Here is a 144,179-nt window from a genome sequence, read left to right on the forward strand (position 1 = left end):
GCCATTTTTTAATGTTGCCAAGTACTGTATCTTCACTGAAGAGGTCACCTACTTCCACTACTGTACTATTAGATTACAACAGATGCAGTGTTTGTGCTTAATATCTGTTCGAAGGCAGTAATTTACAGTGATATACAATTTTGACATGTTATGTTGCTCTGGCAGTTCACTGTTGAACATACATTTGTGCTGAGCTGAAACACAAAACACACTACTGCCCATTCTCTGATGTTGAACTGCCGGATGATTTTGATTTTAGAGCAGCATTCTCCTCTGTGCTATGACAGAGTTAAACAATGAAGTAACTGTTTCTGAATGTTACCTACATATGTGATTTATATCCTTTGTAAAAAAAAAAAGTGTCATGAGTTGTGTGTATATACAGTATGTGAGTGTGTCCTAATGTGATCCACAATGACTTTACTATGAATATCTCTGTACTCATGTGTGCGTTTTTTTACTGTGACATCCCTGCTGGTGGATCCATTTCGACTCACGTTTAATGTGACTGGACCTGTCTTTGGGTGTGTGTGTAAGGGAGAGAAAGCACGTTCTTGTCACCTTCTCTCAGGGTTATATCTGCACCCTTGTGCTTCTCAATCAGCACTAATGGATCTTCTGGCTCAGACTCAACTGGGGCTGAAGACACTCAAACGCACACACATAAATGCGTACATGACATAAGACCGGGTGGGGCTAGAGGCTCACGCGTCATGATGAGCTAAGAGGTACAGCGACCCTCTGAACAATTTTTCTCCTGCCTTTGTCCTTTGTTTCTTCTCTTTTGCTTCACCATCTCTATTTCTTATTGCTGCAGCTCCTCCCATCAGTTTTATAAATGCGGTAAAACATAAAAATGATGATCAGATTTAGTATTATATTTTGTAAGATTCAAAAATATCTCAAATATCTTATTGCTTTTGAATTAAAAATATCATAGGAGCTTGTGGCTGTAGATATGAAACTTTATAAGATACAAGCATTATTCTATGTGAAATGCCCCGTCTGTCCCCAGTCTTTGTGTCACCCACCCCCTCATCATTATCTTGACCAGGGTCCCTGTGTGCACTTATGTGTATGTGAATGGTTCACATAGGCCTCCGTCTTCATTCAGAGGGTGAAACAGGTCCTCTGGGGATAATGTGTGCTTTTCACAGTGTGTGTATGAGCGTGTATATGGCCGCTACATTATTCTTTCCGCTGACTTTCAATAAGATGGAAAAAAGAAAAGAAAACGGTCCATCCAACACGCCTCCTCCTTCCTGCCTAAATAAAGTAATGGGCTGAAGGGAACATGCTGTATAGCAGGGTAACAAACAACAGAACAAAAAAACATGCTGGACTATGGAAATACTGGCTAAACATTTCCTCTGTTTTGTATTAACCCCCAAATTTTACAAATGGAATTATCTAAAATTCAGCAAGCTTCAAACCAAGACTGCTTAACATTAAAGGCCAATTCATGCTGAGGATCACAGACATGGTTACACACATTTCTTTTTGTTGTCGTTTTTCCCCATCTGAACTCTCTACATGCCGACCCCCGTGCCTTGGACGAGTCTGATTCTCACCAAGCTATTGGAGCTGACAGCTCGACACCACTTGTAATATCCAGTCTCACCGAACCTGAGTAACTAGCAGCTCTAACTCTGCATCAGTGTTGCTGATTCACGGCTCGGACTCATTAAGAATTGGTGGGACTGCTGAATACAGAGCTTGTCTCATTCCTCCAGACAGTGTACCTGCAGTCGATCCAAGTGGAACAGACCTGGTTCTATAATTAGGTTCTCCTGGCTGATTTGATTAGAGAAGCCGCTACATTCATCTTGCAATAGATGCTCCTCAGCTGCTTGAGGGGACTAATGGAGGAGATGGAGAGATATATGGGAAACAATTAGACATGACACTATCGCGTGGTGCGTTTGTGTGTGAATGCAATTTTCTGTGGTCATGCTTTAAAAAAAAAAAAGCTGCATGTTTGTTTCAATAAGTAAAAACAAAAAACTTCTTTACAAAAAATGTAATTTTCATTCATATGACACAAATGTTCTCATGAATTTCCTTCTCAGTTCTGTATCATCTTACTCCCAACCCTGATCCCATGTTTCAATTATCTGGCTTGCAATTAAATTACTGGGGACATTACTTAAGAAGGACATAAATAGTAGCCTGCCTTCATGATGGCAGGGCCTCAGCCATAGATGAGATATGAGCTGTCTTGCCTCACATTATCTGGAGACGGGATGCAGAGATGACAGCCCGTGCCTTGTGTTTAATACGTTTTTTCTTACTCTGGACTCAGAATAACAAACACTAAAACTTACCTGGGCTCAGACACACATTTTGTGAGTTTAATGTTTTTAAGTATGAGCTGTATATTATGTTTCAAAGTTTCATTGAAAAACAGTAGAAAAAAATATCAATATTGGCCAACTTCTGAGAGACTGTTTGGAAGGGAGCTGGAAAGAGCTAGATACTTAACTGAGAGTTAACCTTCAAGTATGTGGGATCCCAGAATCCCCTTAAATCCACGATGCAGTGGTGCCTCTCAAAGCGGTTCCTGTTTCTTTTTGTAAACTATGTGTTAAAATCTTGAATGAGCCAACATGAAAATCGAGCCTAAACTATTATCATTATGCCATGTGTTTAACAGATTTTTAAGGATGTGCAGGACACCTTTTAAGTAAAAAATGAGTGCCTCTTTAAACTAAACATGCAGCAAGGCTTCCTAGTTTCTCACTATTACACCGTTGAGAATATTCTTGTCTTACCACACAGTCTTTAAGTATATCTAAAGGTTTAATGTCTATAAAGTCTGATGTGCTGGAATCGCTCGAAATATTCTTACATTGTATACTTATTCTGAGTTTATTTATTGTCCTGTGTAAAGTGGCAGCTCAAATGGAGATAATCTTCATTACAAGCATTGTATCCAACAAGCAGTGTTATACCTGGATATCCAGTCTTGAGTCTTCTCTCCAAAGTTACGCCCACCCACCCCCGTGTTAGCACACTAGATGTGTATCTGAATGCACTCTGCTCTCAGTAATCTCATCTCCTTTTGACCATGTTGAGGGAAAGAGGGACCTTGATTCCCAGAATTCCTTTTTATAAAGATTGGTCTGGAAAAATAAGGCGAGGAAGAGAAATTAGAAAAGACAGCTGAATCGGATTAAATGCAGTGAAGGGAAAATGGTTCTAATTTATATCTTAAAGCATCCCATCGACCCAGTTTAATCCCAAAATACTTGATTTTGTTCTCTCTTCATTTTGAATTTTCCTTTTGTCAGAATTCTGACAATAAGTGTTTCTGTCCCGATCAGTGGAACAGAGAGGGACTTTAATATATCGACTGTCAAAGCTAAAGTCAGAGAATCTTTTAAACATAAATACAAAATCAACGTGAAAAGTCAATGCAAAAATCTATGATGCCTGCAGATACATCCGGTTATTCTAATTATAAATGACTCTGTTTTGGTTTGCTTCTAAATGTTCCCTATAACAGAGTCCTCTACCCAAACCATCCCCCTACGATCTCCTCCCGTAAAGATCTAAATAGATGGATGGACTTTTGGACAAGCGACAGTTTTGTTTCATAATTTTTAATTATCATGAGTGCTCTCAGAGGCACTTTCTATGAATGGAGATGGGTCTCTTTCTCCACCCTTTCTTCTTTTTATGGGATTGGTCTAAGCTCTCAAGGACGTCAAAAAGGTCGGCGATGATGGGGGGAGGAGGTTCAGGCGATGGGTGGGGCACTTACGTCATTCTTGCTCATCGGGGCTGGACAATTTTGTTGCAATGGGCGCCAGTAAGCTTTCCAGCCTGTTCTTACCCCCACCCTGGTCCATTTTTCCCTGCCTGACCACTAGCAACCCTGCCCATCCCTGCCTGGCTCCTCCCCGGGCCCCAGACCAGAAAGAGTACAGCACTTAAAGTAAATACGCAGAGAGGGGAGCTATTTTAAGATGCCGTCTTTCATCGTGGACAAGGAGGGGGACAAAGATGCAAGCCAAGCGATTGTAATTTCAGTCACGTTTTCCATGTTCTCTTTCTCAGTCTACCGTCCAGCTAGCTGAAGGGCCTGACAGACAAGAAAGAGCTTGGGCCAGCAAATTCATCTTCAGCCTTATTTCTTAAGAAAAAAAGTACATATCTAAACGTGTTGTGGTGAGAATCAAAGCTGGATAAAGCATCTTTATGCTTATAATTGCGCACAGAAAATAATATGTGTAATAAAACATTATTAAGAAGGTCTCCATTGATACTACGGATTAGGAGATCCTCCAAAAGGAATCTAATAAACATTTGAGGGATCACAAAACATCTAACAGTGTGGACAAGAGAGACAAAAAATTATTTTTGTTGCACACTTCTTTTTCTTAAGTACACCAGTAGTTAAATCTATGTCTTCAACCATCTGAACTATGAACATACAACAATTAGACAGTGAAAAATAACTCTTTAGTTTCAACAATAAGAAAAAAAGGCAACAGACACTTTGTTCTAACCCATTAAGACTGAGCGCTTCATAAGGGTGAGTCTGCCTTTTAAGCCTGACATTTACTTTATCTGTCATGGTAGTCAAGACATATAATATATTGTTCTTTTTAAATCAATAAATGTAAGGGCAGTGGCAATTCCTTAAAGTAACGCAACTAGTTTCCTCCCTCAGAGAGCGAGAAATAAAGCTTTTAGTGAACAGTGACAATTCTGTCAAGTTTCTCACAAAACCTTCAGATTCTGGAAACCACCGCATGCAAAAAAATATGCATGAAAAAATCTAAGAAATAAGTGAAATGCTGATTTTATCTCCTTCAAAAAAGTTAAATATATATATTTTCCTGAATCATTTTCACTTTTTATTGTTTCACCTTTTTTTGTGACATCAAAAATAAATAAACATTTAGACATTATTTTTTTCATCTGAATAATTTCAACCAGCACTATTTGCAACCTTTATATTTTGCTTTTATCCTCATATGTATACAAATATACACATCACACAGAAAAGAATCTGCTCACTGCTACTGACAACAAATAAACAAGAGGATGTAAATCCGAACCTGTCGCCGCGTCATTATTGAACAGTAAGATTGCAAAACAGGAAAAAAACAAGTAGAAGTACGCCATTTGATACAATAAGATCTTCTATAGAGGTTACATTCATGTTCAAGTCTTTTCACTGCAGTCAGAACTGCGGAAATGAAATATCTCTTTTTATGAGCATCATTAAGGCAGTTGAATACAAGATCTTTAATAACACTAACTCACACTGTTTCTTATGCTTAAAACTGCATCTACACCTGATATTAAAGAGAATATTATCTAATGCTTCGAGTCGGCTACCATTACTACAGCTTGTATATTTTCTACTTAGCGTGATGTATGGATTGTATCTTTCTGGATTCACAGTCGTTTTAAGTGTATCAGTCATAATCCAAAACAAATTGGAGAAACACGACTGTATGTCTGTTTAATTTAAATTTCAATTCAATTCAAAAACTTTATTTCAGTGCTTCTGTGAATGGCTTACTGTTATGGATTAAAGCTGTGAGTTATAATGTTTTCCATATTTTCCTTTTACTTATCCACAGTATTTCACTGGTATGTACAGTGTCTACTTTACTGCAGTAACCGCTGCACATCTGTCGGATTGTGTAGATGTGTTATTGCTTTCATCGTGTTGGTTCCCTTCTTCTGAATAGTGGTTGTGCTATCAGTCACTTCTTATAAAGTGGCTGTCATTTTCCTTTGATTTTCTTTTCTTTCCGCATAAACAACAGAATTTTTCATAAGAACTAGTCTGGTCGGATTTTACTTCCACACCAGTTTAAGAGAACAGAGTGAGAATGCAGAACAACCAGCTCCTTATAAGTACTATGAGTGCATGTATGTGTGTTGCTTTGCTTCACAGAACTACGGCGTCCTGTCTGGACAATCAGCAAGCTGCTACACTATATATCCTGACAAGTGGCGCTTGTCCAATCAAGCGAGATGTCAAAGTACTTTGTAGTCCCAAAGGGAAGATGTTTGGTTGCTGATGCTTCCGGAAGTTTAGTCACGTTTCCAGTCTTTTTTTTTTTTTTTTTTTAATTAATCCTGGCTTCGTTATTCCTCGTCATGGTGGGAGGAGTCTGGGCTGGACTCCTCCTCTTCCTCCTCCACTGTTTCTGTCGGCAGTGTGTCACGACGTGTGAAGGCGGCCGCCAAGGTCACGCTCAGTCGTGGTTTGACAGGTGCCATCTCTGAGAGCCCAATGTTGTTGCTACGGGTTACAAGCGTGGTCTTATCCATTATCTCTCCACTGTGCCTGGACACTACTGCGTCGAGAAAGTCGTATTTGTGGGAAATCTTACCGCTCTCGAACAGGTACTTTGCCAGGTGAGAGAAAGCAAAGTTAGCCACAAAGGAGGCAACCATGGAGATGGTCTTAAAGGGGAACTTTTGTTTGACAACCTCCTCCATTTCCCCAGTAATGTGATGCTTCTGCAGCTCAATCGTCCAGCCGGGGTAGTAAATGAAGGGAGGGAGCTGCAGGTAGGGTTCCCCTCCACCTATACGCAGCACCATACCGAACAGGTATGCAGCCACTGAGCCATACGTGTTGGTGCCTTTGACAAAAAGCACACTGAGCAGCTGGGGAAAGATGATGACATAAACCAGATCTGAGCTTAGATACCAGAGGCCGTAAACTGTGCCGGTTACCAGAGCCATCAAGGTAGCAAGACCGCCAAATACAAAGATGGTGATTCTCATCACCCACACAATTTCGCGATCAGATGCCTGAGAAGAAAGAGAGGAGTGGGGGAAAAAAAAGATTGTGACTTGTGTAGAGCAGCCATAAAAAAAGTACAAAAAAAGAAAAAATAATCCACAGAAATGTTACCAGAAACAGGTACATGTACTCACAGACTGCCTGAAGGCCATCTGGTAGATGTTCCTCGCAAACATGGAGCTTGCTGAAAGGATGGAGGAGTCTGCAGATGACATGACAGCCGCAGATACAGCACCCAGACCGAAAAAAGAGACGAACGGCGGGCAAAGGTGTTGGAGCACGATGGGGAGAATCATGTCAGCTTGATCCCTCTCTTTTGGGGGAATGGGACCATAACTTGTCTGGTTCCAGTCTGAGCAAGAGAAATAATCACTCAACATAAAAAGTACAAAAGAAAAACATTTACTGTAACTGAAATAATGCAATAAGCATGACCTCCTTCACAATAAGATTTCAGCAAACACACACTCATGCATGTAAAACTCATGCTAAAACTGAGCCAGACATGCACAGTTATCACAAAAATGACATGTTTGCATTGGAACATTATATTTGTCCATTTAGGTTTTTGGTTTTCCCAACTCTTGGCTCAAATTATTAATATTTTACAGATACTGGAATAAAGATGGACAAACGTCAATCCTAACTAATGTCCCTTTTTGCAAAAACAAATTGTGACAGTAACTGAACTTTTAATTCTGAAGTGATAACGCATGTTAAAACAGGAAAGAGCAGAGTTGTGTATTCACTTGTTCACTGTGGAATTTGACGCCAGAAAATCTGGAGATCAGAGCACTAATTTGGTCCCTTGTCTCCTTCTAATGTAATATTTACACAACCAGCATGGTTATTAAACGGATTCCTACTTCATTATGGATGAGGTGAACCAGCTGCTATTTACCAGGCACTCTCAGATCTAAGGGCAACATGGACCCACCGGGAGCCTTCCCCCAAAAACACACTCACAGATCGTGCTCGTTCTAGCTCACGTGTATCTAACCTGTGGAGGCCCCGATGGCCCCAATGAGAACCGAGGGCACAGCCATGACGAGGCATCCGAAAGCAGCCAGGAAGGAGAGGACCTGCGCGTAAGTGGCAGAAGAGGCTGATAGGACTCTCTGAAAATACACTTGCCAGGGTATTCCTCCCAGCATCTGTAGCACAGTTAAAAAAAACAGGGAAAAACATCCTCAAAATGTAAAGTCCAAAATAATCATGTCAAGCCAGCCTTTTTTAGTGACAAACTGACAAATCTTTACAGCATATAAATGACGCCCTCAGACCTTCTCTGGGGCCCCTGGAGCTGACCGCAAAGAAGAATATTACACACGCTGCTAAAAAATAATGGAAAAAATAACATAGAACACAATCTATAGTGATCAAACAACAGCATCTTCAGGCAGAGGCTGCTTCAGTTCCACAATAAGTACCAAAAGTCATCCCTGCCCACAGCAATAGCCCTACACTATGACTCTTTATAATGACTATTCTGTTTATGATAACTAAAAGGATGCACCACTTGTAAAATTCTGGGCCTATTGATAGGAATGTTATAGATATTAGAATGACTAAATAAATTTGCCTCATGAAAAAAATAACCAAACAGTTTCAAAGTATTTCAGCCCTTTATCACACTACCTTCGAATAAGTACAAACTTAATTCATACAAATGTTTTTAAAAAAACTTCAAACTAACCTATTATTAAGCTCTTAAAGAGTTTAATAAGAGCTTAAAGAAAAAACGTTAAAGAAAAAACGTTTCAAAATATTTTTTAGCTTGCTAAATCATTACCAACGTTATTCATTACCAATTCAGGGACTTACAGGCAGGAAACATCAAATAAATATCAACCACCACCATCAGCTGATGTTATTCTTTTTGCTGAAAGATTTGCAGTCAACAGACTGAATAATGGCAATGGAGTGTCAGGCAGATATATCTGTACATCCCTATGGACACCTGCTTGTTCTTGAGAGAAAATCAGTTAGAGAGAATTAGCACATTTTTATGTCAGCTGTCAATAATCAGCTGTCAAATGAGACTTATTCTCAAGTGAATAAGCAGTAGATTATTTACTGTGTAAACTATCAAATGACAAAGATGAATGAATGTCACTGGTCAGCAAAACCAAAGTCCCCCCTCTTTACAGGACTGTGCCTGGAAGCATTCACTATTTTTAATTTCAGGTTAAATTAACCCACCAACTACAAGAAAAGTCAACCTTCAATCTTATCATGATGGTTTAATCTGTACAGCCAAATCTAGACGTTACTCTGGACTTAGAGTGTGGACTGATAAAGTATGTGATGAACTGCTGGCGGTGCTGTACCAGGAGGCAGAAGTTGTCAATCCAGACCCAGGTATCAGTCTTGCTGATGCTACCTCTCCAGGGCGACTGATAGACCTGCTTCACTGCAGTAACAGCGATGTCTGTCACCGCAGGATTGGTCAAAGCAAAGGGGACACTGATCCACTGTAGACAAGAAACAAAAAAAACCCCACATATTTTTACGAAATGTCACTTCCCATTAGGAAAAGGCACTGTCACAGGAGCGCAATATAGAGCACAGGTAGGTAAGAGTGGGATATGGAAAAAGAAATTGTCAAAATGTTCGTCCCACCTAGAAGTGTTCTTTTCTGAGAATGTGGGTCATTGACACACAGTAGAAGGAGAGTATTTTTGATTAACATGTACATATACGTGTAAACACGTGTATAACAAATACAGGCATGTATAATGGCAAAAATACTTTTTGAAAATTATAATTCAGTTGAAGTTATTCTCATAAAGAAAATTACTGATATTCAGAAGTCAATGTACATCCTCAACACAACAGTTTCTTCAGGCAGAGGCTTCTCCAGGTCTACCACAATGAGGAAATCATTCCTGTCTACGACATTAATCTCAATGGCTTTTTAAAATGACAATTTTGTCCCTGAATATTATCAATTTATTGTTTATTCCGTAACAGTATAAGTTCCCTTTGGGGATTGATAAAGTGTTATTTAACTGGATTGAATGCAGTGTAGTTCTGTCCAGTGTGGCCCATACATATATCTTTAGGAAGCACAGTGTACATTTTAAGATAAAAGAATAAAAAAATGGACAGTTTGACGGGCAAAATAATAATAACTGTTTAAAGAAAGCAGCATAAACCTACCAGGCCAATAAAGATACAAAACAGCTGCACCACATCAGTGTAGGCCACAGAGTAGAGTCCTCCAACCAGGGTGTAAAAGATTGCAATGAGTGCAGAGATAACAACTGACATCTTAATGTTGATGTCCACGATGACACTCAGAGTAGCACCTAAGGTCATGAGCAGATGAAAGGACGTTGTGGTCACAATTTGATCCTTTGCCACCCAACTATTTTTTTTTTTTTTTTTACTTTACTGTACAGAGAAAAACAAACTCACCAAGGGCGGATAAGATGGCAGCAGACCAGAAAATCTCACCCATGAGTGCGGGTATGAAGAGAAGGCCACCCATACGTTTTCCATACAGCTGCTGGAATGGGTCTAACATGGTGACGTAACCCCGTGAGCGCATGGGTTTGGCGAAAAATAGACCACCTGGGACATAGAGTGAACACTAAGAATTTAGACAGCCCCTGGACAGAACCCAAGGTGACAAAATAATAACAGGTGATAGAATTTATGTGGGCAGAATTTAAGTGTCCTCCTCGTATAGGGATGAACAGACGACCACTTGTGAAGGTTTGATTTGCAACAAAACAATTACTTAAAGAAGCTCTTTGACTAACAAGTCTGAATATCAACGTGAGGGTTTATGTAAATGTAAATGGTAAAAACACAACTCATTGCTGATCAAATTACTCCAAGTCTTTATCCATTATGCTCATGGTAAAAACAATATAACATCTTGGTGAACGCCTAAAAGACGTAACGCCACTCACCCACAACCAGACTGAGAGCATATCCAAAGGGGGCTTGTGCCCAAGCCAAGCCATAATCCGGAAGATACACATATTCAGCTGTGCCATTGATGTAGCCTCCCCCAACCCAGGTCGCTGGAAAACGCACGCAAACAAACAAATCAGAATGAAGATAAACTTATTCTGATTTTCAAAATCAATTGAACTGATCTATATCAATGATATGCCAAACTGGACAAAAGCGCAAGTTGCCTTCATAACACAGAAATCTGTTGTTGTGATTTAATTATCACAACCGATTTGTTCAGTAAAACAAACTTTACCTGTCATAGTGAATCCACCGACAAATAATCCAATGTCTCTCCCTCCGACCATGATGGTCTCGCTGCGGTCGGTGCCCTCCGCCTCCCCGGAATGTTTGTTCTTCCATGCCGCCCAGATGCCGACAAACAGAATCAGCAGATAGAAGATCGCGATAGCCACAAGCCCCTCTACATGGATGGTCATTGTCACAACGGTCCTCTGCTAGGAACTGGAAGGCATGAAGACCTAGCACGGTGCAGGAAAGAGAAAAAAAAAAACAGCAATTCCACCGCTTAATTGTCTGCATTTGAAAAAATAGACTTTAAGTGACGTTAAGTGCAGTCTGACAACATGGCTTGGTGTGGGAAAAAAAGAACAAAAAAGAAAAACTTTTATGTTTTAAATAGCGTTCAAACTCAACGTAACTTTTATTTTTATTCTCAAAAAAAAAACTAACCCAAAAACATATTTTCTTGATGACTCTCAAGCTGATACCGCGCGCCTTTGGAGGCATACATTCGAGGCAAAGATAAGTCCTGAAAGATGTGCTTCTCAAAAAAAAAAAAAAGAAATACAACTTAAAAAATGGCATTTTCAGTTATAGTAAAATTTACTATAATATTTTCATTAAAGGTCAAATTAGATTAGCTTAGATTCAACTTTATTGTCAAAGAGCAAGTACAGGTACAAGCCTATGAAATGCAGTGTGAAGAGTGAAGAGAGAATTCATACATAAAAATGTATGAATAAGAAACTTGAAAACTTAAAAGAAAATGCTGTTTTGCCCTTATTTTAAGTCTTTAAAAAAAAGCCAAAATGAATTTCCCAAACAAAACAAAAAAGACTAAACAAATTTTCCAAGTAGCTGCGTCGTCTCGTCCGTTCTTTTCTTTGTTATCTGTACTTGTTCTAGTAGAACTAATGAGCGTAAAATTCATTTTTACGCACAGGAGTCGTGATTAAAGAGGGGGAAAAACACACATTATCTCGTCCTCCTAACAATGTTATTTCAGAAACTTCCTGAATAAGTTTTTTAAAAAAAAGACACATGTAAAACTTACCTCGGATATGTCTAGAGTCATGTGCTGGGGCACCCGAGAAAAACCGTACACATAACAGTTAGAGGTCTATGAATATCCTCGTCTCTTTGTGCGCCACCAGGAACAGTGAAAGGAAACGCTGGTGGGGGTCTCTCGGGTGACTTACAGAGGCTTATAAGGGGGCAGATGCCGTCAGAGGACAGAGACACGCGTCAGAGAGACCAAACGTCCCTCTTATTGAGCATCTTGCATAGAGACGCGTCACAATGTGCCGGCTGATCCGAGTGGAGGAGAGATTCCTTTACTTAATAAGGTGTGGATCCTTCTTTTCTTAAACCACTTAATCGTTCCTGCTCCCACTAATATTCTTCCAAACTCAGCATCATGCGGCTTTGATCCAACAATTTACCTTACAATCGCAGTTGGCTTTGCTCCACATAACTTTAGCGGAGAATGGAAACACGTCCATTTACCCTATAGAACAACAATCAGGACATTCTATTGATTTTTAAAACTCATGGTGGCAAATCTTCAAAGCCCTCTCAAAGGGGAAATGGTCAACGTCCCCCCGTTTTCTGTGGGGTAACGGGCTTGAATTTGGGGACTAAAATACTCCCCACCTTTAAACAATTACAACACACTTAGGTGTGTCTGCCTCTTCCCTTCAGAATATGTATCAGTGAGACGTGTCTGCTTAATGGCCACCTCAGCCTGAGGTCCTTTTCAACTGGTCTACACTTGTCAGCTTTCCAATTAAGATGGATCCTGAAGAACATGTGGAGAGGCTTAATGATACAACCTGACTTTTAAAAAATCCCGAGACACACGCACACACACGCGCGCGCGCACACACACACACACACACACACACACACACACACACACACAATGTGCAATATCATGTTTGAGGACTTAGACGTTTCCTTAATTTGGGAAAGGATGCAGAGTTTTATTTTGATCGCTAAACAGGTACAGCGCCCTCTTTTGGAGAGGTAGCAGAAGCGTTTCAGCACCACGGACAGAGGCCAATATGTCAGTCTCCTGTTTACGGGGTTCACTATCTTTATTGTTTGATTTCAAATGTTCTAATCGATTCATCTCTATCATAAATTATATGATATTATTTGTATGATGATTAATTATTTTCTTAGTGCTACTATATCAATATTTTGATATGAGTAATATGACTTAAGCTCATCATTGTGTTATTTGATGCAATACAGTATATTTGACAGGTTTTTATGCTCAGCTTCACCAAGTCCCGAAGATTTCTTGACTATCTTGTTAATTAAAGCTTAATGATGACAAAAATAATTCAATCCTGTCTTTTGGAGCACCCTGTCACTCATATTTAAATCAAATTACTGAACACTGCATTACGCATAAAGAGAAAATCTTACAACACAATTAGTAAAGTTCACTCAGTGGATTAAAACTGAAACGTGGTTTTGTTTGACATCTGACAGGCGACCGTGTGGAATATTGAGGCCAAAACATAAAACATCCGGCAGACAGATGGAAAACTTTCTAACCACGTGTTGGACAGATGGCTGGCACACAGCCTCAGCACTTTTTCCAGGCCAAATACTGAAATCAGACTTTCACATGCTTGTGGCTAGTCCCAATGATCCAATGATACATACATTCCTCGATCATATATGAACACACTGATGCAACAGAACGAACAGAACTGTTGTGCTGTGACAGGACCCTTCATTATGTACATGTTAAATGTTTAACCAGATGATTTGTTCAGAGCCCAGGACTGCAGATTTAATGAGCAGCTGTTGCTGGCTGAGCACAAGATGTCTGGAAGAGAGTTGAGACTTGGATAACACAAGACACATGCAGCAGCCACTGAGCTGTGGTTTCCCCAAAACATGAAACCATTTTTGTTTTCCACATTTTTTCTAAATTAAATTACACAAATAAGATGTTTCAGAAGATACAGTTTGAGGGAAGAGTCTTACACTTCTGTTATGCTAAAAGTGAACTTGTGCTTAAAGGGTCTGTTTGGAATAGATGTTTGAGGGATTTCAAGCATGAGCTCAGATGGACCCTCTTCTTCATTTGAAAATATGGAGGAAGATGGCCGCAGGATACTTATGTTTACCAAGTTTCTCAAAGTAGACCACCAAACTGCCCTGTACTAACAAACATACAATAAATTACACTTCAGTTTGGTGTACCTAATGCTTGTGAGTAAAGTCTAAATTTGTTTGTGTTGACTGGCTTCCAACCGTAGAACTTAAAAAAAATAAAACAAAAAAAGGCGCTGACACTATGAGCAAACTTCAAGTCGGTCTAATATTGTCAAAAAGGGCGTGTTTTATCTTTTAATTCCTGTATGCGACCTACACGATGAGTTACTGTACAGTCTAAAGATGTACTAACAAGCTCTATATGAAAAGCACTTTGAATTGTTTGTACATGAAATGTGCTATACAAATAAATTTGATTTGATTTGATTTTTGATTTGATGAAATCTATCTTTGCAGTTTTCTCGAGTTGGTAAATTGTCATGGTGTGTTATGGGAGGACCCAGGTGCAGACACGGACGAGAGGCAAAAAGTGACGTTAAAGGATTTATTTACAAATATAAACAAAAGGTGCAGCAAAGCTGGAGTAAAGAAAAACTAAACTGAACATGGAACTAAGAAAATAGCAAAACAGACTTAAATAATTGCGGAAGGACTGACGAGGAACAAACGGCGAGAGAGAACATAAAGGCGAGGAATGCAGACAAGGATTTCAGATCGGGGAACGAGACAAGACAAGACCAAGGTGTAAGACGAGGATCCGGCGAGGAGTGAAGAGGGCAGGAGACAGACTGAAGAGGGCGAGAGAGAGAGATGGCACAGGGGGCGAGAGAGAGCACACTAACAAAGAATACACAAGGAGAAATAAAACATAACTGAATACTGATAAACAGAACTAAGGTGAAACAAAGACTGATCTAAATACAGAAAACACTGAAGTACTGAATAAAAATAACACCAATAACTCAGTCCAAAAAACATAACTAAAAACCCAGATCCTAACATAAACATTTTGAAATGACACTTTGAATAATTTCTTCAACTTATTGACAATTTTCAGACCTAAATTCACTAAAAATGACATTTAAAACTATGAACAAAACTGTAGGTAGACTACTGATCACCAAAAAGCACGAGGTTTCAGATTAAATACTCCTTTTCAGCATTTTAAGCAGGGTTTGCATTTAATTAAATGTCCGTTCGACTAGAGAATGAAAACACAAAAGGAATACCATCCCTGTAAGCTTGGGAAGTCAAAAACTTTCCAGCTTTAATGAGTTTCAAAAAGGTCTGAAAGATGTATCGGTTTCCGATTTGTCCACAATCGCTGTTCCTCGAATACTGTCCAAATATCCAGAAACCATGGTCTCCTTAAAGCTGCTGCCTTGATACTTCAGTCTAATTGCGAGGCCATTATGGTATTTCTAAAGAAAAAGAAAACTTTAACTTCGCAGATATGTCAGGGTTTATTTCCCTGACATATCTGCTAAACATTAATGATGCGCAAAGAAATCTTCATCGGGCAAATCCCTCAGAAGTGTCTGACTTCATTATTGAAAGGAGATCAGCTGAAGGGTCGCTGACAGAAAGGTCTTAATGCGAGATCTCATGAGAGGGGAAGCCGTTGCAGGAAGACATCTAATCACACAGCAGGACTTGAAGCAGAGAGAGCAGCTGAAGAGGAGAATTGTTTTACAGAGATGAAAGTACAAGTAGCGGAGGTTTTGTTTGTTTTATTGACCGTGGCAACAAAATGCAGTCACAATTCGCAAAGCTTTCACAGACTTTCTATGACGGGCTGAGACACACTGAAGGAAATTCTTTAACATATGGAAACTAGACAATATTATCCAAATCATTCAAAAATCTTGACCAAGGTTGCCCAAACTTTGGTACAAGCCTTTACGTGAAATATTACGAGTCACGTAGCACAGCCTTGAAAATAAACACAGCCATAAGGATCTCTGTTGGTATATATGGTGTTGGAGTGGTGGGATTCAGTTAAATGTTAGTTACAAGTTGCATTTTTTTTTTAAATATTTAATATTCTACTTTTTTTTTTTTAAGATAACACATTCCTGAAAAAGATGCCATCGATATACAATGAGAAAAAGGGAGCCATTACAGCCATGAGTCACACAATGTGGATGCATGTTACATTTGCCAAAGCGCTTGGTTGCAGTGAGGGAGCCTGACAAACGCCATCAGACAAGACGGGCGGTTTTTACTGCAGGCTTTCACTCAAAGACAAAATAAAAGGATCAAAGACTCGCATTACAAACTTTTTTCAGACCGGGCGGTTTGTTTTTCTTTCAGCAATAAGATAAGGCCAAAAAAAAAAAAAAAAAAAAAGACCACTAGTGGAAAATGAGCTTTTATAGTGAGATCTTTTAATTTTTATTAACAAACTTTACAGGCTAACTTCAACCTCATTTGTGACAAACACTTAACATGTTACAGCTAAGTTAGCTAGCATCTATATATGCTTACACGAAGGTAAGTATATGTGCAACACGGTCTACTCTTTCCTAACCATTTTGGTCTCAGTTTTCATTGTTGATGTGACTAGAGCAATGTTACCCAAACATGAGCAGAGCTTCATGCTACTTTAGCTGCTGTAAAGACAAAGTGGAGGTGCTTTTTAATGTGGTAGTGAGATGGAGCTCTGTGCATGTTTGAAAAAGAAAAGGCAGTGGACTGGAACAAATTGAATTTTGTGCATTAGTAAACCAAAGACCAGAAAATTCCCCTGTAAGTAAAAGCTGACTGACCTTTTACCATGACTTAAACAAAAATAACAATACATCTACAGATGCCCTGAGAGACTTAAGAAAAAAAAAAAGAGAATTTGGCATAAGTTCTTTAGAATGATGTCAGATGCCCTGAAACGCTGTGTATAAATCTGCAGATTAGAGCCTCTACTCCCTGCTGACATGGTGTGATGGATCAGTACAACCAAACTGAGTCAACTGAAGGAAAAAGAAGAATTGCATTTCCATCTCTCCCATTATGTTGGGCCAGTCAGACAGAGAGGAAAGTTTGGGGGCTAAAAAGGGGAAAACTTTTTTCACAACACATTCGGAGTACTCTTCATAACAAACACAAAACCTCCCACGATATCTCGTTTCAGAGCAGCTAGAGTAAATCGTAACCCTCGGCACACAAACACAGTGAAAATAATAAGGATCAGTTTAAAACATACACAACATAATCTTTTGCCTTAATAAAGTTGCCAATTTTAGTGCATTTCTCTTGTCATGTCAGTGGATGCATTTAGCCTTCCTCGCTGGCACCAGAGAATTAATAAAACACATACAAAAACCATCTGAATACCCCATTAAAACCGTTTGGATTCAGCCGTACCACGGACAGGGTCCAGCCGTTCTTTTATGAAACACTTCCACGCACGGCGCCGCTAACTCTGTCCAGTCAATCTTCATGCTCTCACGTTTTCATGGTTTTGATTTGATCTGGAAAAATGGGAGAAATACGGCTAGTCAGCAAAATATAGCACGGCTGTCATTTCTCAAGAAGGAAGGAAACCAAGATACAGAACGTGTGTGTCAACAAAGGAAAAATGCTGCAGCGGTGAGTTTCTGTGGATGGTTTGACTAAATAATAGGGGATGTGATTTCAGACAGACAACTATCATTAAGCTCTGCAAAGGAGAGCTGCCAACCCTTCATAACCGCCTTTCTTCGTACAGAATCAGAATTGTGCAAATAAAACAAAAAACAAATAAACAAACTAACAACAAACAAAGAATTGGAGAGAAAATTATGTTTGCACTTCTGTCGCAAACATCAAAGGTGGGAGGATAGTTAAGTGGTAAGTTTCTGAGAGACAGTTTGTTGCTCCGAGTAACTAACAAACTTTCCACGTTTGTTTAAGTAGAGCAGCAGCAACACCGCGCTCTCATCATCTATTAACAAGCTATTCTGGAATCCTAAAAGGTTTAAATGGTGAGTATTAATAATATATTTTGTCTGCACTTTGTTGTTTTAACTTTTTGGGGGTAAAATTAAGCTTTACAGTGTAATTTAGCGTTAACGTTAATAGATGGTAAGTTATTTACTATCATATAGAAAAAGCTAATTAAATTGGCAAAACTTGGCTTTTTGCGTTAACGTTAAAACCACAAAACATCTAAGGACGGACAAGTAGGATAAAAACTCAATGTTTAAATCTCGTAAGAATCCAATACAGCTTGTTACTGGGTGATGAGAACTCAGCGTAACGTGTCCACCAAACCTGGAAAAGTCTGCTAGCTACTCTGAGTGACCTTAAGGACAATCACCTGTCACTCAAACAAAAATCACACAGCGCAAAGGAACGAGCCGTCAATGTAGCTGCAAAGTCACAGAAAAAGTCTCATCAATGAGAATAAAGCAGGGGGAACTGATAACAAAAGGATATAGAAGCAAAAACTAATTAAAAACCCCACTGAAGCTTACATTTGTTTGATATTTAGGAATGTTTTGTTGATTTTATTGGCACAGATCTGATTCTAATTCTTCAAACTTGAACATTCAGTTTTGGAGATAATTCTCAGGTGGAAGTGTTCTTCCATGAGTTTGACATCAGCGAGAGGCAACATGATTCATTAGAGGAATTTTGCATACAGGAGGGCTTCCAGTTTAGAAACACTGCAAAGTTGGCTCCGGTTACCGCTGCGGTCTCAAAAACACAGGTACGGTCTCAGACTTCTAAGCTACTAAGTAACACAATAAATAACAAAACACTTACAAATCAATCAGTACTCACTGTATAATTTGATCTATGGAAGGATTTGAATGACAGCGTTAAGCATAACAGAAAAGAGAAAAGACAATGATGGTGTGGAACGTTGAAACAAAGCCACGTGTACTTTATCACACAGATTTGGAAAAAGACAAAGACACAGTCCTATTATATTCAGGACCATGTCAATCCTGACATCTGGAGGATTGAGATAGAGCTGAGAGGATGTTAAAAACTGATGAGGATGATAAAAAACTGTTTTATCAACTACATTTACACTGGGAGACTTTATGATAACAGATCAGAGCATTATTTTTAACAAGCAACTATAGAAACACAAAAAGCACATGAAATTCACTGTAGGTTGTGAGACAGATCTGAAAGATTATTTCTGCAAAGCTGAACTGCTTACACATGCAGCAGGTGGCATACAGTGTTAGGCTTGAATATATGTAAGTAATGGAAATATACAACCACTTTTAAATGCAATTAGCAGACAGTATTGACAGGTTAGTCAATGTAAAAGTCAACCAAACTGCACTGTGAGATAAAAACTCAAAACAACACTCTCACTGTGACTTTCATGCATATCAGCTCTCGTACCTTGTAACCAGTCGACTCCTTCCTGTAAACCCTCTCCTTTCAGAGCATCCGTGGCACTGAAAAAAGGCAGCACATCAACAGCGTTCTACCATACAGTGTGCTGGCCACAATATATGGAGACAAAATCAAAATCCCCTCTCAGGCACATTTCAGGCAGCTGGTTTTGCTAAAATAATTCCAGTAAATTTTGAGTAAAATTCTGACAGCAAAATTTGTGAATTTCATGAGATAATTTAATGTCTCTTTAAACAGCTAAACCAGACGTGACACTTAGTTTAGCATTACATGACAAATGTCCATTTAACTACATATTCACCGACACGTCCTAGTTGTTGAGACTGAACAGTTGTTCCGCCAAAAGAAGACGAAGATGGTTAAAGCTGAGCCATGTACAGTGAGAACATATCATTGTGCCTGCATGCTCACACAACACTGCATTATTTCACAGCAGAATCTATAAAAACTTCACAAATGCTTAATTCTATGGTTCTGCCATACAGACATAGTCAGCAAGTTCATACCAGATGTGCCAGGGTTTGTCTTTGATGTTCTCCAAGCAGAGCAGCTGTGAGACCTTGACAGAAGACAGGGCATCCCTTACATCCATCTTGTTTGCAAAGAACAGGATGGGGATCCTCCTGTGTTTGACATCTACAGCGCGACAGAGGGAAGCATGTCAGACTCCCAAATTAGAACTACTATTCTGTTTAAATAATTCAATTAGTCTCTTTTAAGAAACGTAAAACCCCTGCGCACTGTGGAGTCTATTCTTGCGAAAGCCCAAGAAACCCAAACAGGAGGCTGAGAAACATGAGCTTACCGGGATGATTTAGTAATGTGTCCAATTCCTCTTTGGCCACCACCATCCTCAGTTTGTCTGCACTATCGATGACAAATATGATTGCTTGACCTTCCCTGAGAAGAGATTAAAAGCATTAAATGCATAAATGCATGTTACAGTGTAAATATAAATCGGAGAGAAAAGCTTATGGGAAAGAAGAGGTTGTCTTTGTATCACCCACCCCCACCACCACCCCCGTGAACTCACTTATAGTAATGTTCCCAAAGATTTCTGTATCTGCCTTGGCCGGACATGTCAAAGACGGTGAAGGAAAGGCTAAAAGAAAAGAAAGCAAATATTATACAAATTCTTTTCAATTGAAAATGTTTAATCTATCAAACTGGCCACGTGACACATGAATATGCAGCATATATTAAATGGAAAAGAAAATGTTAAAGTTGGCATTACATTACATTGTGATTGGACTTCCAATTCTAATCTAATGTCTAACATTTCACTATGTAATGATAAACAGCTACCTGGATGTCTTGAACTTCTCTATACTGAAGCCAATTGTTGGGACGATATCTTGTACCTGGGCCTGGAGGAGAAATGCAATATTTATCAAAGTAATAGATTGAAAAGGGAGCACACTTTATTAAAGGAGAACTGCGGTATTTTCAACATTAAAGGGGAACTCCGGGGCATTTGAAGCGCATTTCCATTGCTAGAGGTTGTCAAATACTGATAGTAGGACACAGACAGGTGCAAATCTGCGCTCCCTGTGTGGAGATCGCGCTGTTCGCACAGCCTGTCATGCGAGGCTAATACGTGGTGGCTAGGGGCAAGCGCTAAACCTTCCACGTAAAACAACAACTTGCACACTGCAGAAACGTCACACCACTTTATAAACCATCCGACAATAAAGTCACAAGCCTTACCATCAAAACCATATGCATGGTTCTCACATTACTGGCATGGGGACGTTACAAAACAACTTTATAAACAGCATGTAACTCACCGGTTAGTTGTACGCTCGCGCATGTGAAAGCCCAAAAGAGTCGATGGACGATAATCACATATACAAAACAATTATCTTCTCTAGAAAAACTGCGTTCAAGTATTTAAAACATTACAACAATATTACTGGGCATGGGAGTTCCCCTTTAAGCCTCTTTTATGAGTCGTCTGCAATGTTTTAGAAGCCCCCTCACCCCTTTTTTGAATTTTACTGCTGTCTCCAGTATTTGCCTAATTTTGATTCATCTCAACCTGCTTCAGAATGGCAAGTCATATGCATGTCCAAAAAGGTCCGTAAAAGCACCATAAACGTCCGTTTTCAAAATAATCAACTCACCGGAGTGGTTACTGGTGTGCACTGGTAATCCATATCAAATTTCGTTGCGAAAAGTTGCTTCTGTCGTGTTTTATTTGACATTTTGTACTGGATGTTCGTTGATATTACTCTGCCACCGGTAAGAAAATAGTTCGAGCATGAACGAGCTGCCAAATAAAACACGACAGAAGCAACTTTTCGATGATGATTTTGAAAACGGACGTTTATGGTGCTTTTACGGACCTTTTTGGACATGCATATGAAGCAGGTTGAGATGAATCAAAATTAGGCAAATACCGGAGACAGCAGTAAAATTCAAAAAAGTGGTGAGGGGGGTTCTAAAACATTGCAGAGGACTCAGAAAAGAGGCTTAATGTTGAAAATACCGCAGTTCTCCTTTAACATGTATCTATACTATATTTGGAACTTTTCTTGTTACGTCACAACGTAATTACAGGATGGCAAAAGCAGCAATGTGGACATACTGTAAGATGTGCGTGACAAAAATGCATCTAATCAGCTTTAATTATGAAAGATGCATTTGTATAAAGGCCGTGGCTCAGTGGTTAGAGTCGGTCGTCCAATAACTGGAAAGTTGGCAGTTTGATTCCCACTCTCGCCACTCAAAAAAAAAGATTGGTGGAACTGACAGCTAGAGGGCTGTCAGTCCACCTCCTTGTCACGGCGGAGGTGCCCTTGAGCAAGGTACTGTACCCCCATGCTCCCTGGATGCTGTGAACGACTGTCCACTGCTCCAGGTTGGCATTTGTCTCTGAGTGTGTGGCCCTGTGCATGTGCAGCATGTGTGTGTCAACAGGTGCCAACCTGGATGGGTTAAAAGCGGAGGACAAATTTCGTGTGTATGCATGACAATAAATCTGATCTTAACATTGTCATAAGCAGGAAGACTTACATTGGAAGGCTTGAGTTTGTTGATGATGGTGGTTTTTCCACTGTTGTCCAGACCAAGACACAGCACATTCACCTCCTTCTTTAACCCCAACCATCCAACCAACTTGTCAAACAGCCCCATTGGCTAGCCAGCAACCATCCGATGTGTGTCAGATCTTCAAGAAAAAGCATTAAGAATATAACACTTGGGTACAGCTGAGCATTCAAAATCATACCTAGTCACTTTTATTTTTCCTTGATGGAAAAAATCCTGAGGTTGAAAAGATGGAAGGATGAATTCAAAGAGACTTTGGAAAAACGCAAAGAAAAAGCTGCAACAAATATCCCCCCACACTTACTTTAAGCTGTGATGTGACATTTAAGGAAATTAATTAACAATGCTTTAAAAATTGCACCTGCAGAGAATAAGTGTCCATCCTTTATGAAAGGATGCTCGGCAGAGGTGTGACCAGAATGGCATGTGTGGGTGGGCAGTTAGCTCATCTGAGGGGGCAGAAAACAATACCTAAAAAAAAAAAAAAAAAAAAAAAAAAAAAAAAAAAAAATCGGTGGAAAACCACTACTACAACTTCATGCAAACGCACCATTACAACACTTACATTAGCTTTTGTTTAACATGCTCCACATTCTCCATTGAGGGTTTAAATTCAAGTAGATACTTGGGGCAAGACATCCAGCCAACTCCTGTTTTTTATCAGTCTACATTTCAGATCATTATATACAACAAAAACATCCGAAAATGTGAAAATCGCCTTGTTTTTCAGCAGCAAGGGGTTAAGGTTACGGAGGGGGGGAAAACACGTTAACAAAAAAATAAATAAAGCTATAAACTTTGCAGATATATGCTTTTTTAAAATCACCACCTGCATTTATTCTATCAATACAAGACACAAATAGAGATAATAAATCGTGGCCTTTTTTCTGGCCAGTTTTCTTTGGATGGACAGGGCATTTCTCAGGGGGGCAGTGCACAAAACTATTGACAAATGAGTCTTCTGGGTCAAAAATGTCCAACAATAACCTGTTGATGAACAACTTTAGAGATCAGATTTAAACAAATTCACGATTCTACTGTCAAAAGTAAATACATCGTATGTCTATTTAAAATGTTTTAAAGTCTAACTTCCTGAACTGAAATGAAGGAAGAATAAAAGGAAGCCCTATACCGTGAAAATAAGTTTTAATTAGCTTTAATACATCTAAAGATGTCAGTGAATTATTTTATTTTTTCTTGTGTGAGACAATTTAATTTTCTCTTGCATCAATTAACAACTAAGGTTTAGACCACCGAAAGTCAGTGTACTCGACACGATTGAACAAATTCGTATTTATAGTAACTAATGAATCATGACAACAGTAAGAGAAAAAAACATAAGCGCTGTTCGCTAACTTACACAACAATGGCTCACTGCAGCTATCATAAGAAAACACTGTTTGGACGTCTTTCATTCACTTACCGTTAGCTTAAGCTAACGTAGTTACTGAGCTCCTAACAGATTCAAACGTATTTAACACTAGCTAACAGCTATTTAATCTCTTGTTGTTATCATTGCTAGCAAGCCTTAGCTAACATTTAGCTACTCACAATTCCATTGCTCAATCTTGATACAGGCAGTATTAAAGAAAAGTAAGTATTCTGTGGTACTTAGTGCCAGCTTACATGATAATCTTTACCAACAAATTAAACCAAACGTACCCTTGCTGTTAGTTCATGCTAACACGCCAGCTGGCCATGATATTGCTAACGCTAGCATGCAGTATACTATCGCAAATTGTAAGGTAGACCAGTAATTTACCTGAAATGTGCTTTTGGGATTTTGCTTCGATGGTGCTATTAACGTTGTCTTAATCCAGATAATTTATTAATCGGTGTTAAATCAAAGTTTCATTCATTTCTCCGTAACTCTCTCATGCTCCCAAGCGAAATAAAAACTCCTGGTTATTTACACTGCGTTGCTGGGAGACCACCGTGTTTAACTCAAGACTGCCACCTACGTAATATAGCATGTGTTACATTGGATCGCCGAAGAAGGTGGGCGAACGCTATTGAAGGGGCACTTGTGCGTGGTTTTGTAGGTAGGTTTGTTCAGAGTGCTTGGGCTGAAACATTGGATCAGACGTAAGGACAGTCAGCTGCGATTGGTACTTGTGTTGTTAGGCAACGAGCGGCCATCTCTGCTGTGATTGGTTGTTCCGTTGTTAGTCGCTTGTGCTACCATCGAAAACATAGACATAGAACGCAGAACTGTTCTATGTCTATGATCGAAAAGCAGATAGAGGAAATAACGTCAGTTTAATTTGAATACTTTCACTCTTACATTCTACTATAATTTGGCGGGTAATGTTGTACATTTATTTAAGTGTACATTTCTGACTTTTCTGGTGACTAGATGCGTTTCCAAAATTCACGATGTTTGAAATGTTTAAGGAGAAAAAAGAGGCTTTGATAATGTTTTGCTATAGGCCGAATTGTTGTTTAAAAAATAAGTTAATAAATTAATAAATAATTTAATGAATGATATGTTTAAAATATTTTTTATGAATATATAAAAAAGATTGTCACTTTGAGCTCAAATAGATTTAAAAATTCTAAACAAAATTCAAACCAAGCATGCATTTGGCAAACTTACCTGATAATTCCTCACAGCCAGTGGACTTGTCAGTCTCTTAAGAGACCATTAATAGGATGTTATGTGTTTTTGAGGGAGCCCAGGCATCAATGGATAGCTCTGTGGTTGTTTCTGTGTTTTTGTATTGGTGTGCATAACTAATGAAAGGCATGCTATGATGACAAATCAGTGTTTAGACCTGAGGTGGTTAAGGTCTGAGAGAAAACTAAGTATTAAAATAGACTTGTTTATTAAGGAACAAATGCACTGAATAAAACATACAACTTTCACAAGACTTTTTGTACAAGACATACTGCATTATCATGTGGAGAGCACATACATTTCTATAAAACCTTTTGACATTCAGCGGTCTCCAGTTCAGAAAACATGTATTTACCATTCTGTGTCAATCTTTATTTTTTTGCGACTTGTTTCATAAACCAGCTGGAAATGATAAAACCACATTTTGTCCATACATCGCCACAAGATATATCCTCCCCTTATCTCCCCTGGTCATGAGGTAACAGACTTGAGACCATTCAAAGTCAATAGAAACCATTGGATTGTCACTTGGAAAGAGAAGAGGTATTGGTGAACAATTGAATAGACACTAGAGAGAACAAGTCCTAAATTCAAGTGAATGCAAGAACTTGCTGAGATAAAGAGACCGCATTTGGCCAATGTTGAAAGAGGTGGGCTGTTGTGGAGGCTGTCCATGAGATGATCCATAATACGATGATTGCATGTTATCTAGACGGCATGGAGTCTAGTAGTGGACCATTATCCAATGAGCAGCATGTGGTACCAGCAACACCTAACAGTCTGGTGTTTGTGCAATTAGTTGAATGACGATGCCAAGGAACTCCAGCTTGGTGAAGAAACACAGTCTCATTTTGTGCTCCGGTCTCACACTTGAAAGCCACTCTGATGGATGTGGTGAAGCTGCAGGCGAAGAGACTGTATGCTGCTTATGATTCTCCTCTGGTGGCCAATCAAACAGACCCCAATGCGTTTGATGTCACTGGAGAGGAGAAAAGGACACTGAGTTTTGAAGGAGGACGTGAGACAAACCCACAAACCGGCACATAAAGAGGAACGCAACACTGTAATAATAATTGCATTGTAGAATATATAAAATATAGACATAAAGTAGTCATTTGTGGAAATGATTTAATTCTCCATTTTGATTGAGATTAGCACAAGAAACATTAGTCAATCACTTGATCAATAAAACTTTGAAACTCTTTTGTAATAATTTGGACGCTACATCCTCCAGGCTAAAGAGGAGATGGTTTGTCCAACTTTTTATCAGCACACAATTCAAAAGATCATTTGAGGATTTTAGAGGTTTTGGTGCAACATATATTGCAATCCAGGCAAAAAAAAATTCTAGGAAAGACAGCATAATACAATGCAACGTTCTGCACATTTTGCAACAGCATGGGTTTAGATTTAAAAGGTCTGGGTGTTTAACTAACCTGCCTCCAGTCCTGACCTGTCATACTTTGAAACATTTGCTGCATTGTGAAATAAAAAATACAACAAAGGAGATCCCAAAATGTATGAGCAACTGAAACAATAAGGAGGCATGAACGGAAAAATATTTCACTTACAAAACTACAGCAGTTGGTTTTTGTTGTTAAGATGGGTGATGCAACACAAGTGCCCCTGTCCCAACGTTTTAAAAAGATGTTGCTGACAGTTAAAAAAAATATCAGCTTTCGCAATGTTTTTGTTGGTTATGGGGTTGCAGAAATTCAGTAAATTACTGGTACATATTTTCTTATTGATGATAAATTAAACAAGGAGAGCACCAAATGATCAAATCACAAAGAAACAGAAGAGATGTAAAACATCTTTTTTGTGGACAAAACTTACAGTATAGGAATCAATTTTATTCTCTTTTCCTTTGATGCCACTAATTTTCCTCTTAGTGTGCTTTTAGATACCGTGGCAGCACTCTGCATGATTCGGTTCCACTCACTCTATACTCATGGTTGAAATAGAATCCAATGTTGTGTATCCCGCTGCAAGGAAGTTGTTCTTATACTGGCTCATTTTAATGGAATCAAGCCAGTCGCCGATAGAGATGAAAAGAGGGTAGTCCGGCATTTCCTCGGGGGAGTCAGGGAAACTGAGGACAAACAAAATGTTGACTGGAACAGAAAGGCATGATGGCATATTGTTGGGCTCATTTGTAAATATTAGTGGATTTTTTTGATGGTGATAAGTATTTCTAAAACATACCTCAATCTGCTTTTAAAATATTTGGTCTCAGTTTATTGTGTGAGGTGTATGGTTCAAACCAACTTGTACAAAAGCTACATGTCACTTACCTCAGGGCATCATTGACCAAACTCAGCAGACTACTGGGATTGATCATGAGTTTGTCCAGGAAAGAGAGCACATCGTTGAAGTGTGGGCGCTGGCCAGACTCCTTCTGCCAGCAGTGCAACATCAACTGGTGCAGGGTCACAGGACAGCCAATGGGTGCTGGGAGGCGGTATCCTTCTTCAATTGATAAAATGACCTGAGATGAACATCAGCAAAGATAATGTTGAATTTTAAACCATAAAAGTTTAAATCAAGCTTTACAGTTATTCTTCTCAGAACAGACAAGAAAAAAAAAGAAAAAGGAATGGCGTGAAGTGTTCAGTTTTTATGGTGTCTAATGTGATCTGCAGCTTACATCTTGATTGGACATTTCCCAGTAAGGCCTCTCTCCAAATGACATCACTTCCCACATGACAATACCATAGCTCCAGATATCACTAGCTGAGGAAAACTTTCCATAAGCAATAGCCTCTGGTGCCGTCCAGCGGATTGGTATTTTCCCCCCCTGACACAAAGCAGCAACATGGAATAAGCTTGTGATGTTCACACATTGTTTGACCATAAAATTCTGCCAGATCCACACTCACTGTAGCTGTGTAGGTCGCCTCAGAGTCATCCTCAAGGACACGGGACATGTTGAAATCAGACACCTTACATACTAAGTTTTCATCCACTAAGATGTTACGAGCGGCCAGGTCTCTGTGAATGTAACCCATGTCTGAAAGGTAGGTCATCCCGACTGCAATGCCACGCAGCATGCCTACCAGCTGGAGCACTGTGAACTGACCATCGCGTGTCTGAAGAGGACAAAGACGATGGGAATAGACAGTAGTTTTAATGGAAAACAGTGCGCATGTGTAAAGATCCGTTCTCACCCGAAGGAAAGTGTCCAGGGCTCCATTTTCCATGTACTCCACTACAATCATTACCGGTCTACCTGAGGAAACAGTAAAAGACATGATTTGAATGACAGAAAAAAAAGGTATGGTGGCCCTGAGGTGCACAACACAAAAATGAGGGAAAAAAGAAAACATTAAAACCAAGGCCTAAGCAAATTTCACAAATCAAGATTGAAAACACATTCACGAAACAGAAGTAGTCCAACAAAGCAGAAAAAAAGATATTGCAGAAAATAATGAGACCAAAAACACAACATTTCACAAAGCACAACAAAACTTATAATCAGGAAAATAATGTGTCAGAAAAATGAGTATATTCTGATTTTCTTAACTAATTATGAATTAATGACTAACCCAAATACAAAACAAAACACTTCTCTATCTTTTGTTTCTTTCAAATGTTCCTGTCTTCTTCATTTTGTTGTGGTGTTTTGTAAAATGTTTTTGGTTTTGTGTTTTATCGTGATGTCTATTTTTTTTCTTCGGTTTTCTTCTGTGTAGTGAAATATTCTCTTGCCTGCTAAAATGTTTTCTAAGATCCCGTGTGTGCTGATTTAAAAAAAATACATACATATGGTGTGTTTTCTGGTTTTCTGGTTTTATTGTTTTTTTTTTGTCCTATGCTGTTGTGCTTTGCACCCTTAAAGCCACCACAGGCAGAGACGAACGAGCAGAAAAATTGTAGAGAAACACTTGCACATGTAAACAGAGAGAAATGTAAAGCTCTTACTCCTGGTGACTACTCCCTCCAGCCTGATGATGTTGGAGTTGTTGAACTGTCCTATGATTGAGGCCTCACGCAAAAACTCGCGTCTCTGTTGTTCCATGAAGCCACCTTTAAGTGTCTTTATTGCCACGGCGACGTCCTTCCTACCGGGTATACGCAAGCAACCACTACACACTTCTCCAAATTCACCTGTAATAACACATCATACATAGTCAATCTATCTGCATGCTTTAAGTCTACTGGAATGTTTTCAACAATATGTATTCTTTTTTTTTTTTCATCACTGCTGCAGATAAAAATAAAAATAAAAGCTCTAAAAGCAACATAAAGATTCCGATCACATGATCAGGTGAAAATAAAACTCCATCTGAGACACTTTGCAAGTTAAAACAGAGACTTGAATCATAAGAGCGATGTAATTACCTTACAGAGTGCTGCTCTTACTTTGTCATGTTGAAAACAGATAATTACATGCTGCAACCACTAGATGGAGACTTTGTGTTAGACAGCAATTAAACAGGGGCGCCTCCATAAGCACAAGGCTTTAAAGCAGAGACTATCTGTTCAGCTTAATGAACCATCAAACACTGTTGTTTATTGTTGGCAATTCAAGCTTTGATTCTTTTAGCTATAATATCATAAATCTATCTTAAATCAGCTGCTCGGAGTGGCAATAAAAATCTAAAATTAGGTTCTAAATGGAGTTCAGCATTTCGTTGTAAGGCTATTCTAAACATAAAGTGAGATTACTTCTTTATCACAAATGCCAGACAACCATCTCTGGGACAGTTTCAATATCAGTTTAGCTGATAATATTGAATAATAGCATGCACAAAGTAGCCTATAAAGTGAAAAGTGATCGATTAGTGTTAGTAATGCATTTACCGGCACCAATCACCCTGTCGATGCATATATATGAGGGGTCTATCTCTTTAGCAAATTCCTCCACAGCCTGAGTGGGGTCTTCATAGGTGTCTGGATCCACATAAGTCTTTATTCCAGAGAATGGGACTGGAAGACAAGAGACATATAGCTTGATGTTCTGCATTACGTGTTGAAGTATAACGTTAAACTGTGACAACTGGATTGCCATCTCTGCGCAACTCAACTCAAATACAAAATTAATAGATTTTCACATATCTTTTTGGAAGTTTTACAGATGTTTACATATTTTCAGAACGGTATTAGATCAGCAGACATGGTATATTCACACTGTTAACCACATTACATTTAGCTAATGTGCAAAAAGGTATTTCAAATTATGTATTGACCTCATCCAGAAATGTTGATCAAAACTGATTTCTTTGACAGAGAAAGCAGGCACATTCTGTAATAGCATAGTTCAGTGTACTGGAGAATGGGATCAGTAGAATCAGAGTGTTAAAGATTTGTGAGTGTTAAGAGTTAACTTGGTCTTAGAGTGAGCTGCTCTTTCATGTGTTACCAGATAAGGCAATACAAGGACTCCCCTGAAATCATAAAAACTCTCTACTCAGGGTCCATGGAGAGTGTTCTGACTGTCTGTGTGGTTCAGTAACTGTTCAGTGCAGGACCACAGAGCCATGTTTGGTGGAGTGTATCTAAGGACAGTGCTCCCCTCGCTGCTTCACATCTACAACCTGGTGTGGCAGTACCAGAGTCATTAAAATGTTTAATAAAATTATATTTATACTGATGACCAAAACTGAGAGGCAGAGCCTTATTTCCCAGACCATCTCACTCCTTAATATAGACACATGACTGGCTCTTTACATTGGTGATACATTTTTTGTTCCATGTATCTCTCTACATATGAAAATACACATCCATGAAAGTGTGACAGTTCAACACGGATTATTCATCTGTAGTTTTTAGTTTTTGAATAGTATTTCATTTCGGTTCTTTAAAAAAAAAAAAACGTGTTGTACTATATGAACTACTTTATTCCTTTTTCAAACTTTCAGATTTTAAAATGCTGATTTGACTTTACCTCCTTAATTGAACGGTCTAAGGAGCTGGACTAGGCGTACTTTTCCATACAAATTGAATTTAGAACGTAACTGTATGAGACATTGTTGAGTTGTAAATGCATGTTGTGTTAGTTATCCCATATATACTCTGTTTTTGTTATTGATTAAGAGTCTTGAGTTGAAGTGGGCCTTGCTCATTTGTGTTAAGGTCGTAAATTTTACTGTTAGGAATGTGGCCTGGTCCAGGTTGAAACTAGATACCCTTCCTTTGTTTGCTTTTTGTATACACCCATTTTCCTAATGAAATTGAGGAGGCATGTAGAGATGCTCCAGAGCGGGTTTGGAGATTGTAATGAAGGGTCTCTTTAACGCTCTCCTCATGAGTTAAAAATCCTAAACGTCTCTCTCTCTCTTCTTTATGAATTTGTAGGTATTTGAACCTGACAGACATCTTAACCCTTTTCCAAATTTAACTTCTGACTTGTGAGAAAAAAGGTCATATGCTTTGCTCTTAATGCATAAAGTATTCTATATCCCACTTCAGTCCTTTGTGTGTTTCTGTGATTTCAAAAACAAACATTTGCCTCCATAAAGATGTTATTTCAACACTGTAGCTACACAGAATATTCAGCTGTCCTGATGGATATAATAATTTTTTTTTGTTGAGACTGTTTCAGAGAAGCTGGTTATTGACTCAACTGTCTGTGTCCATAACTGCCGGAGCATTTGCTTCTATTATGTTGTAAATTCTCTCTGCTATTTGTCAACAGATGGAAAAATGTGAAGAAAAGAAAAAAAGAAGGAGGTAAAAAAAAAAAAAATGTCCCAAAGCGGCATAAAAACATATTGCAGGCAGTAAGACTTTCAGCATCCTCCTGTTTGGCTGAGGCTGGGGACGATGCAGCAATGAGTACTGTGCATGATGACTGGCAAAAATGATAACTAGAACCAGCCCGTGGTATTCCTCCAGCAGATGAGCTGGGGACTAAGTGTACTTTATTGCTGTGTCAGTTCACACTGTAGGAGGTTGAAAATTTTGTCTGAGATGGATTCCAGTAAGGTGTCTACATTCCACCTTAGTCTCCGGGGTGTTTAAGCTCATCTATTGAAAAAGAAGCCTTTTCCACCGGTTCGTTGAGTCTGCTGGCACCCCCTGTCTAATTGATGTTTACCCAGCTCACAACAGCAAAGAACAAACAAGAAAAGACTAGAATAACAACTATTTCAACAACAACAACTATACTGTGTTCATATTATCCAGGTACAGTTTGTGCCAATTAAATTCTTTTGCTTTAATTTTGTTCATGATATTTCCACTTTTGTGTGTTGGAACACTCATCGTGTCCCAGATTAAAGATTTTGGTCTAAATTATTGCGTAAGTTTAGGTGTTAAAGTAAAAAACCTCTTTGAAATGTTAATTAACAATTAGTATGGTTAGAGGGACAGATAAGTTCTTGTGTGCAGGATTTTGAGCAGTCTGATACATTTCTATGTGGATTTCTGTCAAATACAGGAATCCAAAATGGACCAAGACATCTTGTGAAAAGTAAGAAGGGATCTTTGGTCAAATCAAGAATCTACAACTCAAAAAGTAATACAAATTTAAACTAATATATGCTCTAAACTCCTACTTTGTGACAAGATTGTGGGTATCTGTGTAGTTTAAAGGCCACATTTATTTTTTTAGAGAAAATGTGAACATTTTTTGTTAACATTTTAACATTTTCCATGTTAAAATGTTATGAAAAATAATTTTACACGTATAACACAATGCCCTGTGATGGACTGGCGACCTGTTCAGGGTGTACCCCGCCTCTTGCCCAATGACCGCTGAGATAGGCTCCAGGCCCACACACAATGATACTGAAGGTAAATGGCCCATTCAGGGCACAATCTGATATTTCAAAAATTTCAAATTTTATCTGAATATTCCATTAAAAGAAGTAAATGAATGACAGTCCTGATAGGATTTTGTTTTCTTAGGTGATTTACATAATAAGGCAATTGACAGTGTGCAGATAAGATATAACAAAATGTGTATTTCAGATATTGTCTTTACTCTTTACTGGAAGAAGAAACAGAAAATGAACCTAAAATCTGAAAATTGATGATCTACCAGGATTTTAAAAAACAAGAAAAGATTCCATCCATAAGGTTTCACCTTAGTTGAAACCAAGAGCTTCAACCTTTCTAACTCACTGCGGGAGAAATGCCGAATTCAGGATATTCAATCATTTGTTTGCCAATGAATGAATTGAATTCCTTTCATATCATACCATTTTTATTGTGGTATAGAAAATATCTCTGTAAGAAAAATTCAAATTTCATTCAAAAAGTCAAAATCCTAACTTCAAAAACAAAATCTTAACTAAATGACATTGTCTGAAACAGTGTACGTTAACTCATTTTGCGTTACTGTGTCTAATGATATTGACCAGAGTCTTGTGGTAGCCCGCGTGTCTCTCCAAAGGCTAAGTTAAAGGGCAAACAGTGTTTCAAAGTAACATGTGAAAACCCAAATCTTTCATGATAATCAGAGGATGATCCGAAGCACTCTCATTAAGTGTGTTCCTTCCTCAAAAAGAAAATAAGAAAAAAATAAAAAATAAAAATCCAAGAAGAGAGCCCCCATAATAAAGCCCTTGAGTTGACATTGAGGGACCCCATATGAATAAAACCAAAATAGAAAGACTCTGTCCAACCCTCCATCCACTGGGAGAAAAGAAACAGGACACACATAAACAAGTACACACACACACACACAAACTTTTTGGGGATGCAGACAGAAATTGTGTAATCTTTCTTCCACAACAACACAGCAGGGCTGTGTGGACGTATTGCTATGTCAGCATGTTATAATAATTTTCTTAACAATCCGGCATGTTCTTCTTCAAAAATCCCTTAATCAGCCCCACACTTGGTAGAACAGCTGTCTCAGGAGCCCCACTTACACCCCTGCAGGCGTCAGATTGAAGATGCAAGGGCTCTGCCCAAATTGTTGCAGAAAAAAACAGAACGCCACATTGTTCCTTATGAAGGATATGTCCTCCCCTTGGGGAAATCAATAACTCTGTTTTATCTGCAATTGAAGCACATCAGTTCGGGCAATATTGTAATTTTTTAACCCGAGGATCTAATTTTGTGAAAATCCAATTATGGGCATGTAGCTGTCAGCGTTTGAATGCTGAAAAGAAGATTTAGGATAGAAATGCGTTCAAGCTGATATAAGTCACTATAACTCGAAATAGCAAGAGAATGCTCTCAGTGCACCTAAAAGCCTCTAAAAGCACTTTAAAGTGAGTCAATAGGGCAAAAAAGTTATTTTTATTTTTGACACAGTCACACTGTCTGACTTTGTAGAAATCATCATCAAGCAGTATTTAAAAAAAAAAAAAAAGCATTTCTTGCCTGATTCGGATCTTTGTCTGAGAAGAGACTTTGTTTCTTAATTGGATTGTGTTTTCTGTTACATGCATGAAAATGTACTGTAAGTTAATAAAACTTAGGGCAGGCATACCTCGGCTGATATAAGGCATATGGTATTTTAAACCTCACTTTGTGCTTGGTATCTCAGTTCCCTCTGTTTGATCTTTTTCTACTCATCTAACATTGCAGACATTACAAGCCACAATCCTTCAAACAAATCCATGTGAAGCTTCAATAAGCAAAATACCAGTTTTTTTTCTGTTTCAGCCAGTTAAGGAGTATCTTTTGAGTTTATTTAATTTTAAGACATGTCTAGAAAAAGAAAAAGAAAAAAGCAAGATGTAAGGAAATTCAGCTCTGACAAAGTGAGCCCTGACAGTGCTCTGGGAACTGGAACAGTGTGCATATTCTATATAAGTAGAGAATATGCAGTAAAGTTGACAACACATTGTGTTGAATTTAGGATAACTGGGGTTGTTAATGCACCACTTCGCAAATATTCTGCTGACACTAAAGCTGGCTTTTGTTTGCTGAGACTCTGCTGGGCAAACTAACCTTCAGGATAATTTTTAGACGCACATACTAAAAAAACAACCTCTAAAATCATCCCTTGGTTAATTTTTACAGAAGATAACAAAATATTCAACATATTTGCAAAAAATAAAAAATTAAATACATAAAAAATGTATATAATTTCTTAACCAATTTAAAGATTCTGGAAAATCTTATTTGCAATTTGGCAAATTTTAACACTGATTGACAACTCAATGAAATGAACCTATTTGTATTTGCTGGAGCGTATCTCAGCTGTCATTGGGCGAGAGGCGGGATACACCCTGTACAGGTCGGCGGTCCATCACAGGGCCGAACAGAGACAAATGAGAAACAACCATCCACGCTCACACTCGATTCAGAGACACCAATTAACCTAATGTATGTTTATGGATGGTGGGAGGAAGCCGGAGTGCCTGGAGAGAACCCAGGCATACACGGGGAGAACATACAAACTCCAAACAGAAAGGCCCCAGCTGAGATTCGAACCAGCCTCTTGCTGTGAGGCGACGGTGCTAACCACCACACCACTGTGCAACACTTCACATTGTCTACATGTTTGAAAACCTGTACAAACTCCAGAAACAACATCAGTACAGAACACACACATACAGAGTAAAAACCTCATGTAAAGTACCATGCCCACTGTGGAAGCGAGTCCTCTTCTCCTCCGACTTCATCCTGGCTTTAATGTATCCCTGACACCTGTTTAAGTGAAGCAGACAATCAAAAGTCTCAGAATCATGCTCTTCATCACATAAAACTGCCCTTTACACCTCTGACTTTTTACTCTGCTAATGATCCTCTCAGTATTTTGTACTGAGTTATTTTACTGACATATTCAACAGAAAAAAATGTACAGACTTATGTGACAAAAGGTGAGAAAGTGAACATTTGCTTTGACAACAGAAACACCCTAAAACTATTTTAATTAAATCTGTCCCCCCTCACATTGTACCACTTGAATGTGTCAGTGAATGCACACCATTAGTCTTCATTCCTTTCGGCACAATTTCACTTCTTCACTTAACAGAGTTCTTTTTAATTTCTTCAATTTCCAAAAAGTTTTTTGTATTCACAGTGACAAAGCCACAGTAGGGACAAACGTAACAATCAGGCACAGCTATTCAGCTAAAGGAGCAATTTGTATCTGCTACTAAAAAATATCCAAGGTTTCTCTTTTAAGAAAAGTCATGGTAAAAAATGTGCGAAGATGTTTCAAGTTTATATATTTTCAATCAAAGAGTTTATAAGTCAATAATATTAAAATACTTCATCAAACCTGGTTCAAAGGAGAGCATGGTACTGTTTGTACTGTACTGTGTTTTTTTCTGCTTCTGAAATTCTTCAAAATCCTGACAGACTAAGATTGCGCCTCTAGAAAACACTACCTTGCCATATACTTCCTCTGGATTGTATTATCATGGCTTGCAGTACTATGAGAAACCTTGGAGCTATTTTTCTCCAGGATGTATACCACGACTCACCATATATATATATAAAAAAATAAAAAATAAAAGTTTTTAAGACCGCCTTCTTTCACCTCTGTAAAATAGCCAAAACTAGGAACATCCTGTCTCAGAGTGATGCAGAAAACTAGGGCATGCAATTTTTACAACAAGATTGGACCACTGTAATTTTTTATTATTGAGCTGAAAAAGCCTCCAGCTGATCCAAAATGCAGCAGTGGGTAATAAGAACTAGAATGAGAGATCATATTTCTCCAATTTTAGCTACTCTTCATTGGCTCCAGAAATTAAATGAAAAAAAATCCAGAAAATAATTGAATTTTCTCCATGCTCCACTGTATTTTAGCACTCTCATAGTTTGTCATTTTCTAAGCAGAGCACTTTGCTTTCAGACTGCAGGTTTACTTGTGGTCTCTAGAGTTTCTGAAAGTAGAATGGGAGGCAGAACCTCAGTTTATCAGACTCCTCTCTTTTGAAACCAGCTGCTACTTTGGGCTCCAAAGCCAGAAGCCCTCTCTACTTTTAGGAATAGGTTTCCTTTTTGATAAAGCTTATAGTTAGGGCTGGCTTGGTTGATCTACCCCTTTAATTATGCTGCTATAGGCTGCCGGAGAACCTCTCAAGATGCACAGAGCACCTCTCTTCACACATTATGCCATCATTGTTTTCATTAATTTGTGTTTCTTTTTCCTTCTTCTTTCACACGACAGATATCCCTGGCCTAATGTTGCTGTGTTTGCTTGCGCATCTGTTCTTTCCTTTCGACCCCCAGCCGGTCGAGGCAGATTACCGCTCATCCTGAGTCTTCAGTCAGGTTCTGCTGAAGGTCTCTCTGTTAAAAGAGTTTTTCCATTCCACTGTCACCTGCTGCCCAGTGCATGCTCAGGATGAGAGACTGAATCAAAGTGAAGATTCAGTGGGATCCGTTTGTGACATCATCATCACATACAGATGTTATGATAGACAGCAACAAAGGAGGTTTTAACAATAGGAAAAAGGAGCAGTATCATCTATCCGCACTCAGCAGTAAGTCATCGGTCATTGATAAGCTCCCATGTTTAATAACATATCTGATATTATGGACAAAAAGATTATTGAGGCTGCAGGAGTGACTCAGGGGTCTGATGTGAAATAACTAATCCAAGCACTCATCCACTTATTTTAAATTGGCATGTAGTAGTTATTTCATACAAATTGAATATAAATAGTCAAGTCTACTCCTGTAAAATTAGATGGATGGCTCCCACTTCTAAGTTATTTTCAGCTAATTTTATTTTTAAATTGTGTGATCAAAGATTATCATTTCAGCTTGTGTCACAATTAGGTGCAAATCGAGACAAACTATCTGGACTTTCTGGCAATTTTTCATTGTTTATTAAAATGTCCCAGTAATAATAAAACCCCCTGAACCAGAGGGGGTTGAAGACAAGAGTCTGTGCCAACCTTTTGGAGGTTAATGGAATGGAGCAAACTGCTGGTACATGAATTACATGCTGAGTAATTAGGCAGAAAATTGGTCCAGTCATTTGGAAAATAAGAGTGTCTGCTTGGTGGCAAAAAAAAAAGAAAAAAAGAAAAAAAGAGTCCATTAACAGACTTCTGGTTGTAGACTAACTCCAAAGATTATGAGATGGAACGGTGTTTGTGTGTGCAGGTGTGTGTGGTCTGGTGGTGATAAGAAAGAAAAGCAAATGTCCTACCGTCCAGTGATAAGAAGGAAGAGGGTAAGGATCACCAAAAGAGAGAAGCCACCTACTGACGCCGTGACAACCACCAGAACCTGACCCTGATCAGCAATATCTGGATCTGAGGAACGTGAGAGGAAAGAAGTGAGATACATCAGTACATGTTTCCATTACCATGGGGTTCAAAATGTGAGAAGTGGCTGTTTGATGGCATGCAGCTGCTGCTGCTGCAGTTTACAATGTTTGAAAATGAAATATTTGTAGTTAGTGTCACAAACCTAAAACTTTCTCCATATTTAGAGCAATAGAGAATGCAACAGAAGGAGCTTCTCATTTTGCATTTTTAACAAGCATTATTGGGTTTTAGTCTTGCTAAACCATGTGCACTTTAAGTGTAATAAAGACAATTTTGAAAATTGCTGTATTCAATCTGTTTGTGTTCTGTTGAATCCAGATGAATTGGAAAGAAATCTGGCAGCATTAGTAAGATGCAGATTGACATAAAAAATCCATTTGTATAATAATGAAATATCTTTTACAATAGTGTTCTAGCAAAGACAGAAGTTGCAGCTAAAACCCAGCCACACATACTTGAACATATGCAGCACTGTGAAAAAGTCTTAAGCCCCTTAATTTTCTGTATATTGCCAGGGAAACAGGAAATAGCTTTTTTACAGTTCTAATGAACTTAAAACCCTTGTGTTTAGTATGAGCCCTTTTATTCTTTAACATAGTCTAAAGCCTCTTCAGAAAGAAAGCTGGTTAATCATTGAGTTAAGTGCCTTTTTTATGCTTGAACGATTCATAGATAAGTGTTAAGAGGCCTTACAAACATAAAAACACTTAAAATATCTAGGTACGTGGACTGGACAGAAAATTAGTGAAAAGAGATGCCAATGTCCAAAGAAAAGCACTGAAAGAACTTCAGAAAGCCTGGAAAACGTTAGCTGAAGACCACTTTAAAAATGTATAAGAAAGTCTGGCTCCAAAAACAACTTTTGCACAGTTCTGTACACATCCATTTACAAAACAGACAGTAACAAGACCATTGAATAAATATAGACATCAATCCAAAAAATAGAAACTGTATAACTTTTTAATTGTGGTTTAGACCTTGGGCCTAATTCATTAAATGTAATGCAATCATTATTTATTTACCATGACTAGAAATGAAAGCCCCGAAGTAGCACTTTTCAAATTCTTAATTTGACGTAGAAATGATACATTCTCAAAGCACAGTGACTCTTCTACTGTGTAGGGGATTACAATTTGGGATATATGTGTCCAAGCCCGCCCAGGTTTGTGTGAGCTTTATGAACAATGTGAAAAGACTCATCAGTTAAGGGTGTTAGAATTGAAGTGCACGACACAAAGTGTTAAAGACAGGCTGCAGTGTGTGTGTGTGAAACTAGAAAGACATAACCATGGTGTTTTTTTTTTTTTTTATATCTATGTAAATCCTGGGAACTAATCCTGCGACAAAGGTCAAGAATAAAACATTTGTATAGATGTGGCTGCCGATCTTGAGCTTCTTCACCAGCTGGGAAGAATAGAAATAAATAATAAAACAATCAAAACCCAAGAGCAAAAATGATTTCATTGGGTGTACAAGGCAGTTACGTGTAGGTTGCATTCCATGGGTAAATAGATGGACTTACTGAAAAAACAGTAACTTACACTGAGCCGTGGCAAAGAAAGACCACATTTCTGCAGGCAGTTTATAGTGTAGTTGAACAAAAATGATTTCACTGGGTTTGAGACCAATTGTGCATATCTAAAGGGATTTTGTGACAAATCCAAGTGATTGAATATAGGTGGCAAGATAAACACAAACACCCACATGCACAATCATACCCTCAGCTGCAGTTGCAAAGTCAAAGTTGGGGCTGTAAGCTGTGTAGCCAGCAGGAGTGCGAGCGCGCACATGGAAGACATAAACAGTGGAGGGTCTGAGGCCTGTTACCACCACACTGGGACTTTTGGTCCGTGTTGATGAGTAACTCAGCTGCTCTTGCTCCTGGAAGCGCAAACACATTTCCAGAACAGATTAACAAAAGCACATTTAGCCACAACAGATCATTTTTATCCTAATAACTACCAGATCCTATGCTAAACAAAGCAAAGACAGTAAAAAATGGATGATCTAGAGTTCTAGACTTATATTTGGGTGTTTGACTGCCAACAACACACATCACTCTGTGAGCAAAGTTAACATTCTTTTCAGGAATTATTACTGTACCTTCTCATAGTATTTGACTTCATAATCCACTATGTCTGAAGGAAGCTGTTCCACTTCTGACCAGGAGAGGGCAATGCTATTGCCAGAGGACCAGTCTTTCCTGACAACACCCACAAAAGCAGGACCTGAACGTTCAGTCAAAGGAAGAAGGCCGAGATTTAAGTCAGGTCAAATTAAAAACCTGAAAGCAACAAGCTGTTAGAAACAACAAATTCCCAGACATATTTGCACATCATGCTGGTGTAGAGTATCAGTCATCCAGAGCATAGTGATTATGGAGAGAAGACAACTTGAATTATTTTCTTAGTTTTTTTAAAAAATTTCTCCCCATTCTCTTCAGCATTCACATTTTGGGAGTCATCAAAATCACATCTGTGTCACTGACCCACCTGCCCATCGTCTTGGTCATTTTGGTCATGATCACATGACAGTTGTTTACATGCCTGACCAACTTGTGAGATGTTTTGGTCACAAGTTTAATGGTTGTGAGACTGTCTTTCCAGGTAATTATTTGTGAAAAGGTATCAAAAGTTCCTGGGAAGGCAATGGAAAATCAGCAAAAAAAAATGAAGTCAAATTGTCTTGGCGTTCCACAGGATAGACATTTCTCAATAATGGGAATGGGGGTTAGCCTGGGAATTCCCATGCTGCTTTGCGTGCGATTTCATTCTCACTGCAAAGTCAGCCTGGAAACCACCGCCCTTATTTTTGCCAGAGTTTGGGAACCAATCACAGAACGGGGGGGGGGCAGCAAGACGATGACGACGTCTATGCGCGACACCGAAGCTTGTAGAGTGTTGATCCAACATGGCAGCGGACACAACGTTACCGTTCGATGCAGCCTTAGAAAGTTTTTTAAGTAGCTTAGAGCGCAAGTTTACTTTTATTTTACTTTTTTTCTTCTTCTTCCTCAACGAATTTCTGTCGCTCTACATACGTCATCTAGTATAAGTGATACAATTGGCTATGAATCACGCCCAAAGCAGCATGGGAAGAACCAGACGCCATTTGATAGACATTCGTAGCGCCCAATAAACGGCTCTAGGCATTCGTAAACCACGCCTCAAATACGAGAAAATGCACACCTAGTTCCCAGACCACCATCTCATCGAGATGTGGACGCGTCAGCCAGGCTACATGGGGGTATGAATATCTGCATTGGCAATTTTACAATAATCTTAACATAACAACTATGGAAAACTTACTCACAGTAGTTTTCACAACTAAAATATGCTTTTGAAAAACTTATAGTATAAGAAATATAAAGACATGGGGAGGTGTGAGCAAGAAAAAGTTTTGCTGCAGGTTTGGGAATCCAGCATTAACCTGTTGAAGATTCACAGAGAACTGAGGGACCACGGGACGCCAGCTATTGTTTTGCTCTAACCACTGGAGTAAACTCTGTGAATCTGCGTTCAAAGACAGCCCCAAAAACACATTTCAAAAGTGTCATTGGTTTTCTGAAAAACAAAATTGAACAAAATCTTTTGGAGGCCAAAAGAGGAAAAGGGCACAATTAGCATCTGAACTAGACAAAGTGGAAAATGCCTCATGCTAGATACCGTACAACTTCAGTCTTCAGCTGACATACACAGTCTTGTGTAAAACACCTTTGAAGAATATAACAATCTGGAGGCAGTTTAGGACATAAATACTTTCAGTGTAACGGGCAAAGAAATGCCAAGAGACAAAGATTTTACTGTCACAGATTTTACTGAGAAACATTTTTGTTAAATAAACCAGTCGACTTGCTGCACATAGCCTGTTTGGCATTACTGCTGAATTTGGGTGAGTGGGTGACAGAGCTGCTATATACCTCAGAAAATCTCAAATATTTACCATTAATTACTAATAAAGCTGCCGCTTCAACAGAATGGCCCTCATTTATCAAACTTGCATAAGACGAAAAACATGCGTAGGTCGTGCGTACGTTCTTTTCTGCGCAAAGGTTGGCATTTATCAAATCCATCGTGAGCGCAGGAAAGATGAAATCACCACGACAGTTCTGAAGCAGTGTACGCACTTTTCCATTTTGACTTGCGGTGACTGCAATAGCATACATAAACAGCACCGTCACTAGTGCGTGCCTCATGAGTCGCAACAAATCCCTAGGTTAAAATTACAGACTTATCACTTCAAAGAAGGCCCATGTTTTATTTGACTTCAACATAAATATAAACATAAACGCAAATTAAATAAATAAAAAAATTAAACAAGTACAACTCCGTAATTGGAAGAGTGATGGCTCATTATTCAACCGTCTATTTAAGAGGTGATTCTAGCGGCGCGGTAATGGCGAAACGATGGCAGATCTGATCAGATCAGATCAGGCCAGCCACCCTCTCCTCCAAGGCACTCAAATCCAAACCTGGATTTGTTGACAGCTGGGACCAGCGTTGACAGCGTTTCTTTGCCGCCTTTCGTTTTTCATGTCGGAAATTCTAGAGGCGCAGCCCTTTGTAGAAGGCGTGGTTAGGATCATTACGATGGATTTCAGCTGCCGGATTTATCAACAGCCGCTCGGTCTTACGATGGGATTGGTGTGGTACGCATGTTCTGTAAATCTCACTTGAGCCTCTGCGTACGACGAGTTCTCCGCTCATATCAACGATGCTTTCTACGACGGCTTGATAAATGAGGGCCAATATGTTTTGGAAAACTAATAGATCCAGTCTATCTGCTCTTGAGTGTGCTGTTTGGGAGATCATCATTGAAATACAAATTCAGGACCAGACGGATGTCTTAAACTGACCTCATACTAAGAGAAGCAGATTACCTTCTCCATACAGAGGGCCACATACTGGATGTGGCTTTTTAAGGAAGGTGACGCATCATTACATTAAGTCAAACACACTGGGGAGCAGATTCAACTCTCAAGTCTTGTCAAGATTTTCTCAGCCTAGACAAAACGCTTCACAGTCCAGCAGCTCAAAGATCCAGAGAAATGCAGAGAAAACCAGTACACACAGAGAGCAAGAATTAAATGCTGACTCTCACAAAAATACACACTCAGGATGACAAATTTATGTAAATCTAGGGTTTGTCCAACTTTTACATTCGAGCACAAAAATTCAGACTTCTGACACAAGTCTGGTTGAATATGTATATCTGTGAGCCGAAAACTCAAACTAAGTTGTGCCTGTGACAGAAACTTGTCATGGTATTTGAATAAGAAAACAGAACTCTCTGCAACTGTCACATTTTTCACCAAGAAAACTTCACAAATTTATATAAGAAAGTGCTGGGTCTGTTTCACAACATCTTGCAATTAAAACTCTGTTTTATGAGCAGCAGCTCAGAAACTCAATTAGTTATATCACTAAAAGGTGCCTCTTTTAGCGGGTGCTTTTATCCAAAGTGGCATTAAAACAATGAGCTCATCAGGAGCACCTTGGGTTTACAGTGGTATTTCGCCAAAAGACAGAACATATGAACCAGGGAAGCCAGGGATCAAAACACCAAACTTTCAATCATATGTGTGGACAACCGCTCCACTTTCTCACCCACAGAAGATATGATTTTATGCCTGAAAAATAATGTAAAAGTAAACAGATTTTAATTTTTTTTTAAAGCACATAATCTTTCCAATCATGCAAATGCTAAAATGAAAGATATTTAGATCCGATATTTCGGATCTAAATATCTTTCATTTTAATTGGTTTAGGTAGTCCAGAGAAAGCTCAGAATGAGGGAAAAAAGGGTTAACTTTAACCCATAGAAGCAAAACATCTGCATGCTGATATAAGGGTTCTACTTTTATGGAGACACTTTGTAAGTGTCAGTTTCAAGGATCTGTATCCCCTAAAAGGATTTTTTTGCATGAAATCATTGATATTGTGCAGACCCACAGATTTAAATGTAGTAAATGTAAGACATGAACGTGCTTGTGAATTAGATCAATCTGTTAAAACCCTCCTAAAAAAGTCCGCTACTCAGAAAAATCATCTTGTAAGCAATGAAGATGTTTTTTTTCAGCTGGCCTTGGTGTCACCAGGAAGATATGTGCAACCCCCTTAGGGGATAAAAATGTTTGTGAAAATCACATTACTGGAGGGGATTTCTGTCTGCAGCATACTCACTAGTAACATTTTATATATGGTAGCAAAGCAGTTGAAGTTTTTACATTTTCTGTGCATCAACATTTTTGGCAAAGTGAGGAGACTCTTATGCTTCTCTTATGCGAGAAGCTATTTCAGGTTTAGCACAGATCAATCTGCTTATTAGATGCTACGAATGAGCAACTCAACGATAATGGTCATTGTTATTTTGTAACAGTTCACACAACAGAAGATCATAACTAATCTATGTGTAACAGTTGGTTTATTGGCAACACGTAAAAATAGGTTAACCCTCAGCTACAAATGCTCAAAATGATAAAGAAAGGACAGAAAGGCAAGAAGAGCGAGCGAATGAGTGAACAGGGAGCGATGTAAAGAAATCCCACGAGGTTGCATCTCCCCAGCATCTGAGCGTAAAAATAGAAGACAGCCTTATTCCCAGAGCAGGGTGGAGGGAGAGGGGGGTGGAAACAGGGGAAAATCAACTGAAGGAAAGGGGAAAAGAGCAAAGACAGAGTGAGAATCCTCTCCTGAATCAGGACACCACATAACAGTGGAAGATGTTCAATCGTGCATTAAGCACTTGAGAACTTGGAGAGACTGATTGCAAAAGAAATTCACGGGAGTAACAGAGCAAAAATGTTGATGACTCACAGTAAATTTGGTAAGTTTAAATGAGAGATTATCAACATGAAAAGTATTTTAACTGGTTCCCTGGATCGTAGAAAAAAGTGTAACACTGTGATGCACTTTTTTCCAACACTCATGGACATGGATGTCATGGCAATAGGGCAGTCCATCCTCACCAGAAAATGTGAAATAGGTATGCGCACCACGTAGACATGTAGCAGGTAAAGAATCGTAAGGTGGAAACATATCTCTCAGCTGATTTTGGTCACATAATGGGAACATCGTTTTAAGATAATAGGAGGTGTAGCATGTACAAATGTGCACATTTCTAAAAAACCCTGACCACGTTTCTAACATATAAACTAACCATGAACAATAATTCTAAGTCCAACCACCAGCTTTTAACTCCTAACCAAAATCGTTCATGAGGGAGAGTGAGGCAGACCGGATGCTGCAGGGGAATAACTTCCATCATGAAGCAAAAAGTGTCCGTTGATCATTACGTTGTGAGAATGTGGGTGGACGATAAAAATATACATCATCATGTAAGCTGCGTCCTCATGTAGAAAAAAGGAAATGAGCGTGGAAAATGTTGTCATGATACAATTTGCAACTTTTTATTTTATTTTTTATTTTTTCCAAAACATTAACTTTTGTGTTGTGGAAAAAAGCAGCTATCGTGTGTGCTGTCATGAAATCGGGTTGAATGTTGGGGCTTTGCTGAACTTTGTTACCGTAACAGATTTATCTGTTTTCTGGCAAAATTCAGCTTGAATTGCATCTTCTTTGCCAAATTGCTTGCTCAATAATGTGTGTTTGAAAACACTCTAGGTTCAGACTTTAGGAGGGACTTTTAAAAACCTTCATGAAAACCTGTTTTATCCATTCTACAACCAGCTTTAATGTGTGTTTGGGACTATTAGTCCCGCTGGAAGACAAAAATGTTCTTCAAAGCAAACCCGTTTTCTTCTTGTTTAATTCTTGTTTTTACCACAGGCTAAACTCGCATTAATGAACTGAAACTGGGTCTGTTTGGACCATTGTCAAAGATTAAAGCAGAACACAGTACGGCTTGAGCTCACATTATTTCTGCAGCTTTTATAGGTGCAACACTGTGATAGTGTCAAAAAGAGGTCAGAAGACACTATTCAAATAAACACTGATTTAAAATCTTGCAAGAATATGTCATTTTACTGGACCCCTATTTTAGTCAGCATTTTAATGCTCATGTTCAGCCTCTGCTGTGACCCTCCTTGTTGATAATTTTTCAAATGTATGGAAAGATGTGGAACAAAGAGAATTTATAGTTGTGGCTACCCCACTGCTTCTTTTGTAGAAGCTATTTTTTCTTCTGTGCAGCAAAGCCCTTATACAAATTTGCTTTGACTTCTCTGTGGTTCTTCACAGAGTACTGCAGTGAACTTAGTGGGAGGAATCTTCAGTGACAAACGCTCTGCTGGGCAAAAACTAGCTTGCAGCATATCCCGAGCGGAACGTAGTTCCCTCTTAAAAACAGACATCATCCTGCTCACTCTGCTATGCATTTCTATCTCAAGTGTCATTCGGACAACGGCTGACCATTGTCAGACTACCAGCATTCTGCTGTACAGTGAAAGGAGCTGCACACAAAAAGCTTTTCAGCTTTTGCTTTGCTCTTACAAAACAGAATCATCCCAATAAAACACAATAGGCAGTGGACATTCCACTCTGTCAAAAGACAAAGTGGGCAAGCATCATTTAGAAAATGATTTTCTAAAAGATTAACATAACTAAAAGCATCATTGATATATACTGTAATATAAAAAACGGACAGCCCGCCAACAAACAATGAATTGTCTCCCTCTGCCTCACAAAAAATAATCATAAAAAAGATAAATAAAGCGAGTCAAATGCTAAATCTGCCTTCGATCGACTATTATTCCATCAATGATGTAAAGTCACCATCAAATACATGAGTTAGCTTATGGCCTTTGTGTTGATTGGCAGTGAGCCTGTCCACCCCCATTCCAGCAAAACAGATTCAAAGACAAGCACAGATTTAAAAGTAATGTTTCCCTCAACTTTATGATCTGAGTCGTTTGAATTTATGTTTAGAAGATTTTCTTTCTGCATGAGTTGCAATAGATTCTCTGATGCTGGTCCCCTTAACAGCATCATAAAACATTTTCATCAATATACAGCTAAAGCATATGGTGTATATATCCCACACTGTTAATATTGCTCTTTCATTTAGATTTGTTCAATAATTCAGCCCATGACAGATGGACCGTGTTTAATTTTAATAAACTGCAGATTTAAACATAAAAATCATAAAAAAACAAAACTGTATGCACAGAGTTCTGTTTGCAAACTTCAAAGAGTGAATGTGTTGATCATGTGAAGATAGTCCCATCCTGCAGGAAACTACAAAACTAAACTAATTGTTATTGTATTTCTGATTTAAAAGAAGCACCAAAAGAGGAAAAAGGTGCATGTGTGGTCAAAGAGAGAGAAAACACAAGAAAAAGAAAGGAGGGGGCTCTGTGGTAATTATTAGAAAATCACATGCATGTCTGTCGGCGGTACATGTGTGCAAATGTCATATCTCTATGAATTTGTTTGGCTGCTAGTTTGCACATGTGCCTGGTTGTGTGTGCTTACAGTATGTCTACTGAGGGAAGGCAGCTTGACAAGTTAATCCAGTCTAAACATCCTAATGGGAACATCGCCGCAGGGTGCTTCTTTTCCTCTGTGGAAATTATTTTGCATTCCAACCTCCTCCCGTCAGTCTAGATGCCTTTGCTAGAGAGACTGGAATAAAGTGACACATGTACACTTGACATCTGGCTTCCTTGTGAGATGGAAAATGTATTGCTCCCCCTTAAGAATGTGCTGTGCGTTGTTTTTCTCTGTCTTACAAACAATGGGTGCCTCACGATGTGTTTTACACATGATTTCTATCAGTGAAGTTTCCTGATTGCATGAGCAGTGGTGGCTAAGTCCATCTATCCATCCATTTTCTATACCAGCTTAAACCAACTTAAGGTCGCGGGGGGGCTGGAGCCTATCCCGTCTGTCTTTGGGGGAGAGGCGGGATACACCCTGGACAGGTCGTCAGTCCATCACAGGGCCACACAGAGACAAACAAGACACACAATTATCCACGCTCAGACTCACTCCTAGGGACAATTTAGAGTCACCAATGAACCTAACCAGCATGTTTTTGGCTGGTGGGAGGAAGCCGGAGTACCCGGAGAGAACATGCAAACTCCTCACACAAAAGGCCCCAGCCGGGAATCAAACCTGGAACACTTTTACTGTGAGGCGACATAAAAAATTAGGCAAGCAGTTATACTAAATCCTCACAGAAAGCCAATTAATGCATATAAAGTGGATAGAAAATATGATAAATAAATAGGAGATGGGTGTGAGATCAGCCTTAGACAAAACAACAAGATAAAAACATGAACATTTATTTAGCCTGACAACAAATATGACTTTTTCATTTCCTCTGCTCAGCCAGGGTTCACTGCAACAGTTTATTGACAAGAACATTAACACTGCCACTCTTATAACCTGTCACTGCTTTTGACACAGGGAGCTGCTGAATTCAACCTTTCACCTCTGCACAGGCTCACGGAGCACGTATTGGGACATTTTAATGAAAAATCTACTGCATGGCAATGAATGAATGTGTAGCAATAAAATAAATAAGTCCTGTTCACAGGTTTGTGAGACATGGGAATGAGATAATCAAGTCATGGCTCCAAGCTGATAAGACATGGGAACATGAAAACTAACGTGTGACCATATAGTGATATGTAACCACAACATACAGAGTGTGGTGTCAATTGAGAAAATGACATGAGCTCCACAGGTCTGTTATTAGACATGATGCATGACTAAATTTAATTGTAACTTACTGTAATTATGGGGTTAATTATAATGATAACTTGCACTTAATCATAGTGTCATTGTTGGTGAAAGGCAACATTTGAATGTAAAATTCTGTGTGCTAGCTGGCTATATTTAAATGAGTTCTTCTGCAGGATCAAAAAGCAAGCAGTTTTAATGCTCCTCTAGATGGGAGCAGGTGCTCAAAAAATAAACAGTGGGTCCCAGCTCAGGTTATTTGCTCATTTTAATCACAATAAAACAGTCAACGGTGAAGATAATATGAAAACTGAAGCAGAATTTTGACCATAAAAAGGCATATTTTAATCTACAATATAATATATCATATGTATAATACAATATGTGATATATAATATAACTTAAAGGCAAGTTTAATATCTGGACAAATATTTCCAAATCAATATTTCTGTTGATACTGATGTCAGGAAAAAAAGAAGTGGGCTGTGTTGAACACACTGAAAGATGATGAGGGAAATAAAAATAATGGGAACTATAACAGTTGCAACTTTTGCAAGAGCAACAGCAGTGAACAGTAATGGTCACAAACCCAGTGGGAGAGTGCAAGAAGAAAAGAAGACTTTCCTGTGCAGGGATCTGCTACATACACACCAGGGTCCCGACACCAGGGTTTGTTTTTGAGCTGCATCTCTGTGTTGTCTTGCTTCATTGATTGTGATAGCTGTTCATTCTGATGTTAACTCAATAAAAGTGTTTGGTTATGTCTTTCAAGTTAACTTTTCTTGAGACTATTCTGAAGAAGGCAGCAACGTTATCATAAATAACTCTCAGCAGTTTGCACAAGCAGCAATGTGCTCACCACCAGTGAAGGGTTTTGATGTGTTGGGCATCAGGGCTCAATGCAGCTTACCCAGATCAAAATAATAATGTTCTGCAAGTACATGTGTTTAAATCCAACCCTCTTCACTTAGTTGATTGTCAGTGTTTATTGTTACACTCATTCATTTTGAGCCATTTTAGTTTAACTTCAGGGAGATTTCATGAAAGTGACAGTGTTTTTTTTTTTTTCAGAGAGCAATTTCCCCCTGTAATCTTGCCATCCCTGCTTAATGCACAGGTTGCAAAACAAACAATATGTCGACACTGGACAAGGCGTCAGCCTCAACAAGCAGAGGCTTGAAGGGCCTGGGACACATGTTACAAGGGGATGCATAATACATGCCTGATGAATGGGATCAATGTAAGGAAGGTGGATGTTCTGCAGGCATTTATTATTCATAGCAAATTTCTCACTGCATATGAGAAAAGAAATTACAGTGTGGGAAAATTATTTGGTTATGCCAATGACTGACTGTGGTCTGAGTCGTTCTCATTAGATAGGACAAATGCCTCTCATTGAATTTCAGAAGTCACTTTCCTCGTGCTTTTTTCCATATCATATCATTCATTTAAAGAGGAGACATTTAAAAAATATATATATGTTTAAAAGGACATGTTTGAGTGTCTACTGACTACTGACTCCAAAACTCAGAAAAAAGACAACCCCTCTGATAGGGGCCACTTGTTAGCGGCAGAGAAAATGATCAAATCTTAAAGGCATCGAGATGCAGACACGTGAGATTCCAAATCAACTCACAAATATCAAAAAATGATTTTACTTTATACTTTACTTCAGCGAGAAATCTGACTGGCACTCTGCTCTAAGTTTAGAAATCTCCACACTCTACAAAGAGACCAAAACCAAAGTCTTGGAATGATTGAAAAAAGTAGGTAGGATACCTCTTATATATATGATGCATGCTATATTGCTAAAGTATCTTATGTCACCAAAGCTGTTTATTTCATCACAGATTATTGGCAGACAGCTTCTTATGAGATCTAAAAAGGAGCTGTGAATGTGATCCAATTGCACATAACATGTTGATGTTGATTGGAGTTGTGTTTTTTTTTTTTTTTGTGGTTACTTATTCAGAATATGCTGACATCTGTACTATTTACTACAAGTATGCTGCAACAGGCACACTTGTCTTTTTCTCTTGGTTCTTTTATTTTAGTTCTGGGAAATGTGTTGATGAAATGTAAACATCCAGTTGACTGGAGAACTTTTATTTGTTAAAGATAAAGATAAGATAAAAGAAAATTAAATGTCCAGATTTTCATGGATCCAATATGTGACGGAAGAATTACCAGATGTGGCGTTTAACAGCCTAGAACCAAATATCCATGATCAAACTGCAAACAAGGGAGATAGAACTATTTGAGAATAAAAATGCCGGTCAAGTATTTACCTATCAAACCTATTTCACCTATCAGTTTGGTGTCTGGTAGTGTGGGCTTGTTTTTCTCTCCCTGTAAATGAATGGTTCAGAGGGGTGCTGCAGCACTCTAATCCTGCAGTTCTTCTTTCACCCGAGGGTGTGACATGTCATTTAGACCTCAGGAAACTGTCAGCTTGTGAAAAAAGGACATCTGAATCCTTTAGGCTTATGAGCCTATTAGTTTTGAACCACAGCCTCCACAGACTTCAGAATGTCAGATAAATATTTAAACAATAGTTGGCATATAATATTAAAGCTCTTGGATTGGGTTTGACCACAAAGAAACTTTGTTTGGACAACTCTTGTATGTTTTCTGTTAAATAAATGGCCAAAAAGAACAAGTTACTACAGTATAGTACTAAAATTATCATTACACACACAAGTGTTTTGGCAAAGATAATTCTCTGATGATTCTCATCAAAGGTACTGATTGATGGTTGTCAGTCTAATTCACATCAGATTTTCGAAAGAGGAGAAAATGTGCATTTATACCCTAGTATAATTTATTAATCCACTCTCTTCCCATCCTTCAACTTGACCTTCTTCATAAATTATTCCATCAATATGCCTGCCCTTGAAATGTAAGTTTGAGCTTAAGGCATCTTATTTTTGCTAATTCGAGTTTAAGACAATGATCCCTTGTGAACATGCGGTGAAGCAGGCCTCAGGTCAGTTGGCTTCTACTAATTAGGATTAAGTTCAGCTCAGAGTCTCTGTCAGCTCTTCAAGGGGTCAAAAGTTTGTTTCAAACATTGACTCATTGAGTTGGATTGAGAGGTTGTGGAAGATAATGTAGGGCACTCAGCAAACAAGAGGAGTAATCAAGAAGCATATTTATTCTAGCCGCTATCAAACACAATACTTATTAAGTCTGAATCAGGTATGATGTAACTGCAGTTTATGTGCAATAGGGGGTAAATTCGATCTTTTCTAAGTGTGTCCTACAGGCAAAATGCACCAAAGCTGGAATTCAGCTTTTAGTAAACACTTTGTGAAGGCTTATGTATGGATGTTAGTCAGGAGTAGCTGATGTTTTAGCTGATACTTTGGGGTGACTGTTGCTCAGGAGGAAGAGCATCCATCCATCCATCCATTTTCTATACCCGCTGAATCCGTCAGTCGGGTCGCAGGGGGGCTGGAGCCTATCCCAGCGGTCAATGGGCGAGAGGCGGGGTACACCCTGGACAGGCCGCCAGTCCAACACAGGGCCACACAGAGACAAACGAGACAAACAACCACACACACGCTCACACTCACTCCTAAGGACAATTTTTAGAGACACGAATTAACCTAACATGCATGTTTTTTGGACAGTGGGAAGAAGCCGGAGAACCCGGAAAGAACCAGGAGGAAGAGCAGTTACTGCCAAGTTGAAGGTCGGTCGTTCGACTGCTGGATTCCCCAGACCACAGCTTGAAGTGTCCTAAGACACTGAACCAAACACTGCCTCCAAAGTGTCCATCGGTGTGTGAAAGTGTATGATAAAGGAAAAAAAAGCACCTTTTAACTTTGAATAACATTGTATAGACTAAGACCTGCCTTGTGGGTGTGTATGTAAATGGGTAAATTTTACAAAAGCATTCAGTCAAATAGAACATAATGATTTGTGAGGAAAGTAGGGAAGGAAGTGTCAGATGAGGCAGTAAAATCCAGTCAGTGGATTTGGATTGGGAAGAAGCAATAGCAGCTGGGGGCCCAGCAGGGGGAGCACTTAGGGTAAACAGACTTTTGAAAAAGCAAAGAAGAAGTTCAAGATATTTAAGTGGAGGGTTTGGCCCACGTGAGCCTTTTGAAACCAGGCGGCCATTTTGGGTGAGTTGGCTTTGAGTGAGTTGTATGGTTTTGTTTTTGCTGGCATTTTTAGTGATAATAGGACTGTTTAAGTGAATTTATCTGCTGAATCTGCTAGTTTGTCTTGTCCTGCCTCCACCTCTGGCACCCTCTATATTTTCATTACCCCCTACCCGAACCAGGGTTTGAATCCCATTCCTACTCATCTTACCTCTTTTATTTCTCCCCCTACCCGAACCAGGGTTTGCATCCCCACCCCTCTGTGACTGGTGTGCAGTTGGTGAGAGTGAGTTGTATGGCTTTGTTTTTGCTGGTATTTTAGTGATTATAGGACTATTTAGGTGAGTTTGTCTGCTGAATCTGCTAGTGTGTCTTGTCCTGCCTCCACCTCTGGCACCCTCTATATTTTCATTACCCCTACCCGAACCAGGGTTTGAATCCCATCCCTACTTATCTTAACCTCTTTTATTTCTCCCCCTACCCGGACCAGGGTTTGCATCCCCACCCCGCTGTGACTGGTGTGCAGTTGGTGAGAGGCTGAGGTAGCTTGTGGCTGTAAAAGATGGTTGTTGTGGTGTGAGGGGCAGTGTTGGCTGGCATTAGGGGGGTGACTCTGGGACGCCAGTGATCAATCTCTAGCCTCCTGGAGGTGTCGTGGGCCCAACTAGACGAAACACTGATGAAAGGAGGTTCCCACCTGATGACCCCAATGATATGTTGGTCAGCACTGCTCACTGATCTATATTATAGGGAGTATAGGGAATTATTCACTGAGTCTGGTCCTTTTATTTTTTTTCTTTTGCACAAGTTTCTTGTGTTTACCTTCAATGTGGCTAATTGTGCTATTTCAGTTAAAAAAAAAGTTTCAGAAATTATTAATGCAATTATGAAATTCACTTCTACAACATTTTTTATAAAAATGTAGTTAACATGTCAACTAGTTAAATGTCAGTGAGTGGAGCTAAAATCAAATGAAGTGTCTAATTTACTTTTTTGTCAAATTAAGTGTCCAAAACCAATTACAGTATGCTTATTGACAGTGAAGAAAACACAAAATGATAAAAGAAGCAAGAACCAGCAGATTTCCCTTGTTAAAAAAAAAACACATACCTTTTTTTTCTGTTCCACTTACTGTTTAAGCTCTCATAAAATGAATGTTCAATTGCACCTAATTTAAAGGGGAAGTTAATTTTTTTTAAACCTTATTTCTGGCATAAAATAGTTAATCTACTCACAGATAACAGTTTGGTGAAAGTCGTGTCCTCTGGACGCTATTTAGATCACTCGAGATTCACGTATATCCATATAATGGGAGAGAACAGGGCATTGACAATACAACCTCTGAATAAGGCATTATCTGTCTTTATTTCACCAATACTTTAAGACGAATGAATGATTGAACGTGCACTATTGCACTGTTAGTTCAGAGCTGCCGTGTTGTTGTTATCGTCGATGACGATAAGCCCCCAAATAAATAGAAATAAAAGAAATAAGGTCCAGGTTTAAAAAAAACAAACTTCCCATTTGAGTCAATATAACAGTCCTATGCAATGAAAGGTGAGTTGGCTCGTCATCACTGTCGCAACAGAATGAACAAACAAAATCAGAAAGTTGCACTTGAGTGAACTAAAGCTCTGCAACTCACCAGCTTGGTGTGTGTTGATGGTAACATTGGCCAGCGAGCGTGCGGTCACACCCAGTCCACAGACACCATTCAAAGCCTCCACGTGAAAGGTGTAGTTGGCCTGCATTGCAAAATCTAGTATTGCTACAGAGGTACCAGTTATACCAAGTGGCCGTGGGATGAACCGCAGGTCTGGCTCACATGGCTCACATTGTGTAAAACCACTGTCGCCTCCATCACAGCGCTGGCACAGGATGTTGTAAGTGATGTCGTTCCTGCCTCCTGTATCACTGGGAGGCAACCACTGCAAGAAGAGAGCCGTGTCATTGATCAGTGAGACCAGGTTCCTGGGAGCTGATGGGGGCCCTGAAGAGAGAAGGAAAGTATTACACACATTAATTCCCTTTTAATTTTTTTTTTAACATGGATCTTCTGCAGATTTACTTGTGACCTTGAAGGAGAAGCAACAGTGGGCTCAAAATCATGACAATCTGACAAGTTAGCTGCCTCTCAGCATACTTTGGCTCGATAGCATGTGTGTTGAGTGGGCCAGTAGTGAAGGTGTGTGGGTGGTTGGCGTTTAACATGTCCTAGTATATTTAATTCCAACAACTTGTGTCAATAAATCTCTGGCAGCTCGTGTTATTTTTTAGGTTAAAAAGCAGTACAATATTAGATATGGCAAAGAATGTTGTGAGTGTATCTTTGAATAGCTGTGTGTAGGCGTGTGGGTGGTAAACATTCTCTGCGATTGAAGTATCTTATTCCAGCATGAAACTCGTCAGTTTTATGCACATAACTCTCAGAAATATTCACACACGTCAGTGAAGAACATTGTAATTTTTTCAATGGTTTTGATAATAAGCATTAACCACAGACCCCCTCCAATGAAAATTAAGTTTTTACCCTTTTTGATATGTTTTGTTGTGTTGTGTTTTGTTTATTTTTATTTTTTTATTTATGTGGGAAACCGTTTCATGATAAAAAAAATAAGTAGTCCGTTGCTGAGTATTTCTACCTTATAACTGAAGCATGTAAGCATCGCTCTCAAACACAGAGATTCAAACAGCCAAAGTTTCATACATAATAAAACCAAGAAACAAGAAATCCCAACGACTTGCAGGTACAGATGAGTCAGAGCTGGTGATCAGGAACAAGGTTTATCCAGGATTAGCAACACATTAGAGGCTTACTACAGAAGTGCCAATCTGTTACACAAAAGGGAAGAGAATGTGGAAAATCTCACGTTAAAACAAGACACTTGTCACGTTTATGGGGTTTTCCCCATGTCTTTAGTTCTTTTGTGTTTTATCATGTGTTAGTTTATTTCATGTCTTAGCTAGTTTTTAAGTTCATGTTTAGGTAAGTTTTGCCATGTTTTAGTTTTGCCTCAGTCCCCATGTTCTGGTCATTAGTTTTTTTGTTTTTTTTTTTTGTTCTGGTCATTAGTTCACTCATGTCACTTGTGTCCATGGTCATCAGCTGCACCCATTTTCCAATCACCCTGTTCAGTATTTACTTTCCAGGTTTCCCCTTTCAGTTTGTGATTTCCGATTTCCTAACCCCGATTTCACCGTTGTCCTTTCACGCCACGCCATGTCTTATCCAAGTTAAGTACTCTCATGCCATGCCATGTCAAGCCAAGTCTTCTGTTTTTTTCACAGTCTTACTCATGATTTGTTTCCACAGTTTAGTTTCATCATCCGGCTCAACCGCACCTTGTTTCGACTTTTGTTGTTATTAATAAATAAACCAAGTTTGCTTTTACTCCTCTGAAGTCCGCATCCGTGTGTCCTGCCCCCCCCCCCCCCCCCCCCAACCTTACAACACTTCTCTTTCTGTCATAACAATAACTTTTCTTGCTATAATAAGATACGATTTATATTGTCATGTCATGACCTTTGTTTAAACTATATCTGCTAAGTAAATAAAAATAATATATACATATACATGTATAAATTAATTATATTTATATATCCTAATTAATGACATGAGTTTGTAGTTACAATAAACAATTTCAAATGCAAATATGTTCCTTGCAGATATTATAGAACTCATATTATAGAACACCGACCCATTCCATTTACAGAGGATAGTATTGTGCAGAATCTAGTAAACATGTAGTTTTTGTGGGATGAGGAACGCATGCTAACGGAGGGGATTCATTTTTCATCAGCTTTGAACCAGGTTTCAGTGAGGACATCCAACTCTGTTCACAGCTAAGATTTCCAAAAGTATGACAGTGCTTAATGCAGTCAGGTAACTAAAGTAGTCTTTAGAAAAAACATTCTTGTTCTCATGGTTGGTGGAAGCTGAGGTGACACAAACGGACTAAAGGCTGAAAAACTAGTCACAGACAACAAAGACAATTCGGCAGAGAATAACAGAAACAGAAACCAGGAGGTATATGTACAGAATGAGTAAAGACAGATTACATGCAGGTGTGGAGGGCAGGAACAGAACAACTAAAATCAACTAAACACAAAATAGATGCGATGCAAACACTGCACGCAAACGTGACAGAAAAGCAGGGACTCAAACTATTTTAAAATAGAATGAGAGGAAAGAATAAACCCCACTAAAATGGGACAAAATGGACAGTTTTAAATGTAAATTAAAAGGAAACCGTCACAGCTCTGACATTTTTTAACATAGTGCAGTATATCGTGGCAAGTATGTGTAGACCAAATCTACCGGACTGCATTTTAACACATTTCCAGAGTCTTATTGAACATTCAAAACACTGTTGCAATACACTCAACTGCTTTAGAGTAAAAGTCACAATCGCCCATTCAAACAGTGTGTTTAATTTCACACATGGAACGCATGAATCTATCATACAGACACTAACACATCAGCGAATGAATCATGACAATTCTGGCTTTTACTATCTTGCCCAATGACATTTTGGCATGTATACTGCAAATCAAACCACTGACCCTGCTGTTACTGGATGACCAGCTCTTTGTGAGCCACATTTGAGTCTTTAACAGGGAATCTGATCCTCTATCTACTGTGAGAGAACAAAAGCCATTCCACTGTGCCATATGTCCTCACCCAAGAAAACTCTCTTCTTATAACTGGATAGGTTTGCTGTCATGATTTGAAAATATGTTGTTGTAACATGACAATATGTTGCTTTGACGAGAAACTTTTTCACAGAGTTTCGTCTTGCTGGGATGGCAACAATATGTTGCTCAAGGGTGAGCAACTGTAGCCTGGCCAGCAGTGAGATATAAGTGGAGATAATTTGCATATGAATTTAGGTAAATGTGTAGTCACGCTGAGGCCATTTTAAATAGACATAAATAGATTATTTATTTTCATGAATTTCTTTTTTAAGAACTCTAAATGATTGAAAAAGAGAAAAAACATAAAAAACAAAGAGTGTGGAGAAAATGGTACAACAGGAGTTACACACTAAATTTAAGATCTTGTTCATTCTGAATATATCTAGTTTTTAAAAACAAACAAAAAAAATTCCACTGACTTGTGCAAGGCATTGTGTTGGGGTCTTTGATAGCCCTGTAGAAGCTTTTATCACAGTGACAAATGGTGGCCGCCTGGTCGTGGCTGGAGCTATGCAGAGGACACTTGGAGCATTTAGTGTTCCCAGCAAATGCCTTGAAGAATCCAGGACGACAAGCTGGAAAAAAAAAAAGAAGGCACAGGAAGTTTTACAAAAGATTAGTGTTTTTCACTAAGAAGGTTTGAAGGCCAACCTTTAGTGTAGACTATAAATTTATTAAACCCCAATACCAGATGTGCAGCTAGCAAATGGCCAGATTCTAAACAGCAGATGCTGAACAATACCTTTACAGATGTTCACAAGTCCCATAACATTGCCATTATTATACATAAGTTTGCTAGCATGTAAACCATGTTTGGTGAGCTGGCAGTGAAAACTAATCTATTAGTTCTGTTTCCAGATCTTGGATTAAATAAGTGTTAAAATAGGATGTTCTAGTGGTATAATGATGAACTGCCAGTAGTGTTGATGAAAGATGAGTGACCATAATTTCTCATACTGTGGTACCCATGATTGTCCGAACACACTGGAGTTAAATATAATAATGATTTATATTATATATATGTATATATATATAACATAATAATTCAAGTTTTGTCAAACTGTTTAACTGTTTGTCTCCGGTACAAGTGAACGACTATTGATCGACGGGACATATGCTAAATACACTTTTTGACACTACCTTTCTATAGATGTCAGATAACTAGTAGAAATGCAATGGTGGAAAATAAACTTAGAAGAGTAAATGCAATTGATATATGATTGTGTTGCAATGCAGAAGCCTGCATGATTGTAAAGCTCGTAAAAAAAAAAACAACCTGAATATAAATGAATGGAAGTCTCGGGAGCTCATTTATTTTTGTTCAGAGGTTAGAACATTCCTATTTTCAGATGTCCTTAAAAACAGACAAGGAAAGTTTGTTTTTCAGGCAGGTAGAATAGGTGTTATTAACATACAAATAATGCATGGTGAAAAAAATAATTACAGCCTGCCTTCGTGTGCTCACACCATGCATTCTGCTGACTTAGGCATTCGCAATTTTCCATCCTTACACTGGTTGACTTTTGACGACCCCAACAACAATTTTACCTTCCCATTTCTTTCTTTCCATCAACGCAGCCAGCTCTCCTTTCCTTATCTTTTTAATATTTCACAAATTTTTTTGCTTCCTGGATATTTTCTTTTCCCCATCTGCGCTCGTGCTTTCCTCTCTGTCACTCTTTCCAGTAGGCTTATCAGAGGATGGCACAACCATTGCAGATTGTCTCCCTCTTCTAAGAATTACCTCAGCGGTGAAGAATAAAACATTAATACTGAAGTTATTTCATTTTCTGGGAATTGCAAAGTGATTTGTCTGAGAACGAACTGCATATGTGTGGTTGGGCTGATAATATCTAAAGAAATTAGCAAATAAATATGCCAGCTTTAAGAAAAGGTGTTACTAAGAAAAAAAAAAAGTAACGCCGAGAGGAATTCAATCAGGACTTCATTGGAAATCAGTGAGAGGGATTTTATAATTTCAGCATTTCAATATTCAACATAAGCAGAAAGATGCAACAGTGCAGCCACATTATGAGTTTTTACTGCCTGACTTTAACCTTTATTGTGTGATGCATTATACCTCCACCGAAAAAGTGAAAAGAAAAGAACAGCAGTTTAATTTCTTTTGACGTCAGTTGTTTTTAATCATGTGGTGGGAAGCTCCATGCTGTGTTGCATGAATGTTGCCTAGCCTTGACCCAATATACAGAGCTATTCGACTCCTGCCAAATGATAGTTGTGACTACATTTTTAATCCTGGTTGAATAAAGTACACATGATAAAATTATTGTATGCGTCATTCTTTAAAAGCAATTCTGATTCAATCAGCTTAGTGGATGTAGATACTCTGAGCTGATTGATTCACTGTCTCTGGTGCATGTACATGTAAGCTTGTAAAAACTCATGAGTAATGGTTGAATGATGACTATACCTAAGTATAGCCACTTCAATGCCAGAGCTAGAAACTTCAAGATCAAGTTTTCATTTGTTAATTTTTTGTTCATTTAGATGTTAATATTGTATTGCGTACAGAGCCGTAAAGCCCTTATGCCAACATGGCAAACATAGATTTTTTAACTTTGACCCTTAATAATTTTCACCAGTGAATAACCATATATTCATAAGCTTGACCGCAGCCAAGGAAAATGGTCATTTGTATTTAATTCCAGACAGCTATAATTTGTATATCAAGACTCTACATACGGTATACATACTCCACAATCACTACATTAAATCACATTGAGTTGCCTGTGGTATTAAATGCGCTTTATAGATAAAGATTCCTTGCCTTGCCTTGCCTAAATATCATGTGGTCAGTGAAATATGACGACCACCAACCTTCCAAATGGAAAATGATCACTGTTTCTCCTGAGCTATATTCACTCAGGAGGACACTACTATGACTTAGAAAGTGTTGTCCAAGTGGAAACAAAAGGGCAAAGATGACTAATTGTGCCAATGACAGAAAAAACATTTCCTGCACACAGCTGATACATCTCTAATGTTCGACTCTACAGCTTAGGAAAATGGTGAAAAGCCTACGTTATACTCGTATTTACACTCCTTCTCTCTCATCGATCTGCTTGACTCAACGTCAACATTTAGAGCTCCTAAGCCATCGACATGACCCTGTCTCAACGAGACTGGACACCTCTAATACCTCTGTAATCAGATGTCTGTCTATGTACCACAGACCTTTAAGTCAGCTATAATCAAACTATTGCTTAAAAAGCTCTATCTTGATCCTGACAGTTTTACCCAGTGACAGACCTATGTGTAGCCTTCCTTTTTATCTCTAAGATCATTGAAAAAGTTGTCTTAAATCAACTAAAAACCTATTAAGAGAACAATGGTTTATATAAAGAGTATTATCTGGATTTAGAAAGTGCCATAACACAGTGCTGAAACTTCACTAGTTAAAGTTACTAATGACCTTGCTACCTTCATTTTGTGATGGTCCTGTTAGATCTCAGTGTGGCATTTGACAATTTTGATGTCAACATTACGCATTATTACGCAGACTTAAAGGCGGGGTAGGGGATCTTTTTCTGGAACATTTTTTTACATATTGCTTGAAATACTCTTCACACCCCCATTGCAACCAATTAATTAAAAGTTTTGACACAAATATGAAAAGTTTTAGTGGCCTCTAGAACGTACAATCTAGGAAAAACAGTATCCAATCATTGTGAACGGACCGTTCACAATGATTGGATACTGATGCCGTCTATCAAACTGCAATCTGCTCCTCCCTCCCCCTCCTTCTCCCTGTGCGCGTACCCTGCTCCGTGAACATCCAGAAGCTTGGCAGGAAGCTAAACTAGAGCCAGCTTGGCTAGCACCTAGCATTATTAAACGTATAGTTAGCATAAACTAAATACTAAATACGGCAACAATCGATGCTTGCTGTCAGAACAGCGCTCGTGCACCTTCGTGCTCGTGCGCGTTCATGTACTCTAGAGGCGTGCCTTCGGGGGAAAAGTGAAGAAAAGGGTTGGGACTTTTTACCTGTGCATTTTCAAAATGCAGCTTCGCTGGACTCAAAATCCAGGATCTCCTACCCTACCTTTAAATATAACTTTCGGAAATGAGGAATCATTTTAAGCTGATTTTTTTTTCTTCCAATAAGTCCTCTGATCAAAACAACCATATAGATTTGTGTTCATACTTTTAAATATGTCCCATATTGGTGTTCTCTAAAGTACCATCCCTTCAAGTGGCTGGAGTTAAACACAACTCATATGAGTAATAGTTATTCAAGCTCTTAGGAGATTTAAGTAAGTGTTTCCAGATTGGAGCAAACATCATTCTCAACTCTTCTCTTTGAGTAGCAAAAAAATCCTCATGACAAATTAGCAGGAGGGTTGGAAGGCATGTTACATGCAGTGCTTTCAATAATTAGAAACAACAGGCTGTAAACTACAGAGCTGCCACTGGAGAAACCTGCAGTTTATGGTTAAGTAAGCATAATGCATCATAGGCTTGACTTCCTGAGCTGCATGATATTAACATTAACCACAGCAACAATAAAGCTCTCAGCATCACAAGAGAACCATTCAACCATGAACATGACCTGTTCAAACTATTGCCATATGCATTATTACAGTTCAATTAATGACTGCACAACCAGTGCAGTCCTAACCGGGGTGCCGCAAAAAAAAAAGTTATTTGATCTATTAAACTTTTGCTTAGAAAAGGTTCAATAATCTCTGCAACCCTTGATTAATCTTTAACCTCAGCTTGAAGTTTTAAACCAAGGCTAAAGAACTGAGTTTCAGCAGGTAACCTCAAGAAAGGCACTTCCCTACCTCACATGCACAATTGACATGACTGTAATGGCATACAAAGTGATTTTGAGTTGAGGTGTGTAGGGTTGGAAGCTGTCTCTTGACTTAATGTTGTCAGAAACAGATGGTGCCAGAGAGTGTGTTTATCCTGCCTGGTCTTTCAGCTTTGATATGCAGATGGGAAGTTCACAGAGAATGAGTGATGCTCTAGTCTGGCTGTGGTGAGTTAGGGGCCAAAGTAAACACAGTACTTAATGGACACAAAAGGGACACAGTAACTCTAATACAACCAAGAGATGTATTGATTTACTATTCCATTTTACCTAAATTTAAGGTCACAACTTTGTACTTGGGCTGGAAGCCATAAGAGAGTATTTTCGATTCGACAGAAGCACTCTGACATGGGCAGGTCCAGTTCAAAAGACAGGAAGAGAAAAAAGGCTGACCCACTGACTGAGCTGAATTACATGAAAAGTACAGAATGACATAACAGCAAAAACTATTATTTTGAACCCTAAACATCCGAATTCCTCAGCTGCTGAGAGTAGTAACCGATGCATTTGGTGTGTTTTTTGTTCTCCTTAGAGTATCAGCTCTGATTCAAATTAGATTTGAAAAGACATCTCTATTAGCTTCCCCTGCAATTCACTGCCTCCTTTTAAATATGGTGCCATGACGAAAGGATGTGGAACAAATAGAATCAGCTCTATGATGTTGCTTTATCTAGGTCATGATATAACCATCCTATCTCTGAGTAATCCTCTTGTGGCTGACGCTGAATGAAAGGAATAGAATAATAAAGCGCTCGATTGAGATGTCAGAACAGTCTGGTAGAATGCTGTTGGGGTGGAAAGCAGGGTTTGATAAGCACTGATGCCTTTGTTTAGGCAGCTGGGAGGGAAAGATGGACGTGTTAGTGTCGGGCTCTGCTTATATTTGGGAGCGCTGAGGGTTTTCCCTATTCTCTCACTGTCTGTCTCTTCCCCTTGCTCCCTCTCTCCCTCTTTTGCTTTTCCCCATGCTGCTTCTCAGACAGCTTTGATCACAGCACCCTTTGAAGCAGTGTTCCAAAATGAAAACGAGGAGAAAGCAGAAGTCACCGAAAGTTCATGGCTAAACTTCCTGCAACTACTTGCGAAGTGCACATCTTTATTACCGCCTAAGCTCTGTCAGACCTGTGGAAATTATTAATGAGAAAAAAAAGACAATCGGCCATTAATGATTAACTATACGGCCATGATGTGTTGCTCCTATTGACCATTCTTTTCAGCTTAATGATAAATTTAATGATAGCGTGTGACCATTCCACATCAAAGCTTTCTTGATGGACATTTTTAAATAGATCAATAACTGTTGCACACAAAAATGAGGCATAGGTTTACCTCAGATTTCTAGTGTTCTTTACTTACTGCCCTACATTAGTTATTCAGAGAAGTGGGGATCTTGAATTGAAAAGCCATTTTGGGAAATATAGGTTTTGTTTCAGATTCCCAGACAGATGAGTTTGACAGTTGCTTCTCATCCACAAATCCACAGCGAATAAAACCCAGAAAAACAGACACACAGACCCTAATTGCCATTAATCTAGGTTTTGTTTTTTTTTATGAAGAAAAAGTACCCAGATCAGCCACACCATTATGAAGATATGTTTAAAATTGAGTATTTTCTCCTTGTGCTACTAAAATAGCTTTGACCAGTCAGGGCATGGACAAAGTGTCTGGTACAGTGGTACTCGCAATACATCCTTTATGCCCTGTGGGTTATGTGATGGGGTCTTTGTGGATTGGGCTTGCTTCCAACAGATCCCATCAGACTGTTATCTGGGGAGTTTGGAAGCTAGGTGAACACCTCTGACCGCTTGTTATGCTCTTCATAAGTTCGCTTTGCATTCCCCCCCTTCTTCTGTCTCTGGGGAAGGCTGCTACTGAAGGGGAGTACTGTTTCAGTACTGTTACAGCTTGTTTGAGTGTGACTGGCCTGCAAAAATGATATGAAGTAGCAATCACTGAATGCTAGTCTTTAGTTTTTTCAATGCAGACCATTTTAACAAGATGAGCAGAGTTACTCACTTTACCTATAAACAGTTTTAAACTCCTTTCCTAAAAACAACATTTCTAACCTTGTATGGCTTCCAAGGGTCTTCTATGGGTTACAAGGCATATTGTGGGTAAAACTAGCCATTAATGCTATGGCTGAATATTTATGCTTTGGACGAACAAGCCAAGGGGCAACTGGGGGAGTCACAGGAGCCTGAAGCTGGTTGAGATGGTCTTACATTAGGTTTGCACAGCTGAGAGCTTGAGAGCCACAAGCTCAACTAAAACCTGCCCACAAGTTACTTCACAATGAGCACAAGAGCAAGCCAAACTTGAATCATTAATTTTTCCAGCACAAATATCAAACTGGTTTCAGCCATGCAAATGTTAAACTCAACAGCAGGGCTGGTGTAAGACCACAACAAACATATACATGCTAACTGCACCAACATAATTAAACTACGTTCATCAGGATTTTACTTTCCTGGATGAAAACAGATTTTTCTGTTCACTTGTTTCATCCATTCGCAATATCAAAAAAATGCTTTTCAGGGAAATGTAGCACAATATACTATCAACATGTCAATCCAGAATGAAATTACATTTTTACTGCTGCTTTAAGTATCTAAAAGTGTTTGTTAGTTTGAGGAACACACGCGATTTGTGGCTGAAAAACAACTGCCAAGTGGGTCACAACTACAAAAGTTATTGACCCATTCATTGTAGCGGCTGCAAAGATCCCCCTTGATGCTGTTGCAAATACAGCTCCATCAAGAGAAGCCACCACGGGTGAAATGGGAGTGTAGAGATGTAGGACATATACAAGGGACACCACGAGAGTGCTGCTCCTAAGCTGCCGTCTCATCGGTAATCTCTCCTGACAGGCTTCTGCGTTGTTTAACTTGAGATGATTGAGGGTGAGTGAGAGTGAAAATATAAATAAAAAGCAGATAAAAGAGAAGAAGATAAAAAGAAAAATTACACCAGAGGAGCAAATAGAGAAGTTATTACAGCCTGTCCTACATATCAGCTCCTAATGACTGTTGGAGCTCTTGCTGTAATACCCTGTGCAACCACATCTCCACAGGGGTTCCACATGAATTTCACCACTGCCAGATGAGACAGCTGTAAGTCTACTAAATCTGGAAAGTAATACAGAGGGAACTTTGTGATCATGGATTGTGGCTCAATTTGGCTACTGCCTTAATTACAAGAGTAAGGCTGGAATGAAAGAGGGGGCTGGGAGAGATTTAGAAAAGACGAGGTGCAAGCTAAATTATCTGTGAAACTAACAAATGAAGGCAATTACCCGGCTGGCCCCAAGTCTGTCTTCACAGTCTTATTGAGAAACCAGGCCACAGACTATCTGGAACAAGTCAACAGTTTCTTTAACTTTCTCTTAATCTGCTCAGCTCATAATGTGCTACATTTAGGTAATGCTGAGAGGAGTTATTAGACAAGAAGCGCCCCAAAAAGCCCATTACTGGAGCATTGTGGTATTTATTGATATTTTTACATTTTAATGTTTGTTTGTACTGTAAATGTTGGGTAGCTGGATGTTATACAACATGATGCTGAATATTCATCACTTATCAGATATGTGCAACACAAATTCAAACACAGCTTGACAATCCAATACATAACTTTCCTATTTGAATCTGACATAAAATAACTTCCTAATTCATTTTTCTAATTGTCTCCTGGCAGAAAAGGAATCCAATGATATCAAGAGTGGGATTTAAAAGGAAGAAATGAAAGGATGGGAGTGACAGGGGAGCAAGTGAAGAGTAAACAAAGTGGATAAGAGACAAGAGAAGATGATAAGGGGAGGCGGAGCTGAAAAGGGATGAAGAGAAATGTGGATGGAAAGGATCAGACAAGGATGCAGGGTCTTAGAATGGGAGGAGGGAATATCAGTTCAGTAAACTCAAATGCCTGCAGATCACAGGGAAGGCCCTTAAGAGAGATCTGCTTGTGTGATGCAATGCCTTCTCTTCTCTTCTTTTTTCTTCTCTTCATGTGTTTCTCTGTATCTGCAGTTTCATAGACTGAGAAGCGCACTCCTCTAAAATTAGCACAAACACAAACGCACACAAAATGTCTGATGCAACTTCTCACCTCGGCAGTGGCCATCCATCTCCTCATGGCCAATGCTACAGACACAGCGGCCAAGTGGTACCAGCCAGTCTCCATCAGCCCCACAGTACAGCTTAGGTGTGTCCCTCTCTTCTGCATTCTCCACACATGCACCCCTCACTTCCACCAGAGATGATGAGTCCATTTGCGGCACTGTGTCAGGAAATGCTGCCAGGTTCCTCAAAGTCGATGGACAACGTTTGTAAAACACCTTACATGAAAAAGGTAAACGTGATGTTGAAGTATGGCTGGTCTTTTAAAGATATTATTAGCTATTTCATGCAAACACAAGTCATACCACTCTGTACACAGACCTTGACAGAGACAAGGGCAATACATGCTCCCACATCCTGAAAGGCCAAGTAGAAGCCCTTCTGTGTCACCGGTCCCACTTCCCTGACCTCAGTATTGAGGCGAAGAACACGATCTCCAAGGTCTGTCTGTGTGAAGCTTTCATCTGCTGCGATGGTGTCCACCTTAAAGCCAACAACAAAGACTTTATTCACTTCTAATGAAGGATAACAGGAATGTAACTCAAAAGTCTTTCACACAACCAATGAGACCCTCATGTACCCTCATCTATCTATCTATCTATCTATCTATCTATCTATCTATCTATCTATCTATCTATCTCATCTATCTATCTATCTATCTATCTATCTATCTCATCTATCTGGCTCATCTATCTATCTCATCTATCTATCTCATCTATCTGGCTCATCTATCTGGCTCATCTATCTATATCATCTATCTGGCTCATCTATCTATCTCATCTATATGTCTCATCTATCTATCTCATCTATCTATCTCATCTATCTATCTCATCTATATGTCTCATCTATCTATCTCATCTATCTGGCTCATCTATCTATCTCACCTATCTGGCTCATCTATCTATCTATCTATCTATCTATCTATCTATCTATCTATCTATCTATCTATCTATCTATCTATCTATCTATCTATCTATCTATCTATCTATCTATCTATCTATCTATCTATCTATCTATCTATCTATCTATCTATCTATCTATCTGTCTCATCTATCTGTCTCATCTATCTATCTCATCTATCTATCTCATCTATCTGGCTCATCTATCTATATCATCTATCTATATATCTCTCTCGTCATATTTTGTCTATCTCTCTCTCTCCTCTATCTATCTCTTATCTGTCTATCTCATTAGAGTCTAATAACTAACCTTGGCATAGTCAGCAGGCCGAAACCGTGTTCCTGCAGCAAGTGGTTCATTTGTCTGCAGGTAAAAGAGGTTGAAGGTTTCTTTACAGGTGCCTGACACCCAAGGAATGGAGTTGCAGTCTCTCAGGGTAAAACGGAGCTCTACATATACCTGAGTCAAAATAGAGATAAATGCATTATTTTGAATAATAATAAATGATTAATATTATACATTGTTTTGGCTCCACAGTTGACATGGTTCTGTCTTTAGATGAATTCAGATGGCTTAATTTGTAATGACATTGTGGCATAAACTGTACTGGAACTGTGCAAGCATTATACCAAACAACTATACAAAAAATATAATTAGAATGGGAAATGGGATAGTAAAAGTGGATGAAAAGCAGCCCATGAAAATTTTTGGAAGAAATATATGTTTCCGGGGCTGTACAGAAAGGGTACCTTTCAGATTACGGATTATCCTGTCAGAATCAAACAGCCTTTTGTGATACAGCTGTATACTGGAGTCAGTGTGGAAGGAAGAATTTTGGCACTTTCTCTGATTCTCTGAATGAATCAGGCTTTCTTTAGAATAATGTTGCATTTTTTTGGGGGGGTTGACATTGTAAAGGGGCTGCCATTGTAAAGGGGCTGTCATCTGGCTGCCATTTTTGTCTCATGATAGGTTGTGATGTGAACTGGAGTTCCTTCAGGGCGATAGATACTTTCTCATCTTTGAGACAACATCACAATCGCAAAGCCTATTTCAACACTACTTCATTTGAAACAGGTTTCAGACAGAGATTTATGAACAAGAACACATCTGAGTAAGTGTGATATGACCAGACCCGCTGTGCAGCTTGCCGCTGGATCCATCCAGACCGCAGCCAATTGTTCTGGTTTGGCTCCATTACGTGACAGACCTGGAAGGTGTGAATGGGTCTGTTCTGTTCATCCATCTCTGTGATGGCATCCCACTGAGAAAATACAGTAGGTACACATGAGTCAATTGGTAATTATTGCCATGCCTCTAGACCTCCAATTCCAAAACAGCAGGGACATTGTAAAATATAAATAAGATCAGAAAGCAATCATTAGCAAATCTCAGGAACCAGTATTTTATTCACAAGAGAAAAATTATTAAGTGTTGAAAGTGAGAAATTCAAGCATTTGGTGAAAACAAAAGCTCATCTTGAATATTATGGCAGGAAGACATCTAAAAAAAATGTTGAGAAGGGGGCGATAAAAAGGCTATAAAAGTACATAATACTGAATTGAAAAAGCCTGAGAAACACGTTACAACTAATTGGTATTTGGGTATTTGGCAACAAGTCAGTAACATGAATGGACATAAAAGAGCACCTTAGAAGATCAAAGTGAGAAATAAAGACATGAAAAGGTTCAGAAATCTGCAAAAAAAAAACTGTCTACAAATTGTGAAGTAATTTCAGAATAATGTTCCTCATCATGATATTGTCAAGACTTTGAATATTCCATCATCTACTGTACGTAATTATCATCAAAAGATGCAGAGAATCTGGAGACATCTCTGAGTGCAAGGGACACGGCTGAAGATCAATACTGAATACCCACGATATCCAGGCCTTCAGGCAGTACTGGATTAAAATCAGGCATGGTTCTATCAAGGCAATTATTGCATGGGCTCAGGGCTCTTCCAGAAATCATTGTCAGTGAACACAGTTCACTACAAATGCAAGCTAAAACTTTATCATGCAAAAAATAGCCAAATGTGAGTTTCACATATCTGGTTTCACAGCTGTTGAAGAAAATGTTCGAACATCATTTGCTTGTAGTGAAAGTTAATTTCTAAAGAAAAATGACGTTTGAAAAACAAAAAGTCAGTTTCCCAAATGTTTCCGAGCTGTTGCATCAGCCAGACTCTCTCATTTGTCTGCTCCACTTTAACGGTGTGATGATCAAAGCCTCAAAAGCCTAAACATTTATTGACAGATCTTCTCCTGTGGCGTTGCATGTACAGCTGAGATTGTGACAGTTACACAGCTAGACATGCAATTATAAATCATGTGCACAAGATTCAGAGAGGATAAGTTTGAGGCACAGAAAAACAGAAACATGGAATATGGGTTCAACTATCAGGTGTGTTTTTTTTAAATCAATGAAAATAAAAAACAGAAATAGCTTGTTTGTGTAAGTTTTCAGGTCTTTCACTTGATTAAAAAAGCAACCTCAAGTTTTTTTAAATCTAAATTTTATTCTATAACTGCAGCATCATCAGACAGAATCCTCATTCAAGCAATTTAAAGACAACGTCTGTGCAGTGAATTTACAAACAGGCCAAGACGTGTGTTAACAAGTGTCCACCCTCCCGCTAAATTACACATTTCACTGGGCAAGAATATGCTCGACAGGGGACTTTGATTTAAAACCCTAATAACTTTAATTGATCCCTTGTAATTACTATCACTGAAAACTAGCAAGTGAAAAAAATGTTTACACAGCAAGTCAGCACTTTTTCCAATCATGGCAAACACCCTTTCAAAAGGAAACCTTGTGTTAACTTCAGAAGTAAAATCATTTAGTCAGTCTATTGTTGTATAATATTTTTAAAGTCAGTGTATTTATATACAGTATAATACACTGTTTTATCAGTGGCCATCAATAATTTAATGAAACATTAGTCAGTCACAAAAGATTAAGTCACATGACTAGAGCGAAGCAAAGTTTAAGTCTTCGAGTCAAAAAGGGACAATCCACCATGTCATCAACCAATACAAGAATTGTATTTAATTCTTTTTCATTATTGACACAATAATTCAACACAGGTCATCTCCTCTGTACCCAAGTCCCAACAATGAATACGTTTCTAGTCATAGAAACCAGTCATAGTAGACACTGTCATACTAAGGTGGCAGTTTCAGCTAAAGCAGTGCTAAGGCTGAAAATACTAAAAAGGCTGTGCTGAGACTGAGAAATAGTATCTACAAGTTAGGTACATGTAACATGATAGATTTAACCGATATTCTTACGTACATATATTTGTTTGTGTGTGTGCATGTGTGTGTGTGTTACTGCATTCAATAGTAGGAGCTGATCATTTGTCAAGCTACTCTCTGCTAACCTTATCAAACCTGATAATAAAAGCATTTCTTCTGTTACTGAAACTATATCATTATGCGACTAGAATTTGTCTGTTTTTTTTCCCCTATATCCCCATCCTAAGAATGAGAACTATTGAGTCAACCACAGTACAAGTGCGAAAATATAGCTCGTAAATGTACGCACATGCAAAACTGCATATCACTTTATGTGGTTATATACAGTCTATAATAGATTGTTATCATCTCTAAGGGCTAAGAATGGCAAGAGTGACTGTCAGTAATGGAGAGTTTTTCATTAAAACAATTATCACATGAATAATTAGCATTTTGTTACAGAAGTTATTTATCAACCACTAGATTTGGATCACGATATAATTTGAATAATGTTTGATACTTATTGAAGTATTTTCCTTACTTGAATAAAAACAGTGAAACCAATATAACCGAAACTGTGGGAGCAGGAAGCTTCAAAATCCCAGCTAACATTTGGGACAGTTCTGTCCAATGGCTGTCTCTACAGAAGCTACTTAACTGTGCTGTGTTCAGTGTCAATACGGAAACATTTGTTTGGTGTCATATGCTCATTTGCTTTTTTTTTTTTTAATTACAGGACCACTCGCCGTAGATCTGTGGCTTTCTAAGGTCAGTGTTAAAAAAACATTTCAAGGGGTAACAACATGAATAATATGAGTAGACTCACATTCTCATATCTTATGGGTGCTGAGAGGAAATCACCGATGTGCTGTACCATAAAGACTTGGTTAAATGAGAGTTGCGCTGATGTCCTTATTTAAAGGCGGGGTAGGGGATCTTTTTCTGGAACATTTTTTTACGTATTGCTTGAAATACTCTTCACACCCCCATTGCAACCAATTAATTAAAAGTTTTGACACAAATATGAAAAGTTTTAGTGGCCTCTAGAACGTACAATCTAGGAAAAACAGTATCCAATCATTGTGAACGGACCGTTCACAATGATTGGATACTGATGCCGTCTATCAAACTGCAATCTGCTCCTCCCTCCCCCTCCTTCCCCCTCCTTCCCCCTGTGCGCGTACCCTGCTCCGTGAACGTCCAGAAGCTTGGCAGGAAGCTAAACTAGAGCCAGCTTGGCTAGCACCTAGCATTATTAAACGTATAGTTAGCATAAACTAAATACTAAATACTAAATACGGCAACGATCGATGCTTGCTGTCAGAACAGCGCTCGTGCACCTTTGTGCTCGTGCGCGTTCATGTACTCTAGAGGCGTGCCTTCGGGGGGAAAGTGAAGAAAAGGGTTGGGACTTTTTACCTGTGTATTTTCAAAATGCAGCTTCGCTGGACTCAAAATCCAGGATCTCCTACCCTACCTTTAAGTGTATCTCGTCTCAACAAAGAAAATTTGGATCTTCATGCTCACCATTGGTTCATTGGTTACCTGTCTAGCCAAAGCCTTCTTTTTCCCAATGAAACTAGTGAGTTTGGCTGGACAGCCAGACATGGCAAATCTGTCGCTGGTTCCAAACTTCATCCATTTTGAAAACTTAACTTTTGGTGCTTTTGTACTTTCAATGATGCAGATTTGTGCTCTGACACCATCCTGTCTGCAAACAGTTCTCTGAATCTCATATTATACAGTATATACATATGTATATTTTATTTACTTATCTTACATATAACAACTGTGATGCTTAACATACACAGAATGTGTCTTCTTAATTTGAATCTGAATTCAGTTAGCGGGTTGCACGGTGTGGTGATTAGCACTGTCGCCTCACAGCAAGAAGGTTCTTGGTTCAAATCTGCTACGGCTTCCTCTCACATACCAAAATCAAACATGTTAGGTTAACTGGTGGTCCTAAATTGGCCTTAGGAGTGAGTGTAAGAGTGTGGGGTTATTCGTCTTGTTTGTCTCTCTGTGGCCCTGTGATGAACTGGCAACTCATCCTGGGCGTACCCCACTTCTCGCCCATTGGCAGCTAACATAGGCTCAAGCCCCCCTGCAACCCTGGATTTGATTAAGCAGATACAGAAATGGTTAGATGGATGGAATTCAGTCAGGAACAGGTGGGCTCCAGTCAACCTGTAGAAGCATCTCTAGGATCAAATCAAAATCAAATCAAATCAAATCAAATGTATTTGTATAGCACATTTCATGTACAAACAATTCAAAGTGCTTTACATAAAATAAAAGCATTGCAGCAGGGAGTGGAAGAAGCATTAAAATACATAAAAGAAAATAAAGAGAAACAAATAAAATAATTTAAATTAATTTAAAAACAAGCAACAGTCTAGATAAGTTAAAAGATAGCGTGCAGATTTCATGCATAGACACATGAGAACAGAAATGTTTTTAACCTGGATTTAAAAATGTCTACATTTTGTGAAAGTTTAATCTCCACTGGCAGTTTGTTCCACTTGTTTGCAGCATAACAGCTAAATGCTGCTTCTCCGTGTTTAGTCTGGACTGGACCAGCTGACCTGAGTCCTTGGATCTAAGAGCTCTGCTAGGTTTATATTCTCTGAACATATCACAGATGTATTTTGGGCCTAAACCGTTCTGGGATTTGTGAACCATCAGCAGGCTTTTAAAATCTATTCTGTGACTGACTGGAAGCCAGTGTAAAGATTTTAAAACTGGTGTGATGTGTTCAGATCTCTTAGTCCGGGTTAAAACTCTTGCAGCAGCGTTCTGGATGAGCTGCAGATGTTTAATGCTCTTTTTGGGAAGTCCAGTTAAAAGACCATTACAGTAATCGAGTCTACTGGCGATGAATGCATGCATGAGTTTCTCCTGGTCTTTTTGGGAGAGGAAACCTTTAATTCTGTTGATGTTTCTGAGATGGTAAAAAGCTGCCTTGGTGACAGCTTTGATGTGGCTGCTGAAAGTCAGATCTGAGTCTATCATCACTCCGAGGTTACGAACTTGGTCAGTCATTGTAAGGTCCCGAGTCTCAAGATATTTACCAACGCTGACCCTCTTCTCTTTGCTACCAAACAGAATGATCTCAGTTTTGTCTTCATTTAATTGTAGAAAATTCTCTCTCATTCAGGTGTTTACTTCCTCCAGACACTGACACAGTACGTCTGCTGGGCTGCAGTCGTCCGGTAACAGAGACACATAAAGTTGTGTATCGTCTGCATAACTGTGATAATTGATGTTAAAATTCTGCAATATCTGACCCAAAGGGAGCATATACAAGTTAAACAGAAGAGGTCCAAGAATTTACCCCTGGGGGACTCCACAAGTCATGGCCACTCGCTCAGATTCATAGCTGTCAATTGTAACAAAATAACTCTGGCCTTCTAAGTAGGACCTGAACCAGTTAAGGACCGCTCCAGAAAATCTAACCCAGTTTTCAAGCCTGTGCAACAGGATTCTGTGATCTACAGTATCAAACGCAGCGCTGAGGTCCAACAGAACCAGGACTGAAACATTACCAGAATCAGTATTCAACCTAATGTCGTTTAACACTTTGACCAGAGCTGTTTCAGTGCTGTGATGACGTCTGAAGCCTGATTGAAAGTTATCAAGACTTCCACTTTCATTCAGAAAGTCGTTGAGCTGGTTAAATACAACTTTCTCAATAATCTTAGATATAAAAGAGAGGTTAGAGACAGGTGCATAGTTGTTCATCATCGAGGCGTCTAGATTTCTCTTCTTTAGGAGTGGCTTAATGGCAGCTGTCTTTAGTGACTTGGGAAAAATGCCTGATGCCAGTGAGCTGTTAACTATTTGTAGGAGATCACTTTCTACCGAGGTAAAAACAGTTTTTAAAAAGTCGGATGGTATTATGTCCAGAGTGCAAGTTGTTGATTTCAGATGCCGAACTGTTTCCTCTAGGATTTTTAAATCAACAATATTAAATTGTGACATAACGTCAGAGTTATTTCTAGGTTTTAGACACAGATTAGTTTTCTTGTTTGTCGGTGTTGCGTGAATGTTTTGTCTAATCGTTTTGATTTTTTGGCTAAAAAAGTTGGCAAATTCGTTGCATTTCTCTGTGGAGATCCCCAATAGATAGATGTAACATAGATCAATTTAGAGTGTCATAACAAAGGGTCTGAATACTTTTGTAAATTAAATACTTGAGTCTTTCTTTTTTAATGAATTTACAATCCTTTAAAAAAACAAAAACATTACTGCTTTTTCATTGTGGAGAATTGTGTGTAGACTAATCAGAAAGAAAATATTGTGTATTGCGTTTGAATGCAAAAGTATTTATGTTAATGTTCAATCAAAATAAAACTATGAATTGTTGTGTCAATAATGAAAAAAAATTTCTTGACAGAACTTTCAATTCATATTTTGAAGTGGGTGTTAATGTTGGATCATTGGTTTCAGAACGCTATTGAACACGGCTTCCCTAATTCAGAGGTTGGATCCTCCAAAGGATGCTTTCCAGAGAAATGGATTCCTGCTCGTTTCCACAAATGAGGCAATGTAGCCTCGATAATTCTAATTCTCAACACTCAAAACTACCATGACTGAGTTTGTCATTGAGGTGGAAAGTGTGATGAACAACATTATCGGATTCAAACTGCAAACAAGAACAAAAAGCAGAATTCCTGCCAGTCTTCCATCATTTACAGAGATGCATTTTACATTAGTCTGTTCGTGATGGATATGTCACATGACTTCAACCAGTGAAAAAGAAAACCACCTAACAGGTAATGTTCCTCTAATAAAGATACATAATGCACCTATCTCAATTACCATTAACATTTGAAAAGGATTCTCCTCACTCAATTAAAATAGAACCTCAGCACTAAAACAATGGAGTCTAAGACCATTTTCCCACAAAATATCTTACTCTTAATCCATCCCAGCTGCTTCAGCTAACCACTGCCACCACCAAAATTACTTTTCTAGTAAATTTCCAGCTACCACATTGCATACAGACTTCTTGGATAGTGTACACATTTTTATGGCATGCCAGAGACTGCAAAAGAAGCCAACTCATCTCAAACTTCTTTGATGAGCATAACCCAAGTGGTTTAGGAGATGGCAGACAATTATGTTTTCGGTCTGAAATCCTGTCTTTCTAGAACATTTCCCCTGAATTTGTACAGAACAGATTTTCACTAAAGGGGAGTGAAAACCCAGTAAATCTTCCTCTGAAAGCATTTCCTCTCTCAGGCTCCTTCACAAAGTGGAAGACTGAAGCTACCACTGCTTGCACACTATCATTTCCAGGTTGAGACTAATAATGAATGCTTGCCATGAGAAGGTATTAGCAGCTACACAGAAAACACTCTCTGAGTGGTTATTGATTTCACTCTCCACCATGTTGACTCCTACATTATGTAAATCCATTATATCTACACATTGGGATGTTCAATAATACAAAATTCTATAAATCTCCTGTTTTTAAATGCATGCATTCTGTATATGTATAAAGTACACACGTACACTAGAATTATACAGGAAAGTAAAACAACTGTGGTAGAGTGTTCTAAATGATACATTTTTAAATAATACTTTAACCTTGACTGGAATGACTGAAAGCAATTAATCTTTCATTAATTAAGATATGCAAATCGTCTCTTTGTGATACCCCAGGGCCAAATGATTAATCAGTCACAATCATTCCTTCTTTTATTTGGAACTCTGACCCAGTAAAAATGTTGTGCCCACACCTTAACACTGTTTGTTGAACTTGTCTGTAATCAAGAATATCTCTTCACTATCTCTACCTTGGAAATAAGGGCAAAATCACATGTTTATGTAGGACGTTAATCAACCACTGCATGATTTGTTTGTATGCATACTCTACATTGGCCTACATTTACATCTGATTCTTACATAGCTTATTATTTGTAATTAACTCTATGTATTTCTTTCTTTATTTTTAACCATTGAGAAGATTAAAAGCAGTCATGTTTGCACTTTTGTAAAGTTGTAAGGATTGACTTACACTTATTCTACTGCATCTCAAAATATAGCAGCGATCTCCACACTGAAAAAGGTTTTTCTTACTGTAATCATTTCTGAACCTCACAATAGAATGAAAATATGTAGACAAACACAAATAGTTATATAAATCATGCAGCTGTCTACCAAACTTAAAGTATATTTTATGTAAATTGACCTCACTGTGTTGCTATTACTCCATTGCAGCTCTGCACAGAAACATATTTGCTCTGAATTTTGTACTAGAAATGCTCTAACTATGGAGATACTCCACAGTCACCTTGTGCACGCCCAGGATGGGGCATTGGCTCAAAGAGAAGTTTTGGTACAATCTGTTAGTTTCCTTAGCAAGGCTACTTTTTTTTCAATTGGCTTTGTATGCATGAATTGGACTTATTTGGAATTTAATTAATTGGATTTGATTGGATTATTATTGTATTACAATGAATTTGATTCTAATTGGTTTGAATTGGATTGTATCTTTGACATTGGTTGAAACTTGGCAGTACATCACTAAAATATAATTGAATTAAATTGAATTTCTTGATTTGATAAACTTACAATACTTTTCCAATCCCAATTCATTACATACTGATGCTTTGTCAAATGTATGAAATGCAATGTTTAAGGTTTTATTTCCATTTTTCAACACATAGGGTACTCTATCTAAAGCTGCACATTACTTGGTGAGGAGTTTTAATGACTTACAGAGTCTGCATTTGAAGTTTGGAGGAGTTGGTTGAGCACCAAATCATCGGACTGCTATAAGTAGTATGAACCCCATGACTAGGGTTAGATAAGATAGGGTTTGATAAGATTTTTACGATTCCAATTCCATTTTCGATTCTGCTTAACGATTCGGTTCTTTATCGGCTCCCTTATCGATTCTCATTTGGAGAAAAAGGACAACAAACCGGTCGATTAGCATCAACTTTGTTTAGTTTAGAAGTAACACGAGTCATGACCTTACAAACCCAAAAACGGTGAGGTCCACATTCGTCTATCATAACCTGGGTAATTTAACTCTTCCCTGCTCTGGTGAAAGGAGAAGCTGGAGTTAGACGTGAACTGGGGGTAGCCTCTGGCTCTGAGCCAGTCAGGCTTTGTCTCTCATGATTTCATCTAAATGTAATGCATGAGAAGGCATTCATTTATCCTTAACCGTTACTAACAGCAGGTTTTACAATGAGGCAAATGGCGCTAACATGATTGGCAGTGTTTGTTAGTTAGTTAGTTACCTGCAGTGTTAGCCGAGGACATGCTAACGTTGCTAACGTTGCTGGGTTCAGATTCACCAACGTTAGTCCGGAGCAGATTGAAAACGCGACATTCATTCATAGTTATTGCATGTTGGTAGTATTTCCTCCCTTTGGTGAAATATTCACTTTACAAGTTGCCCTGTTGTCGTCTATTTTAGGGATGTGTAATCAAACTTTCGAGCGTTTGTACCGCTTGGGCGCCATATTTACTGTTGACTGCTGGCTGCACTGGACTCGCCACGCAACGTTGCGTGGTGACGTCATTTGCGCCCACTGGAATCAATAAGGGAATCGTTTGCAAAATTGCCAAACGATTCCAAGGAATTGAAACACTGGGAACCGGTTCTCAACAAGAACCGGTTTTCGATTCCCATCCCTACCCATGACCTAAATTATCTGTTACTGTTACATTTTTGTTCTACATTTTTGGTTTCTGTTGCTGGTTGGTTGGTTTTGGCACAAAACTACTTATTTAGGTTTTGATAAGGATGAATGAGTTAAGATGCACTCAGGAAACAAAACCTGACATAGAAAAAAGTGACAACTCTCAACAGAACCTCTGTAAACAATAGCTGTTTTCACACTGAGACCCGCTACCTTAGTGGGTCCAAATTGCCACTTCGTCCCGCGTCGAGAAATGTGAACGCTTGGCGTGTTGGTGACCCGTGTCGCCTGAAGCCGAGTTCAGGGGGCGTTGCCTAGTGGCAGAGCGTCACACGAAACACATAAAATGCTGGGCGTGTACAATGACGTAGGCACAAGCCATGCGTCGGAGGTAGGCCTAAATACACCTGTCTGCATCAAATTTTTCAAACCAACGATGGCGGGACACCTTGAGAACTTGTTTTTGTAATTGTATATGCAGTTCATGGAGATGTTATTTTATGGGGTGTGGATAGTCACAACGTGGGATGCCGCCGAAGAACATGTGCGGAAAATACAAGAGCACTATAGTCTCCAAGTTGAGGAAATCGCCCTCTGCCACTCCTGCCGTTGTGGTCATTAACAGCATGGAACTTTTTCCTCATGGCTTTCAGTTTGTTGGTCACCTGCTTCTTGCTGCGTGGAGACCGCGCTCTCCCATCTTTCTCGCCAGCCCTTCCAGCAGAGGTCCATCTTTCACCGTCCCCGACATGTGGCGGTAAATACCGTCCTCTGCTCGGAGGCTGAGGAGCTCGCGGACCTCCTTGTCTCCCCAGTTGGCCATCTTCAAAAATGTCTCGAACTTGAAGTAAAACAGAGTAAAACTTGTCCTCACCAATTGTATATGCAGTTCATGGAGATGTTGTTGCTTTGAATCAGCTGTCCATTCTGTCTTTTAAACTCCTTACGTCACGCCATGCCCACGTCCATCCCGCGTCAATTGCTTTCACATCAGACTTGGCTCGGCAAAAAGACTAGGGTCCGATGCGGGTTGAATGGCGAGTCGAGTTGACACACCAGCCCGGGTCGTCAGTGTGAAAGGAACAGCAGACACGCTAAATTTGCGAATTAAACGCGGGTTCTTACTCAGTGTGAAAGGGGCTAATGAAACCCATCTTAGAGCATCAGTTGTGAATGACAAGGTGTACAGACAGGTCCAGATGCATCCTACCAAAAAAAAAAGAAAGAAAGGATTTGAGCTTTCATATTCAGCTAGTTCCCAAGCCAAAGGATGATGGGCACATTACCAGTTCGAAGTATTTGATGATGACTGATGTATGTATGTGAAATGCTAGGAGTCTCTACCTTTGGTGCCAATCCAACAAGCAGATCTAAGAAAACTTAGATATTTTATTCAAATCTTGGATTACATCCTTAAACTTCCTGCTCGCATTGCTGAAAATCAAATATTCATACATAGCTAAATACACTGGCTGTTGTTGCATACAACAGCAGGACCTCTCTGGTGCTTTTCCACATGCTATGCAATTTATTGTTTTATTTTATTTTCAACTCGTGCATAAAAGTGGATGTGCTGAAAAACTCATTAAAAACAAAGTGTATTTTAAAGCAGGACTTGAACATCTGATGCAGGAGGAGTCTCTTCAGCATATTCAGTGTGTTTTTTTTCATTTCAGTGCCCTCCTTAGGAGAGCTTGAAAAAGAAACTATGATCTAAAAAAAAAAACACTGTTTCTGGTTTGCATATGATCAGCATTAAGTAATTGGAGTTCCATTATGCATACAAACAAGCGAAAATGGTTATTTGTCACCGAGTGTGCCTCAGTCTTCGAAAATGCACCCTTGGGATGTGGCATGATTTAGAGCAGGGAAAACAAACTACATGAGTTTGAAAGATGAGCTGCAGCTTGTGCTCTCTGAAGCAATCAGATATGCACCTACTAATCGCTCTGCCTATTAGTCCCTAGCTCAGCAGACGGAAACCTGATTTTCAGTAGTGTAGCGCTAATTATTGTACTTGAACTCATGTTAATATTGCAATATGAGAGAGTAATAATAGATTTCCAGAAACTGGCCCATAAAAAGGTTCGCTGATGTGTTCTGCTGATGCAGATGTATTTTTCAAGCCGCGGTGAAGCACTGATGCTTAGTTTGGCATCATAGCACATCATGGAGTTTAAAACCTAAGCAACAGTTAAAACACTTATATTATCACAATGACACTTGCACTACCTGCCACTCAGAAGCATCCTATCAATTCTTACTTGTTCACGTCCACCTTCTCTAAGATCAAATTATATTTGATCTTGGAGAAAACACACGTTAATTGATGACTTTATTTTCACTGTCTGCGTTGTTATATGCAGAAAACCGTACTCATTAAACTTTGTGTGTACTTCAGCTGATGTGTGAGCCTCAGACTTTTTCTCCATCTGCTGCACCTTTTTTATAAAACAAAATAAATCATTTTACATAATTTTGGTTTACATGAATAGCTAAATACAAAATATGAAACCACTTATCAAAAAAACAACTATAGTTTGTTGTAACACTGTAGCTGCTCTTGTTGGGTACAGCATTACCCAATTTCAAGCTCTCGCTTCTTTCTCTGTTGTCAGAAACCGGACGGAGCAGCTGGAGAGAGCAGCTACACTCTGTGCATATAAATCCAAATATGTTTCATCCACATCCAGTCTAGACTGGACAACAGAAATGACTCATTTCTGTCAGGTTAAGTAGTGTTCCTGCTTTTAATACCAAATGACAAACAGATCGTATCTTTTTGTTACACTTTTTCACTACATTCATTAATACAAACCTTAGTCCTCCTTTTGAAAGCTTGAGAAGCAGTTGCAGAGCCACATGATTGTGCAGAGATGTTCAGATACTGTTATGACACGCTTTTTTGCTTTTTTTATCATGGCTCCCAGCAGCACAAGGTTGGCACTCAGTTCCTGACAGGAGCTTTTGACAGCCGCTGAATTTAGTCAGTGGAAAGTTATTATTAAAGTTGTTCACTGACAAGAGTTTAAGATGAAACTTTTGCCCCACAGATACAAGGAACATCTACCAAATCAGCGATGGCAGCATAGAAGCAAGGCGTACAAACAAGAGAGCTACTACCACACTTTCACTACTACATCTTCTCAAGTACTCATATGTAATCAATGTCTCTGTTTTTGGAGAAAACACTAAATCAACTGTTAGTCAATTATTAAGCTTTGCCATTTCTTGTATCACCAGTGCTGGGGGCTGTTTTGCAGACTTTGGTCTACAGAGGTGCAAGAGATGTAAATGATAAATATGTTTTCCATGGCTTAGGAAGTAATTAATCTGTTGAAGTAATTTCCAAATAATCAGACAAAATATTTTGTAATTTGCCGCTGTGATGAGTTAGTGCTTCATCTTCCTTAGTGCAGCAGTTTGACAAACAAAACGCACTTCAGAAATTTTCATCACGTTTGAAAAGAGGCAACAGAGTCTGAAGAAAGAGGAAGATAAACTCCAGCCCTCACACAGTAGGTGTATGATGGAATAACATCACCTTCATTTACACAACACAATCAAATATAATCTATGTAAGTTATAGACATACAAAACAGATGAAGTTTCCCCTTTCAGGTCACATAGTTGACCAAGTGTTAATATCAAATGTTAAGACTTTAGTTGTTATGTAAACACAGAAATTTGCATGTCTATCTTTTTGGTGATAACGACTAAATGTGTTTCCTAGCCCCTTACGCAACTTCTAACCATCACAGCTGAATGCCTAACCCTAACAATTAACCTAGGCATAACCTAAGTCTAACACTAACCATAAAACCAAGTTTTTACACTCAAAAATCCCCAGTAAACATGTGGGGTCAACGGTATGGTCTCCACAGAACATGTTGGACCCCACAAGTAGAGTATGTTGCATAGGCAAGTATGATGTGCCAACAACAATGGTGAAGCACTCAACCTGACACAGAAGTTTGATGTTTTGATTAAAACAAGGCAATTTGTCTTTGTCAAACTAATGGGAGGAAAACGTGTGGGTGTTGTGAAAATATCATTAAATCTCTGTAGTTTTTATGAATTATTGATTTGATATGAATTTACATGGCATTGTGTTGTGTCTTTCATTCAATCAGTTCATGTTGCTGTTAATCCCTAAAGATATAAGGGGTGGTTGTGAGGGCTGTATGCATAGGAGCTATAGATTATTTTGATAGTCGTACACTGCCTTTAAAATATCTCACTATTTTGTAACTATTTATTATTGGTTTTGTTCCAAAGGATTTATTACACTTTTAATAATAACCTAAAAGCACAAACAGCCCCGCCATCACTTCATGTGTCAAATTATTTACATTGTCATGAAAAAATTATTGCTGTTGCTATGGCTTCTCAGTCCCAGATGAAATATTTGTAAGAATGCAATCTGCAGCACTTTCCCTTCAGTCCCAGAATTACATGCTACAATTGAATTAGTTTAGTCCCTTGATATTTTAGTGGGCTGTTCAAACCTGTTTTCATTGCATGTAAACATCATCATGTGTTTTATTGAGAGAAAAAGACACAAGCCGAGAAAACATAGATCATATCCAAAATGGTTTCACTTACTTCAGAATGCCGTTTGTGAATTCTTATTCATATAATATTCACGGTTAAATGTTATTTTTATCTTTGAGGTGAAAAAAGTAGGTCCACTGAACCCAAGAGAAAAACCTAAAGCTTAGTCTTAGAAAATGTCAGTATAGGACTCGTAAGACAACTGTATACAAATGTTATTCTCTCTTATTTTCTTGTTCTGTTTATAAAAAGCCATTTGGCTCATTTTAACATATCTAAATCTTTAGAAAGAACTTTATAAGCCCATCAATGTCTGCAGAATGTCTCCTTTTACAATCACACAGTTATCAGAAAAGCAGTTGTTCATGTCCCCTCAGTAGTTCTCTGGGTTATAAAAAGCAAATCCGAAAGTTGACGGCATTTCCTAGCTAAATACAGTCTTTAAAATTAGATGAAGATCACAGCATTTGACAGCTGATAATTTTCTTCAAATTACAGGTACAGTATGATAGATCTTAAATGAGTAGTTATCTCCTACTCCTGATGACATTTCCACAGTCGTTTTGCAATATGACAGCATTACAATGTAATAATATTGACAGTTGCCACTCTTGACTAGGATAAAAATTCTTTGTAATGTTGGTAGGTGGTATTAAACTCCTGTCCTTCAAGCAAGAGATTGCTGATTCTGTTCTGCTCAATCTTTTCCATAGTTCTTTCATTTTTATATTTCTCTAAATAGCCCCACCCACTATGGGTTATGGTTGGAATTAATGTGTATGATTAGGTTTAGTCGTTAAAAGATACTTGATTAGGGTTAAAAAAAAAAGCACAATGTCTCAGGCTACAGTGAAATACTCATTTGTCAAGTGATATGAAGCTATGCAACTCAAAACAACTGCTTCCTGAAATGTTGTCATCTCTCAAATTCTATGCCTGAAATGTGAATCTTACTAGATGATTTTCAATTTATATTTCTACAGACAAAAATCCGGTTATAAAATGGGGTTTGTAGTCTTACCTATTTTGGCCAATCATTACATGGAGGAAATAGAAAGCAGGGCACTTAGCTTCTCCAAGGGTACAAGACCTAGTCATGGGTTCAGGTGCAGGGATGACAGATGGGACAAAATCAAAACCCAAGAAGAAGAAGCCCTCACAGAGCATTTCGGTGGACAGGAACATCAAGTTAAAAGGGAGGATGTCACGGGAATACGCTGCCATTTTTAGAAAGGGCTGTGCACAGCGAAGAGGACAGTGAACGAAACATTGAAGTTTATCAGATATCTACACACACAGACCATTACCTGCTCGTTGACTCCCACTACCCACTAAAAAATAAGCTCGGGTTATTAAAACCCCCTAACTCTATCCTGAGAATGCTCCTACTAAAGCAGAGTGAAAGAAGAGGAGCACAAAAACAAAACAAAAGCACATAAATTTCCCAGATAGTCTGCAAAGAAAACGTTGAAAGAAAAAAAAACCCATCATACTACCCTTTCGCTGCCTAGTATCTGCCACACTGATCATCTTAAAGCTGTGCCATCACTTGCTGCTCTATCAGCTACTTTTCATACAGAATTTCAAAAGCACCCATGTCCACCCCAGCATCCATTTGTGGCTTGTGAAGCTAACTTTTTGTTGTGGGTAGTTAGTGCTGTTGCTCTTCACTTGCCTCTGTGCAGTGCCTGGCGCATCTTTAACGTCTCCAGTAGACTTGATTACTGTAATGCTCTTTTAACTGGACTTCCCAAAAAGAGCATTAAACATCTGCAGCTCATCCAGAACACTGCTGCTAGAGTTTTAACCCGGACTAAGAGATCTGAACACATCACACCAGTTTTAAAATCTTTACACTGGCTTCCAGTCAGTCACAGAATAGATTTTAAAAGCCTGCTGATGGTTTACAAATCCCAGAACGGTTTAGGCCCAAAATACATCTATGATATGTTCAGAGAATATAAACCAGAGTCCAGACTAAACATGGAGAAGCAGCATTTAGCTCTTATGCTGCAAACAAGTGGAACAGACTGCCAGTAGAGATTAAACTTTCACCAAATGTAGACATTTTTAAATCCAGGTTAAAAACATTTCTTTTCTCATGTGTCTATGCATGAAATCTGCACGGTATATTTGAACTTATCTTGACTGTTGCTTGTTTTTAAATTAATTTAAATGATTTTATTTGTTTCTCTTTATATTCTTTTTTGTATTTTAATGCTTCTTCCACTCCCTGCTGCACTGCTTTTATTTTATGTAAAGCACTTTGAACTGTTTGTACATGAAATGTGCTCTATAAATAAATTTGATTTGATTTGATTTGATTTGATTTGAACGTAGCACCAAAGAATTTGGTTCATTTTGCTCTTTGGCTCCCCCTATAGTTGTGCACCTCAACATCGCTGTCAAGACAACAAATCTCTGTGAATGGCCTGCAAATGTATAACCATACACATGAATTCTTTGTCATCAAAAGCCCACACAAATGTTAAGCAACACATCGAGCAAAACAGTGTAGTGCAGGGCCAAAAGTCGTGAACTGTGGTACATCAGCCCTGAGGCGCTCTGGGACCGTTTCCTGCCCAAAAATGTGCACAACAAAATTCATCGTACTTCAAAATGAGTCAGAAGCACATAATTTTAAAGTAAAAAAAAACAAAACTTCTAAAGTGGGATTTAAGTTGACAAGGTCAGAACATATACCAAAAAAGCATCCATCCATTTTCTATGCCCTCTTAATAAAATTCAGGGTATTGGGGGTGATGGAGCCTATCCCAGCTGCCATTTGGCAAAAGGTGGGGTCCACCCCTAGACAAGTTGCAAGTCCATCACAGGGCAGATATAAAAAATACATAATATATACTGAGGTCACACATGAACCCATTCCTTGTTTTTGAAGTGATAGAATTACATCTTATTGCAAATTACTGATGATATTCATTAACATTATGGAGGTGGAATTATGTGAGACGTGAAAAAATAGAAATGAAAAATTTCACCCACAAATTCAGTTTTAGCCAAAGAAAGTTTTTTCACCAGGGAGTCACCACATTGACACATTCGTCTAACTACTGTCAAGACAGTTGGCATACACAGTAAAAAATATCACCAGGTGCCAGCGTGTTTTTCTCTTTTTTTATGACCCAAAGGTCTCGTCTCCTGTTGTGCTCTGACTGAGGCGCAAGAAAATCTTGTCAACCCTGGCTCAAGGGTTCACTTTAGAGAAGAAAGTATTTCAAAGTCAGGTTTGAAAAAACTTCAACTGTAATGTACTAAATGAAAAAATGATTAATCACAATGTTTTATTTAAAATGCTCTCTCATAAATTAATAAGGACAATAAAAAAAAACTTAATAGTGAAATTAAGTGCTTACGTCACTCACCCCATTGACAGGATAGGTCTTCCAATCCAGTTCTCCTAGCACTGTTGTGGTGTCCAACAGAACCACTGAAGAGCAGGGTGGTGAAAAAGAAAGTCATGGAAAAAAGAGGAGAAATGATGGAAGAGCAGAAGAACGAGAGAATAAGCAAGAAAGAATGACAGGAGAGAGCAAAAAGGGGAACAGAGTGAGTGCAGGAAAAGTTGGACAGTGAATTTAAAAAGAAGAGAAATGGAGGTGACAAAACAGGAAGAAAGCACACAACAGTTATCAAGCTGTCGATGGGGGGCTTACAGAGCTGTAAAGCCCTAATCAGATTCAACCACCTATGAAATAACAGCTCTTAGGAAAGTCTAGGACAACACTTACACAGATCCGCCTTCCATCTGGCCAATGTCTAGAAAATTTCTACTCTCCTTCCTAAAGGTCAGAAGTTGTCTGCAACATCATATCAAAAATAAGCTATAGAGGAGTAAAGAGAAGCACTATAGAAACATTAAACATTCAATTTAAGCAAATGTTGTTTGACTGGCAAGATAATTTTCTTAAAACATTTAATTAAACACATTAATTGAAAATAAATAGAGTGCAGTATGCCAGCTTTTATTAATGATGACAGAAACATTATAACATTGATTTCAGTTAATTAATCGAGTTTCAAAGTTGACAACACAGCCCAGTATCCCTGGGAATTACACCCACATTGCCCGTCTCTGCACCTCAAAATTCATTGCAGTGAGCAGAGTGCAATAGCAAATGAGAGCAGATGGGGACTGTAGATGGGTTAATGAAAGACATGTTTTAAACAAGAAACAGGAGTATAATTACCAATAAAGAGTAGTTATATGTAATTAGTTGAAGAGCTTTTTTAAATTTAAATTGATATTTTAATTATACCATAGCAGACAATCACTTATATTCAAAAGTGTTATTTTACGTTTAAAAGTTATGAGTTTGAGAAAACTTTGGGGAAATCAAAGACACGGAGGAAAGTGGTATTAAGTGCAGCTGTGTCTTGATTACTGAAAACTGCCCCATATGACATAGACCTTGCCTGAATATGCAGAGTTCAAAACAATACTGGGAAATGGTCGCTGTACTACAGAGCCAAAGGGTGAAATGAATTTAGACCACATTGTCGCATGGAAAGACAAACAGTTTGTTTCAACAATTTGCCTAAGTGATATGCAGAAGAGCCTGCACAGTAGACCAGAATTTCTTCCTAAAAAAAACTTGAAGCACTGTACACCTCCATCATTTGTCCATACATCATATCATACAGAGCATCTTCTTGTACATCATCTTGTTGGAACAAGTATGAGAATGTGGGAAGTCAACGTGGTGGGAAACAACACAGAATAATTACAAATCAAAACTTAATATCTATCTATGGTGAAGACTGTCCTTACCATCCAAAGATGGCCATGAGTCATCTGTCCATGCAGGCAGATACGACCTATAAGTACGTTTAAAGAATAATATGCAACCTCAAATGATCATGAGAGGGCCGTGTGTGTAAAAATGGTGCTCATGAAGGTTGAGGCCAAAAGCGATGTGACCTAGAGTCAATTTTGTATTTCCATTCAACGTAAGATGCATCACTCTGGACAGTGGGACAAAATTGAAGCACCATCAGTCAGAGCATGCAAAATTCACACAGAAGGTGGGGCTCTAAACTCTGAACCCACTCCCGTTGAAGTGACAGTTTAAGCTATTGTATTTCCTTGCTGTTGTTCGTCTGCACCTGCTTTTACACATTTCCCAAATTAATTAATGAACTCTCACCAAACATAAATATCGTCCTATAAAGTACTGCCACTACAAGCTGTAGAAGGTAAATATGAGTCATATGAGCATTTCCACAATCATGGTTATGACCACCACTGTCATGCACTTCATTTCTACACCTCTTGCTCTCACAACCACAACAGATTGCATATTCTTTTGGGCATTGTGGCTGTGTCTGCCTGCATCAACAATCACCACATGGGCACGTTTTGAGAAGGAACACAGTCTCACAACAAGCTACAATCTAAATTTAATCAAAACAAGCCATCATCCAAGCTGGACAAATAGGGTCTCTCCTTTAAGCTCTACGTGGGATAAAGTGGCACAGTTAAGGTGATGATGCTTCTGATGATGATAAAAGTTTGGTTTGGAAACCTTTACCGGTGGGGTTTACACTCAACAGCTTACTGCAGCATAATTGTCATAATCAACAGGAAATACTTCTATTCATTTCTAGACATTGTGGTCTACTTTAGAAAGGCTAGAAAGAAAAGATAACAAGGTCTCATGAGTTGTGATTCAGGAAGTTCAAAGCTGTGAATATTGTTTTTTGATGCGGTGCACTTCATGTTTCAGGGTTGTGTTGGGTTTGCACAAAATCATCTAAATATGAGACTACACTGAATCTTGTGCACTCTAAAGTATTTTGAGCATGATGCATTGATCCTATAAATTCACGTTAGGGCAATCGAGTTCACTTCACTTCACAGATCACTGTTGTGTGCATTAGCATATAACAGGACAATTTATGATGCTTTAGAAAATAACCGAGGAAAGATACACATAAAAACAGAGAAACAGAGAAACAAATGAAGTACTTAGACAATTAACAAACATAAATAATTCCTAAAAAGAAAAATTCATGAAATACCAAACCACTGACAACTAGATTACTTTAAAAACGTAAATTGCCTTGACGAAAAAAGAGTTAAGCTCACACACTGAGTTATGCTGTGTTTTTTTTGGGGGGGTTTCTTGAATTGATATAATTTCCTAATCTCCTATTTAAGTGTTGTAAATCTGTTGTTTCAGTAAAGTTCCTCTTTTATGTTTGGTTGATATTTGCACCATTTTTTTCTGGTAAAAGATGTATCCCTGATTTTCTGTCTATTTTTCTTTGTGTCTGAGCTTCACACCTGGGCTCCATTTTGCTGAGGAACCTTCCTAACTGAGTGTGAAAAAAACCAACCAAAACAACGCTGTTGTATCTGAGCAGCAGCCACAATAAGAGCTGTTCCAAATCTTCAAATGCTTAGTAAAATGAATCCAATGTTCCCGTTACCGTCTTTAGCATGAGATACGTCAGATCGCCCTTTATGAAAGAAAGGAGATAATTCTGTCCCACCATTCCTTGTGGCTGTAACTTTCAAAAGTTATTTTCATCCAGTTGATCTAACTGTGTGGTAAAATATGAGAACAGGAGGGTGAGAGTGAGGAGCCTGTGACAACACTGTATTTCACTTTTTTAAAAATGTTCTATCCTTTTGAAATTACAAACTTTGATAAAGTAATATTATATTGTACCTTTGACATGATGTATGCGATAACCTTTTTGTAACAACGTGACTGGATTGGACAAAGTATCGAAAGCACTTTTTGTTGAATATTTATCAAAGATTTGTAGTTTCAGTGCTGCAGACGCAAATCACAGCTTAGCGAAATGTGGTCAGATTCTCACTGCAGCGTGGTAGTCTTTCCTTATTTCCTTCAGAATTATTTTTACTGTCTTTCCTTGCCCCAATGACGTTTTTTCTTCAAGGCAAAGGGCTTAGGAAAAGATGATGGGGGTCATTTTTTTGACCGACCGGACCCTTGGTTTCCATAGCTGACTGTCTCACCGGCACCTTGTTGCTGATTAGTAACTTAGTTTATTTTCCTCATTGCTAAACTATTGTATTTGTATGTGTGTATTTATTTCTCTACTGGTTGTTCCAGTACAGTCTGGTTTCTGCCAGTTTGTTTATTGTGTTTAGATCATTATTGTAGTTTATTTTCTTGGTATTCCTGCCTCACTGTGTTTTGTATTTAGCTCAGGGTGTTGGTATCTAAAAGTTTTTGTTCCTTATCTGGATGCCTCCTGGAGTCATCTGCCTTGGGTCCTCATCTCATGACAGTTCTGTTTGCTGTTTCAGGTTGCAAGTGCAAAAAAGGTTTCCAAGCTAAGCAAAACAGCCTGCAAAAGCACCTGAATCAACTTGTTTGATAATGGCCTGAATACAAAAGACAGCAACAAAGTAATATACATTACTGTACAAAAGTCTTGACCCACCCAACATATCACACATTGGCAGGACAATGGAAAAATGGGTGAAGTGATTTACTGAAACATGTGGAAACATATATGCAAATACAGTATACAAGTTAAATTTGGTGGCTGTACAATTCTAACAAGGTTGAAAGTCAGTGTTTTATCTTTCAATACAGCCTGAACCCTCTTAGACAAGCTGTGTAAACAGGTATTAAGGTAGTCTTCAGGAATAGTTCTCCAGGCTTCTTGAGGGACATTCCAAAGCTCTGTTTTGGATATTGACTGCTTTTTTTTTTCCATACTCTGTCAACATGATCCCACACTGCTTCAATGTTGTTGAGGTTCGGGCTCTGGAGAGGTTTCATCCCTCCATAAGAACTGTTGCCACTGATTGTCAGTCCAGTTCTTGTGTCACTTAGCCATACTCAGTTTTTTCTCCTTGATTCTCTTCCTTAAAAATGGCTTCTTGACATTCCTGACTATTCCTGACGAGGCTTCAGTGAACAGTAGTACATGGATCACCTCAGGGTCTAGATATATCTCTCAGGTCAGTGAGGACGGTATAATGGTATATTTTGATTTCAGATATGTCTAACCATAGCAACACAATGTACTGCAGGCACAACAGAACAAAAAGTGATAATGCTATATCTAATTTCTACAAACCTGTATTCACTAACAATATTATTACCCTCCAGTCAGGACCATTAATCCATTAAATCACACCTGTGGTTGTGACTTCAACTTGCTGTGAATGGATATTAATGCTCCATAACAACAGGCATACCCTCCATCCACTGGCACAAAAATAAAAAGACAAAGTCTCCTTTCAATACAAAGTGACACTGCATGGTTTTCTCTCTTCATGAAGCTGTAATTACAAACAAAAACATTAGCTGGTCCTTTGGGGTGGAATCATTATCCACCTTACAGATTAGATATGTGGTCGTGCTGAGAATTCGTGGCTCTAAAAGCTAATCTGACATACTAATCATTTCAAAAGACGAAAGCATAGTGTAGTCTGATCTCTGATATTAGTGTCTAGTTATGTTTGTACATGCACATATTGACAAGTTTTTATTTGCATGAATATATAACTGCATTGTGTACATACCAGTGTAACAATCTGTAGCTGTCTGCACTCTGGTCACAGCTCAGGCATGAAGAGACCCATTATCTGGTCCATGCTAAGCCTCCCCTGAGCCAATTTAATGTGATGAATGTGCAATTTCCTTTGTCTCTGCACAGCCAGTTAATTACAATCTCTATCAATAAAGTATGTCCCACTTCAGTGGTCGACATTATGGACCAAAGAGTCACATCTTCAGACGACCTGTCACTCCAGTGTGCAGAAGACTTTGACAAATCTGGACTTATTTAATGAGGATGAGTCTGTTTTGAGAACAAGCTAGATAACCAGAGAAGATACACTTCGAGAGAACCACTTTAGTATTTACAGAGACCTAATTTAGGCTGGTAATTAAGGACCACATTATAATAAGGTTGCCATGCCTCTGTTCAAAAGGAGGACATAGAGAGATGTAGGAAGGGAAAGAGACAGACCAAGAGACAGAATGATATTGATTTTTGACAAATTAGAACAATCTTTCATAATCAGGAGCAATGTTCCATGGCATGTTTGACGGCATCAAACTTTTCCGCCAGCTCCCTTTACCGATTGTCTGTCCCTCTCCTGCACACAAACAAAGCCACACAAACACACACACACACACACACACACACACACACACACACACACACACACACACACACAGCAATGTAGTCATAAAATAATTTAATTCTACAAATATCTTTGGAGCCAGGATACAATGGCTCGAGACAACAGCGGTGAATTTGATACATGGATTTTCTCACTCAGGGCACACACACACACACACACACACACACCCACCTACCTACCGACATTTTTCAAGGGGCCAAATCATATTACTCTTGTCTGATCATTTTATCTGGAAGCATAACATTCTGCAACTGTATATTCTAACCTTTCCTGACTACATAATAGTGTCGCAGCTTAGATTTGGAGGTGGGCACAAATGATCTATATAGCAGTAAACTGCCACTCACAAAGGCATCAGTGCACAGTGATGACCAAATAAACACTGAATACTTAATTTGAAGCGAGTGTATCTAATAATTACTATCAGTGACTCAGCTAGTCTGACTCATTCACTGGATATTGAAAATTGATAGAAGGTACCCATTGCCCATATATTTCACACAGATTTTTTTCCTCCCTTTCCACTACTTGTGTGTAACTATTTTCAAAATCCCCTTTTCATTGAGAAACAACAACAGCCGTGCTAGCAGTGTATATGTTAAAAATGGCAAATTTTGACACAGATTTGGACTGTGTAATAAGACAGACTTGCTGTGTTCATGCAGGGAAAGTTTGTACAGGTCTAGACAGAATATATTCACAGCAGCTGTCTACTCATCCCACCAAAACAAGTTCCCCCTCAAGACTATTTTGCACGGACACCTTCGCTGCTTCCTGGCCTTAGCAACACCCTAGACATTTATGATTGGTTGAAAAAGAATACAAAGAAGCAAAAGAGTTTTTTCTTCTATACCAGAACTTAAAATAGATGCAGCCAGACCAGTCACACTGACACAGTGCTACAGTATGCTATATTCACCTGTGACACACTGGGTTCTTTGGTCAAAGCTGCAAAAGACAGAAATATGGGGAAAAAAAGGGCCAGATGTATAAAACCGTGTGTAGTTTTATGACTCAATCTGTATGTATGCACACAGGCAGAGATGCTTATATGAATTATTTTCACCAGATTTATAAAGCAGAGTGTACGTATGGTCTTCTTTTATAAATCTAAATCATTGTGAAGTCATATGCATGTGCACAAACCTGATTTCTATTCCCACTTTTAGCGTGAATGGATGCTGACGTTCGCCTAATTTGTCCTTTGCAAATGAATGACAAGACATTGTTTGCACCACTACTAAGTAGGAATGATAGTTGATGTGAAACTTGGACTTACAACTAAAAAGAGAAAAATATATATATTTTTTTCCCGATGATCTCAGTCCTGTAATCACGAACAGAACGAAGACTAATGAATTCAAGTAGTAGTCATCAGCTCTTTAAGTTTAGAGCAAAGGACCCCGCTGTGGTGAAAAAAAAAGAGATGGCTGGATTATAACTAGTTGCCAAAACGTTCATCAGCTCACACATCGTATCAAGACTGCAGCAGAGGACCAACAACTCCTGTTTTACCTGCAGTGGATAAACACTCAGCCTGTAGTATACCATGCTGTTTGGAGATGATGAGGAGGGAGACATAGATGCACAGATGGATCATGGTTTGCTATTTTCCTGAACGGCTCTGTGAAAGCTGATGAGACAATCTTGTGCCAAAAAAATCTGAATGATCTTTCTTTTCAAAGTTTATTAAGAGAGATCTTTCAGTGCCATCATACTAGATACATAGCTATATTTATTGCATCCAAGATTATTGTAAAAAAAAGATTGCAACGTGAACTAACAATGAGAAAAAAATCAGAAAAAAAGTACTATCATTCTGAGCAATCTCTGTGAAACTGTCTGTTTTGTTTCATGGTAAATAATATGCTCTGCTTTTCCACATCAGAATTATATTGCTATGAACACAGGGGTACACATGGTCTAAAGGATGCTTTAGTTGCGTACATTCTCACTGCACTTGCTTCTTTTACTAATACTAGTTTGTGAGCAGGAAAAGGAGCCATACACATGGTTTTTGTGTGTACACCCTCTTCCTATGGCTCTCCCTTCTTCGCTCCCTTTCCTCAGCCCCACGGGCCACACTTTCTACTCTTTGCATGGACTTTTTTGTTTTATATAATACTTCACCTGTACTGTTCTTTAAGACTGACTAAAAGCAAAGCTAAGAGGAGGAGCACAACTGAAAATTCTGAGTGGATAATATGGAATTTTTTACTAGTTTTTCTAAAAATCTGGATTTTCATGTTATTTCAAACAAAGGAAACATCATGATGTGACAACTTTGTTGCAGTTGGTTTGGTTGGTTAGCTATTGAACTTATTAACTGAGCTGGTAAAGGCCTTGCTTTGACCCAAATTATGCAGCAGCTGACTATTGAAGCTTCTCACAGAGAATGCTGTTCTGATTTGGAATGACACTGACTTCTACTTCTGACAACAAAACTTTATTGTATGTAATGAAGGCTAAGCTCTGGCTTCACTTAACTCCAAACATGTTGGGTGTGTGCATGTTTATAGAATTTAGACTGCAGGTTCTTTAATGGAAACTTCTTTTTCCTTAAAGAAACCTGAGACTTTTTTCACGTACAGACTCACATCTTGTCCTAAAAGGTAGTTTCCAGAAATTTGCTTTCTGTTGTTGACACTTGACCAAAAGAGTTGATTCAGCAAAATGGGAAAAGTTGTATATGGATTATCTCAGAATCCTAAACTATATAAGTATTTGGTTGAGGATATTTAAGTAGACAAGCACTTGGCTGAAATCTCCCAGAGAGACAGCCATTATTTTTTCTATGCAGTTTCCTGGATATGTGGCTTCAGAAAGCCACCGGGGAAGTAAGAATTATTATTTTCTATATGGATGATAATAAAAGCGGACAGCAGCATCTAATTCACCTGATCCAGAACACAGATGATGCAGCCTCCTCGTTTTAAAAGAAAGAAGTTTTCACTGAAATCCTCCATCAGCTATTGTCTAGTGATAGTAAAGCAGCGGTTCAAGACTTAAATCCATACAAATGACTTTTATAATGACAGCATCTGAATAACTGTTAAGAGGACTCCTCCAGCTGCATAGGAGGTCTGGATTCACTCAGTTTTCTATAAAATCATCCCAATATTAAACAAAATTGAACACTAAGCCACAGGAAGCTACAGAAGGGGAAACACTAAAGCATTATAAAGTGGGACAAAAGCAGTAAAAGTATGAACATAAAAATGACGATTTCGAAACAGTGACTGAAAATAAAAGCAACAATACATGAAATGATACAAAACAGACAACGGTTCCATTTGGAAATCAAACCACAGTCTCTTGGCTTAGTCTTTTTTAAGTCCTTTTTGCTTTACTTTCCTTTTCCTACACTCAAATGTACGTTTTTCCTCATGTAAAAAATGTTGGCGTTTCACAATCCAGGGTCGGAGATTGTGAGATGACAATTTTTCTGTGGATCCCTGAAAATGTGTAGTTTTCTGATATTAACCAAGTATTTTGAAACATAGAAATCTAACTGGCCTTTTTTCTCACCCATATCATTTGTAATTGGGATCAAATTAGAAACTGAATAATGGCAAAGCAGTGAAAGTGAAAGAATTATGGAAAATTTGTAGTTGTTGTAGTAGTTGAACTTTTCTCTCTCATGAGCATTTTTATGCAAGGCAACAGTGTCAGTTGTTGACATCATAACATTGCGAGCATTAAAGTCATCACAACGGGACAGGAGTGGAAACATCATCAGTAGCACGACGAGATCGGTATCATAACAGAGAAGTGAAAAAGGGAAACATAGCAATTCTACATTCATTGAGGCTTTTTAGTGAAACAGCAACATATTTTATTGTGTTGCGTTGTGATGACTTCTGTCTGCATTTTTATCGTTAGCAGCTTTGTTGTCATGGACACATGAATGCAGTCACTAAGGTAAGGTATAAACATGTATAAGTTTGCTTTAAGGGGCCAGAGTAGATGGTAATAGAGCAAAAAGAATGCAGATCCTGTGACCAATAGAGTGTGGTGTGACTCCTATGAGAAACCATTGTAGTGTTTTTTGTGGTTATAGTTACTCCTGTTTTTTGTCACCATTTGTTTATGTTTAAGAACATGATTTTTTTTATTCTTACTTTCAGTTTGTGTTTAATGGAAAAACAAGAACAGAACTTGATTTTTAGTCTTATCTGAATGAATGTACTTTAGGCCTTTTTTACAGAAGCAGCAGTGTTGTCATCTCCGCTTGGGCTGGACTCATCATCCTCGTGATTAAACTGGCTGTCTGACAGATGTACTTCTTAACACTGTATACTCAATGGCAGAAAAGCTTGTCCCTTAATGTGGAACCGGCGTTTCATTACAACACATTGTGTGGCTCCATGACATAATACACTGTTAAGATGTCATGCTTATTTTATGACACCAGTCTGCCATTACAAAAGATGTCATAAATGATTTTTTATGAAGATGCAATCTTTTTGTGATCCTCTTAGAGAAAAGCTTGATTTGTGCTTCTGCATTTCATTTCTGCTGTGCATGACATGTGCACACAGATATGTTGCTAAATGACACGGCAACTCAGATTACAAGTTTAACTGGTCCACTTGCCATGTCGTGTTTACGTCACATTATTTTCCTTTAGGACAACTTGTTGAGACAAAATCATAAAATGTAGTGGGCTGTGACTGTGTCGGTCATTGAATAGATAGAAATTATCTAGCAGCCTGCCTGCATTGCCAGTTTTTTCCCATTTTCATAGTTGTCACACATCATCTCCCCCAATGTGTTACTAAATGCAGCGTAGAGGAGATCAAACTGACTATTGATCCACACATATTAATATCATTGAGCGCTACCTATGCACTCATAGAACTATTATGTCGAAACTAGTATCTTCTGTTTTCAATCTCCATTGTTTGAAGCACACAAAGATATTGAACACACCGGCATTGAATTCCTTCGGACAGCAGGTGTTTTGGCCAGTGATCTGCAGAATAATGTAAAATTATAGGTGTAAATGTAAAAATGTAATTGTTGCGGGCCAAGACATGAACTCGGACCTAATCTACTACAGAAGTATATATGCAAAACAGAGCAGCCACTTTATTCCCATGTATTCTGATGAGAATAATGACTTTTTAGCTGGCGCATGCAACTTCAGTTTTTTTTTTTTTTAATTACATCATGATCCTACAAACACAAGAGAATGACCCATTAATAAGATTATTAAATGCTAAAAGCTAATGCCGTGACTGTATTTTTAAAACAACACATATATATTATCATTATTATCGCACAGATCTGGTTACTTTCAACAAAAATGTATTCTTAAACAAAATAACATTAAATAATTTTGACCTAATAATAATTAACAAAACTAAATGATGAATAAATAACTTCTTATATGAGCTAAAAATGCCAACCCCTCTCACTTTCTCTAATATCGAACATGGCTAACGTCTATTGGCTCGTTCGCTGTATATTCTAAACACTTCACATTCTCATTTCTTCAACTTTCCCCTGTGTGCACCCCCTCCTCTTCAAGCCTGTCACCATCACAGACAGACAGATATCCTGGAGGGAAAACACAGACATGTCCACACACAAGACACAGAAAAATGAAGTGAAGGAGACTCTGACATTTGGCCGGTGAAAGGGCTTCTGCCGTCTTTCAGAATGTGTATCCTAAACATTGAACATCCAGGGAGGAACATTAAACTCACCTTTGCAAATGTGCAAAGTGGAAGATGTCAGGAACAGATTACATTATGGCAACTTTTTCCTCATGTGACATTGTACAGCTGAGGAAAGATATCATTATCATGTCCTCCGTTTTCTCCGCAACTGGACACATTATCCATGTGACTAGAGACAACTTCTGAAAAATGAGAAATTATTCTGATGAATTTCATCACAACTAGACAATAACCCGCACAATAAGATCCACGCGTTTCTTGTGGTATGGGTCTGTGAGGAAACCTCCAGAGATGGAATAGACAAAAACCTGTTATATTTTCATACAGGAACATATAAGCTCATGTAGGAGACCCAGAGGAAGAAAGAAGCAGCAACAACATCCTCAGCTGACAGTTTGCCAGAGGCTGACATTTCTTGTAACATTAGATGGTTCCTATGGCTGTGGTGTTGTTCATGTGCATCTTAGACTTTGGTAGGTAAAGGAGAATCACAGATTCAGTCCAGAATTTGGCTGATGGAGCCTCTGTCTGCATTTTTGTATCTTAGTGCATGAGGATCAGTCTTTTTATTTCAAAACTGAAATACTTGTTAAACACTTTCTTACATTCTGTAAGAAAATAACATATATTTGTTCATGCACTTCTTCTACATTCAGTATATAGTAGGCATCTTTCAATAACTCAAATGTGGAAGAAAAACGTAAAGTATTTCATTGGGTTTGCTCTGTAACCTGCACTTGATAATTAGTTGATCATGCATGTTTAAATGTTTTCTATCTTTTTTCTATGTTGTTCGACATTTTCCCGGCACATCCACCATCTAACCAACAAACTGGAGTCTACATCTGACCTATCTCAGATGAGTGAGGGCATTATATTCTTTATGCGCAGTGAAAGTCGGGGTAAATTTGTTACACAATACTATGAAATTGTATAGTACATATTATAAACCACAAGATTAGTCCATCCTCGCACTTGCTGCGATGGCCGCACTCACCTTGGTTCGATGTTCCGGAGTCCGACAGGATACTTTTAAGCAAGAGCAAAAACACGCAGCATTTCTCAACGGAGCACATCTTTGACTCGGAAACAAGTGCGAGTCCTGAATAGATCCACAAAAAGAAAATATAAGAATGTTTCATGGAAAAAGTGCCTTGAATCCTCTCAGTATCCAGACTCAGGAGGTCACAGTCAAATCCACAGGGGTTCTTTTCCTCTTGCTTTCCCCCCCCTTTCGCCAAGAATCTAGAATTTCTCTATGGGACCACCGACAGAGTTAAAGAAAAATATATATATATATATCACTTGGACTACAATAATAATGAAAAAAGAAATTAGATTAATAGAAAAGAAAAAAAAATCTAAATCTCAAAACGAATACAGGTCGACGTCGGCAAGTGTAGAGGATGACAAAAGTGTCCCAAGGCAAAGCTCCTCAAAAAAATTTGTGTGGGTTTTTATTCCGAAAGGAGATAAAAAGCAAAGAGAGAGAAGGAAACATCTTGGACTTTCCTCCTCACTTTCAGCCGGCGCATCCCTCACTGCGCCTCTGTATCACTGCGTGTATCTTCCCCTGTCTTCCCAGCTGAGGAGAGATGCTCCTGCGCAGCCTAAGTAGTCGTGTTTTACGCCACAAGCATGGATTTAGAAGCCAAGTCCACGCTTGCAAAGACAACTTGTCCTTTGCGAGATGTCACGATTCACAATTCTCACTTTTCATCATATAGAATGCGTTGTTTCCACCAGACGGAAAGTGCGTGTTTCTGCCGTGTTATTGATTCAAGGGGACGTAGATGGAGGGAAATATGAAGCCATTATTAGACTGCTGTATCAAGCCTGTGCTGTAGGTTTTGCCTGCATTGGATTATGTTGGAGGAATAGTAATGTGTCTGGGGCAGTTTCTATTTATGGTGGCAAGGGAGGAAGGAGAGCAGGCACACACACACACACACACACACACACATCGACGTGGGTGTCTGCTCATTAGAAAAGGACCCACTCTACACTTTTGCTGGGTTTTGGGTCAGGCATATCCAAAAACAAAGACTTTTATTCTCACTTCAAACACTTCGATCCCTCCTGACTGATGACATGTGGGCTTCACAATGGTGGAGATGACTGATAATGGAAGTCCGCTGGGATCTGCAGTCAGGGAGAAGATACAATGACCTTTCTGACTCCAGAGTCACATATGAACTGGTAAAGGATAAAGGTGCTGCTTAGACTGACCTTTGGTATTAGGCACTCTCTGCTATTTAGCTGACAGCAGTAATTACAGGTTGTACTGACGATTTTATTGCATGTATGCAAAAAAGTTCAACAGCGTTAGCGTGTGATTGCTGCAACAAATAGCGTCTGCGTATGTTTTTATATGAGATTAGGAAGACTAGCTGAACCAACCCAAGAAAACGCAATTGGCCACAGAAATGTAAGTGTTAATTGGTGAGGTATTTGGTAAAAGTCAAACTCATGTCTGTTCAAAGCTGTTAATCAGGACTGACCTGTGGATTGGAGAAAATAGAGACAAAGCTGGAACCCTTTTGTCCAAAGCTTCCTTTTTAATTGATTTCGGGTCTGAGCCTGCACCCAACTTTAACTGAGATTGTCATTTCTGAGTAGATGAGTATGTTTTTTGGTCTTACTTGACTCCATTATTATGAAAATAAAGCCTCAGTCTTGTGCTCTTGCAGACACCAATTTCAGTAAAGTACTTTACATAACTCTATGAAGAATTTGTGGACCTGACCCTTTAAATTTAAGACAATCTCTTCCCTTAGTGTAAGAAATGCTGCGGGCACCGAACAGAACATGTTTCAGCACCATGGACAGGAACACCAGCTTTTACAAGAGCATTTGTTCTGCTTTCACATATTTAATTTAGTTAACTAAATTAAAGCATTTTGTTACTGCTGCGTGAGGTTCTAGGGGGTCATTTTCATTGCTCCATTAGTATGCCCAACCTTTACTTTAAATCAAATGATCTAATAAATATAGAAAGTAAAAATAGATTTGGAATTAAACACAAGCCTCTTAGTTTAATTAATTTTTTTTTTTTCAGTTTTATCTTTTAGTCTGTTGTATCTTCCATTTTAACTGCTGTTTGAAAGGCTCCAGGCATGAGGTTATTGATTATAATGGTCAATAGAAAGCCATTTACTTCCTGCAGTGGGGAAGAGCATCACTGCTCCCCATATTTTTGTGATTCTATTTTTGCCCTCCAAACAAAGAGAGTCCATTTTTCCCAGAAACACTTTTGCTCAAAACCTATTACACTTGGAAACTTGGTCACTTCCATACAATTTTGTTGAGGATACTCATCATTTTCCTGAAAGATAATTTCTAATTCTAATAGTGCCAATGTATTTTTCCTGCAAACCAACAAGCTCAGCCATGACAATCAAACCTTGAAATAACAAACCTAAATCACATGCAGATACTCATTTTTAAAATAATTTCAGTGACAATCCGATTTCACTCCTCTCCTTCTTCAATAGGGTGAGCTTTCCACCTTGCAGTTTGTAACATTTAAGGTTCTTTAATGGCACCAATAAAGTATCATATAAATTTTGATGTTTTAATGTAAAATCAGGACAAAATATGATTCGAACAGACAAACATCTACAAACAGTGCAGGTGCTCCACCAATGCTCGGCCCAGATAGGACTACCCAAGCACTTTATCATATTTTGTAGTCATCCTACAGCAGTGCTCCTAAACTGTGGTCCTCAGGGGGCTCTGCCCAGCATGTTTTAGATGTTTCCCTGCTCCAACACACCTGATTTGAATTAAATAGCTCCTCTCAACCGCCCGTCTTCAAGTTCTGCAGAAGGCTATTAATAGCTCATTAATTTGAACAAAGTGTGTTAGAGCAGGGAATCATCTAAAACATACAAGGCAGTGCCCTCTGACTGAGGCCCAGAGTTGAGGAATACAGTGAATGGGGAGGATGCAGTGAGGCCATCTGCAACTTCCCCATTAAATGTCACTAGATCCAATGCACCCATAAAGAAGAACATCATAGACTTTTGTATCTGACATAATATTTTTGTCATTTACACTGAAAACTTGAAAAATAAAAAAAATAAAAAGCATGGACAGGTAAGTTCCCACACTTGGCTTACCTCTCATCTCTGCAATGTAGTCTTGCTTGAGAATGTGTAAAGCTCACATAATATCAAATAAAATATCTTCAGGACTCTAAAATCACAACATTTTACTTTCCAAATTGTGAGATGCTTGTGTTTTGCATTACATGAAACTGTCACAAAAGTGATATTGTACAACTATTACATGTTTAAAAATATTCATTTTGAAGAAGGCGGGATGAGGTGACATTACGCCACAGTCTTTCATGTCAGAAACTTCTGTCTGGCATAGCAATGTTCGCACATTTTTTAACTTTTCTACTTAGGTTATCATCTGATTCTCGAAAAGAACTGTGATCAGTTGCATTGCATGAGGCATGAAGAGAAAGACAATGTATATGGTTCCACTTAATAAATAATTTTTCCTTGTTAAAGAAAAAACTGTTCATTGGGATTCATTTCTGTTGGATTCAGATGTAAAATCATGGAGTACTCTTTTAAAAAGTGTCATCATCCCATGAGTGACAGTGAGTGCCGTTGTGCTCTGCAGAGGATTCACCATTTGACCACTATCAGCAACTGCACCACCAACATCAAAGGGTCAGACTTGGATTCAGGGTAACAAAAGATCTAATTGTCATATCGCCATGAAATAACCTCAAACAAGTAGATCAGCTCAAAACCTGATTTTAACCTGATATGTGTAACAATATAATACTCTTATGACAAATATTTCATTTTTTTAATCTTCTACCTAATTACCTCAGCAAATCACAACTGCAGCCTCCTTAAGGGGCAAATAGGGATTTGAGCTTTTGTATTATTTCTGCCTTTGACTCATTACCTTTGTCTTGGCAGCATTATTTAGCCCTATTTACTTTTCATATGCCTGGTATTGTTTTTGTATTCGAGCGGGAGCTTTCTTTAAAGATATCACACAACCATTCATGTTTGACCAACGGCACAGCTTTATCAAACTGTTAATATATATCACATTGGACAAAACACCTTTGGAATGATTAAATGTTCATTCAAATGTAAATTATTAACATCTAGCTTGTAGCTGTACTGCAGGTGTTTTCAAAATGTAATGGTTAGAATTAAATAATGCATAGTTGGGGGTGTACATCATTTTGGAAGGGATATAAACAAACAAATCCATGTTTCTGGATTCCTGCCGAGGGACCATTAAGTGAGGAGGTTAGCTATTGCAGTGCACAGCATCAGCAGCATATCTGTAGTTTTTTTCTTTTTGAATAAGCTTTTATAAATTCTGCCTGAGAGCCTGAGAAAGAAAGAGAAACCCTGACAACTTTGTGAATGTCAGATTAGTACTTCCAGTGCAATCCAGGAATAGTCGAAATGTTTTTAAATTCCAATGTTTAAAAAGTGAGCTTGACGGAGATACTATGGTAGAAAGTCCCAAAATGTTACGACCATTTTAATTTGGACCAAAAACGGTGGACCAGGCTGCTGACTGATGTCATCATCTACAACTCCAATAGTCTGGCTAAAACCTGAGCGTTACCTGGAGATGAATAATGATGAGACCAAGCATGATATCTAAAATTTACTTCACTCTGTAACTGAAGCAAGTATCAGAAGAAGAAAGCTTTGGAAGAGTGTGGCAATAGCTGAAAGTGACAAAGTGAGCAGAGTGGCTGTGGGTAGATCAGTGAGAAGTCTTTCAAGATCCCAGGACAGAATGACCTGTGACAGAATAAACCGTCATTAAGTCCTGGATGGGGATTATCACTCTTCGCCTGCAGACTGACTGGGACCATTAAGGGCTTTAGAGCATCACTTCCTGCTGTCCATTATTCTTACATGTCTCCTCTGCTGTAGGACAACACACATTTGGCTGCCTGAGTGTTGTCGGCCTAAATCTTTACCAGTCACATTTACATTTACGTGTACTCTTCAACTTCTCTCCTCTCTCCTTCCTTTCTCTCTCCTCTATAGCCTTCAGCCTTGTTGTTCTTTCCCTGTACCGGCTCCTTTGTAGTTTTCCACATTCTCGCGACAAACAACCCATTTCTTTCTCTCAACACTGTCTGCTATTTAACAGAACAGCCAACTACCCACTCTCTTTTTCCCTACTGTCCATCTTATACTGTTATACGTGACCTCTTTCTTTCTTGCCTTTCCTCTCACTCTCGTTTTCTCCGCTGCTCCCATCCTCCTCTCTCTGAATATTTCATGATTTGGTGGCACACTGCTGAGGTGAGGAACCTGCCTCTGTCTAGAGCTTGCACAGCACAAATATTTACTCCCTGAGCTGAGCTTGAGTGTTAGGACAGACTAACAGCGTGTGTGTGAGAGCATGTGTGTGTTTTCTTATAAGTTACAGTGATTACATGTGACATGGGCCCCAGAGGGTGAAGGAGGTCTTTGGCTTTAGCCTACGTTGATGTTACTGCTCCATTGCATCTGAAATCTGAAGACTCTTCTCAAATAGATAGATGGATGGATGGATAGATAGATAGATAGATAGATAGATAGATAGATAGATAGATAGATAGATAGATAGATAGATAGATAGATAGATAGATAGATAGATAGATAGAAATAAATAGGTCAGAGGAGTAAGGTAGAAAATAAGTAAAAGGAGATAAATGGAAGGAAACAGCAGAAAATGTGGGGGAGAGCGGGGAATCTCACAGTGCCTGTGCATTGACAAATGCCTACTCTGTTTTGGCTGGTGAGAATGGAGCTCAATTGCAGGTCTGGAAGAACATCAAAACACAATTAAGGGCTGACATGGAACTGGTCATGCAGAAGAGTGAGGACAGGGGATGAAGAAGTGGCGCTTGAGGAAGGAGGAGTAGCGCTCAGTAAAGAGAGGAAGACAAGACAATGTGATATTTTGGGAGAAACAAAAACAGAAAGACTTGGTTGTATTTTTATCGGTTAGTGGTGGGAGGGAAATTATATATTTAGAATGTGTCTGTCCAAAATAGTTGGAAAGAGGTAAAGGTTACTGACTGGCGCTGTGTATCAAAAATATATATACAAAAAAAAAAATAGTTTGGGGGCACTATGAGCAAGAATAATGCAGGCAATTTTGAAATTTACTCTGCATGAACTTGTCTATGACACAGACTTAATCATTACTCCCATATCAAAAGAAGTGGCTGGAAATCTAAAGGCAAACTATTACTATGTTCTGAATAGTAAAGATATCAGTGTCTGAATAAAAAAAAAAAAGTTTATTGGAGTCACAGTCAGTCTACATAATATAAAATGTTAGACTATATGAAAATTTAGTTTTTGTGTCAGATGAATAGAGGGTATTTTTTAATTTTTTAACCCCTTGTGCTGTCCAGCATTATGGCAGCAGAATTGTAATCTGAATACCGTTTATGCTAAACACATTTGCTATGCCAAGGGAAGCTTTATAAATGTAAAGCTCCCCTTGATGCCCATCAACTCCTTGTTTATTTATTTATTTTTGTTACAAGTGCCGAACCAGACCGGGGGACAGAGAAAGAGGGAAAGCGAAGAAGAAAAAAAAAGGAACTGAAATAGAAAGAGACAAACATAGAAAACAATGAAAAATCAAGCAACCGAATAGAGGGTATTTTGAACCAACAAAATTTCAAATAATTACACGAATGTCCAGCACTTTACCCTGGGGCGATGAATTGATGTGTTCACTTTTCTCTGACAGAAGAACAGAAAAGCGGAGGTTTGTCTTATGTTTTCAAATGCTAATATGTATAAAAATGTGAATTAGAGGAGTCCTGGGATGAGAACACAAAACAACCAGGGAGGTGCACTACTCATAGAAATAGACCTTGACTTCTTCGTGGAAAAAAAGAGCTATTTGCCCACAATCCAAAATTTCATTGTCTAACTATATACACAGCACATTCCAGGAGTTGAAAAGCCTGGAAATGAACAAACAAGTGTAAAAGGGTTCAATCTTTAGAGATTTTTGCGGTTTTGTTCTGTAGCTCTAACAACAGATTGTGTTCAAAGATACTACCATGTCAGAATGACTTTGGAGTTAATTAAGTGGGTGTTAAGAAGTATGTTTTAACTACTCCTGGAGTTAATGAATAGCAATGTATAGCTTCTCCTCGAGTATTCTCACTATGTAGCTATATACTATTGAATTTTAAACCTGTACAGATTTGCTCAGTGATTGCAAGCAATCTGCAGTTAACAGACTAGTAGCGTGTCAGTAAGTGTATAAATTTTCAACTTGCTTTAACAAAGCTAATGGGCATTAGCTTGAATGTGGGAACAGATGACCACTTGGCTGGACATCTTTTCTTCAAGTGTGAAGTGGCTGAGCTGTGCGTCAAAGGTTAAAATTTGCACGGATTTGTTGATCTTAGTGAAGAGCATGTAAAATGAAAAATGTCAAGTTTGAAGTCTTCATACTGGCAGAGAGTAGGTTTTAAGCAAACCCACTTTAGAGTTCCTTTTCATTCTTTAATAGAAAATGTTTTCTAACACCAAGTAATGTTAAATTACAAAAAAAAGGACAGAAAGACTTATTTTAATTCTGAACTAGTGTATACCATGGTCTCACGTGTACAATCAGACAGAGTTGATTTAAACTCACAGGGAGTTCATTCTAAAGGCCAGAATTTGCTGTGTAATTTTAAAAAAGTATGAACATAAAGCATTTACATATGTAAGCAGAACAAAACCCTTTAAAGTAGCCTTTTCACCTCAGATACCATGATTTATTTCTCTTATGATTTATTTCTCCTTTTTGTTTTAAGCTACGTTTTCACTTTCTCCTTAAAATTGGTTGGATTGTGGCACCAAATTTACTTATTAAGCTAGAAAAACACGGTTTAGCTTAAAATACTGACTTTAAGCACTCTACACATTCCCAACAAGGTGTCTCTATGTGAGGAGTGACCTTAAGCAGTTTTAGTTCTGAAACATTGAGATAACATGTGTCCATGGTTTCTGGAAACATAAAATACCAACATTTTATTCTGGAGACTGGGTTGTTACACCTACATCTAAGAGTATATTTTGATAATTATACTTTGGAAATCTGGATTTGAATGCCAAAACTGACACAGTTATCCACGTCTGAAGGCACAACAATCTTACAGAAGAATCCAAACTTTAATAACAGATGTGTGGCCCAATCTTTTCTCCACTGGAAGTCACTGTTAACCACAACTTTATCAAATTACCATTGTTATTAAATGACAGAGTGAACACTAAAAAGAGCCTAGAGCTGAGGAAAACAGGCCATCTGAAAATGAAGTCATATGTATGTTAAGTTTAATATCCAAGCTTGTTCTGCCCTTTTGCAAGCTTGTAATGTCTGATTGATAAACTTTATTTCCCTCAGGGAGAAGTTTCATTTTAGTCAGAAGCAAAAAGGTCACAATTAACATTTTGTTAATGTTTTTGCGATCCCCAAGAAAAATAGTTATAAGCGTGGAAATAAATAGATACACACTAAACAATACAGATAACATACATCAGAACCCTTTCAAAGAAATGCAAAGCAGGACACGCTTCATGAGCACATCACACACCATCATCATATTGCCAACATCCTATACAAACATCAGAAAGTTTGAACAGGGTCTGAGTATGACCTTACTTTTTCCTTAGGCTTCAAAGAAAACTGTCACAATATCAGTCATCAATAGAATGGAAGGTTTGTCTTTACCAAATTTGTGAAAATGACATTATTCGCCGGGGATGGGTGAATGAACTGAAAACATAGAGTCTAACTGACTAAGTGAGGTTTTTACTTTGTGTAACAATAAGTTAATTCACATCAAAGAATGTGTTAGAGATTCAGCGCAGCATTTCAGGGTCAAAGAGAAGGTGACACATTAAACATCATATAAACTGCGATTCCCTCTCCTGCTGCCTACTGGGCCGATATGCTTTGTTCTAAAGCTCAGAAAAGCTTTCAGGCGATGTGTGGACACATTTGAACACTTGTGAGCACCTGTTATTACAAGATCGATCTCGGTGGCAGGAGGGGAAGCCCAGATTTGTGGTTTAGGAATTGGATTGAAGCTGTGTCTAAGAGGCCCAGTGGGATGCAGGATCCTCCGAGTGATTAAGGGGTGTGAAGGGATTCATGCCCTTCAAAAGTATTAGAAAGCTAGAGGTTCCCCGCACACTGTTCTTTGAATTAACCAAACACACCATATAAACTGCTGATTAAAGTAGGCTTCTGTGTTAAATGATAACTTTCTAAGATGGCTCAGCATACTACTTGACCCTGTATTAAAATGGAAGTCAGTTTATAAAAACACGAATAGCAGAAGTAGGTGAATCTGTAACAACTTGACTCAAATGAAATGCTCACAATAAATCAATTGCATTGGACACATCAGTCAAATAAAATAAGGCACAAACACAGCAAATACTGGTTAAGTTTTACTTTAACTGAGAGAGAAACACTTGGCTTGGTTATGTTTCAAAGACAGTTTTCCTTTTCCTTCCATCACTCCGGCTCTTAACCAGGTGCTCTTTTTTTCTTCTTTTCTCTTCAAGACAAAATCAAGATAGATGTCGTGGTGACATTGTATGGATTTTGCTAAAGAAAAAGACATTTGAAAATAAAAAAAAGCATTTAGGGCTGCACTGTGGTGTGATGATTAGCACTGTTGCTTCACAGCAAGAGGGTTCCAGCTTCAAATCCCAGCTGGGTCCTTCCTGTGTGGAGTTTGCATGTTCTCCCCATGTGTGTGTGGGTTCTCTCCAGGTACTTCAACTTCCTCCCACCACACAAAAACATGCATGTCAGATTATTTGGTGACTCTAAATGAACCCTTGGAGTGAGTGTGAGCGTGGACGGTTATTCGTCTCTGTGTGGCCCTGTGATGGACTGGCAACCTGTCCAGGGTGTATCTCGCCTTTCGCCCATTGACAGCTGGGATAGGCTCCAGCCCCCCCGCTACTCTGAACTGGATTGAGCAGGTATAGAAAATGGATGGATGGTAGGAAGGATGGATGGATGGAAAAAAGCCTTTTAAAGATGTGTGTGCCTTAAAAAGCCTTTTCCCTTTCCTTTATTAAAGGCATGCTGGAAAATCTTTACTGCATCCCTAACAGTAAATTCACCAAGCAGGTATGGTGTTCAAAATTCATGGATGATGCCAGCTATTAAAGTGCATCTACTATACCTTCAGTTGCACCTTAAAGCTCATAAGTAATTCACATCCTTCTACTTCTCTCGTAATAGCAGTTGATTGATGGGCAAGTAGAAAAAGCATTACGGGGGGGGGGGTGAGTTGAAGTTATTGAAGGAAATCTTTGTGTGGGCATTCTGATAGAAAAGAAACAGCTGGGAAAGAATAAGATATCTTCTCACCTATTGGAATAATGCATCAGATATCATCAACAACTATAATTGAGTTGTCTTTACAAATGACAAATCCTGACAATGCCCTTGTGAACTTGTCTCCCCTGAAAATAGATTATTCTTTTCAGTGTTTTGAAATCAGTGGGTCAAACAGAAGACGAATTAGCTTGACACATGAGTTGGGCAAAGTGACAATATACTGCCTCATTCTATGACTAAAATCTCCAAGCACCTTTAAATATTAGAATTATTATTTATTTATGATCGTTGGTCACATGCATTATTGATTTAGATTAACTGTGTATAATGAATTTGGGGAAGTGGAGACAAATGTAAAAGACCTGCTAGAGTTTTCGTGCACTTGGACTAATGTTTTTTTTTCCCACCAGGCTTTGACAGTCATATTTTTGTTATATGTAGTTAAACTTGTGGACGTACATACATTTCTGCTCACACAAATTTAAGAATTAGTCTGACATTAGTTTTTTATGTTTTACTTTATGGAGAAACACAGAAGAATGTTTGGCCAACTGATTCCATGTCTTACTTTCATAGAGCTGCTGAACCCATAATGCTCCCCGTGTGAGCGTCCCCTGTGCATGTAATTAGCATGAAATTACAACAGTTTAAAGAAAAAGACCCTCTGAGACAAGACAAAATTTAACATTCATTTCCGGTCCACGATCACGAAACACACAAAAAATTAGGTGAAATTAAATCAGAGTCACTGTCCTCTTATGTCTCAATATCTGATTGAGGTCTGAATATCTGAGACTCTAATAATCTGATGTGTTTAATAACCTCACAAAAAATAAAATAAAATAAATAAAAGATAGACTAAGATTAAATATACACTTTACACAAAAATATTTATTGCCACCATTCATTCATTTTGGGGGAAAGATCATCTTTAAGGTAAAGGTTATACAATAAAGGCAGTCGTAATACTGACTGTTGGAATTGACTAAAGGTCCAGCATAAACCAAACCAAAAAAAGAAAATAAAAATTAACAAAAACAGATAGTATCAAACTTAGTTTCCCTTTATGTGGATTCACTATTGAACTTGTGAAATTGTGAATTCCCCACTGTGGGACTAATAAAGGTTTATCTTATCTTAAAACTCAAAGACTTAACTTTTATGGGGGATTTTAATCATGAAAGTAAAAAGTCAACTTTGTTCAGAAGTTGGGTTTTGCAGTTAAATTTGTAACTTAGTTCGTTTCTTGTCTGTGCTTGCAGAGATATTTTTGGTTGATAAGATAATACTCAGGCCCAGTGCAGGATTTTCACCAACTCTGACTGGAATGTTTATGTTGGAACTGGAAAACTGGGGCTTTTGGCTGTCAACATCAGATTTTGCACCATTACCACTTGAGAATATGCACCAAATCCCCCCTTTGTTGACATGGCAGTGACAGATGCTACAAGATGTTGCCATTACTAACCTTTTCAAAAGTGTTTAACACATGTTTGCATATAAATGTACGGTTAATCTCCAACTATACTAAAGAGCTAAGGTGTCTGAATTCATTACAGAGCACACTACTACATACTCCAATACTGCACCAGCTACCAACAGCTCTGGTTTTTGACAAGACTCTATCAGACCTCTAGTTGTCAGAACAACACTGAGAATAAAGTGGTTGTGGTGAGCTCCTTTGCCTGAACACTGAGGCCAAGTCAACTATGATGAGATCACCGGTCAGTGCCGTCAGAAAAGTCACTGAATTATTTAGCAGGCAATGGGAGATAATGTTTGACAGTGAACACTTTTGGATGGTTATTAAGAGCATTTTGGACAATAATAAAACAATTTCTACCACTCGTACTTTGTGTATAAGCAGTTAGCTTAGTTTTTAAAACATACCCGTGTTTGTGTGTTCTAAATATGAAGGTTTCAGTCCATCTTTTCAACATTTAGCCTTATTGGAGGCGGGAAGACTCATAGGTGACATAACACACGCCTAATGGATAAATGTATTTCCTACTTTTCTTTCTATAAAGTTTGGTGACATTAAGTAGAATTCCCAGCATAGCTCCGCCTAACGTCAGCCTGACTAATGCTATGTCTTAGAGGAATGCATTTGAGATGCAAAGCTCGCGGGAGCAGGTGATTTTAACATCACTGTTGGCAGAAGCGGGCAGTCAAAAAATAAACTGCATATCCCAGTGTGACACCCGCTGTGGTACTTAGCTAGTTTTAACTAGAGTGATGCAGCCAACAAATTAAGAAGAAGATTAAAGCAGGACTTAACAGTACAAGCAAAGTTAGGTGTGGCTTGCATCTTGAGAATTTTCTCTGCTGCAAACACTTTTATTGCTTTAAATGGAAGATGGAAGAATGTAAACAAATCAATACAAATTATTGTGGGAATAGTCAGACCGTGGTAGAGCAGGCGCTAATGGTCAGAAATCCGATGGGATTGAGCGGGAATAAGAAAACAGTCCCTGGCTGGGCTCGCCTATTTTTTTTGTCATGAGGGAGAGAATTGGTTAATGATGGGAATGGTTCCCATATTCACAACTTATGAGCAGTCATGTCATTGGACAATTCACGGTCATTGCTGTATTTTTGTTCTCACTTATTACTTTAGAGAAGAGGAGTGGACTCGAATCGTATGACTTGGCTTGAGTTCATAGTTGTTTAAAATCATAAATTTCAGGATATTTAACTCATCCTAAGAAACTGTAAGACTTGCAGCTTGACTTGGACTTGGAGTAAGCCTCTTGACTTGAAAATCCTTTATAGTCTACCCCAGTTCCAAAGTTTAAAACCATTTTTATTTAAAAAGTGATTCAGGTTCAGTCTATTTCATGACTCGACTTTTAATGCTGTTCATTTTAGCAGGTCTCGACCACATTTCCCACAATCCACAGATCTCTGTGTCCAATTACACAGAAACATGGACATGGACCTATAAACTTTGAACAAAAATGAGTGTTTCAATAAAAGTAACTTGGGATTTAAACTATGTTCGGTGTATGGGGACCTGACTGAAATAATATGTGAATATTGTGTTCATCCCCAAAACGTGCCCATGTTGCATCTATTCATGCAGGAAAACAGCAAAAAAAAATTGTATCCTTGACGAAACAGTTGCATTGTTGAAACAAAGTTTTTATCTCTAACTCTGGTGGTCCTCTATCACTAACCAAATTATATTTTCTAAGTCCAGCTAGAAAGTGACAATGTTTCCTTGTAATATTTTATGTTTACATGTAACCATGGCAACCAGCACACTGGCCTCTATGATGGTGATGGCCATGTTGTAAAAAGAATGTATTCAATGTAGTGGGACGTCATTATGAGCTATATTGAAGGGTATGAAAAGACGATATAGATGATGATTTCAGTTTGAGAACTTGTTGCATTTTTAATGCAGTTTCTGAATGCATATTCATACATTCAATCTAAATAAATTCTTTCTCACCATTCTAGACTTTTAATGGGTCTGGAAATGATCTATACATATTTTCTAAAAGGAAATGCATGAGATGCACACTCTCATAGCTTAACTAACTAACTTTTTGTTTACCATTATTAATATTCTATAGCAGTGAAAAAATTTGACCTGAATGTCGGACAAGTATTATTTACAAATAACTCCACTATCATATGACAAAGATGGTGTTACACACCTCAGTAGTTCAAAAGACCTGTGTGCTGCTCCTCCTGGACAAGATGATGCTTAGGCACCAAAACTGCATTTGAATCAAATGCAAATAAAAGGTTGATGTCCCTGGTCAAAGTCAGCTTTTTCCAACATTAGCAGTTCACAGTCTCGTTTGAGCTCTAACAAAGGTCAGAATTCTCAGCCTTTGAAATATCGAATGATGTTCTAGTCAGCAAAAATAGATTAGTATCTGGGCAACAGAGATGGTTTGATCATGACTTGATCAGTCAGGTCACTGAGTAAAGACAGAAAATACAAGTTAAAATGTGAGCAATTAGCTGGAACAGTAACATTTAGAAAATCTACTACCTGTGGTGCAAATAGAAGTTTACATAGAAACTTGAAGTCGGAAAATCAAAGTATAGAACATGAAAATCGACTGATTCCAAAAAGATATTTGTATTGAGATGTGTGTGTCTCTACCAAACTGCAAGTGTTTACCTTATGTGTTGACAACGGTAATCGTAAATAGGTTTTTCTCATCTCTATCTCTTTTCCTCTGGGTGAATGGCCTGGAAATGTATGGCTTGGGTCTTGAGTGCTGAGTGCACTTGTAGGTTTCAAAAGAACATCAAAACACAATCAAGTTGTGTGGATCCCTTAGGCTCAAGGCTGGGAGCTGTAGCACTTAGGAAAAGAGAGGATTAACGGGGGAGAGAAAGAGGAGCTTCAGAAATGGGGAGATGAAGGTATGAGGGGAAGCCGAAGTATCTGTAGCAAGAAAATAGATGAATAGAAACCTTGATGTAAACGACTTTCCAGCATTTCATATTGTTGGAAGCAAATGTGTTGACTGTATATTTCAAGCCAAACCTAGATCTTTTACATTATTTATGTTGTTTTTTTTTGTTTTTTTAAAAAGGTGGAGAAGTTGCGATCTAAATGATTCCCTTGAAGTTGTCGCAACATTTTTGCTTTCCTCTGTCGTTAAGCCCTAAGTTCACTAAATCAATCCATAGCTCAACTCCACCTCAGAAATCTTTTAAAAATACTCGTATCTCAATTCACTTTCACTACTGAGCTCAGGGAACTTTGACAGCCAGAGAAGGGGAGTAAAAAATTTAAAGTCTTTTTTTCTGTCTTTTTTTTTCATGGTCAAGAAATCCTGCTCCATTTTGTTCTCTTTTGAAGCCTGAGCGTGAGGAATGGTAATTGAGCCATCACTCCAGGAAAGAGAGAAAGATGAGGAGAGAGCAAGAGGGAGAAGAGGAGAGAAGCGGAGAAGAGGAGGGGGAAAGAGTTACATAAGCCTGGCTCAGGGTTAGATCAGATGAAAGCAAGCTTGTCTTCTTTGAATTTTGTTAGTTTAGACCTACATTTGGAAATAATCTTTACAAAATCTTTACAGCTAACAGCGCTGATTTGTTTAATATCTTGAAGGTTAAGCAATAATAATTGGTGATTCCTGGGGAGATGCTAGAATAATAAAAGTTGCTGTGCACTGAGGATATGTTGATTAATAACTGTTAAAAATAGGTAAGCCTCTTGCGATAGTTGAATCATGATTTGGGAGTTAGGATAAGATTAGACGGCATCTTCATTAACTTTGTGTTATGAGTTTTATTGGTTTCTGACTCTTCGTAGAGTCATGAAAAAGAAAGTGCACCTTCGTAAATTCTTAGGACATAATAAAAAATAGCATAAAAACATAATTAAAAAGTTGTCTGGTCCTTACCAGGTCTTTAGATCAATTAAATACAACAACACATGACATATTACTCTGTGTCATTATTTATGAACCAAAAGCTATGCCAAAATACAAAGGAATGTGTAAAATCTAACTACACCCTTACTGCCTTCCATAGTATTTAAGAGGGTAAGAAGTAGGCAGATGCTGCTAATCTAACATACAATTCATCAGAAAGTGTGAGTCCCTACTTAAGACCCATTTCCTTGCATTTACTTTCAAACACAGTTGAGGTTGACATTTATTCGAACCTTTTCCTCTTTTTACTCCGTTATTGTTCACTTATTCCATTTCATTTTAGGTTCTTTGTTTTGAGACTGTTCAGCACTTTGGGCTATAGTCTTAGGCAATTTTCTGGTTGCAAAGGAAGAAAAACATCAGCAATGATCTTAAAGGGGATGTTTGGTTCCGAACCGAACTTCCCCATTTAAAGAAACAACTGTTGCTAACCATCAATCAAGAAAGAGTCATAAGGCCAAGTGCAAAAAAACATTCAAGACAGTTGGGACTGGAAGTCCCAGCAAGTTCCTACCAGTGTCAGACTGTGTGATGCTCAGAGAAACGCAAAACCCCAGAACTTTATTGTCAGGCTTTACCAGCCTCAGTAAGCATGTTAACCGTTGAAGATCATGACACAATTAGGCAAAATGAGAACCAGACTGAACAAGTATGGCCTGTGTGTGTCAGGCCCAGAGAATGGAGGACGCAGGAGCAAGAGATGTTTTATCCACAAGCTTTTAATGAAGGAGCAGGAGTTCACAAAACTGGTGTCCAACCAAGGTGTCCCTTGATGCTACTGAATCACGAAGAGTACGTATCTGACTGTTTATTGTTTATTGTATTTTGTAAACATTTTTCATAGCTGTTTCAGGAAATCTTCAGCTCTGAAACATTTCTTCTGTGTGTAATAGTGGGGAAAACAATCTTGGCACCCACCATGATGGATATTCATCTTAATTTACCTGTTTACTTTATTGCCACAGAGAAATTTGTTTTCTCCCAATTTCCTGGAGCAATGATTCAAAATCTGTCACCACTGAAGGATGCAATGATGCAGTTCAAATGAAATATTTAGCCTGATACGTATGAGTTAATTCAATCTTCAGACAGTCTCTATCCCAAAATTATTCATCAGTGTCATTATATTTTTATAGATTTGTGTGTCTTATCTTTAGATAGGAGCCAGCCAATATGTATTGATTATCTATGGAAGCAAGCAGAAAATCGTTTGATTGGGTGTGTTTGTCATTGATAAGAATGTTACAAATATTACAGGTATCCCCAAACTTATTTCTGACCTGTCCCCTTAATTAATTTTTCACACATACACCACTCCACACACCCACACATGTGCATACAGTCTGTGTGTGATTAAAGGTGTCCACACCTGTCATTAGACAGTATGTTGTGGGGCAATGATGTCTCAGTAGAGCTCCTGCAAAAGGCAGGGCAAGAGTTAAGACATTAATAGGCAGAGAAAAGCCATGCAGCATCACTGTCTACCTGTGTGCCGGGACAGGGAAGATCAAAGGCTGACTCTGAGAGAAGTGGGGGGTGGAGGAGCAGCCAGATACACAGACGCAGAGAAGGGGAGAGTAAAAAGTCATCCAGTGACAAGGAGACCGAGAGAATAGCAAGTTCTGAAAGCACAGAAACACAGAAGGGACAGGAAGGTAGGTAAAGAAAAAAACTGACGGGGAGAATAAATAGAAGATGTTTCCCTTCTGCCATCTGCCATATTGTTGACTACAATTTACATGCTGCATTGGCCTCTGTGTCACCTTCTGTCTTGTGAAATCCTTGAAACAAAGCAGGCGTTGAATTTGCCAGGTCAGCACACTGACTCCTAAGTCATACTAATTGCTCCCAGGACTGCATTGAACATGTTTTCCTCAGAAAGAGGTGCAGCACTCACTTCGAATTAGCAGCTTTTGTTTTCACAGTTTTTGTGGAAGATATGTTAGCCCTACATTGGCTGGTTAACCATAGGGTCATGGCTAATCCAGACCGAGTTTTTTTCCACAACTAGGAGAATCTGAATGATATTTGTGTTACAGTAAGTCTGGAGCAAGATTGTACTTACACATTAAGGGAAATAATTTGCTGTTGGGAACCACTGACCCTTTACATTACTTATGGCTTAAATGCGTACCCTCTTGCCACCATTCAGCACTGCAGCTAAAGAAAAAAACTTCTCATATTACGGATTTTGTAGTAATTTGATTTACAAAAATATACATCTTAGTAACAATATCTATTAAACTACTATTAATGTCCTAAATTTGCCAAGACATCAAGTAAAGACTGAACTGTAATTTAGTCATGCAAACAAAACATTAGAGGTGAATCAAACTGCCCAAACAATCTTTTTGTAAAAGAAGAACCTGTGAGGGATCACAGACAATTTAAACAGTAGTACATTCAGTTCCTTATAGTGGTGGATTACAAAGTCTAACCGCCCACGAAATTGAAACAAGTGTTAAAAAACTGAAGTGTGAGAGATGGCTGCAACACTTTTTGAATATGAATAATAAATATATAATCTCTGAGTCCTCAAGTGCTGACATAAAATGTGATGAATAGGCTATTGAATATCCAGTCTGAGTAAGCTTCATGAGGCTCCATTATACCTCAAACCACTTTGTGAATATACTCCTAAATTGAGGAAATGTAACCCATTTGATCTTTTGATTAAGATCCCCTAATAAGATGTATATTAAAGATACTGGTATGAAATCTATTGGTTTTAACGAGGCCCTTCACTCTACTCCCCTCTGACTTCCATTCCCCTTTTTGTCCTTCGGGTTAAGAATCTTTTCTTCAGGCTCTCCCTTTTCCCCGGAGTATGTCCGCTTCAGCAAAGTATAACAGAGGAGAAGTAAAAGTGAGACAAGACGGTTCTATCTTAGGGCACCTTTACTGGATTTTTTTCCTCCAGGTCTAACTGTTGCAGGGATCCATCCAGGCAGCAAAATTAGTGTTAACCCAGGCCTTCACTGCATGTGTTCATTTTGATAATAACACCTGAACAGCAGTGGCAGAGCTGATTATTATGAGAGGGACAGGGATGAATAAAAGTTTCTAAGATGACATTAAAATGACCATGAAGAATTAAGTTCCCTGAAGCTGAACTTTCAGGAATCCAGGCACAGATTGATTAATTAAAGACTGGATATAGTCCATCTTTTATGCACTTGTAATCTGGACTTTTACTGCAACAAAAGTCTATTTAAGGAAGAGCAGATTTGTGCATTTCTTCAACGGCTTCATGATTTTCAACAAAAGATCGACAACTGTCTGACAATAGAATAAAGTGGGCGATATCAATTCAGGCATAATCCGCATTACAAGAACATTACATACTTTAAAAAAAAGAAAAACCTCCTCGGACAACTTTTACAGCAGTTTGGATAACATAACTTATCACAACACAACATAACTTTTCCCCCAAATTGGAATTTAAGCCCATGTGTGCCACACTTCAGGCTATCAGAGGAGGATTCTACCCTGGCATATAATTTATGGGAATAATACACTCACCTTAATATAGTTTTGTAGAAAATAAGTAAAATTCATTATTTTTTCCCCACAAGATATGATAAATTAATTTATATTTACCAACTGGATTTTTGCAGGTATTTGCAGGACTATCTGTGGCTAGTTGTGACAGTTTATGAGATATGGATAAGCTGAACCATACTCTTTTAAACATATTTTTATGCAGGATCACGTTTTAGCTTTTTTCTTGATGCTGCTCTCGATGTTGTTACTGTAGCCAGACAGAAGGGTTATGTAATAGATTGTAAACCACTGTTTAACCAGTCAGGGATGTTAAAATGGCATTAATTTATGTCTGGTTTTACTGATCAGCTTCTCCAATTTGGATTTAATTTGTGGAGGGATGATAAGTACTTAAGGCTGAGAGGAGCAGATGGTTTCCTCAAAAATCGCTTTTTCCTGCAGTACTGTCCAGGGCTTTAGTTTTTTTTTTATCTTCAGATCAATTCTGTCTTTTCTTCAAAGGATGAATGAGTGTCTGGGCCAAGGTAATCTGTCCTGTCTCCACTCTGTTAAGCCTGTGCTTTGTCTTCTGGTGCAGCTGATATGGATGTCTCTTTTCTTGCAGCTGCAGAGGTCTACAGAAAGACTGACCAGCAAACACACGTCTCTTATTGCCATAGTTTATCAGGGGCCACGCTGCTGTCAGTCTCGATGTGCTCTTTATTTTCTCCTTTTCCCCTCAGAATAATCATTGTGGAGTCCAAATGGTAGACAAACCATCTTCTAGGACACCCATCACTTGAGTTAAGCTCTCGGTATTGGGCTGAAAATCACTGAAATCAAGCTGGATCCCCACTTTTGTTTCTGAATATTGAAGCAAAAACACCAAAACAATCTTCCTTCTTGTTACAATTGTGTTATTTTGTGTCCGTGTGTATGACAGACAAACGGCAGATAAAAGAATGGAAATTTCCGTTCCTTTCTTTTATCTTGAAGGCCTTTCAGTTACGCTACTTATTCTGGGCCATTGATTTTCCTCTGGCGTTACCTGTCTGTTGACATTGATGATACCCCATGTGCTGTATCTCCAAGGTCATAAAACGCACAAAAGGACTTTTGCTCTGTATCCAGCTAGTCTTCAAAAATAAGTCCTAAAGTTTTATTGTCCGTTTGATGTATGCAAAAACATAATTTCACATGATGTCGACGATGAAGTCTTAATATCTGAGTGCGTGCGTGTCCCTATGCTCTATCATATTGCACACGGGTCTTAGGCAAAAGCCAAATTAATATTTTCTTCATCTGCATGTAAAAACATGTACAATCAGTATTAATTCTTCTCTGATGCCTTTCCCTCAAGCCCTTCGTGGTGCAACAATCCATCAAGAGCAGCAATCCTACTCTCCCTTCCACTGATGGAATATTGATAAATGATGTTTGAAATGAGTGAAGGATACCCCCAAAAGGCACAAAATCTATAGACCCACTTGTTAGCTGTCCACATCATTCGATGTTAAAAGCTTCAAGTTAAACCTTTTGTACAGGCAGTAAAATATTAGTCTGGCAGCACTGTCACTGTGTTTAGGATCGAATTGGATTTTAACTGCACAAACAATGAATATGTTTCTCTATGTCAATATTATCACAGTATATATATATATATATATATATGAAAAGAAAGCCCTCCATCCTTTAGTTCTAAGGTTTCTTTACAAATAGGGACATCATTTGAAAAAACATCTGGCCCTTCCCATGTCTTATAATCGACCTCAGATGAATAAGACATGACACATTACACCATCTTATTATTTATTAAACAAAATCTAAGCCAAAACACAGAAGTAGTGCTTGAAAAATGAACTATACCTGATGATTTAACAGCCACCAGAACCACATTTTAGAAGAAAACTTTAAAGATGTTGTTTTCTATAAGATTATTATCTCTCACATTGTTGTGCAAAGAATTTTGGCCAATTGTCCATTACAAATTACAACCTTGCTTAGGTGAACTGTTTTCTGGCATTTTGATTTTGCAAAGTTCTCTACAGGTACTATATATGTCAACTGGCTGGAGGTCTGGACTTTGACCAGACCATTGCAGCACCTTGAATTCTTTTTTAGCCATGTTGTTGGTGTGCTTGGGATCACTGGCATCATTGTTTGAAAACAATTCTTCCTGGTTTAATGGGCAGAAACAATTGCTTCTCCAAGATCCCTGCTAATGTCTTTTCTCCTTGGCACCGTGTTCACACAGGCCTGAAAGCTCCAAACAAGCAAATTGTTAGTGAATGAATGAATGAATGAATGAATGAATGAATGAAGTCAATGGCATTTGAGCACCAGACTACGACTACCCTTCTTAATTCTTATGGAAGCACTAAAGGATAGTTAGTTTTTCCACACACAGATTCTGTATGTTGGCTTAGATTTTGTTCACTGAATAACAACACAGTGTAATATGCCATGAGTCGCTGCTCATCTGAGGTTGTATTCGCCTAATTTTAAAACCCAGTAAAGACATGATGAAATCTTATTGTATCCTAACTGTAATACTTTAGAATTGACTTTTTAAAGTACCTGTATATAATTCTTATTGTAATGGTCAGAAAAGTGAAATGTACAAACACATTTACACATTCTACACAGCCTAGTTACAAACCTCCTCGCCTACAGTACTTGAGCACACCGGAAAGGTTTGCTGACAAACAACTCCTTGCTGCTAAAACAGAGTTAATGACAGCGTTAAAACTGAACCGTAAAACATCTTCCATAAAGCATCTTTACAGGCTGTGGGCGCAGCTTTGAAGCCTACACACACTGCCGAGCAGCTTTCATTTTGATTGGCATGTAGTTCCTTAAATTTCATATCCTTTTTTTCACAATGAGTTGCCATCAATTTTTACACAACCGAGATGATGAAATACGTAAAATGGTTAAGAGAAGCATAGAGTAACTTCATGTCAGCATGTCCAAATAGAGAGGGACAGAGCTGAGCATTAGCAGAATGAAAAATGCCATCCTAGCTCAGGGCAGATTAGTCTGCTTTGCTATAGAGCCCACTGGCATTTAGGACTATCAGTGCTCCACAGTTTTTCTCATTCTATGCACTGTTTTACAGTTCTTCTTCTAATTTCCCCTCCTCCTCTTCCCTTATTGTCAATGACCGGGGTTTGATTACATCTGGCGGTGCCACAAATTAATTCCTGCCTCTATGGCAAAAAGCTGTTCTCCACCTGATTATGCAAAGCAGGCCTACATTCGCTCCCTTTGAAGTGGAGGAAAAGCTGCTTAGAGATTCTCCCCTAGAGGAAGCACTGCAATATGGAGAACATCAACAAACCAGAGTTCACTCAAAGGTCAGCAATATAGTTAACCCCAATGAAGCTCCACTTCATCTCACCGCTTTCAAGTTGGGTTGCTGTTTGGTTTTGGTGTAATGATGCGCTTATATCAGACTGGTGGTATTTTTCAAAGACGTACAAAAGTAGAGTAGAAGTAGGACAGTCAACAAAAATAGTGCTTGTGTCTAAATGGTCAAACACGGTAGTTAGATGGAATGGGCACAAGGCTCTTGCAGTATTCCTATTTCTGTAATCATATCTTCGACAGTGTCTCATGGGGTTGCTCTGAAAAACCAACCCACTCAATCTGGGATGAAGACAAGGACTTCCACACATAACTGTCATTGCAACGGCATATTTTGCCAGGCCGATGTGCTCGAAAGGTAAAAATATATATGAATTCTTCAGCATTACTGCCTTTATTTACTTTCAGTACACCGACGCTTCTGATCAGAGGGATCACAGCATGATGAAAAGCTGCGGCACTGCGATGAAACAGCATCTAATCTTTGCTCAAGCATGACACAAGAACAGTCCTCCAAGGTAATGAGCCACTGCGAGAAATGATACAGCCATCTCAATCACACCAAAAGGAGGCACGGTGTGATAAAGAACACGACAGATGTAAGATTACTCGCGGTGAGACTATACAATGCAGGAAAGGAACTGCAGGCACAAAGAGAGCATCTGTCGGCTAATTATATCATTGATGCCCTGTCTGGTTATCAAAGTCGTGTTTCAGACAGGAACTTTTGCTCCTCGTTGAGTCAGAAAACATGTCCAATCGTGCCGTGGCACTTTCTGAAATATTAACTAGAAAACACTGGCCATCTGTAAGCCATGGGTGTTCACACAATATTTAGTAGTAATGTAAAAAACAAACGTGCACCGCTTTCCATTGATCTAATGACAACTGAATATGTAGGTGTCCTGTCTAAATGAGCACAGCGATTCTTTTCAGTCACATTTTGTTTAAGCAATCTGACTAAGTCTGGCCTAATAACCCCTACATAGCATGCGGACTACAGCAACTGCGATAACGGACAGACAAGCAGCAACGATGGCAATTTAACATATGATTGGCTGTCCAAAGGAATCTGACATAATCTGATTCCAACTCTGTGGTTTTATCTATGAGGATGAGCTAATGTTTGACAACGATTTTTTTTCTCAAGCTGATAGCATCTGCGCTGTGACTGCAGTGCAGTTAAATTCTCCCAAGTAAACCACCGACTGTTCAACAAGCTTAAACGTGAAGAAAAACTGATCCTTTCATCCATCCCTTATCGCAGAAAGCAACGCCATGTTTCACACCACCGCCGAACAATTTTCACGCTGCTATGAATTGTTATGACATGTAACATGTTTTGAGAAAACTGTTACTCTTTGAGAGCTTTAGCGATATACCTCACCACGTGTACTCTCCAATCTCATGACTGGTAAATATTGTGCACACACCATGGCTTTTTCCACCACTTTCACACCTCTGAATGAAGAGTGAGGAACACTGAAACATAAATGATCCACGTCTGAATGACATTGCATTAACAGACAGATATATATATCGTATCTTAAATGCTCTTTGGTGGCTGGCATGGATTGTAGAGGCTGCTGTAGCCCAGGAGGGAGAGTGTTTGGCTGCCAGTCAGACGGAGGGTTGGTGGTTTGATCCCTGACTCACCCAGTGCATGTCGAAGTGTCCTTGGGCGAGACACTCAATCCCACTCAACAATACTAGAAAAGTGCAATATAAATGCAGTCCATTTACTTTAATATAGACATAAACTGCATCTATGTGCATCCGGCCACTGTGGTTTCAGGCCCATGTTTTTGTTAGGTTTGGTTAGGTTTAGACACCAAAACTCAAGAGGTTCAATCTGGAGCCCGCAAGAGTTGAAGCTAGTGACTGACCCCTACTTCAAGTTACGACCACTATTAGTTTGCATCTTAAAACATCACACCCAAAAAAGGAAAGATTTAAGTTCAAATCTGTCCTTGCAACTTTATAGACTTCTAGACAAATTAACAAGTAACTGCTATTACCAAAGGACTGGGAGGCTTGATTTGGACTCCACAGCTGGTCGCTGCTTGCACACGAGCTTAGGAGCAATTCCTAATTTTACTTGAATGTACGCGACAGCTCCCATTACTATTTACAGGGAGCTTTTTGTTGCCTTCACACAGCTTATACACGTCTATATTTGACATTTTTTCAGTAAGATACAATTTGAGTTGAAACCATGTTCCTCAGTGGGCGTTGTTTTGGCCACCACTTCAATGCAGAGAAAATGTTTTCAAATGTGAAGATGTGATCTGACTCAAAAGCACTGATGTGTGACTTTACTTCACTGAACTATTTATTGTTAAAAAAAACAACTACATAATCCTCTAGAGTCTGAAGTACTGTAAAGAAGGCTCAATCTTCATTATGTTGTGGTAGAAGCCTTCTGGTTACAGCACAAAGCTTATATAATAAATTAATGTGTGGGAAAAGTTATATGCAATGAAATTATATCAATCTGCCAGAGCAAATTGGCTTTGGCTTTTAACTTCGATCAATCTTATTGATCAATTTATCTCTCACTCACCCGAAACTAAACATTTTATCAGCATAATTAAATACATTTGAGTTTTGAGAGATACTGACATAGTAATCATATTTCATCTGGCTGAAAAAGGCCAGAATCCCCAGGAGCTGATGTTGAAATCCCAGCTGATGCTCGTCTCTGCCATCTCTACATCCTCTGTTTTTCCATACATCTCATTTTTGACACCTTGTGCGGTTCGCTGTGACACGATATATATGAATCTGTGGCTGAGAAATGTTGAGATGGTGCGGATTCCTTATTTAAAAAAACACAAACCTGCAATGACTTTCTCCTCCAACTGTTGTTGCCAAGAAAGCGTCAGCAGCAGTTCAGACTTATACAGAAGAGCCAATTATCTTTCCTCTTGCAGGGTAATAAGTGTTTTTAATATCTGCCGTTTGCAAGTGTGTTCCTGGGGTTATGTATTTTCCACTTTAAATCGCTTCCAAATAATATACAATAAATAAAGAGGGTGGGTTGAGAAATGTCAAAGAAAACTGTAAAACTTTTAGAAATTGATTTTCAACAATCTTGGGGACAAACAAAAGAATATTATCACATCATCACTTATTAAAGGGGCACCGGGATTAAATCTGGAGTTTTATTTCTTGCCCCTTCAATGAATACGTCCAATATTCACAGCCCATTAGATATGTTTCGGGGCTCTTCTGCTTCCAAAACAGCAGAGTTTTTCAGTTGGGCAGCTAACAATGACCCAAAGCTGCATATGAAGATCCATAAAGCTAAGAGGACCTGATGATCTGGGTGATATCTATCACAACAAACAGCCTATTTCATACTGTCACCTTCTATTTACACTGTTATTTACTATTATGAGAGAAAAAGCAGATAGTAAGCAGACACGAGATGTCTGAATGATGTTTCTGCTACAGATTATGGGTAAGTATGAATAATATAAGCAATTTTCTATTTTCATTTTCATTTCCTTTTTAAATGTAAAATCTCACACAACCCCCCCCCCCCACACACACACACAAAGAAACCAGCAGCTATAAACACCAAAAAAAACTTACCGTCCATCAGATGTGTTGCTGTGTTAAAACTCTGTATGTGATTTTCTGGAATCTGTATGTGTAGACATGTTTACATTTGCATATCTAGGCGACAGCTGCCTTTGCTGTCGCCCTTGGGATATTGCGCAGACTGCGTGTTAGATTGTAGCTCCAAATTTTAAATAAATTACTTTGTGTCGAGGTCGTGTGTAACTTCCATTTAACTTCACTTCGCAAATCTTCTCTGCACAAGAAAATACATCCTATTCCCTTCTTCTAAGTCGAGAAAAAAACATGGGTCCCCAGGTCTTGCCAGGCTGAGGAACCACGAGAATGCCAAGTCTATGGTGATAAGTGGCACCTGGCTGCAGGGATGCCTCGTGATGTAGTTGTTCATAACCAGGGTGAGAGCTAAATTCAAAGTACTTTGATAAAGGAATGGCAATCTCCTCCCACAGGTCTTCAGGCTCAGCCTCCGGAAAGTCATTCAGCACGGTCTCAACCACAGCGTGGTTCTCAAAGCTCGACAGCGTGCAGGTTGAATAGACCACAACACCTCCAGGACGCACTGCAGATAGTGCAGCCCTGCAAATAGTAAACAAGCACTGTGTTTCATAATAAAATTACTTAAAAGACATTTAATACAGCTTTCATTTAACTTCTGTTTTTAGCTGCTCCAAAGCAGCAGAGGAGCTGTAAAGATGTTGAAATGGTTTACTTTGTGAGAGTACAACTAGGGGACCTCTCGTGATATAGTGGTGTCTTTACTCTTCAGACATTATTGTTGTCATTAACTTTTTTTTCCTTTCCACTGCCATCCATCCCTCAGTGCATGCTCAGTACAGGGGACTGAATAAAAGTGAAGATTTGATGCGAACCGTTGGTTTTCCTAGCCTTGTTACTTTTTGTCAACTGGCATAATTTTATACATTTCAATGAAATGGAGTAGTTTGAATTATATTTACCTGGATTGCATTCAACTGGATTTAACTGGACAATAACTGAACTGAACTTGGACTTCTATAGAACTTGTTCACTTCCTCTTTTAAGGACCTTGAGGTGACTTTCGTTTTGGTACTTTTGTTTTGTGCTACATAAATAAACTGAAGGGATTTTTTTTTCCAACCACATGCTAGCACATAGCAGGAATTTTCTATCTCTGTGATTGGACTTACCTAAGCAGCTGAGCCTGTACCACAGGCAGCCTGGATCTGCCTTTAAGTCTCTGTTCCCCCTGCTGGCTGTTACTGGAATACAGCCAGCTCCTGTCATTAGAACACGGAGCATCGACCAAAACCTGTGACAGAAAGAAATCTGAGTAGCTTAGAGCGCCAGTAACTGAGTTAAATAATGTTAAATGCAAGAAAAAGAACTGTGAAAGTTAATATTCAAATAGATATTATGGTTACAGACAGCAGATGAAAAGAAAGAACCTGGATGACTACAGAGTATGGTCAGCTGTGGTGGAAAAAGTACTCCTCCAAAAAGAATACCTGCCTTGCACAGTACATTTAAAAGAAGACAACAGCTTCTAAAACTTTTACACCTCAATTTACAAACCGCCCGCAATTCTGTCCTTGAGTCCATATCAGTGCCAGACTACAGCTTCTGTCCAGTCAGTTTCAACCTTTTAGTCTTTGTTCATTTGGTTCAGAAGGCCTTTTCATTCTGTGCTGTTGTCGACATTTTTGACAATCACAGTTGCTTTGATTCCTCCCGACCATTAGTCTGCCTCTTCCCGGCTCCTATTTTGAATAAACACTTCTCTTTTCTGAGGACTTTATTAGCTTCTGTTCAAAGGCTTGCTGTTCTCATTCATTCGTAACCATGGCCTTTGAAAATAAAAGTATATCGCATTAATTTGTGGGACACTGAGATGAAATTCAATAGACCTGGCAGGAGTTCTTTGCCCACCTTGTCATAAAAACCAGCTTCACTCTGTCCGAGAGACCGTCCATCCCGTGCAGACACGACCACTCTGCTGTTTATTAAGTGAGGCAGAAAAGACTCAAGGGTTTTGGTCAGCCAGTCCCGTCTGTGAGGATCTGGTTCATTACAGCAGAGGAGCTCTAGAACATAACACAGGATAGAATTACTGATTACTAGCAGTTAGTAGGATAGAAAAAAAAAGGTTGTTTGTGGCAGATGAAAATGTTCATTTAAATTAAGCGAAGCCATAAAGAGTCCAAAGAATGTTTTAAATGTCAGCTGCATCGTTTTTAAAGGTAAAACATAACTTGTTTTGGCAGGATGTTTTTAAGTGAAAGGCTCTTGTCAAAATATCTCTTACATGGAGAATAAGTCATTTGATTCAAAATATCATTTTACCAGTGTATTATTTCTGGGGGGACTTTGATCTAACGAAGCATAACCCTTGATATTCACTGCACTATATGAGCAAAACTGACACTTTAGAATTGAGTATTGCAAACAGAAAATGCCAGTATCTGACATTTCACTGCAAAGGTACAACTTGTGTCGTCGTACGTTTTTTTGCATTGTTACAGGTGGTGTGACATTAGCTTTCTTTCTTTCATCTTGTCACCATTACCGACTTCTGCTAAAAATGTTACTATTTTCACAAAGGAGTACCTTTTTAAATAATATGAATTCATTTCAAAAAGTCATCTTAAAAGGATATATTTACCCGGAGTTGCACTCTGCATTATGGCCACAGCTTTGCCCCCAGGAGCAGAGCAAAGATCCAAAACTTTGTCCCCGTCTCTGACATGCAAAGCCAGCACTGGAAGCAGGGAGGCAGCGTTCAGGAGGTAGTACTGCTTCAGCTGTCCGGGCCTGTGAGCCTGGGAGGGAAATCGCAGTGGACTTGGGTGAATGTAACATTGCAATGAAGAAGCGGTCAAACGGAAAGAGGGCTCTGACTGAAGGTCCTCTCTGAGTGCATCAGAGGTGATGTCAGGCTGGAGATCAAAGTCTTCAGGAGGATACTTAGAGATGCAGTGAGTCGGCAATGTGTCTTCTCCTTCTTGGTATTTAGAGTAAGTCACCATAGAGGGACTATCAAAAAGCCTTGCCGAGACGCGTGTTTGTGGCAGCAATGTTGAAAAGCCCTGGGACTGAAGAATCTGTGTGATGTCTGTCACAACGCTGAAGCGGTTGAGCATGACCCCATACTGCCAAGACCGAGGGTCCAGGAGCACTTCTCTGCACGACAAAAGCAACCCAAGTGAAGGATCGATAACACTACTGACGATGTGTAGCCTGCAGCAACTCTTTCAGACAAAATTTACCTTGCAGATGCCCACAAGTCTCCGAGCTCCTCACTGTACTGCTGGTCAAAGTGACTGAGGACTGCTGGGCACGAGAGTCTTTCTTTTTTCTGCGTTTGTCTTATCTGTTATAAAACATGTACATTAAGCTTAACTTTAGGGAAAAATGCAACAACTAAACCAAAAACACAATCACCACAGCTAAATTTCAGAAAACAGAGCGACGACAAAGACTCGATTTCACAAAACGCAACAACATTTCAAGAAACAATTTGCGCTCTCTCCTTCAATGTTTTCTGAAACGCTGTTTTTCTTTATCTTTTGTTGTCGTTTTCTGAAGATGCTCTGGAGTTTCTGTGTAATTTTGTTTTAGTTCGAAATGTTTGCTTTTTTATTTGTGGTGAATTTTCATTGTTGTTTTTTTCTTTTTTTCCTATGTCATCATAATTCATCACATTTGAACGCAGCCTTCACTTATTCACATATTCTGCTGTTCCCCCTCTTTAAAAAAAAGTTGCAGCTCAATGGCAAAATGAAAATAATCATGTTCTGCACTGCAGGGCCATCTAGTCTTAGTCATCTAATTGTCACCTTAACAGTTTACATTATAAAACTGATCCAATTCGAGATTAATTTCCCCTTCCACTAGCTTGACTCAGGATGTAAAAAGCTGTCTAGTGTCTTGTACACCAGCTATCCCTGGTGGATATTAAGTGTAAAAGCACTCCTGATAGGAATTACTGAATATACAGGCTGGGATTGTAGAATTGAAATAGCTAAATGTAGTGAATATAATCCAGTCTGTTGAGAAATACATACACTAACCCGATCTAAGACTTTTTTGTCGAGCTTATATTCACTTTACTAAACTTCATCTTAGAAAAACAATATATACGATTTATATTTAGTCTTAGCAATACGATGCAAGTAAAATGAGAGGAGTCCGATAACAAAGCCCAAAGTCTAATACGTTCACAACCAATGAAAAAAAAAATAAAGGGAATAATAATTCAGGTCTAATTACCTTGTTATTGCGGGCTCCTTTCTGTTTAATCTGTTGTAAAACTACATCTGGACCTGTGTGACAGTTTAACGACCACAAACACCCTAAACATGTCGGCCTTAGCTTCTTGGTTTCAAACCTATTTTTCCTCCACGTGCAATAAAACTGACGCAAAGACAACATTCCTGCGGAGCTGACATGTCCGAATTTATCGAATTAAATAAATCTTGAACGATTCTCTCTCAAACCACTTTCAAATAAGTGACACCGACAAGTACGTTCTTGAAATCCGTCCCCTTAACGTGAACTGTGCTTTAGTTCCGAGGTAGAAGGAGGGGGGGGGGGGGGGGGGGGAATAAAAAATGTGTTGATTCTTCGTGGGACAAAGTGTGTTCTCATGAGTTAGAGCTAAATTGGTTCTTTGCTCGACTGCAGCACTACGTTACAGGTTTTCAAATCGAAATCAAGGTTCCTTGGGCGAAATTGACGTTTTAATATCGCATATTATCGATGGAATTTAGGCTCGTAACCTTAATGTTGAAAATATGATATAACACAGGCCACTCTTTATTAGCCGTTCAAAGAGTTATAACGCTCTTAGTTACCCTCCGTCAGATTCATTATAGTTAATGACCGCTGACCTGACGATCGATTGCGCAGTTTAGTTAGTTTTCTTCTAATGATCTCTAACGAGCGAGAAGCTCGTTATAATCACGTAACAGGTCGCTTGGGTCACAAAACTAATTAGCTTGCTGTACAGCTGAAGTAAGTACCTCAACATATTGGTTTACTTGAGTTGTAGAAAGAAACTATTATAGCCTACAACTCTGTCAGGTGAGCTGACGGAAATGAACAAAGCATTGATGGGACTCATTACAATATGAGGTTCTCGTTTTAATTAAAGGAGACATGGTGACCCACAGACTCTAAAGGACAAAAGTTTAAGAAAAAAGGAAAACATTACTGCTACAAAGAGCAACAAAAATATAATAATTGCACACACTCGCGTGAAGAATTACATGTTTTTAATTCTGTTACTGGTTGCATGTTTCTTAACAAAATCCTTTGATCAAATATACAGTATGTCAAACGCATCATGAACACGATTTGACTTTAGCGGAGGTCCTCACATCACCAAATTCACAATCTTTCGAGAGACAATGACAAGAATAAGCAACACTGATGCGATATCATCCTATTTATTTCAAACTGTTGACTCTTGTCAACGCAGTGATGTTTTCTTAGTGATGAACTAATTTACATGGCGAACAGAATGAGGAACGCAACCATCAGACAGAAGAGACCCATGGCCTCGGAGAGAGCGAAGCCCAAGATGGCGTAAGAGAACAGCTGCTGCTTCAGAGAGGGGTTCCTGTCGAGACAAGAAAGACCAGATGAGACAAGGTTGTCATCCAAAACGGTAAAAGTACATTTGTTGAAACACTTCAATTATCAGGCAGATATTTCTGAGGCTCCCGATGAAAGATGTAGCCAAATAATGACCCCAGTCACTTTATGACAATTCCTGTATGGAATGATTCAACAATACCTTGTTTCAAGGTAATATATCATTCCTGTCACTTCGACTGTCTAAACTAAATAATGTAGTGTATTATTGCACCACACTCATTTAGAGCAGAGTGTGCTTCTCACGATTCAAACTTATTAAACAACGGAAGATATTTGATCGAGTCTGAACTACTGCCAAAATCTTTATAGTTGTCCTATGACCAAAGCATCATCTGCCACTGCATTGTAAGAAAGCGTGGCTTTGCCAGCCCACAAACATGAGGAAAATCAGACAAACGTTTGTAGAGATTTTAACCAGTCACTAAAAACCAGACCTGGCATATCCGATAATGAGGCTGCCGAACACGGTTCCAATTCCAGCTCCAGATCCTGCCACTCCAACAGTGGCAGCTCCTGCTCCAATGAACTTTGCAGCAGTGTCAATGTCGCGGCTCACAGCGCTGGTTTGGAATCCCCGCACTGCCACCTGCTGCCGGGAGGCTGCAATGCTCACTGGCGCCAGCAGAGAAGCAGTCTAAAATACAGGCACAGGTTTTGATTTGATACCCTCTTATTTAAAAAAAAAAAGAAAAGAAAACAATCATGTACACTGTTCCATCAAAATGGCTACATTTAGTTTACAATCTCTAAAAATGTCCACTAGTTTAACAAACATTGGCATTAAATTAGGCTCCTTCTTACTCAAAATAAGCGTAAAATATCCCAAGAAGATTGCAGATGTTGCTCGAGTCATTTTAAGGATTGTATGCTTTGTGTTTATTTTTCTTATTACTCTTTTTAAAACTATAGTTCGTGTTTTCCTTTAAAAAAAATAAAAACTCATATTTGAATTATTTTTGCATTACCTAGTCTTGCCTTTCCTCTAACCCATACTGGGCCAGTTGCAACATTGATTTGAATCCGGTTTGATTCACACAAGCATACATGAGGCAAGGCACTCAGTTTGAAATGAAGTAACATCGTACATATACAACATTAGGCCTCTTCTGTAAGTATTGCATGAACTACCGTTAATTAACATGCCAAAATATGTCTGTCAATTCTATATGCTTGTGAAATCCACCATTAGAAATACCAAAAGGAGACTAATTGAGCCGCGATAGCTTCAGGCAGCCCCTAATCTATTAATATGCTTAAGACATCTCGTGTAAGGTGCTCACCTCTGATTTCCTGCCGTCCGACACTACAGCAGCAGAGAGTGGTCTGGACAGTGCCCGGGATCCAGCACGGATCTGTGTCAAGAAAAAAAAAGAAAAAAAACAACGTTTAAAAAAAAAAAAAAAAAAAAAAAAAAAAAAAAAGAAGAAAAAAATAACATGGCTCGTATAAGGTGTCTACCAGTCATTTAACCCTGATATTTGTCATTGACATCTGACCTGATACCATCTACTCTGCTCACAAAAGCATTAGAAGCATGTGGTCATCTGCAGTAACATTCAGTTTATAGGAAATATTGGTGACAAAAAACAACAGTAACGAGAGCAACACTGACCCATTATCATGTTGCTTTGGATTAACTCTGCTTGAACAGCTACGATTGTAACTTGAAGAAGGCCTCTCCTCAGCCGACTATATTATATTCTTCGAATTTAGAGAATGTTGGTTAATATTAGTTTCAAAACGTGGAAAAGCTGTTTGTCGCTGAGAAACAGATGACAGTTTGTGATTTGTCCTTAAAGTGACAACGTCCTTGCAGGCGCCAGCTGACTTTAGCAGAGGGTCAAAGACGGCTACATGGCTCGGCTAACTCAGCGACAGTATTAGCAGGCTACTTTGTAGCTGCTGATTGTCAGTCCTAAAGACAGAATGGCAACAGATAACATTTCTGCACACTCTCCTGCTGTCAACAAGCGCGGTTTAGCACTTGTGAGAGTAATCAGTTACCATTCATTCAAGTAAACTCACCAGAGAGGGCGTGGAGACGAACTTAGCACAGGTATACATTACGATGGGACGTTCAGGTCAAGTCAACCAAAGCAGCAGGCGTTTATCCGAGGTCTGAATCATACATACAACAAAACAATGCACAATTTAAATTAGTCGACTCCGTTTGTCAAACGAGAAAGAACAAAACCTGTTAAGTTAAGTGGACACACTTTAGGTCAAGATCGGCTAAAAGAAATTGCACAATGTCGAAGAAAACTAGCGAGGTCAGATTTAGAAAAAGGCAGTGCTGGTGCTGTAGTCAATAAAACTTAACAGATACCAAAGAAAAGAGAGGCGTTACAGCCCTATATTTCCCTAAAAACACAGTTTGTGACAGAGAAGGTTAGCTCTCACCGGTCTTGGGTAGAGGTCGAACGCACGAGAGGCAGACGCATGCGCAATGTGACTTATAGAGGATGTATTTCCGGTTTCCTGACGTAGGCGTTTCTGTCATTATTTAGATCAGAGGTGTTCAACAGGGGGTCCGCGGAGGTACTGCAAGGGGGTCGCGAAATCTTTGGTTGATTAGACGATTTTTAATTTTTTTTTTTTTCAAACAGTTTTTTCCTCAGTGTGCAAACGTGTGGCATCCACAGATGGTTTGAGGATTCATTGTCCCATCTACATGCATGTTTAAAGTTAAAATCTGTGGATTATTTGAATAGCTCAGTGTTGCATGCAAGATGTTTGTTTATAAATGGCAGTGGCACGGCCACCCTGTACCTTGCACATGTTTAAAATAAAAACATGAATATATTAACCTGTGTATTATTTGAATAGCTTAGTATTGAATGTACAATAATAGTAATACATTTTATTTATAACGCACTTTACATTTACAATAAAATCTCAAAGTGCTACAGTGGGATAAAAGACAAATATTAGGTTCAAAAGCAGGGACAGTAAAATGCAAATAAAATACACAAATAAAAGTAGTGAGTCCTTTAAATGCTAAAACGAAATAAATACAGGATAGAGCATTTAAAGGGAGATCATTAAAAACATTGGGTAAAAAGAAAGGTTTTCAGGCCTGTTTTAAAGTGTTCCACAGTCTGTGGAGCCCTCAGATGTGGAGGCAGAGCATTCCACAGCCGAGGGGCAGCGCAGGAAAAGGTCCGGTCTCCCATGGTGCGGGAGTGGGTTCTGGGAGTGTGAAGAAGGTTGGTGTTGAAGGAACGGAGAGAGCGTGAAGGACAGTGAAGGCTGAGAAGGTCTTTTAAGTAAGATGGAGCATTACCATGCAGGCAGTGGAAGGTGAGCAGAGAGATTTTGTAAGTGATCTGGGCAGAGACGGGAAGCTAGTGAAGAGATTGGAGAACAGGGGTGATATGTTCATGTTTACTTACTCTCATCAGGATCCTGGCTGCACAGTTCTGAATATACTGTAATCTCTGTATGTTCTTGCCAGGAATCCCAACGAGAAGTGCGTTGCAACAGTCAAGTCTGGAGGAGACAAAGGCATGGACGAGCATCTCTGCAAGGGCCGAAGTTTTGCAATATTTCGGAGGTGAAAGAATGAAATTTTGCAGATATGCTTAATATGGCTTTCAAAGGTGAGCTGTGGATCAAAAATAACACCAAGATTGGTGACCATACTGGAAAGAGAAATGTTCTGGCCAGAGAAGGTAATGTTGAGAACTTTTTTTTTGTTGAATTTGATGTAAGGTACCAATTTGAATCATTTCAGTTTTTGAACTGTTAAGATGGAGAAAAATTTGCTGCATCCATGCCTTTATCTCCTCCAGACAAGCTGTAAGTGTGGAGAGAGAGGATAATTGGCAAGGTGAGGGGGCTGGCAATGATGAAGATGAAAGGGGTGGGGTCTCAGGTACATTGCTACCTAACTTAAGGTAAAGCTGAGTATCATCAGCATAGCAATGAAAAGAGACCCCATAGCCGCTGATAATGCGCCCAAGTGGGACCAGATTAAAAAGAAGAGGTCCAAGAACTGATCCTTGGGGCACACCACAGGAGACAGGATGGCTCAGTGATCTGGCACGACCAATGGAGACAAATTCGGATCTGTCCATCGGGTATGATCGGAACCAGTCCAGGGCCGTGCCAGTGAGTCCTGCAAGGTGCTGTAGACGGTGGAGAAGGATGTGGTGATCTACAGTGTCAAAGGCTGCTGACAAATCAAGAAGGATGAAGAAGAGAAGTGAAGAAGAGCTATGATCACTCAGCAGTCATCAACAGGTCATTTGTGACCCGGACCAAAGCTGTTTCAGTACTATGGGCAACACGGAAACCAGATTGAAATTTGTCCAGAATTCTATTGCCATGGAGGTGCTCTTGAATGTAAACTGAGACTAATTTCTCCAGAACCTTAGCGAGAAAGGGAAGGTTGGAGATGGGTCTGTAGTTTGCCAAGTCCTGGGGGTCCAGGGTAGGTTTTTTAAGGAGGGGTTTGATTATGGCAGATTTCAAAGTGGGGGGAATGTGACCAGATTGAAGGGATGTATTTACTATGGTAGTGATGATGGGACAGAGAGGCAATATGGGCCTTAACCAGGGCTGTTGGGAAGGGGTCAAGGGCACATGTAGAGGGTTTCATGACCCTGACAGTGGCCTCAACTTCCTTCACACAGACCTCTGGAAACGAGCAAAAGGGGGGAGAGCTCCTGAGCCGTAAACTGGTAGTAGGGCTAAGTGCTGGGGGGAGAGTGGTGAGGGCTGATCTGATTGTCTGGATCTTATTATGGAAAAAGTAAAGAAATTTATTACATAGGTCATTAGTAGGGTCAATGATAGAAGCTGTTCGTGGCTGAAGGAGTTGAGTGATGGAGGAAAAAAGTACTTTGGAGTTACCAGGGTTATCTGACACAACACATGAATAAAATAGTGATCGGGATTTCTTGAGAGACCTTGCATACATTGTGCGATGCTCCTGATAAGCTAGCTTGTGGACTAGCAGACCAGAGGCTAAAAAGCGTCTCTCGAGCACTCGACCAGCTGTCTTCATTTTCCTCAGCTCAGGGGTAAACCAGGGGGATGAGTGTGAAAAGGTAACTGTTCTCTCTCTAACAGGAGCATGATGGTCCAAGATGTTAGCGAGGCTGGTGTTATAAAAGTCCACTGCATTAATGGATACTGGAAGGGAGACAGGAATATGAATATTAAGGTCAGTATCTAGAGTTGATCTTTTTCAGATTTCTAAAAGAAATCTTACGCTTTTGGATTGGTGGTACGGTCCAGAAAGGGAAGCTCCAAATAAACAACTTTGTGATCAGAGACTCCCATGTCATAAGCAGAGAGATGTTGCACAGTTAAGGAGTTTGTGATGACAACATCCAGAGTATGTCCACGAGAGTGTGTTGGGAATTTGACATATTGTTCCAAGTTCAAACAGTCCAGATGAAGGAATTCAGCTGCTTGATGATTGTTGGGAGTATCAACATGGATGTTGAGATCTCCAAGAGTGTGTTGGAATTTGTGGAACAGAACATTGACAGAGTCTCAAACATCTCAGAGAAAAAGGAGGAATGAGGTTTGGGGGGCCTGTAGATGAGGAGCACTGTCATTGAATATGGTGGTTTGGAGCAGAAAGCCAAGCACTCGAAGGAGGACAGCTCAGGCAGAGTCACTGGAGAAAAGTCAAAATGATCTTTAAAAATGACAGCTAAGCCGCCACCACGACCTGAGCTCCGTGTTCTCTGGAGATATTTATGTCCAGGAGGACAGGCCTCATTGAGAGTAAAAAAGCTGTTTGGCTGATGCCAGGTCTCTGTAAGGCACATAATATCCAGATTCTTATCCTGGATGTGCTCTTGGATGAGGCATGCTTTATTGGACAAGGATTGCACATTGAAGAGTTCGATTTTAAAGGGGCACTAGGTAGCATTTTCACCTAAAATTATAGCCTTCAGAAGTTTAACAAAGGCTAAACAAGTCAATGGTAAGCGAATGAAGCCTGTCTCGCTCCCAACAGGGGTCTGTATGCTGAAAATCCCATATTACATTACATTACATTACGGTCATTTTGCAGACGCTTTTAACCAAAGCGACTTACAATAAGTAACTTATGTAACTTCGGCAGGAGCGACCCGCTTCTGAAGTGTCATGATGCGCGAGAAGAGTCGTTTGTGTTTACGGCACTTAGCTAGGTACTGTATGCTAGCTGTAGTTGTAGGCTATATGTTTGCTTGCGTTGAAGAGCCAACACCAAGCGTTTCATAGTCTGCCTTTCACAGACTGAATATGAAACGTTCGATGTTGGCACTTCCCATCTTTGTGAAATTTCTACCATAGTGACCTGCGTTTTAGATCGTAAAGAGACAGGTGATGATGGTGCTCTAATTCCCCCCTGAGTTCGAGACGTAGCCTAGCTTCAGAAATACACGGACTGACCTGATTAGAATAAGAATAGCGTTTTGATCCGAACAAGAATTGTTATCTACAAATGAAAATTGATTAATTTGTGATTGTATTCGGAATAGTGTAGAGCTAGTCTGTGTTTATTGCGGCGTGTATGTTGGTAGTGCTTGCGCGCATCTGTCTCAGATGTAACTTTTGTAAGTGTCTGCTAATACAAAGGAATCACTCCACGAATACACTATGATGAGGGAAGAATCCCATTCAAGATCAGCAACAGTCCATCCATACATCCATTATGTGCCGCTTGTCCGGGGATCGGGTCGCGGGGGCAGCAGCCTGAGCAGAGAAACCCAGACGTCCCGGTCCCCGGCCACTTCCTCCAGCAACAGGATTATAGCATATTATCTTGAGTTCTCTCTTCAGAAAATCTCTGATTATAGTATCTTACGTGGGCAGTCTACACTTGTGAATCAGATGACCTAACTGCACTGACTAAATAACACAACGGCAGCATTCGCCACAGCGGGGTGAAGTTGGTTTTATATTCGACATTCGCCTATTTTCGGCCGGTGTAATTGTAATAGCGTCACGAAAACAGCACCAATTAGCCTCAGGATGGTATTAATTTGTACAGAAAACTAAGACTAACATATCACAGGCTTGATCAACTCACCAAAGTAAGCAAGTCTGGCGAAAGATCAGAGTAACCGCGCCGAATATACTTCGAAGTGAACTACGGCAGCCAGAGCGCTTAAGGACCGTCGCAAAAGTGCAACGCCTTTTTTTTTTTTTTTTAATAACTCACTGGATATTCAACCAATGAACACCAAACCACTTCTGATGTGTTCGTGGACTCATTGTGTACTTCCCACACCCTTTATTACCAAGGAAAACCTTTTTAATATTTAAAAAAGGCATAAGTAATCACTGTATATGATCCATTCATATTTAAGGATTTTATTTTGTAATAGCTCTCTTGTTTTTAAAGATATCAACGTAAAACCACTTCTAGTGTGTTCCTGAACTCATTGTGTACTCCCCACACCCTTTATTATCAATGAAACCCTTTTATATTTTTAAAAAAAAGGCACAAGTAATCACTGTATATGATCCATTCATATTTAAGGCTTTTATTTTGTAATAGCTCTCTTGTTTTTAAAGATATCAACGTAAAACCACTTCTAGTGTGTTCCTGAACTCATTGTGTACTCCCCACACCCTTTATTATCAATGAAACCCTTTTATATTTTTAAAAAAAAGGCACAAGTAATCACTGTATATGATCCATTCATATTTAAGGCTTTTATTTTGTAATAGCTCTCTTGTTTTTAAAGATATCAAAACCAAACCACTTCTAGTGTGTTCCTGAACTCATTGTGTACTCCCCACACCCTTTATTATCAAGGAAACCCTTTTATATTTTTTAAAAAAAGGCATAAGTAATCACTGTATATGATCCATTCATATTTAAGGCTTTTATTTTGTAATAGCTCTCTTGTTTTTAAAGATATCAAAACCAAACCACTTCTGGTGTGTTCCTGAACTCATTGTGTACACCCCACACCCTTTATTATCAAGGAAACCCTTTTTAATATTTAAAAAAGGCATAGGTAATCACTGTATATGATCCATTCATATTTAAGGCTTTTATTTTGTAATAGCTCTATTGTTTTTAAAGATATCAACACAAAACCACTTCTGGTGTGTTCCTGAACTCATTGTGTACACCCCACACCCTTTATTATCAAGGAAACCCTTTTTAATATTTAAAAAAAGGCATAAGTAATCACTGTATATGATCCATTCATATTTAAGGCTTTTATTTTGTAATAGCTCTCTTGTTTTTAAAGATATCAAAACAAAACCACTTCTGGTGTGTTCCTGAACTCATTGTGTACACCCCACACCCTTTATTATCAAGGAAACCCTTTTTAATATTTAAAAAAAGGCATAAGTAATCACTGTATATGATCCATTCATATTTAAGGCTTTTATTTTGTAATAGCTCTCTTGTTTTTAAAGATATCAAAACAAAACCACTTCTGGTGTGTTCATGAACTCATTGTGTACACCCCACACCCTTTATTATCAAGGAAACCCTTTTTAATATTTAAAAAAAGGCATAAGTAATCACTGTATATGATCCATTCATATTTAAGGCTTTTATTTTGTAATAGCTCTCTTGTTTTTAAAGATATCAAAACCAAACCACTTCTGGTGTGTTCATGAACTCATTGTGTACACCCCACACCCTTTATTATCAAGGAAACCCTTTTATTTTTTTTTAAAAAGGCATAAGTAATCACTGTATATGATCCATTCATATTTAAGGCTTTTATTTTGTAATAGCTCTCTTGTTTTTAAAGATATCAAAACCAAACCACTTCTGGTGTGTTCATGAACTCATTGTGTACACCCCACACCCTTTATTATCAAGGAAACCCTTTTATTTTTTTTAAAAAAGGCATAAGTAATCACTGTATATGATCCATTCATATTTAAGGCTTTTATTTTGTAATAGCTCTCTTGTTTTTAAAGATATCAAAACCAAACCACTTCTGGTGTATTCATGAACTCATTGTGTACTCCCCACACCCTTTATTATCAAGGAAACCCTTTTTAATATTTAAAAAAAGGCATAAGTAATCACTGTATATGATCCATTCATATTTAAGGCTTTTATTTTGTAATAGCTCTCTTGTTTTTAAAGATATCAAAACCAAACCACTTCTGGTGTGTTCATGAACTCATTGTGTACACCCCACACCCTTTATTATCAAGGAAACCCTTTTATTTTTTTTAAAAAAGGCATAAGTAATCACTGTATATGATCCATTCATATTTAAGGCTTTTATTTTGTAATAGCTCTCTTGTTTTTAAAGATATCAAAACAAAACCACTTCTGGTGTGTTCCTGAACTCATTGTGTACACCCCACACCCTTTATTATCAAGGAAACCCTTTTTAATATTTAAAAAAGGCATAGGTAATCACTGTATATGATCCATTCATATTTAAGGCTTTTATTTTGTAATAGCTCTCTTGTTTTTAAAGATATCAAAACAAAACCACTTCTGGTGTGTTCCTGAACTCATTGTGTACACCCCACACCCTTTATTATCAAGGAAACCCTTTTATTTTTTTAAAAAAAGGCATAAGTAATCACTGTATATGATCCATTCATATTTAAGGCTTTTATTTTGTAATAGCTCTCTTGTTTTTAAAGATATCAAAACAAAACCACTTCTGGTGTGTTCCTGAACTCATTGTGTACACCCCACACCCTTTATTATCAAGGAAACCCTTTTTAATATTTAAAAAAAGGCATAAGTAATCACTGTATATGATCCATTCATATTTAAGGCTTTTATTTTGTAATAGCTCTCTTGTTTTTAAAGATATCAACGCAAAACGTCTCATCTCTCCATATATGTTGTGTGTGTTCAAACTGCTTCGATTTAAATATAGTTCACTCCACAGATGTAAAACTACTTTGCTAAGTTCCTCTAAGCCTTCTGCTTCTAACGGTGTTCAAATTATTTTTCTAGCTGTTCAACTTTTCTCACAAGACGTGTTAGAAGACAGTCTGCGCCTCAGATTTGTCCCGCGGCTGCAGCAGCTAGCTCTGTGTCTGTCTGTGTAGTCTGTAAGTAGGTCAAATGCACTTGCCTGCTTACAGTAAGAAGTGTCCTAATGGTAATGCTACCAGTCTTTCGTTCATGTGGCCCCGGTTCAGTCCCCAACATGTCAGATCAGAGTTTTTGTAAATTTTTTTTTTTATAACTATTTAAGCATACTTTCAGCCATTTCAACTGTTTTTAGCTTAATTTTATCTTCAAATCCTTTCAAATCCTTCAAATCCTTTCAAATCTTTTCAAATCTTAACTACTTAAGCATACTTTCAGCTAGAGACACCATTCAAATTTTAAAATGTTCAAATCTTTTAGCTTCTAAAGATTTTTTTTAGCAAGGTAATTCAGCTCATGCATTCTCACAGCTGTTTCGCAGGAACAGCTCTTTCTAGTTTTGTAATAGCTCTCTTGTTTTTAAAGATATCAAAACCAAACCACACCCTTTATTATCAAGGAAACCCTTTTTAATATTTAAAAAAAGGCATAAATAAACACTGTATATGAATGGCTGTGAAAGCTAGAGGGATGTCCTGTGATGTTGTCAAAGCTTGTCATTGGCTGTAGAAGGGTTCTACCATGGATTTCAGACGAATCAGAGTCCACGGTTATTTTCAAATTTCCAGAAATCCCTCCAAAAAGGGTATGTTGCCATATGGCAACACCGTGCAGTATAGGGTTAAGCTATTTATCCACTGAGCACAGTTTTTCTTGTCGTTGCTGTCTGTATACAGGTAACTACATAATTATTACTCTTTATTTTCTGTGCTGCCCCCTGTTTGTACGAGGAGGAACAAGTATCGATACGATGATGTCATTATTAAGCCATTTTGAAACAGCTGCTGTAGTATAACAGTTACAGGGAGATTGTGCTTTTGAACAGCCATAGTTTCGATGGTTAATTGGTTGCACTGAAATATCCTAAAGTCGGGAGAGACTTTCTTGGAGAAAAGCCGGAAAATACTCTACAAATACTACATTTGTGTTGCGGTCCCCCTCAAAAAAATTCAACCGAACCCTGGCCAAGGACTTTGCGAGAAAAACAGGTTTGTACTTTTCCACTTATTATGAGTAATGCAAAGTATGTTAACATTTAAGTTAAAAACTTAAAATCACTCTTGTTCTTCTCTTAAGTAATGTCACATCTTCAGATATATAACACCAGCAGTTATGTCCTTAGAGGTTTAAATGCTCCGGACGGTGTTATGCCCAAAAGTGCATGCGTGCCGAGAAATGCGCCGCCATTGTCCGGACCAGCAGGGGATACATTTTTTTGCAAAGTGCATCCCCTGCTGGTCCCCAGCTTTAAAGAGAGTCTGGAATTCAATTATATAACTACATTATAATTTGTTTACCTGATTGAATAAACAGATGCGAATTTAAACAAGTCCAAAATTGTCTGTAATATTTCAGATTTAAAATAATCACATTTCATAGTTTTATGTTAATTTTTGTTTTGTTTCACCTAGGCTATACTGATTAAAGTTTGATATTCATAGAAAATGTCTCCAACCGTCTTTTGGGCTGATTAGTCACGGCCCTTACTTTGGAATATTTATAGAATTATATAATAATGTGAAAGAGATGCTCTAAACTGTACAATTGTCGGATTATCATAAGTGTACATGTATTATTCATCTACATGAAGAAACGAGAAAATAGAATAAGGAATGAGACACCATTGTCAGCTTATTATTATCACTGTAACTTTATTGGATAAATGCAATAATCCACACCTGAAACGGCTCCCGCGCGCTCCCGCGAATGGGGGATGCATTGTCGCTCCACCAAATGGGGATGCATTTCTCGGCAGGCATACACTTCTCAGCATAACATCTGCCGCATTAAATCTGACCGTACATGATTTAAGTCGTACTTTGTACATCCCTGATATACGTTGTATGTTTAACCTGTCTAATAGTCCGATTTGATCAATTATAAACTTGGTGTGTAGACTTGAAAATCACTGTTTTGGTACTCATTGTAACAGCTTATCTAAATATTTTTTACCAATTAAATCTAGCATTAAATGACATAACAATTCAATAAAAAAACATCTTTGGTGACAAAAAGCTATTCCAATAATCTATTTTATGTATGTGTCTATTTGAAGGGACGAGAAAAAGTTTGAAGCATCGTCATCATGGGCCGTACAAAAAAGGGTGGAAGAATTCCAAAAGAAGATCTTTGGAAAAGGGCTGGTGGCAAAGACAATATAATTAGCATATTGTCAGGTTTTGAGATTTTAAAAAAAGAAACCTCTTGGACCTCTGAAATTTGGCCAGAGCTTTCTGTAATTTTTTTTGGCATCAACCAAGACAGAAGTAAAAAATGGCTTTATACCATTTGGCACCAAAATCGAAGAGGTGTTAGGACATCCGTGACTCAATCCAACATCAATACAGGCACTGTCAATGTCAATGAAGGCCTATCACAGAGTGAAGAAAATACAGCTGCAACTGAAAGTCAGATTGAAGATGCAGCTGAAACAGAGATGGAAGTTGAAGCTGAAGCTGAAAGAGAGATGGAAGATGTAGCTGAAACAGAGATGGAAGTTGAAGCTGAAGCTGAAAAAGAGATGGAAGATGCAGCTGAAACAGAGATGGAAGTTGAAGCTGAAGCTGAAAAAGAGATGGAAGATGCAGCTGAAACAGAGATGGAAGCTGAAGCTGAAAGAGAGATGGAAGCTGCGTCTGAAGGAGAGATGGAAGATGCAGCTGAAAGAGAGATGGAAGCTGCACGCGAAGGAGAGACGGAAGAAACGGCTGCAGCTGAAAGTGAAGATGGCAATGTCATCTCCAGAGAGTACAGAACTACTCAGCCTGGACCAAAGGCATTTAAGATGAAGATTAAAAGGGAAAAATGGGACAAAATAAAACCTAGTTCCGGATCCTCAAAACTTAAGAAGTCTTGGACACATATTATTTACACTACCTTCAGAAAGCACAACCCTTGCTGTACTCTTGCATTTAAGTACATGCATTTCAGAGCACCTAACAGCAGAAAGAAAGCGTCGCCATATTTAAAATTAAAGGCAATATGCACATTTTCCTCTTGTAAAGCAAGATACTTATTTCAAATTAGACACAAACCCTCAAAGACCACAAAACAAATTATAATTCATGTGTCACGAAAAGGTGAAGTGCAACATTTGCGTGAGGAAACAAGAGCAAGGCCAGCCAGCAATTTGAAGAGAGGGAAATTAGCTAAAGTAATTTCTGGTGGGGTGAGTAATGCCTTTTATAGAAAGCTGGGGAAAACCCCATCACTGGAGCTACTTGCTGGCAACCTCACCCGAGCACTGTCAAAAGACATTCTGAAAGCAGTGTCAGCAGAAATCAATAAAAGCACAAGGCTTCAAGATGATATGGTGATGGAGCTGATACTGACCCAACAGATCATCAGAGAGTGTGACACAAGTTACATCTTCTGTCCGGGGTATATCCAACATCTTCAAGTGGATCCCTTTGGTGTCCACTTGTACACAGAGCAAGCAATTGCAATTTTGGTTGAGCATCTCCGCACACGTTCTCC

General features: G+C 38.7%; 5 protein-coding genes across 6 annotated transcripts; all 5 read right to left on the minus strand.

Moving 5' to 3' along the window:
* Nucleotides 1–6,111: 6,111 nt before the first annotated feature.
* Nucleotides 6,112–11,209, minus strand: slc5a7a (solute carrier family 5 member 7a). Its single transcript, XM_075470835.1, has 8 exons — nt 11,001–11,209; nt 10,699–10,812; nt 10,199–10,354; nt 9,941–10,089; nt 9,109–9,252; nt 7,779–7,932; nt 6,913–7,130; nt 6,112–6,786 (listed from the first exon to the last, which is right to left on the minus strand). The coding sequence occupies exons 1-8, from the start codon at nt 11,182–11,184 to the stop codon at nt 6,112–6,114; spliced, it is 1,794 nt and encodes a 597-aa protein (XP_075326950.1). The 5' UTR covers nt 11,185–11,209.
* Nucleotides 11,210–14,640: 3,431 nt separating this feature from the next.
* arl6 (ARF like GTPase 6) lies at nt 14,641–24,456 on the minus strand. Its single transcript, XM_075451490.1, has 8 exons — nt 24,228–24,456; nt 22,433–22,586; nt 20,723–20,784; nt 20,451–20,519; nt 20,223–20,317; nt 19,924–20,053; nt 19,403–19,458; nt 14,641–17,529 (listed from the first exon to the last, which is right to left on the minus strand). Exons 2-8 carry the CDS (start codon nt 22,550–22,552, stop codon nt 17,504–17,506), a joined length of 558 nt encoding a protein of 185 aa, XP_075307605.1. The 5' UTR covers nt 22,553–22,586; nt 24,228–24,456; the 3' UTR covers nt 14,641–17,503.
* Nucleotides 24,457–25,310: 854 nt separating this feature from the next.
* On the minus strand, nt 25,311–99,421 carry LOC142369250 (ephrin type-A receptor 6-like). 2 transcript variants are annotated; one of them, XM_075451670.1, is made up of 20 exons: nt 98,815–99,421; nt 86,360–86,424; nt 68,653–68,781; nt 67,827–67,976; nt 66,939–67,100; nt 66,607–66,835; nt 58,085–58,240; nt 54,616–54,960; nt 40,322–40,446; nt 39,937–40,099; nt 38,098–38,203; nt 35,566–35,633; nt 29,886–30,011; nt 29,004–29,189; nt 28,250–28,311; nt 27,962–28,171; nt 27,730–27,879; nt 27,377–27,570; nt 27,025–27,174; nt 25,311–26,061 (listed from the first exon to the last, which is right to left on the minus strand). In XM_075451670.1, the coding sequence occupies exons 1-20, from the start codon at nt 98,957–98,959 to the stop codon at nt 25,947–25,949; spliced, it is 3,036 nt and encodes a 1,011-aa protein (XP_075307785.1). In that variant the 5' UTR covers nt 98,960–99,421; the 3' UTR covers nt 25,311–25,946. The 2 variants fall into 2 exon arrangements, with proteins under 2 accessions (XP_075307785.1, XP_075307722.1); XM_075451607.1 differs by having other exon boundaries at nt 27,962–28,311.
* Nucleotides 99,422–115,135: 15,714 nt separating this feature from the next.
* nsun3 (NOP2/Sun RNA methyltransferase 3) lies at nt 115,136–129,532 on the minus strand. Its single transcript, XM_075451781.1, has 6 exons — nt 129,269–129,532; nt 128,266–128,369; nt 127,662–128,179; nt 126,929–127,083; nt 126,190–126,311; nt 115,136–125,599 (listed from the first exon to the last, which is right to left on the minus strand). The coding sequence occupies exons 1-6, from the start codon at nt 129,428–129,430 to the stop codon at nt 125,278–125,280; spliced, it is 1,383 nt and encodes a 460-aa protein (XP_075307896.1). The 5' UTR covers nt 129,431–129,532; the 3' UTR covers nt 115,136–125,277.
* Nucleotides 129,533–130,255: 723 nt separating this feature from the next.
* LOC142369805 (ATP synthase F(0) complex subunit C2, mitochondrial-like) lies at nt 130,256–133,164 on the minus strand. The gene is made up of 5 exons (XM_075452227.1): nt 133,058–133,164; nt 132,683–132,775; nt 131,938–132,009; nt 131,092–131,291; nt 130,256–130,619 (listed from the first exon to the last, which is right to left on the minus strand). Exons 2-5 carry the CDS (start codon nt 132,719–132,721, stop codon nt 130,505–130,507), a joined length of 426 nt encoding a protein of 141 aa, XP_075308342.1. The 5' UTR covers nt 132,722–132,775; nt 133,058–133,164; the 3' UTR covers nt 130,256–130,504.
* Nucleotides 133,165–144,179: the final 11,015 nt, after the last annotated feature.

This window comes from Odontesthes bonariensis, chromosome 1 (genome assembly GCF_027942865.1).
Source record: "Odontesthes bonariensis isolate fOdoBon6 chromosome 1, fOdoBon6.hap1, whole genome shotgun sequence".
NCBI lineage: Eukaryota > Metazoa > Chordata > Actinopteri > Atheriniformes > Atherinopsidae > Odontesthes > Odontesthes bonariensis.

Coding starts and splice junctions, on each gene's coding strand:
- LOC142369250 (XM_075451607.1), bottom strand. CDS start 98,959: ATGAAACATTCTTATATTTTCTTTTTGTGGATCTATTCAGGACTCGCA. Junction 30,012..35,565: donor TCGCTTCCACAGTGGGCATG/GTACTTTACATG, acceptor CTTGTCTTCCAG/TCCCATTCTCTGGAATAAAG. Junction 28,312..29,003: donor GGAGGGAGTAGTCACCAGGA/GTAAGAGCTTTA, acceptor CTGTTTCCTCAG/GTAGACCGGTAATGATTGTA.
- arl6 (XM_075451490.1), bottom strand. CDS start 22,552: ATGGGGCTGTTTGACAAGTTGGTTGGATGGTTGGGGTTAAAGAAGGAG. Junction 20,520..20,722: donor GAGAAGTTCAAGACATCCAG/GTAGCTGTTTAT, acceptor CTTTTCTTTTAG/CCTTTCCTTCACCGTCTTTG. Junction 20,054..20,222: donor CACATTACTAAATCATCCCG/GTAAGCTCATGT, acceptor GTCGCGCTGTAG/ATGTCAAACACAGGAGGATC.
- nsun3 (XM_075451781.1), bottom strand. CDS start 129,430: ATGTTGTCTTTGCGTCAGTTTTATTGCACGTGGAGGAAAAATAGGTTT. Junction 128,370..129,268: donor AAGGAGCCCGCAATAACAAG/GTAATTAGACCT, acceptor GTTTTATAACAG/ATAAGACAAACGCAGAAAAA. Junction 126,312..126,928: donor AAGCTGGTTTTTATGACAAG/GTGGGCAAAGAA, acceptor TTTCTGTCACAG/GTTTTGGTCGATGCTCCGTG.
- slc5a7a (XM_075470835.1), bottom strand. CDS start 11,184: ATGACCATCCATGTAGAGGGGCTTGTGGCTATCGCGATCTTCTATCTG. Junction 10,355..10,698: donor TGCTCTCAGTCTGGTTGTGG/GTGAGTGGCGTT, acceptor TCTATGTCCCAG/GTGGTCTATTTTTCGCCAAA. Junction 10,090..10,198: donor TGCCATCTTATCCGCCCTTG/GTGAGTTTGTTT, acceptor TCATGACCTTAG/GTGCTACTCTGAGTGTCATC.
- LOC142369805 (XM_075452227.1), bottom strand. CDS start 132,721: ATGTATACCTGTGCTAAGTTCGTCTCCACGCCCTCTCTG. Junction 132,010..132,682: donor TCGTCTCCACGCCCTCTCTG/GTGAGTTTACTT, acceptor TTCTTGACACAG/ATCCGTGCTGGATCCCGGGC. Junction 131,292..131,937: donor CGGACGGCAGGAAATCAGAG/GTGAGCACCTTA, acceptor CCTGTATTTTAG/ACTGCTTCTCTGCTGGCGCC.